Source organism: Lygodium microphyllum, chromosome 10 (genome assembly GCF_053477565.2).
Source record: "Lygodium microphyllum isolate KBCC chromosome 10, Lygodium_microphyllum_v1.1.10, whole genome shotgun sequence".
NCBI classification, from domain to species: domain Eukaryota; kingdom Viridiplantae; phylum Streptophyta; class Polypodiopsida; order Schizaeales; family Lygodiaceae; genus Lygodium; species Lygodium microphyllum.
Genome location: NC_141144.1, coordinates 50993457 through 51137635, shown reverse-complemented (window position 1 = coordinate 51137635; position 144179 = coordinate 50993457). Strand labels below are relative to the sequence as shown.

General features: G+C 39.1%; 1 protein-coding gene across 11 annotated transcripts; it reads left to right on the top strand.

Annotated features, from left to right (window-relative positions):
* Positions 1–30935: 30935 nt before the first annotated feature.
* LOC148029991 (MADS-box transcription factor 17-like) lies at positions 30936–99874 on the top strand. Of its 11 annotated transcripts, XR_015692117.1 has the most exons (5): positions 30936–31726; positions 61315–61390; positions 98861–98960; positions 99052–99093; positions 99272–99353. XR_015692117.1 is itself a non-coding variant. In XM_087686261.1 (4 exons), exons 1-4 carry the CDS (start codon positions 31305–31307, stop codon positions 99320–99322), a joined length of 615 nt encoding a protein of 204 aa, XP_087542387.1. In that variant the 5' UTR covers positions 30936–31304; the 3' UTR covers positions 99323–99874. The 11 variants fall into 11 exon arrangements, 10 of the variants coding, with proteins under 10 accessions (XP_087542387.1, XP_087542389.1, XP_087542388.1 ...); XM_087686261.1 differs by lacking the exon at positions 61315–61390 and having other exon boundaries at positions 99272–99874; XM_087686263.1 differs by lacking the exons at positions 99052–99093; positions 99272–99353 and adding an exon at positions 99400–99874.
* The last annotated feature ends 44305 nt before the right edge of the window (positions 99875–144179 follow it).

Genomic DNA, 144179 nt, shown 5'->3' with positions numbered 1-144179 from the left:
AATATTTTGTGACTACTGCTGTGAATTCTGTGCAGCATTATCATTTTGTGCATCTACATCATCAATCACATTTACTGGTTTATACCAGCTACTCATCTCATCAAAAATAACATCTCTGCTCACTGTAAACTTACGAGTAAAAGGGTTATAGCATCTATACCCTTTCTGCTACAGAGAGTAACCAATAAAGATGCACTTCTCAGCTTTTGGATCCAGCTTGGATCTCAACTCATCTGGCACATGAACATAGGCAATGCAACCAAAACTTTTCAAATGAGAAATATCTAGTTTCCTACCAGTATACCTCTCCTTTGGAGTCATGCCATGTATTGCTGCAGTGGGAGTCCTGTTCATTATGTAGACTGCTGTAGCAACTGCTTCAGTCCAATAAAAATCTGGCAAGTCTTTTTCATTGAGCATGGCGCGAGATACCTCTCCAATATGCCTATTTTTCATTTCTGCAATTCCATTTTATTGTGGGATATGACTGCATAAATATTGCTACTTTATGCCATGCTCCTGCAGGAACCTTGCAAACTCATTTGAGAGGTACTCTCTGTTGAGATATCGAGCTCCACTTGTGATATGCCAGGGTGACCGTTGTGCATTTATGTCACCGACTTATCAGTTGCAGATGCGGTTGGTACACCGCCCATGAATAATAGCTAGATGACAGCTATCCTTATCTACTCTAGTTCGTGGCTCAGTGAGTATGCCACCTTAGTTAGTTGAGTTTGGTTTGAGACCCATACATAGGGTTCTTCTATTTCTATGTACTAGAGTTCTTTTGGCTTACACAACTAAGAAGAGGAAAACTGTTTTCAGCCTCTACCTGTGTGTGTATTCCCCCATTATCCAAGCAGGAAAGCTACAAGTGAGACTCCTTTCTTCTCTCCCACACTCTTGACATGGTATCAGAGCCTTGTTCGTGGTAAGGAGCTCAAGAAAGCAAGCCAAGTTCGCGGTGTTCTAGTAAGAGGACTAGTGTTACTTTCATTTTTCTGTTTTGGGAGCAAGTCTCTGCAGGTAGCACAGCCGAAAAGTACAAGAGTGCATTGTCTCAGATTGAGATGCCCTTCGCGGTGTAGCAAGAGGGCAGTATATGTTGAGGGAGAGGGCTTTAGCCCATGGTTGCTCTGTTTTTTTTATTTGAGGCCATTTCGGGGCCTGTTTTGGAGGCGGAAGTTTTCTGCACGCACTTAGGAAAAGGCCCTGTTTTATGCTGTGCGACCACTGTTCTACAGGTCAGTGAAAAGTTACTGTAGAAATTGCATCGTATGCCTGTGCGCAGAGACATTGGGAGTTACAAAATCATCCTTGTTGCCTGTTGATGCAAAATCGTCACTAGGAAGTGACTGTGTGGTCAAATACCACTTTCGTCAATTTTGCAGATTTGCCCTTGTGAGGCTGAAGCTGTGTTCTTTGCAGTGACATAATTTTTTGCAGTGTTCTGTAATGGCGTCTGATTCTCTTTCACAGATTGTCACTAAAAAGCTTGACAAGAACAACTTCCAAGCATGGAAGGTCAGAATGACGAATTTCCTTATGGAAAAAGGATATTGGGAATTCGTTGCAGGAAATGAAGAAGAACCAGTTCTTCCTGATGTTCCCAATCAACAGCAAATGCAGGCATTTAAAGGATGGCATGAGAGAGCCAGGAAAGTTATGTACTGGCTGTCTATCAGCATTTCAGACTCTATGATTGTGCATACTCAAGATGCAAGTATGCCAAAGGAGGCATGGGATACTTTGTCAAAAATGTATAGCACAAATACGCAAGCCAGGAAAATGCAGCTCAAGCAAGAGTTGCACAATGTGCAAAGAGAAAGTATGAGCATCAATGACTACCACATGAAGGTGAAGAAGATTGTAGATGCACTTGCTTCCATTGGGTCACCAGTGGAAGATGATGATTTAGTTTCTGTGACCTTGAATGGTCTAGGAAAGGATTATGCACAGTTCCGAACATCCATTTCCGTCCGCGAAAGATTTCCTGATTTTGAGGAGTTGATTGCTCTTCTAATTTCTGAGGAGCAGAGAAATGGTGGTGCATCTTCTTCAGGAGGAACTTCAAAAGAAGTTGTCTTCTATTCAAATGCTGGAAGAGGTAGAGGCAGAGGTAGAGGAGGCCGATCTGGAGGCCATGGTAGAAATCAGAATATGCAGCAAACTCAAGAAAACCAGTCCTTTGGAGGAGGACGTGGTAACTCTAGAGGCAGGGGGAGCCAAAGAGGTCATGGTGGATGGCAAAGAGGGCAAAATGCAAACAACAATATTGAATGCTACTATTGTGGTAAAATGGGTCATATGGCTAAAGACTGTTATAAAAAGCAGAATGACATCATGAATGGAAAATTGCAACAAGGAAATTATGCATCTTCTAGTAGACAGGGTGATGACAGAAATGAGCATTTGTTTATGGTGCAGCACATGACCAATTCTGTGACAAGTGCAGAAGAAAGCAACGATGTGTGTTATGTTGACTCAGGTGCATCAAACCACATGACAGGTCATGCAGAATGGATGCAGGACGCAAGGAAAATGGAAAAACCAGGATTTGTGGAGACTGGTGATGATACTGCACATCCTATTGTGCAGATTGAAAAATTTCCTTTGTCCATGCAGGATGGGAAAAAGAAATACCTGTCGGATGTATTTCATGTTCCGAATATCACCAAGAACCTGGTTTCTGTTGGCCAAATGGTTGAGCAGGGCTTGCAGGTCAGATTTAATTCTCATGGATGCTTTGTTGAGGATATGAAAAATAAAGGTCGCTTGATAGCAAAAGGAAAGAAGAATGGCAGAATGTTTACGTTGGAAGCAGACATGCCTGAATTGAGTGCAGTAATGTTTGCACATGGGACCGGTGTAGTTGCAGATATTGATATCTGGCATAAACGCATTGGTCATGTTAATGTACAGCGACTTAAATCAATGCAAGCCCAAAATATTGTTGTAGGATTGCCTAAATTCAAGGTTGCAGAAATGCATAAGATATGTTAAGCCTGTCAATTTGGAAAACAGGCAAGGAAACCATTTCCTAGACATGTTCATGAGAGTAAGAAGCCATTGGAATTAATCCACTCTGATGTGTGGACTACTAAAGCTGCATCTCTTGGAGGCTGTCATTATTTTGTCACTTTTATTGATGACTATAGCAAAAAAGTTTGGGTGTATTTTATGAAAAAGAAAAGTGAAGTTTTTGGGCATTTCAAAACTCTTAAAGCTATGGTTGAAAAAGAAACAGGCCTGCAAATAAAATGCCTAAGGTCAGATGGAGGGGGAGAGTACCTCTCGAATGAGTTTACAAGGTTCCTGCAGGAGCATGGCATAAAGCAGCAATATTCATGCAGTCATAACCACAACAAAATGGAATTGCAGAAAGGAAAAACAGGCATATTGGAGAGGTATCTCGTGCCATGCTCAACGAAAAAGACTTGCCAAATTTTTACTGGGCTGAAGCAGTTGCTACAGCAGTCTACATAATGAACAGGACTCCCACTGCAGCAATACATGGCATGACTCCAGAGGAGAGGTATACTGGTGGGAAACCATATATTTCTTATTTGAAAATTTTTGGTTGCATTACCTATGTTCATGTGCTAGATGAGTTGAGATCCAAGTTGGATCCAAAAGCTGAGAAGTGCATCTTTATTGGTTATTCTCTGTAGCAAAAAGGGTATAGATGTTATAACCCTTCTATTCGTAAGTTTACAGTGAGCAAAGATGTTGTTTTTGATGAGATGAGTAGCTGGTATAAACCAGTAAATGTGATTGATAATGTAGATACACAAAATGGTAATGATGCACATAATTCACAGCAGCAGTCACAAGATATTAGTGGACCTGGAGCGTCCTCTAGCAGTGGTTCACATTCTTCGCCATGGACAGGCAGATTGAAATTAGGAGAATCTCCTCAAAGCAATGCAGATAGTGGTATGCAGGTTTCACGAAAAGGAAAAGAGAAGGTAGATTAGCCCATGTTTGATGTGAATGCAGGTCACTCTTATGTGGATGGTGAATCCAATGGCTTAGAACAGAGCATTGATGATGAGTTGGGTATTTCTTCTATTGTTACGCTTGGAATAAGGAAGACCAGGGATGTTTTGAGAGCACCTGGGAGTGAACCTACTTTGCGCAGGTCTACCAGAGCTAGGTATCCTGTGGACAGGCTGAAATATGATGGATTTACAGCCATTCACTATGCCTATATGGTCAAAGTAATACAAGAACCAGAACCCACTTCTTTTGAGCAAGCCATGGGAAAAGAAAAATGGGAGAAAGCCATGGATGAAGAAATGGATGCCTTGGAAGCAAATGCTACATGGGAATTGGTACCTTTGCCTAACGGTAAGAATGCAATTGGTTGTAAGTGGGTTTATAAGGTGAAGCACAATGCAGATGGTTCTGTGAACAGATACAAGGCAAGCTTAGTATCAAGGGTTATGCACAAACATATGGCATTGATTATGAAGAAACATTCAGTCCGGTTGCAAGGATGGCAACCGTAAGAGCAGTCATTGCTATGGCTGCATCAAAGGGATGGTATTTACATCCGATGGATGTAAAGAATGCCTTCTTGCATGGTGATTTGCAAGAAGAGGTCTATATGGAGCAGCCACCAGGTTATGTGCATGTTGTTCATCCTGAGTTTGTTTGCAGGTTGAAGAAAGCCTTGTATGGCTTGAAGCAAGCACCTAGAGCATGGTCTGACAAAAAAGGATAGTATCTTGTCACTATTGGCTTTCAGATTTCCAGGGCAGATTTCTCACTTTCTGTGAGAAAAACAGAGAAAGGTATTTTGCTACTTGTCATTTATGTTGATGATTTGATTATCACAGGTGATAGTGATGAAGATATCCTTTATGTGAAAATGCTATTGAAGCAGAAGTTTGAGATGAAGGATTTGGGAGAGCTGCGTTATTTCTTGGGCATTGAGGTGATTAGATCACCAAGTGGGATATGGCTCTTGCAGAGGCAGTATGGATTGGACATGCTGTCCAAATATGGGATGACAGACTGTAAGCCTATTTCAGTTCCTTTGGAGCAGAATGTGAAGTTGAGCGCAGATGCAGGTGAGCTTCTCGAATACCCTACTATGTACAGACGCATAGTAGGAAGTTTGATTTATATGACTATTACCATGCCAGATTTGAGCTATGCTGTTGGATTGGTAAGTCAGTTTATGCAGGCTCCAAGGAAACCGCATTTGGATGTGGCTAGACGCATACTCAGGTATGTGAAGTCCACATTGCAGTATGGATTATTTTATGAGACTGGGTTTCAGATACAGTTGCATGGATACACTGATGCTGATTGGGCTGGTAGTATTTCTGATAGACGATCTACCAGTGGGTATGTGTTCTCTTTTGGGAGTGTTGCAGTCACTTGGAGCAGTAAGAAACAGCCTACAGTTGCCTTATCGAGCACAAAGGCTGAGTAGAGGGGTGTAGCAATGGCTGCATGTAAGGTAGCTTGGTTGCATAAGCTACTTTATGATATGCATCAGTCTACAGATGGGCCAGTTGTCATTTATTGTGACAACATGAGTAGTATACACTTGGCAAATAACCCAGTCTATCATGCTAGAACAAAGCACATTGAGGTGCATTATCACTATGTGTGGGAGAGGGTTTTACTAGGTCTTATTGATCTAGTTTATGTCAGCACAGAGGATCAGGTAGCTGACATATTCACGAAGGCATTGGGCACAGAGTAGCTGCGCAAGTTCAGAGACATGCTTGGTGTGCAGGAATTGGGATTGAGCTCGAGGGGGAGTGTTGAGATATCGAGCTCCACTCGTGATATGCCAAGGTGACCGTTGTGCATTTATGTCACCGACTTATCAGTTGTAGATGCGGTTGGTACACCACCCATGAATAATAGCTAGATGACAGCTATCCTTATCTACTCTAGTTCGTGGCTCAGTTAGTATGCCACCTTAGTTAGTTGAGTTTGGTTTGAGACCCATATATAGGGTTCTTCTATTTCTATGTACTAGAGTTCTTTTGGCTTACACAACTAAGAAGAGGAAAACTGTTTTCAGCCTCCACCTGTGTGTGTATTCCTCCATTGTGCAAGCAGGAAAGCTACAAGTGAGACTCCTTCCTTCTCTCCCACAATCTTGACACTCTCCCCCTCCATCTGACCTTAGGCATTTTATTTGCAGGCCTGTTTCTTTTTCAACCATAGCTTTAAGAGTTTTGAAATGCCCAAACACTTCACTTTTCTTTTTCATAAAATACACCCACACTTTTCTGCTATAGTCATAAATAAAAGTGACAAAATAATGACAACCTCCAATAGATGCAGCTTTAGTAGTCCACACATCAGAGTGGATTAATTCAAATGGCTTCTTACTCTCATGAACATGTCTAGGAAATGGTTTCCTTGCTTGTTTTCCAAATTGACAGCCTTCACATACCTTATGCATTTCTGCAACCTTGAATTTAGGCAATCTTGCAACAATATTTTGGGCTTGCATTGATTTAAGTCGTTGTACATTAACATGACCAATGCGTTTATGCCAAATATCAATATCTGCAACTACACCGGTCCCATGTGCAAACATTACTGCACTCAATTCAGGCATGTCTGCATCCAACGTAATTATTCTGCCCTTCTTCTTTCCTTTTGCTATCAAGCGACCTTTATTTTTCATATCCTCAACAAACCATCCATGGGGATTAAATCTGACCTGCAAGCCCTGCTCAACCATTTGACCAACAGAAACCATATTCTTGGTGATATTCAGGACATGAAATACATCTGACAGGTATTTCTTTTTCCCATCCTGCATAGACAAAGGAATTTTTCAAATCTGCACAATAGGATGTGCAGTATCATCACCTGTCTCCACAAATCCTCGTTTTCCCATTTTCCTTGCATCCTGCATCCATTCTACATGACCTATCATGTGGTTTGATGCACCTGAGTCAACATACCACACATCATTGCTTTCTTCTGTACTTGTCACAGAATTGGTCATGTGCTGCACCATAAACAAATGCTCATTTTTGTCATCGCCATGTCTACTAGAAGATGCATAATTCCCTTATTGCCAATTTCCATTCATGACGTCATTCTGCTTTTTATAGCAGTCTTTAGCCATATGACCCATTTTACCACGGTAGTAGCATTCAACATTGCTGTTTGCATTTTGCCCTCTTTGCCATCCACCACGACCTCTTTGGCTCCCCCTGCCTCTAGAGTTACCACATCCTCCTCCATAGGACTGGTTTTCTTGAGTTTGCTGCATATTTTGATTTCTACCATGGCCTCCAGATCGGCCTCCTCTACCTCTGCCTCTACCTCTTCGAGCATTTGAGTAGAAGACAGTTTCTTTTGAAGTTCCTCCTGAAGAATATGCACCACCATTTCTCTGCTCCTTAGAAATTAGAAGAGCAATCAACTCCTCAAAATCAGAAAATCTTTCACGGACGAAAATGGATGTTCGAAACTGTGCATAATCCTTTCCTAGGCCATTCAAGGTCACGGAAACTAAATAATCATCTTCCACTGGCGACCCAATGGAAGCAAGTGCATCTGCAATCTTCTTCACCTTCATGTGGTAGTCATTGATGCTCATACTTTCTCTTTGCACATTTTGCAACTCTTGCTTGAGTTGCATTTTCCTGGCTTGCGTATTTGTGCTATACATTTTTGACAAAGTATCCCATGCCTCCTTTGGCGTACTTGCATCCTGAATATGCACAATCATAGAGTCTGAAATACTGATAGGCAGCCAGTACATAACTTTTCTGGCTCTCTCATGCCATCCTTTAAATGCCTGCATTTGCTGTTGATTGGGAACATCAGGAAGAACTGGTTCTTCATTTCCTGCAACAAATTTCCAATATCCTTTTTCCATAAGGAAATTCGTCATTCTAAACTTCCATGCTTGGAAGTTGTTCTTGTCAAGCTTTTCAGTGACAATCTGTGAAAGAGAATCAGATGCCATTACAGAACACTGTAAAAAATTCTGTCACTGTAAAAAACACAGCTTCAGCCTCACAAGGGTAAATTTGCAAAACTGACAAAAGTGGTATTTGACTGCACAGTCACTTCCTAGTGACGATTTTACATCAAAAGGCAACAAGGATGATTCTGTAACTCCCAATGTCTCTACGCACAGGCATACGATGCAATTTCTACGGTAACTTTTCATTGACCTGTAGAACAGTGGTCGCACAGCATAAAACATGGCCTTTTTGTGAGTGCCTGCAGAAAACTTCCGCCTCCAAAACAGGCCCCGAAATGGCCTCAAATAAAAAAAACAGAGGAACCAAGGGCCAAAGCCCTTTCCTCCAGCATATACTGTCCTCTTGCTACACAGCGAAGGGCGTCTCAATCTGAGACAATACACTCTTGCACTTTCTGGCTGTGCTACCTGCAGAGACTTGCTCCCAAAAAGAGAAAAATGAAAGCAACACTGGTCCTCTTACCAGAACACCGCGAACTTGGTTTGCTTTCTTGAGCTCCTTACCATGAACAAGGCTCTGATACCATGTCAAGATTGTGGGAGAGAAGGAAGGAGTCTCACTTGTAGCTTTCTCACTTACACAATGGGGGAATACACACAAAGGTGGAGGCTGAAAACAGTTTTCCTCTTCTTAGTTGTGTAAGCCAAAAGAACTCTCATACAAAGAAATAGAAGAACCCTATATATGGGTCTCAAACCAAACTCAACTAACTAAGGTGGCATACTAACTGAACCACAAACTAGAGTAGATAAGGATAGCTGTCATCGAGCTATTATTCATGAGCGGTGTACCAACCGCATGTGCAATTAATAAGTCGGTGACATAAATGCACAACAGTCACCCTGGCATATCACGAGTGGAGCTCGATATCTCAACAAATCTCATCATGCAAGTTCCCATGTAAGAAAGCCGTCTTGACATCCATCTGGTATAAATCCAAGTCAAGCTGAGCAACCAAAGCCAAGACTAAGTGCAAGGTGGTCATCTTAACCACAGGAGAAAAAACCTCATCAAAGTCCACACCATGCTCCTGCTTAAAATCCTTTGCTATCAATCTAGCCTTGTATGCCGGCTTGGGGTGTCCAGGGGTACTTTTCAGCTTGTACACCCACTTGCATGGCAAAGCCTTCTTGCCCTTAGGCAAGGAAACCAAATCCCAAGTCTCATTCTTATGCAAGGAGTCTATTTCAAACTACATAGCCCTCTCCTAGGAGTGACTGTCACCCCTGCGCATAGCCTCATCATAAGTGAAAGGCTCTCCTGCATCTGTAACCAAGACATAATGCATCAAGGGCTGAAATCTATCAAGTGGACGTTTGTCTCTAGTAGACCATCTCACAGAAGGCTCTACTACCTGCCTAGCTGCCTGTCCAACACCCTGACCATGAGCATCTGCTACAACTATAGGCTGTCCAATTGGCTGTGCAGGAGCTCTTGGCTTCTCCTAAAATATGACCCTGCGGATCTCAATAACTCTCTCAGGCTGCCTATGCATCTTGTCTTCATGGAAGACTACATCATGACTGCGATGACTTTCTGCGCCTGCGGATCCCAGAGATGGTAACCCATCTCGCCTGCATCCCCATAACCAAGGAAAATGCATTTGACACTCTTAGGATCCAGCTTACTTCTCTTGTCCCTGGGCGCATAGCAAAATGCCTCACATCCAAAGACACGGAGATGCGCATAAGAGGGAGGTTTTCCAGTCCATACCTCCTCGGCAACCTGGAAATCCAAACTACTAGAAGGTGATTTGTTTATGATATGCACAGCTGTACTAACTGCCTCAGCCCAAAAGCTCTGTGGTAGGCCTGCATGGCTAAGCATACTACGTACACGCTCCTGGATGGTTCTATTCATCCGCTCAGCCAAACCTGTAGGAGGCGGTCAACTGACGCTTAATACCCCTCTTATCACATAACTGCTCAAAAGCACGTGAGACATACTCACCCCCATTATCTGTCCTTAGGCATTTTAGCCTATACCTAGACTGGTTCTCAACCAATGCAAGCCATCTCTGAAACACAGCAAAGATATCAGATTTTAGCTTAATGGGATAAGCTTAAAATTTTTGTGAAAAATCATCTATGAAAGTAACAAAATACTTGGCACCACCCATAGACTAACAAGGCATGGGCCCACAGACATCCGAATGTACCAATGCCAAGGGCTCACTCATGCGTGGCCTACCAGACTTTTTATGCGTAGACCTAGTCTGCCTGCCATAACGACAATGCTCACATGAATCAAAACATGCATAATCAAGGGGCGGTAAGTACTACAAACCAGAAAGCATTTTCATCCCCTTCAAAGACATATGGCCCAAACAGGCATGCCAAAGAGATACATGTGGGATAGAACCCACAGACAAAACATGATCAAGGGAGAAAGCTGATACAATCAAGGGATAGAGGCTGCTAGCCTTGGCACCTCTCGCAATCATAAGTCTGCCATGAGTGATCTTCCATGCAGAGTCTCCAAAAGATACATGATAACCTGCATCATCAAGCTGTCCAACTGACATGAGATTGCTGTCAAAGCAGGTACATGACGTACATCCTGCATAACAAAACTGCTGCTAGAAGGAAACTGCAGCCTAACATCACCAATGCCCACAATATCAAGAGAGTTGTCATCACCCAAGCGCACAGAACCCGAAACAGTACAGTATGAATCAAACCACTCTCGGCAAGGTGTCACATGAAAGGACGCACCTGAGTCCAAGAGCCAACAATGTGCATACATAGAGTGTATCTGTGTCATCTATGAAGCACTAGAAGAAGCTACAAGGATATAATCACCATCATCAACAGCCTCAGGCTGCATAACATTGATCTCTTCAATTTTAACACTGGACTTTGCAAGCTCTATGCTGCGATCAGAAGACTTATCCTACACTTTGTCTTTCCCCTTATCTTTGTGCCTTTCATTGCACAGTTCATGGCATTGTGGCCTAATATGGCCCTTTTTTCCACAATGGTGACAAGTAACATCTGCATTCCTGCCATGGGATTTACTACATGACTTCCCACGAGACTTGGACCGAGATTTCTGAGAATCCCGTCCATGGCCCACTGCCACTGCCATGCTTTCCATATCCATCATTCCTGCCTCTAACTGTCATAGCATGCGACATGCAAGAGGCATCCAAATTCTTACGGTTAACCTCTTCTTGTAGAAGAGCACTCTCAACATCAGATAATTTCAAGGTAGCAGTAGAGGCACATAATGCAGTGCGGAATACATCCCATGACTCATTAAGAGTACCAAGCAAGAAAAGAGGAGTGACATCCTCTGCAAAAGTGATGTCCTACGAAGTCAAGTTCTTGAGTATAGCATGGAACTGGCTCAAGTGAGCAGACATGGTCACATTCTCCTTCATGCGCAGATCCATAAGCTACTTCAGCCAATACATCTGTGTAAGGTACACAAAGCTTCTATCACATTATCTTGAGACAAAATGAAGCAAAGGTGCACTACTTTGCTCACCTCATAATTCTTTCTCTACTTCTTGGGGATATCTCCTCTTAAAGAGGAGTTCATGAGGTGGTTTGAGGCCATCTACCAAGGAAAATCCATGCTCATCTAGTTCCCTTTCATGGGGAGGGGATTTTACCTTGCGCTCTTAGGGTCCAAAGACAATTGGGATTGGCTATTGGTTTCTTGGGTTGGTTATAGAGGTAACTTGGTATATGCTCTACCTTAATCTTATTCATTTACTCTTGCTAGGGCACTTTTTCACAAATGCCCCATTTGGATCACACTATCAGATCTCCCACTCTAGCTTGATGGAAAAGCTGTGACAATTGCCTCCACACCACCAAAAAAGGTCCTACACATGCTTGCTATCACAATAGTGAGGGTTTTTCTTATGAGTTAGCATCACAATTGTATTTTGTGGGATTGACACAACAAGCCTCTTGAGTTTCTCTAGCTTTAGGATCGTCCAAGCACTATCAAAGTTGCCCCATTCCTGCTATCATAGTCACAATAGTGGTCACTTTGCCCACTCTTGTCCCCATCTTCACAAGCATTAGTGGGGTATTGGTGAAGAGGAGGAAACTCCCCTAGCCCCACTCTTGTTCAACCTAGTGATTCCCAAGAAAGGTAGCTTTTATGCTTATTATTTCCTTGAAGTGTGTCACTTTTACCAAATTTCCTCAAAGCCCTCCATATTTTCCTCATCTCTAAGTGTTCTAGAATAGGTGTATTGTAATTTCTTCATTTCTCATACACAATGAGCAAAGTGGGGAGACATCCACCCTACTCTTTATTCTATCCTTGGTTTTGATGGAAGGCTTGTTCTCCATTTCTACCACACCTTTAGAAACTATATATTTCTCAATTTATGAAAGTCTCTTGTCTTCATACAATCCTTCAAAGATTTATTTAAAGCTCAAACTAACTATTTCATAGGGTGATCACCTAATCCTCATAGAAATGGATCAAATCGCCCTTCTTATGTATACAAGACATGACTAAACTACTTTTTCACCTTAATGCTTTAATATAGAAAGCCCTATATTCAATTAAATAGGTCTAGCAAATGGAGAAAATGATACAATTTTGGATAAGCATAGGGTGTCCAAAATGATATGAGAGTTCACCTCAAGAGTAATCCATTATTGTCTCATGAGATTTGATCAGTATTTGCACAATTTAGAATTTAAGATTTTCATCACCATACCTCTTGCTAGTAAGGCATCCCCCCACCCAACTTTAGACCATCACTAGAAATTTGTAGGCTTATTAAGGTGGTGGACTAAAAGCAAAAATATGGACATCATATACTCCATGAAAAAATCTACTGCTTGCAATGATGCTAGTGTATAATTTATGTGTAGTGACTAGGCATCATTTCAACAATGACAAGTTTGATGTCTATATGACATAATTTTAATGTTGCTTCATGTGCTGAAAGGAGATAATTAAGTGATGTAAATAATGACATAAGCAAACTCATTCTCTTGGCTTATGTGACATCCATTGCTTAAAGGATATTTATTTACACTATTCCCATGAATTTCCTCCTAGCTTTGTTCCCCTTCTCTAATGCCATCTTTCTCAAATTTCATAGTCAAAAATCCATCCTTCCAGAGGTATCTTTGAGGTAAGTTTCCTCCCTCCCCCCCCCTCTCTCAATCTATCTAATTTAGAGAGATGTTTCAATGTATGGAGATAGACTAAGATAGATAGGTAGATAGGTAGAAAGATAGAAAGAGAGAGAGAGAGAGAGAGAGAGAGAGAGAGAGAGAGAGAGAGAGAGAGAGAGAGAGAGAGAGAGAGAGAGAGAGAGAGAGAGAGAGAGAGAGAGAGAGAGAGAGAGAGAGAGAGAGAGTGTGTGTGTGTGTGTGTGTGTGTGGACGCACACACACACACGCGTGCGTGCAAACACACAAGTCAATGTTAATTTGTGTATGCATATTCGGGTTTCATATGCACAAAGAGAGATTGTTAAATATGCTAGTCCCTTAAAGCATGTGAAAATTTCAATCCAAGCCCAAAAGCATCCTCAAGGTTTATCTAGGTAAGTCTCTTGCACTATTTCCCTCTCCCTTCTATGTAGAAATTTAAGGAACTTAGTCTTAATGTAAGAAGTTAATAGTGTATTGTGTGAATGAGCATGTGTACATTAGATGTAGGTGTAAGCTAGGCTAGGTTGGCTTGGGGCTATGTACGCATAGGATAAACATATGCGTAATGTAGGCCAAGCTAGGCTAGGTAATTGTATGATACTCATAAAATTAGGTGTATAATGATAATGCACCCTTCTTATACAATGAACTTGCAATCTTTCTATAGCTCAAGAATAAGATGTAGTGTTAAAGTCTTTAGCCACAATCAATGGAACATATTGTATGTGGTCGTGTCTACATTACAACTCACTCCAAAATGAACTTGATATTTACACCTTCAAGAGGATGACTCTTTAGTAAGGTCTTTGCTTTAGGAAAGTTGAACACAAAAAAACTTTCTACTTTGGACATTTTTCCTCTTTTACACTTATAGTCATCATCCAAAAATATGAAACACTTGACCTAAGGTCTGCATGAAAATAGTATCAGCATCACAATTCTCAACAACTCTGAAGCTAGTGGAAAAGAGAAAGTTCTCAGACAATCCTTCAACAATTCTTAAACTCCAAAATCATGTTAGACTCTACTATGGTGGAGCTTTCAATATTTGAATGATCCTCATGTTTTTGTTGTGTATGCATTTGGGGTTCTCAAAACTATTTAGATTCTTATGGAATAAAAAAGGGCTTAACTTAGAGATCTAGATATCTGTCCTAGGTTTTTTGCAAGGTGAAAGATGATGGTTGTTGCATAACACTACAACAAAATGGAACCACAGATGCAATTACTAAATCCACTTTTACCAATGTATATAATAAGGTCTGTAAAATTGCATTGTAAATTTCATGGGCTAGAGTTTTAATGCCAATATAAATGTGTATATATACACATGAATTATTTGGCTTTCTTGTGTATACACACATGCGACCTTAAACATGACCCCATTTCAAATTATGGATTCTCTCATTTGAACCTTGCTTTCCTACATGAGCAAAACCTATATAACACATATACAAAAGTTAAAAGACAAAAACACAGAGAGCAAGCTACACACACACATCCACACACATACACATAGAGAGAGAGAGCTCAAAGCCCCCTTTGTAGAGTATGCATGGGAGGTACCACTCATAGTCAAATTAATGTCCCATGGGCATAGATTAGCTGCATGAGACACTATTTCATTAAAATCTAGGGCCAACTTATTTTCATAGAAAATGTACAAGTTACTCCATGAGATAGTACTAGCACTTGGTTGATCACCCATGTGGTTTTTATTTATTTTATCAACTATGGATAGTTACTTTTTAACTCCCATGAAATATTATGGAATCATGAAATTTATTTTTAAAAAAAAGATTTTTCAAATTTTTATTTTGTTATATTTTATCTATTTGTCATATGATACGTGAATTGTTTGTAGACATGTGGCACTAGTTTGCTTGGTAGATAGATGGGCTACTTGTGTTGTGATGCGTAAATTATTAGATGGAGTTATGCATAATAAATATTTTGAGAAAGCACATTTTATTGCGTAAGAATTAATTATGGTTGAAAGTTTCATAGCATAGAGTTATTTGTGTACTTCTTAGCAAAAGGAAATTGTAGGCACACATGCAATTTATTTATTACGATGCTATTATTTCATAAGGCCTAAAAGGCCTGGTTATTATTTTTGTAAACCTTAGTTTAGGTTATATACATAATCATATTAAAGTTGAGTGTACTTTTATTACAACATATGAAGATATAACCATGAAATTTACAATGATTTTTTTTAATAAAATGCCATGTGCCACCATCAAAATATGCAGTAATAAGGTCTTTGATAGTAGTCCATTAGTATGTGTGCCAAAAAAAAGTCTCAAAATATTTTATTGAAAATATCATCAATATATAAGGATGATAATATCAATCAACATTCTGATACCAATAGAAGGAAGCATTGATACATATAGAAATATACATTTGGATGTATACATAAAACATTACTACTGTATATATCGATGATGGATATAAAGAATAAAAGAGTAGGGATCACTATTGTCCATGTCTATTATCTAATCATATAGTCACCCCTACTATCCATAACTCAAGATGATCCCTATTACCTATGTTTACTACCTTTTCATACATCATGGATTGAATTTTCAATCTACATAAATTCCTATCAAAGCATGCAAATAAAAGTAATACTTTTCATAAGAAGCCAAAATTTTATATAAAACAATGAACACATTAAACATCAAATGAAAGTATTTTGAAAATAGAAGTGTCGCATGTAGAAATGAAAAAAAAAGTGTATATATGTAGGCTACAATATGACAAGATCCCTAATCAAAGATTGCATCAATCTTGTAATGGCTTCTCCCAACAATTCTCTCACAAAGATGCCTAGGATAGCCAATTATCTCTCCTACCTACATTTTCTATGTGAATGGATTTAGCCCATACTAGCACACATACTCTTGTCACACCAATGAAGGACCTACATATATCAAACTAAAAAATAACATTGGTAATACTCATAATACATATTAATTTAAAAATCCAAACCAATTTTTTAAAAATTGAATTGAAGGATAGTATATTTATAAAATTTTACTCAAATATGTCATACACATTCCTTCTAAGATGCAATATTGAGCCAAATGTAACTCACATATACGCCATCTCTAGTGTTTCCACTTGTTAGAGTTTTCTATTTTTTAAAATTTATCTTCCTTCATTGCCTTGATCAACGTAGCTAGGACATCTCAGATCATTGTTAAAGGCATCACATGCCTTTGAACAAAGGTAGAAGAGGTGTCTCATGATAGATGTTTCCATGTAATCACTAGAATATATATTTGTGTGGAAGATGGCTATGAAAACTTGGCATGGAGAGCGTAGGATAGGAAGCCATATGGTGGGATATAAGGTAGAAGCTATGGTGATATATATATCATTGTTAAAGGCATCATATGCCTTTGAACAAAGGTAGAAGAGGTGTCTCATGATAGATGTTTCCATGTAATCACTAGAATATATATTTGTGTGGAAGATGGCTATGAAAACTTGGCATGGAGAGCATAGGATAGGAAGCCATTGTGAGAGTGCGCAACAGAAGAAGAACACGAACACAGAGGAGGAGAGAGAGAAAGCAAGGAATGAAGGAAGAAAATCTGCACTGACTGAAATGAATGCTGAATACACTGAAATGGACTGATCAGTCCCTGCACGCAGCCCAAAGCGTCAGTGAGGGCACAAATCATGCTGATGATGACGGCAGCACTGAAGACGGAAGAAGATGACGGAGTCGGAGTGTGCACCTGCCAAAGAAGGAGGGAAGATGATAATACAACTGACTGTCAAGTGGGAAATGGCTATAAATAGCCAAAAAACCCAAAAACTGGCCAACCTGAAATTTGAGGCCATAAATATGTCCGACCAGCATTTAATGCTGATCCGACCAGCATTTAATGATGGTAAAAATGCCACGAATTCTAAGAAAAATCCCGGAAAGGGTGGACAATGTCCGGTAGGTGAGGCAGGCTGAAGAATGTAGAAACTGCCCCAGGAAATGCACATAAAATCCCGACTGGAGGAGAAAATGCACTGAAATGCAATAAACTGAGTGCTCTAGAATGAGCTACCTCCTCCGTCAAAACAAGTGACAGACAAGTCAGAGCTCCTAAAGTCCTCATCTGACTCAAACTGAGGCTCACAGGCAGGAGATGACAAGGCATGACAAACATGACTGCTAACACCCCCTCTCAGATCCTGGATGTGGCAGAAGGCCAAGGGAGAAACGGATCCTGGGGTGGCAAGAGGAATGCCAAGGTCAATGAAGTCCGTCGATGTAGACTGCTGCTGAAGGAGCTCCTCACGATCTTGGGAATCCCCCTCTAAAACACTAGGGGCCAGGGAATCCACAGCCGCATCACCGAGATCGTCCCCTTCTGAAAGGGATGGGGGGTACGAGGGAACCACCGTAGGAGAAGGTGGGGGATGGGAAGAAACCTGTGGAATAGAAGGTGCACAAGCGGGAACGGGTGTAGCAATAGACTGCCTCAGAGGACCCTGCATCAAAGAAGGGGAATGGAGCCTGTAAAGCCCGCTCTCCTGCCAACCTATAGATAAGACAGCTCCTGTAAGAGAATCCTCAATAACAACGGCATGCTCGGTGAAGATCATGCGTGTGCCAAGCCTCGTAAGGCCATAAACTGAGAGGAGGGGAAGGCCCAAATCCGGAACATGTAGGGCCTGGGAAAATGAGTTCGAAGGTCGGTCGGTAATCAAAGGCAATGTGCCAACACCACTAATAGGCACCGATAAAATGTCACCAACAGTGACTGAACCCTCTGATGGACGGAGATCCTGTAACAAATCACGTCGGGGAGTCATATGACTCGAAGCACCACTGTCCACTAACCAAGGCTGCGCAGAAGACACTGCAGCCACGGAAGAAGGATCCTCCTTCAAAGCATGGATATGAAGGAACACTGACTCATGGGTAACAACTGGTGTAGAGATAGAAGAAGGCTCCGATGTAGATTCATCCTTCGCTCCCGGACGAAGGTGAGGGTACTTCTTCCAACATTTCTCCTCGAGATGTGTCCCTTTCCCACAGTGTGGGCACTTCAGTCTCTCTGAATATGAGTTAGAGCCTGAAGAACTGTCCTTCTTCTTAGCCTTTGACTTCATCTTCTTCTTCTTCTGTCCTCCCGAACCTACAACAAAGGCTCTAGTGGAGTCGAATCCACTAGCACTGACCTCTCTGAGTCGCTCGTCATGCTCCAAGACAAGCGGGGATAGCTCCTCCCATAGAAGCTTCTCACGGGTCCTCGATGTAAGAAGGCTGGTGTAGAAGACATCAAACCGAGGCGATGGCAGCTGAGTCAAAAGAATCATAGCCATGTCTTCAGAAGATATCGTCCGACCGAGGGATGCAACCTCATCCCTCATATCCTGTAATCTATTGATGTGGTCCTTCATGGAAGGACTATCATCAATAGCGAGCATCCGCAACTTCTTTTCGAGAGATATCTGGTGGGCAAACGTCTTCTGTTGATAGAGAGACGCGAGCTTTCTCCACACATCTGTTGCATCTTCAACCTGTGAACATGAACAAGAACAGAATCCTGCAAACTCAGAAAGAGGAAAGATCTGGCTCTAGAATTGAGCCGATCCCATAAGGCTGCACGATCCATAGATGTCCCATCTACGGGATCCACCTTAGGTCGGGGAATAGGAACAGAAACAAGCTCCCAAAGATCGAAGGAGTCCAAGATACACTCCACCTTACAGGACCATAGAGAAAAGTTGGAGCCATCCAACCGGTCCTCTTTGGGTAGCTGAGAAAGTACGGGTACCTGTACAGGGGGTACCAAAGGCTGCATCTTTGGCCCACTGGAGGGGGATTGCCGAGATACATGAATACAAGGGGGACGAGAAAGAGGAATAGACTCCGGACGACGGTCCTCGTGATAGAAATCACGCCTCCGTTCAGATGAGTGTTGAGACAAAAGCTCGTCATCTGAGTCATCAAAGCCCATAAACTGATGAAAAGACATCTTTCAATCTGCAAAATACCAAACACCAAAGAAAACTGTGCCGAAGCTGAAGTATGACCAGCAGTATGGTCACCAACCACCAAGACGCAGGCTGTGATAGCCTACAAACACCTGGATCTGCAAAACGCAAAGATAACTGATGAAGATCACCAGAAAAGAAGCCGCCAGTACCAAAACGCAGCTTGGGAGTGGGTCGCTAGCAGGAGATGAGCCGCCAGGAGTGGAAACGATCACCTGATCAGGAAAACGCAGCCTGATGATGTGTCACCCAACTGAAGGAGGGGCCACCTGATGGTAAACGCAAGCAGGAGGGGTCATTTGATGACGTGGCAGCCTTTAGAGAAGTCGTCTGCAGCAAACACAAGAAGAATGGCCACCTGGAGGGGCCGCCTGGGCAGTTGGAGATGAGGGGACAGCAGCAGAAGAGGGGTGAGGTATCTCTCCACAAGGTTAGGTCCTCCGTGATCTCAATCAGGCGATGATACCATGTGAGAGTGCGCAACGGAAGAAGAACACGAACACAGAGGAGGAGAGAGAGAAAGCAAGGAATGAAGGAAGAAAATCTGCACTGACTGAAATGAATGCTGAATACACTGAAATGGACTGATCAGTCCCTGCACGCAGTCCAAAGCGTCAGTGAGGGCACCAAATCAGGCTGATGATGACGGCAGCACTGAAGACGGAGGAAGATGACGGAGTCGGAGTGTGCACCTGCCAAAGAAGGAGGGAAGATGATAATACAACTGACTGCCAAGTAGGAAATGGCTCCAAAAAACCCAAAAACTAGCCGACCTGAAATTTGAGGCCATAAATATGTCAGACCAGCATTTAATGCTGATCCGACCAGCATTTAATGCTGGTAAAAATGCCAGGAATGCTCAGAAAAATCCCAGAAAGGGTGGACAATGTCCGGTAGGTGAGCCAGGCTGAAGAATGCAGAAACTGCCCCAGGAAATGCACATAAAATCCCGACTGGAGGAGAAAATGCACTGAAATGCAATAAACTGAGTGCTCTAGAATGAGCTATCTCCTCCGTCAAAACAAGTGATAGACAAGTCAGAGCTCCTAAAGTCCTCATCTGACTCAGACTGAGGCTCACAGGCAGGAGATGACAAGGCATGACAAACATGACTGCTAACAGCCATATGGTGGGATATAAGGTAGAAGCTATGGTGATATATATATATATATATATATATATATATAAACATAAGATAGTTACATGGGTACAAAATGAATGGTATATTTATTCTATGTTATCTTCACTTATATACAATTGTACAGTGTGTACTTATATAGGGGGTGCCTAGTTGGCTATTAGTCATTGGTCTTTATTCCAATAACTACCTAAGTAAATGCCAATGTGTCTTTATAGGAGTATAATAAAAACAAAGTGAAGATTGTATTTAATGCCTATTAGCATGCTAGAATATACAAAGCACTCAAAAGGTAGAATCTTCATGAGAAGATGTCCATGGCTACCATCCATATGAACCTTGACAAGCTCTCAAGTACCTCCCTACTAAAGTGATAGTTCACCTCAATGTACTTTATCTTTGCATTAAAGATAAGATTCTATGTTAATTGAATGACAATATGACTATTAAACACAATGTAGGCACCTCTCTTATAATATCCAAATCTCCCACTAGACAAGCAAGCTATATAGCTTCCTTACAAGCCTCAATGACTACTATTTACTTTGCCTTAATGCTAGTTAAAGCTACAAATGGCTGCAATTGAGAGACCCAAGGTATTGTACCACATGTGAAAGTGAAGACAAACATGTAGTATGCATCTTAGAATCTGTACTTCTTGCAAAAATCAAAGTCTATATATCTAATAGTAGATGCATTCTTCCTTTTAAAGCATATGTAAATAGATCTAGTTCCATTCAAGTATCACATGACACTCTTTACTACATCTCAATACTTCTTTCTAGGGTTTGCAATATATCTCCTAACTATTCCAACTATATAGGCACTATCCAGATGTGTAGTAACCATGGCACCTATCAAGGTACCAATTCTAGATGCATATGGAACCTTGACCATTTAAACATTTTGCTCATTTAAATTGGGGCTATCCTCTGGGCTAAGTTTCAAATATGGAGGGAATGGAATATTGATAGCGATGGCCATTTCCGACGCATAGTATCAACGTCACTATTTGCATCGCAACTATGACACAAATAGCGACAGTACTTAGATGAAAAAAAGTGGGCCGAAACCCAATCACGGCATTTTCTGCTGAAGTAGGGTTTTTCCCAAACCGGTGCTTGAGGTAGATAGATAGGAAGCAAGGGAGTTTGAAGAGGTATTCAATCTCCTTAGCAAGTAAGCTTTTGATTTTTTGGATTTGGAAAAGTAAGTTGGAGTAGTGTAGGTGTTTTCTTTGTGATTTGGATGCATTAGGGTAGGAAAAAACAAAAGAAAAAGGAAAACAAGCATTGGGATTTCTACTATCATAACAGGGCAAGAGGGTTTGATTTGTTGCTAATTTGTATTTTGGAGTTTATTTGCTATTCAAGGCATATACAATCCTTCATTATGGTCTATTCTTACATTATGGAAGTTTGTATGATCCCTCATAACCAAAATCATTAGAATTGAGTTAACTTTTGTTATCCCTAGAGACTCATCTATAAGAGTCAGACACTGTTACTAGAGTCCAGACTCCCAGAATCGGATCCGACCTTTAGAATCAGACACCCACACTCCCAAGATCAATTGGGCCGCGTCCAGTTGGATAACCCCCACTTAGACCAAACTTGGAAATCGGACCACCTTGGTCTGATCAAACTGCCATCCAATTGGACATACCCAATCCTACCATCTGACTCCCAAAGTTAGACCACCTACAATCGGACAATCCGATTCTGATAATCATACCTCTAAGAGTCAGATAAGAAAACTCTTAAAATTGAATAGGTGAACAAAATACAAATTTGACACATCTAATCCCTAAAACCAACCCAAAGATCATATAGAGCCGAAAGCACATCATAGATCTATGAGTAGGCCAAAATATAGAGCAAGTGGTTCAAAACTTGGCTACAAATGGTCCTTCAAATCGTGCATGTGTTTAGCATAAGGGTCCTGTGAGCCGGGGGGACTACCTCCCCCCCTCGGACCCCTGCAAAGGCGGCTTTGCCCCTCGGACCCATGCAGAGGGGGCTCTTTCCCCTTTGCACCTCCCCAAGTAGGATGGAGAGAAAACTTGTGCTATGACAAGTCCTCCAAATTAGATTCTAGTGTAGTAATAGCTCTACACAAGCATAGATTCTCACTTGCAAAACAACAACCAAAACCCTATACTTGAAGAAAGATAAACAGAGACCCTATAACCTCAATGGACCAATCTAGCCAATAAGGGCAAAAAGGCCACACCACAAAAACACGTATAGGTTGCATTTAGACTATATCTAGTCAAAGTGCAATGTGATAACATCAAGCTACAATTGTGAGGATAACTAGATACAAGTGCATGTTGAACAGAGAGAACTAGTGAGCGAGACCATGCTTGAAACAAGAAAGTCAGGAGACAATCCCAAGGATAGGCTTTGGACTTACAAATATCGTAGAAGACCACAAAAGAAACCCAAACCTTATAGACAAAGGTATCGATGGAGAGCCAGCACAATGCCGTGATGGATATCCAAAGTGTTGCTATGTGCTCAAGGATATTATGCAGGTAACCGATGGATTTGAATACCAAAACCCCTTGCTAAACCACCTTTATCAACTCAAGGCCAAATCGTATCAAAAGCAAAGAAGCATGGGAGGAAATCTAAACAAAAATCCAAGTCTCAAGTAAACAACATTGGAGTGACTGAGCCCCTCACAATTGAAATCAAGAAACCAAACATGACTATTCAAAATGTAGATCCTCAGCCTAGCATGCTTAACAAGCAGACATCAGATGTAACCATCGGGTGTGTGCAAAAACCACTGGTGCCCAAGGAACCTTTGACTTCCCAAGAGGATAATGAGCACTATAGGTGCAACGTTCCTCATGATAAGGTTGATTGCTCAACAAAGAAAATGTCAGAATCTTTTAACATCAACAAGCGTATCTTCCAGTTAGTGCCAAGTCCACCTAGGAGTCCCAAATCTCCTATATCCTCTTTTCCTAAACAGACACAAGAAGCACAATAGCAATCATCAAAGTGCAACTCCTCAATCCCAATCTCTATCTCCCTCTGAGCTTCCAAATGTCCAAGATGCGGGACATGACACCACTCCTAATTCTTAGCCTAAGGATATGCATGTGCAATCCACCATGACTGGCTCGATCTGCAAAAGTGAATGTGCAAAGGGTAATAAAAGACACAACCACTTCTGATCTGTCTAAGGACTTGACACCACAACCTACCAACAATAGCCAATCCACTAAACTAGCTGCTACTACTACTCCCAATCAGAAATCAAAGCAATCACAGCTTTTGCCATGATGACGCCCCTTGCGGAAAGTGTCCTTCGCAATTCACATGCAAAAGAGGTGTCAGAACTAATATCCTTGACACCTCCAACACTTCTCCAAAGCACCTAAAGCCTAGGATTGAGGAGAAATCTCTCGAAGATTTGGCCAAGGAGATGGCACATCTGAGCATTGAACTAGATATGAAGTGCTTGATGAAGCTTGATCACAAGCTAATAGCCATCACGCATGCGTACGGCCATGTGGACATTGGAAAGCCAACACCAGAGCACACAAAGCTCATAACGGAACCCCTAACTTGGGACAAGCAATGACATGTTTGCTCCTGCTATGTACTGATGAAGTTATAAAGGACATCCCAAAAGTCACATCTAGAGAATTGCGCTTGATACCCTCACTCTATACTGCTCAATGTGAGACAAACAAGGAAAAGCTCAAAGCAATCAAATGAGAAGGGAAAGGACAAGGTAACTTTGTGCAGAAATCCAACCAAAGTTTTGCAGCCAAAATTGGCCACTGACTAATGACACTCGATGAGCAAAGGAAAGCCCTTTGGACATCAATAAATGATCCCACGTATGTTGCCCCAACCTCATTACGAGTGTGGGCAATGGTCCATGAGGTCTAGATTTCTACCACTATCCAAAAACATCCCTTGTATGATAAATTGCTTCTAAAAGAAGATCTACACATGGCTAGTGGGGTAGGAGAAGGGAGCATGGTCCTTAATGTTAGCGCATGTCTTCTGCCTCACTCAAGACCTTGCAATCCTAGATCTCTATACTTCCCATCAATACAACCCCGATTTTTTTAGCTGGTTTCGTCCAAGCCTACATGATAGGAACCCTAAACCATCTCTTGGATCTACACTAGAGTCACCCGAAGCTCCAAAGCAAGAGAAAAATAGCTCTAAACACAACATTCTCACTAATAAGAAGCAATGGTGGTATGTTCCAATGGGTAAGGACAAGAGTCTAGAGAAAACACCTCACCAGGAGTAACTGCCAATGCAATCGAATGAGGGGCTAAACGAAGGGGAATTCATTGAAGAGCTAGACTCTCCAAAAAGAGAGGCAGTTGTACCCTCACAACCTAGTGAGGTTATTCAATAGGTTGCGGCTATGTCCCATAAGGACATGCCATAAAAAGATAATGTTGAGGCCCAACCAAGCACATCAACAAGCTAACCTAGTTCAAGGTCCTGAGTGTTTAAAGGATACACCTCGATTGCCCAAGAAAAAGAGGGTAAAATAATGAAAACAACGGCAGTTGCAAGTGGCTATAGATGCCAAGAAGATTGAGACCAAGAATGTTGAAGAGCTGAGGAATAAAGCATCAAGTCCACCCACGAATGAACCCATTGCTATCTCTCCTAATGGCGATGAAACCTCAGACACATCTATGTGTTCTGATAAATCAAAGCAACCATTACCATCAATATTTGCTTGCAACACTCAATCCACTAACATCAGAACTTACATTGACCAGTCAAGAGTGGATACAACACTATCACAACAAGTTGACAAAACTATGCTAGTCACATCTGAGGAGAACCATGACATAGTAGCAGCAAAGCCTTAGGAGAAATATGAAAACCCCGAGGACATGAGCAATCCTAGCATTGACCAATCTTGCTTATCTAGGCCTGAGCCTCGAGCTATGCTAAAGCCTAGGGAAACTCCGACACCCTTGCATGAGATAGCAACTGAGCAAGCCCTCATCGAACTTAGAAGTGTCATAGAGTGCTTGACCAAGATGGATGCTGAACTCAAATTATTTGCACATGCCTACGCCCTTGCAGACATGGGCACATTCCCTAGGAAGCAGCTTGAGGAATATTTTCCATATCCGCTATCCTAGGAAGAGCAAGAATATCTTAACGAGCACTATGACAAGCTCCTACATGAATGCATGCAACTCATCTTTGACGAGGAAGCCGACGAACTACACTTAATTGTGACATTCAACGAAGTGCTATGCCCACTAAATCTCTTTGAGATAGAGCAACAAAGGTGACAATCAGAGGGTTGAAGTCAATTTGAAAAATGTTGGTTTGAAAATCGCACGACAATGGCCAAACTTGGAGCCCAAATTATGGTGGCGGTCTCAGAGGAGCAATTGGCCCAATGGTAGTCTCAAAGAGACCCAACCTATGTGGCACCAACTTCCTTTCGAGTACTGACTACCATTCAAGGTATGAACTTAGCTGGAACTAGCCAAGAGAACTCTCTAATTGATAAAATTCTCACTGAGGAGGAGCTGCATGTTACCAGTAGACTCGGACAAGGCAGCGTGCTACTCGATGTTGTAAAATATATGTTGTTACTGAGTAGTAAGCCATGATTACTAGATATGTATGCCCCATTATAGTACAATCTTGAGTTCTACAATTGGTTTTTATCCTCATGAAGTGACAGGGATTCATAAACATGTACATAAATAAACAATGTGTTTTGTGACTATGTATAAATAATACCAAAAGAAGCAAAGCCAGCACACACACAAGCAATGACAATCAAACACAGGTGATATGCATCGAAGTCAATGCTATGCGATTTAGATAAGTGATGCCTTTTTGAGCTGCACCTATTCATTATGGTTGAAGCATATGACTTGCATGTACTCTCACGAGTTGCCAATGGAATGCATGACAACACAGGTCTCTGTAGTACGAAAGCGTTCAATGTCCAAGTCACCACAAGACCACCAACCCCACAAAGAACCATTATGTAGAAAGTGATAGAAATACCAAGAAACAAAGAGCCATGAACAAAAGCCCTACTAGAAGAGAAAATCACCCCTGCAAAAAGCACACATTGCATTTGAGCATGGCCCAAAGCATACTCATTAGCTACTCTCTCTTTCTTGGCCAAACTCTACATCTGGGTAGGAGCCACACTCTCAACAATAACAAAAATTTCTTCATCCAACCAGGATTCAATTCGCCAGATGCTCTGTCCCTTGTCCATGCACAACTCACTCTAATTGTTACCTCAATTGTTCCGATGTCTCACATGTTACAAAGAGGAACTCAAGATTGTAGGCCAACTTCCATTCTCAAAGGAAGAGAACAACATGTGTTGATTGGCCACTAAAACACAAGTGTACAACCAACCAAAGTACCACATAATCAGCAATTTGAGAGAGCTGATGAATAAGGAAGGCGCAAGGAGACAAATGGTCGACCAGTGCAATCTCCATAGATACATGAACAATTGACCATAGCAGATGCATAGAATTCCTAAGAACTTTCAATGAAAGAAGGAACATTAACACGGTGGCCATCAAGCACCCCACTATTCACCTATAGGATGAAGTGGCATGCATCCTCTTCACAAGCTAGAGATGTAATGCTCTCAGGAACAAAATAGGTGTACCATTACTAGAGAGTCTTGCAGCCAATGCCTTAGATGAGGAAAATTGAAGTGCCTACATTCGGAAGACAATACATGCATCGGCAAATATACTAACCATAGCACCAAGGATAATAGAAAATGAGTCTCTAGCTACTATAGCATAATCCAAGAGGAAACAACTTGCCTCTGAGGCTTCGATAATAGGCTTTGGAGGAGTGTTAATTGGCATCATTAGGGAAACTCTGGGGGAGGCAAAAAGAGAAGTAAGAGAGAAGACCCCAAAGACATCACCAATCCGAGAGGAGCATCACTCTCTCACCCCATCAAGCCAAACCATCTCACTTTCAGTAGGAGAATAGGGGGGAGACAAAGTCCACAAGGAATAGTAGGATAATATGGAGAGAGTCACTAAAAAAAGGAGAATGACCAACCATCTCAATAGCAAGAGAGCGAGAGAACAATCTGTGAGCAGCAAGGCTCGAAAATTGTCAAGTCAAGGGGAGAGGAAAAGATCACACTCTTAAATCCCCATAAGAAGAACTCGATCCACCTCTAAAGAAAATAGAGAGCTGCAAAGGGTGGAGGAGGAATCGAAGAGACTAGAAGAAGAGTACAAGAAAATGCTAGAAGAGGAGGAAACATGGACTCCATGTTAAGACACCTAAGTCTAATATTGGTTTAGGATTAGAGGAGCAACGTGCTCCCCTAACCTCAATTGGTTGAACCTCACATGAACTCTCCTTGCTAGGGCTTGGGGAGTCAATACAACACATGCAACCACCTCAACAGGAGCCATTGAAGCTGGTCTAGGAAGAAGGGTGTGACTCTAAATCAGATCAATAAAAGAAATAACAAGTGTAGGAACCAAGCCCCCTATGTGACCACAGCAAGTACAATCAGAAGAGCAAAGGGCTCCATGACAAGCCATGCATCCCTTGGTAACTCTCTTAGGGACCCTAATAATGTAACTACTGTAAAGCATCAAGATGATGCCTAGTGTGCCCCCTCCCAATGCATCTCCAAAACAAAAGAATAAAAAAAGATAAAGAAAAAGAAAAGAGAAAACAAAAAAAGACCCACACAAAGAAAAAGGAAAGGAACAATGAGCTTTTCCATGTATATCAAAGTGCCACAAATATTGCACATGGGGGTCCTCAAGTTAAGCATGTTCGGTGGCCTTGGTCAATCGGCTCCACAGCTCCATTTCTAACCCCCTAGCCCTTCCTATTCCCCCACTTCACATTTAGGGCACATCAATGGTATGACACACCTAGGGAGTTTGTGCTCACCTATGGTTAGATCTGTCTCCCTAAGTGACACCCACACAAACTAGGTCCTCAAGTGCGGGACAAGACCACTGGCTTTCCTCAACTCCTAGTTTCACTAGCATTTACACCATACAATACTGCACAGTGAGGTAGACACACCCCCAAGTAGTGCACTTTCTTTTTCTTTTTTTAAGTATACTCAACAATGGTGATCAACCCACCAACATTGAAGGTCCCCTAGTACCCGATCAAATCTAATCTTGGTGTCAATGAGCTCAATTATTCTACATCGTGTTGCTAAAATCACAAATGATGTCTCAAGAAGCCTTCAATTGTAGTTCTTCTTAACAACGTCAATTTTTTCCACCCCATTGAACCCTTGCTTCATCCACACATTGCTACAAGGAACCTGACTATTAGTCTTCTAAATACATAATATCTAAGTATGCACGTGTACTCACATAATATCTGGACCACAATCTATACACAGTTTGGGTTCTAAAGTGCAAGACAATACTCTCGGCTTGTTTAGAGTTTGAACCTCTCTCCCAAACTAATCAAACTATGTCTTGTGCATGATAAGAAGTCTAGCACTAACCCCTAGGGAGAGACCATATGAGAGGTTTTCAATTGTACATATTAAAGACTCCAACAAAAGTATCGTTAACTCTTCAAAAACACTCAACTCTGAACTCTTGTCCTTTACCATCATGCAAGCTGACCAAAGAATGGTCATGCGTAGAATCTCCACAAACCAACACCTATGCCAGCCATGAGTGTAACTCCCAACAAAGAACAACCCTATCTCCAACTACAACAACCCTATCACCAGCCAATCATGCCAACAAAGTACCACCAATGACCTTCATTCGCACCACCACCAAAACTCCTCCATGCAAACCATAGCAGTCCCTTTCACCCATGTCTTCACGGTGCATGCCAAAGCTTGCTACTTACGATGGTGAGTGCCATGTGACTGGCATCGTCTAGGAGGGGGTAATGTTAGCCCTCAAATGAACAAGGTGAAAAATCTGAAAAATCTAGAGCAAAAGATAAGGCCAAGGAAAAAGTGAAACAGAAGACGAAGGCGCACCAAGAAAAATCTGAAAACACAAGAAGTGCAAAAAAGTTCTAAATCAAGGAGAGAGATATACAAGAAAAAGTGCAAGTCGATACTTTTGTAAAAGAGCATAAGGCGCACCATGATTTATTTTGTAGTGTAAGGGAGTGAGTGTGTGAGGGTGAGGGTGAGGGACCGTGGTGGAGAAGCTCTCCATATTCTTCTCTCTTCTCCTCCTCTTCTCTTCTATTGTTTTACTTGTGGCAATGGAGCTTAGAGCATAGAACTTGAGGATCGAGCTTGCTCGAAGCTTGCACTTCGATCACGGAGCTACCAGAGATCCGCCATGGAGGTAATCTCACTACACTCATAGAGAGAGAGAGAGCGCATTGGTTATGTGAGAGGTAGCCATTAGTGCTCGCTTGAAATGCTTGAAAGAATAAGCGGTCTGTGGGTCTTGGCGGTTGATTGCCTTTACAAAGCAAACTTGGAGCACTCTTACAAGGGCAAATCCCCCAGAGGCTCCCTTTCCATCACCACCACTATGAGTGGCCTTTGACATGAGTCCTCAAGGGGGGGGAACCACAATGGGAAGTTCTTTGACCCTAGGCTATTCTTCATGTGCCCTGCTGAGTGGCTCCAGCTTAAGGTTCTTGGCATCTTTTAATAACCCACCAATTTGATTAGCACAGTAGGGGGATCATATCGCTCATTTAGCAAAAGCACAAACGTAGTAGTCTAGGAGGGGAATTGTTGACCAAATGGCACAACCCCAAGTGCCTTGGCCTCTTGGCTAGTAATCTTTTTGTAAAAGGTAGGGGTTAAGTTCCTCATAAGCCTAACAAGGTGTTTTTTGAAGGCATCATGTACATTGATGTACTTCAAAAGATTAGTGGAAACCCATCCCTCCAATGATACCATAAACTTACAAAAGTAGGTATTCATGTATTCCATGGGCCTTTGAGACTAGACCCATGCCACAACACTATGTTGTAGTAAGAGATGGGAGGGTTGACAATTTGAAATAAATTTTCACGGCCTCTATATTCTCTATTCTCCAAGAAGGCCATGAATTTGCTTAGTTGGGAGTTCATATTTGTGCACAATGTATGGGAAGGGATTTAGGGTAAGAAGGAATGCTTAGATGAGAGAGATGCAAGAAGCAAGTTGTGAAAAGTAGGAATGAGAGCCCAAGGAACTCATATACATGTGGTAATAAATAAGACCATTAAAATTTAGAAAAATTAAGATTTTTAAACATGAGCATTTGACAAAAAATCTAAAGAAGAGCAAGATCTACAACCAAAGTAAAACAAATGTAACAAACAAGCACAATATATCATCCTTTGTTTTCATTTCCATCATCAAATTGTACATGGATCTCAACTCGTTCAAAGCTATAGATAACATGAGAGATTTTTATATTGTCTTTCCCAATTGCAGAGTAGGGCGTGGTAGGAACAGGCTCGAAACCATCGAATTTAGGCATTCAGAGCATTCGCAAGTTAATTGTGAAGGCCTTCATCGGACATGTTCTCGCCAACCAAAGCGTTCTCAATTAATTCCTCCACGTGGATCCTGCTGGCTGCAAATGATCAGGCCCTGGTGGGAACAGGCCCGTCAGTCCTCTACGTGCCTCTGTAATCCTGTTATTGTCAACATTTACGCGCGTCCTTCTCCAGCTCTTTCCCATCGCATCCTCCTGCACTTCATATCCGCTTTTACAGGCCGGCCTCTCATCATCCTCCCCTCCTCCTTCCTCTCCTCCTGAGCCCTCCTCCGCCGCCTCCTCCTCCTGCTTTCTCTGCTTCCTTTTGGGAGAGATAAAAGAAAACAAAAACCAGTCTTGCTTCCGGCTATCAAAGATTTTGCCTGCTGCTAGCAGGTCCGTAGATGCCCCCGCCTCGTAGGGTGTGTAAGGAGGCCATGGCCGCGCTACAGGAGCATAGTGATTGTCCGTCGCCAGCCCCGGCCTTACCTGAGAATGCAGAGGAACAACGTCAGGAGCGGCCTGTGAAGATATAAGACACGGTGGAGCTCTTTGACGCTCCGGCGGTGGCCGAGAACATGTTAGATGAGAAGGAGGACGATACAGAAGAGGACACTACTGCAGCAGAAGATGATGCCGGAGAGCACGGATGCCTTATGAGGGCCGACTATATATGGAAGCCGCAAGCTGTAGACATGGATATGGCTGCCGTGCAAGCAACGGCGCTGGAAGCAGTTAAGGCGAAGGGGAAAGAAGCGTGTCATGATATGGAGGACGAGAATGCGGCATGTGAAGCTACTGAAAGGCCGGCAATGCAGGCAGGTCGACGCAAGATACAGATCAGGAGGATCGAGAACACGGGTAGCCGGCAGGTGACGTTTTCCAAGAGACGGAATGGGCTGCTGAAGAAGGCACACGAGCTGCCAGTCCTGTGCGATGTAGACATCCTCCTCATTGTCTTCTCCAGCACCGGAAAGCTCGTCGAGTTTGCGAGCTCCAGGTTGGACCTCGACTCGCGCGCTCTCTCTCTTTCACACACACACACACACACACACACACACACACACACACACACACACACAGACATACACAGACGCTCTTTCTTCTGCCCTTCCGCGATCTGCCTGTCTTTCTGCAGAAATGTATTTCTTTCATTGTAAGCCGCATCACTGAATATATGGAATTTTGTCCTTTGAACTACGGCTATTGTAACAGAAAAGCTCGAAATCTATCGCTGCATCAAAAGCGACGCTTCTCCTTGTTCTCATTAGCACAGAAATGCTTACATCAAGGATCTATATCGCTTATCTCCACAGCAATTGTTGTCGTACAACCGTGCTTAGCGGTCATGCCTTCGCGTGGTAGTCGAGGATAGTTTACCCTCGCAAACCAAACAAATAGCAATTTTTAGTGCTTGTCAACTTTATTTACAAGCATTTTGACTCTACAAGCCTAAAATTTTTTAGTGCTTGTCAGCTTTGTTTACAAGCATTTTGACTCTGCAAGCCTAAAACTTTTTGCATGTGCCCGCTCACCATAGGACGAGCTCACCCCCTTGAAATCTATCCGAAGCCTTCACTCCTTAGAGCATTTTCAAATCAATATTAAATCTTTAATGGTCGTTGCTTCCCCTGTGGAATGTGGGATAGCTCCTTAGGCATCTTGGGATTGCTTCTACTACAGAAACATCTCTTCTTAGTTCCTTCTTTTTCTCTCTCTTAGAGCCTAGCACATAATCATTCATAATTATGGTCTCGATTTGATGAATCGAGCTGATATCCGGTAGGTATCAAGTAGGACGAGTGGCAATCCATAGAGGAAAACACGATTCATGAATTTCAAATCCATTGGCAAAAGCTAGCTTGAATGTGGCCATTGTTGGCTCCTAATGAGTAGTAATTGTGCACATATGCATATGCCATAAGTTGTGATTCAAGCCATGTATTAATTGCATAGATAGGTTCATCTCTAGCCGTGCAAGAAAAGAGAAGGTAATGGAATGAAGATAAGCTTTCCCTGCATGGCCTGACATGGAAGGGAAATTGTCAATGTAAGGCCACAAATAATTGTCGACTAAAACTTGTCAAAGTCCTATGTATAAGGCTTGGACCACAAAATCTATCTTAGCCCTATGTATAAGAGTTGGACATAAAAAACTGTATAAGGACAACAAAGCGGGCAAGTATTTAGAGTTTCTAGTCTACCTCAAAAAAAGATTGTGGGCACTTAGGACTCTATGTTCACAACTCACTTCTTCTAATAAGAAGGTCTCAAGAAATGAATGCTGCTTCGAATCTAAGTTCCAATACTTGCAAGCGTTATCTGCACATATATGGCCATTTGATTATAGTTCTATTCATGCTTTTTATATGTCAATCAAGATAAGAATGTCAATGTTGGCCTTAAGGAAGTCAAGCTCAATATATAAAGGGATAATTCTTGCATGATATATAAAAAATCATGACCCTAGCTTGGGATTCCATCATGAGTACTCATGAAACAACACATTTTTATTTTGATAGGGGATAATACTCACTCTGTCTTTTAAACCTAAGGATTCTTTTATTTAAAATTATCTAAAAAACTTCAGCCTTCATAGACAAGAAAAGCCAAAAGCTATCTTGTAATTATAGTGATCGATTTTGAATTGTGGATAAGAAAAGTCAAAAGATACCTCCAAAATATAGTGATCGATTTTGGATTGTCTAGTGGGTCCATGGGTGTGCATGAGCATTGTCCTTGTGGAATATTTCTTGGCTTGTTGCTTCTTGGTAGAAATTAGCTCTTGTAATACAAACCATGTAACTAACATGTCAATTAATTGAGAGACTAATGGGAAGGACTATTAGTTTGATAAGGAATGAGAGATATTATCTTTGAGTCCAATTGTAGAGAAAAAGATCCATTAGATGGAATTGTCTGACTATTGGTGTGATTCATTGGAGTATTATAGAGAGCAATGCTACAGAGTGAGTTGCATTGTTGCCCAAGAATTATATGGGTGAAATACTATAGAGAGATCTAGTCACTAGGCTGTAAGAACTCTGGATTGATTCCACTAAAGGCTCACTTAGTGGGGCCTTGGGGCCCACAACTTATCTCTATATTGCATGTGGCATTGCATTGTTAAGATTACAAAGTGGTCTCCCTTTTACCTAGCTTGGAAATGGTGTGTGCTATAATGACACAATGTTTTGCATGTCCAAGACCCTCAAAATACCATATATTCACAATCACATAGTGTCTTTATGAAAATATCTATGATGGGGAGCTCATCGAAAACCATCAGATGTCAAAGAGAGAACTAGAGGGAGAGAAAGAGGAGAGAGAAGACTACAGAAGAGAGAGAAAGACTGCAGGAAGAGAGAAAGAGAGTGATGAGGACAGAGAAAGATAGGAAAGAAAGAGAAGCCATGGAAGCTATGAGCAAGATGGGAGAGAATGACAATAATTCTATGAATGTGTCAAAAGATATGAAAAATTACATGTCCTCTCCTTTTATACCAATGTCAGTATGACATAGCATATCATTAATATTATTTTTACACTAAATCCTTATTCTTAGCTTCTTACAATCCATCCCTCTCCAAAAGTTTTTGTCTTCAAAAACAAACTTAAAAGACTAAAAAAGGATGGATAGAACAAAGTACTACTCTGTTTTTACAGCTTTACAAATGGAAAAATGAATGAAAAATGACCAATATATGGACTAAAATTGAAGAACAAGAGTAAGCTTCAGTTATATACATGATTTGGAATACTTCAAAAGTATATGGAGCTATAAAATCTTCAACAGATAATCTCAAAATGAAGTAGACAACTTGATGTACAAACAGACCCTGCTGGACCAAATCTGCCATAACTTTTAGAAGTGTCCAAATGAGGGGTGTCATATATCAAAACGGAGCTCTTGAAGAGCACTTTAAGCCCATGTGGATAGCTTCATTTTAAAAATTAGGCGCGATAAAAATTATTCTAAAATAGTGTGCTGTCTTGATTGTGCCTGCATCATAACTAGCTCCATAATCAATAGGCTTCAGCCATTAATGTATCCCTTAAGAAAGGAAACTCATCCAATATAGAATCAGGCCTCTAAGAAGCTTCCTCAGGTGGTAAACCTCTCCATTTGATCAAATATTCTATGATAGAACGAGATTGAAGCTTCTTCCCACACTGACCTATAACAGCCTCTGGGATGTACTGAATAAGACCTTCATTAATAGGTTGCAACTCATCAATTATATCCACTGGATCCCCATAAAAAGTCTTGAGCTGACTAACATGAAAAAAATTGTGAATCTTTGCAGAAGAGGGAAGCTCTAATCTGTATGCCAAGTCTCCAATGCGCTTAAGGATCTGGTAGGGGCCATAAAACCTGTGAGCAAGCTTATTACTAGATCCATCTTTTAATATAGAGTACCTAGACTTGGGCACCTTTAGTAAGACCAACTCTCCTTCTTGGAACTCTAAAGGCCACCTCTTCTCATTAGCATACATCTTCATTTGGTCTTGAGCTTTTCTAAGATTCATCTTGCATTGCTGAAGAAGAATTTGCATTCTTTTTAACTCTTCCTTCCCAAGAGGATTGATCCTTTCATTAAAGATGATTGTGGGTAAGGGTACCTTGTAACCATACAGAGCCTCAAAGGGTGAGAGTTATTATAAGCAAACTCAGGCAAGTAAGTGTAACTAAGAATCCCATGAAGTTTGGATATCATATCAGAAATGGCAAAGATAAGTCTCCAATCATTTATTAACTCTTTTTGTCTATCCATCAATTTGTGGATGATAGGCCATAGATAGAGCCAATTTAGTGCCCATAGATGTAAATACCACTTGCTAAAAGTTACTCATAAACTTTGAGTCTCTATCATGAACAATTACCTACGGTAATCCATGTAGTCTAAAAATCTGCTCCATAAAATGACTGGCCACTTGAGAGGCAATACACTGGATCTTGGTTGGAATAAAATGGGCTACCTTGGTGAGTCTATCTACTACCACATATATACTATTCCATCCCTTCTTGGTGGTAGGCAAGCCAGTAATGAAATCCATAGTAATATGAGTCAATTTACCTATAGGAATAGGTAATGGCTGCAATAAACCTCCTAGCTTATGGGTGCTGTCCTTATTCTGCTGACAAGGCATACACTTCTTCATGACAAAGTCCTTGACATCTTTCCACAATCCTTTCCAATATCAACTTTTGCTGATCCTGTCATAGGTCTTGAAAACTCCTAAATATCCAGCTAAAGGCAAAGAATGTAGTTCCTCCATAATTTTTCGTGTAAAAGAAGAGGTAGAAGGAATGACAATTTTGCCTTTCAATCAAATAAGGTCATTTTTGAACTAATAATACAAGTTTTCTTCCATAAGACCTTGTTGTAATTTTTGAAAAATATGGTTGAATTCTTCATCTAAAATATAAGCCTCCTGTAGTTATTCAATCCAATCATTATGCAATTTAGTCATAGCTGAAACTTTGGAAGCCCACATAGAGAAAGAGAATCAGCCACTATATTGTCTTTGCCCCTCGTATGAGTGATGTCAAAATCATAATTCTGTAGTGTAGCTACCCAACGACGCCGCTTAGGAGTAAGATTGGAGTGATTAAGGAAATACTTAAGAACCATGTGATCACTCTGTACTCTAAATCAATTGCCATACAAGTAATGGTGCCATTTCTTAATTGCATGCAAGATAGCCAACATCTCTTGGTCATAAACATTCATGGCTATTTTTTTATTTGTAAGCTTAGGGCTCTCAAAGGCAATCACTCCATGCTCATATAACAAAATAGTTCAAATGCCATGGCCACTAGCATCACACTGTATGGTAAATTCTTTGAAGAAGTCCTGATATACTAAGATAGGACCAGAGGTAAGAAGTCCCTTTAACTGGCTGAAGCTACTATCTCCAAGAGCATCCCAAAAGAAAGCGTCATTCTTCAACCTATCAGTCAAAGGAGCTGCAAGCTGCATAATGCTTGATGAATCAGCGATAGAATGAAGATAAACTAGGGAATCCTTTAGGAGAGGTAGTAGTAGTGGGTGTTAGCCAATCTTTTATAGTATATACATTGTACCTTCTTGGGATCAGCCTACATTCTTTTTTCATTGACAGTATGTCCCAAGTATTCCACTTCAGTCTGCATGAATGAACATTTTTTCTCCTTAGAAAAAAGCCTGTGATGTCTCAATACATCAAAAACCCTCCTCATATGTGCCAAGTGATCCTATAAAGTCTTACTGTGGATCAGAATGTCATCAAAGAACATCAAGACAAACTGAAAGAGAAAAGGCTGTAAAATCTTATTCATCAAGCTCTGGAAGGTAGCTGGAGCATTTGTAAACCCAAATGGCATCACTAAGGAATGATAGAGCCCTCGATCATTCCTGAAAGTAATCTTGACTTTATCACCCTCTCGCATGCGAATCTGATGATACCCTGACCTCAAATCAATCTTTGTAAAGAATCGAGCCCCTTTGAGCTCATCAAGCAAATCATCAATCCTGGGTATCGGATACATATTCTTCATTGTGATCCTATTAAGATCCCTGTAGTCAATGCACATTCTGAAAGATCCATCTTTCTTTTTTACTAATAGAACTAGAGATGCATAAGGTGAAGAACTTAGTTCGATGAATCCCATCTCCAGAAGTTCCTTAATTTTCTTGGCTACTTCCTCTCGTTCACACTTAGATAATCTGTAAGGTGGCTTATTAATTGTCTTTGAGTTGGGCTTTAAATCAATAGAGTAATCTACTGCTCTCTTGGGAGACAATGAAATAGGCACCTTAAACAAATCCCTATACTCCTCAAGAAGAGCTGTCAAGGCTGGATGGTTTGTTGAATTATTGGGATGATCTTGCATCTCTTTATTCAAATGCAAAACAAATATTTGCGAGCGTCTCTTGTACTCCCTTTTGAGTTTTTGAATGGTAATAAGCTGAAAATTTGATCTACTAGGAATTCCCTGTAAATGGATGAGTTGTCCATTGAAGATAAACTCCATGTAAACTGTGAGAAATCCACAGTGATCCTACCTAATGTCATCAACCAATCACAACCGAGTACGATGTATATAGGTCCCATTTCCAAAGTAATCAGGTCTACTTTTGCTTCAAAATTTTCAGTCAGCTGTAAAGAAACCTTTGGGTATATCTGGATACTAATTTCTTCTTTACCATTGGCTACTTGAACTCTAATGGGCTGCTATAAATTTGTGGGAATACAATTCAGCTTGTCCATGATGGACTTATTCAGAAAACTATGGGTACTACCATTATCTATCAGAATGAACACTGCCTTTCCATGAATGCTACCCTTCATATAGAGTGTATTAGGGCTCTTAGATCCTATCCAAGCATCCATGGAAATAGAACAACTAGTGGCAGCAAGTGTGTCATTACAAGTCCCATCTGGATCAAAAGGAATACTTCCACGTGGATCAAAGGAAAGGAGTCAGCTGGATCATAGAAATACTCTTGCCCAACTTCTTCCTTAAGATCTTCATTTTCAGCATCGAGTGCAATTGCAGTGGCTTCATTCATCTCATCTTCAAGATTCTCAAAGAGTAACATACTTTAAGCTTGGATTTGATATTTTTATATACACACTTTGAGGCATGATCAGGTGTATACGTTTTTCCATACTTAAAACATAAGTATTTCTCCTTTCTTTCTTTGTAAAGATACATAGGAATGGACTTAGGATTCATGTTGGCCGAATTGGATTTAGGCTTGATGTCCCCTTGTTTGAAGTCAACTCTAGGACTGTTTGATATCTTGAAATTTCTTTGAGGTCTAGAAGCATTGAATGGTGGATAAGTGGTGCACAAATCGGACGCCGTATGTGTGCATAGTGAGCGTCAGAAGGTCCCCAAGAACAAAATAACTCTACTTTTTACACAAAAACCAATGAAAAAAGCTTGCACGACATGAACAAGAGACCAATTGCGTGCAATCTCCCCCCATGCCTTATATGAGCGCTCCACAAAGTATGTATTTTATATATTAATCTTCAAGCTCAAATAATAGCCCAATTTACAAAATACCACGCTTTTGCTTTTGAGTTTGCTTTTGTGCCACTAAAGAATTAAAGCTATTGGGCGCCCAAGAAGTCAGGCAGTACCCAAATACAATGTCCAATACAAATATTTAAATCGTGCATCCATGTGCATACAAAAATAATAAATAAATATCAAGCGCTTTAATAAATAAGCACGACAAAATATAGGCGCCATGCCTAAGATACGCGTCCATAAAAAATTGTCGATAATTTGAATACACACTATCCTCCAATGGTTTCCAATGCCACCGCTACTCGCTCTACACATCAACTGAAGCATTCACAATTGTTAGAAAAATAATACAATTAAACCGACAAAAGTGAATACATAGCAGTCTTCAGCTACAAAAATAAATTGGTTAGAAATGAATCCTAACCTTAATTTATTACGAGTGCGCACTCTAAACTCATAAACGTTTATTAATTTAAATATGTATTTTGCAGAATCACCCACGTACACATAAAATTAACAAAACGTCCGAAAAGGATAGACGTCCCTATCGACTTTTCGCACAAAGAATCCACTTTGTGTATGAGCCCCGGTAATAATAATAAAATTTTATGGAATTCACCGCAAAATCTCACGGAATCCACCATGGAATATGCCTCCTGGCATCAATAAATTAGCACCCATAAGCTCCCATTTAGCACATGATTGTTGCCATAAGTATTACCAACTTGCCCCTGTTTAAAAACAATCCTTGGTTATCCAAAACAAGGTTGAAATGAAGATTTTCTTCTATATTTTCTTTCATAGCGCTCCATAAGCTCAATAGCCCTAAAGAGAGAAGTAGGGTTTTGTGCCATGACATCATCTGATAAAGATGGCTCTAAACTATACGTGTACTTGTGGAGCTTAGCCTCATCACTAATGCTTTCTACATAAATGGTTAGGTTGAGAAATTGGTTAGTGTACTCTTTTACACTTAGGCCTCTTTGTTCCAAACCATACCATCTCCGTGCCAATTTCTGTTTTTCAAGAGGGGAGACAAATACTTCAGCCATAAGTACCTTGAAAGCTTCCCAATTCTCTATAAGTATGTTTTTCTTTTTGATATACCTCCACCAAGTATGGGCAAATCCTTTCAAATGCAAAGAAGTAAAATGAATCTTCATGTCATCAGGTTTGGGGAATATGTTAAAGTAAGATTCCATCTTAGAGGTCCACTCCTCTAAATTAGATGGCGAAGATGATTGAACAAAAACTTGGCTAAAACAATCTTGTCTTTTAGCTCTCTTTCATGGAATGATTGCTGTCCCAAAATAGACTGATCATGAGTACCATGCATTGAACCCTAAAATTGAGATGGAAATCTCCCAATAGGTGGTTGAGAACCACTATGCAATCTTCCTGTTGGTAGAGGATACCTAGGAAGTTGAGTATTCAGTCCAAAATCTTGAGAGTTAGCTCCATTCAAACTGCCCAAATAGTCATCATGCCTTTGTGAAATCTCACATACTTCATATTGGCTATTTGGGATGCCTCGTCATCCGATAATCCCATGGCCATGAACATTTTGGTTAGATGGTTGAAGTGGGACTCATAGTTGCACTTATACATAGTATGAACTGGTTTGTACTATACGGTACGTACCATACGAATTCGTACCAAAAAACAAGCACTTTTTTTTTGCGTGGTTGTTGTTCGTGGTGGTTTGGGTTATTGATTGTTGTTGTGGTGGTGGTGGTGGTGATTTTATCGCCTTGATCAATCAACCAAGAAAGAGGGTGGAAGCTTGATTAGACTCCTCATACATGTTTTGTTATGATTTATCCTAGAGCCAAAGGCCATACATAAGGTATTTAAGCAGTTCCAAACGTTTCTAATTGATGCCGCATCATTTTTCACAATATGTTAGTGTCATCAATAAATAAATTCAGCACCATTTAAGAATCATCAAGTAGCTTAATCCTATTGATTTTACCTTTGTTCACAGCTCATTTTGCACCACCCAACCCAAAGCATTAGTACACATTGCTAATAAAACTAGGCCAGAGGATAGCTTGGCCTAATATACCTTCTAAGAGTACACGAATTAGTGAATGTACCATTGGTAGCTACTTTAGCCTTACCAATGCCAAACAAAACCATAAAAATTTTCATAAATCTTTTACCAAAACCTTTGGTGGTTTGTTTGGTAACTGTTGGTCTTACATGTCATTTTGGCCTCTTGTAGACGTTAATAAAGCATCTCATGTCATTTCATCTCTCTCTCTCTCTCTCTCTCCTCTCCCTCTCTCTCAACCTTCTCTCTCTCAAGCATACATGCCTCTTATTTGTATGATCATTCATGTATGATGTATCCACTCCTATGTATGTACTTGTAAGTTGTAGCGCATGTTGCGCATGCAATATATGTCATAGAGGTTTTGGCATATTACCCTCAAGTATTCATCTTATATACCCCAATAGCATTGCTATTTAGAATTTTAACATATGTTATATCATCTATAGCTCAAAATAATAAAGTTATTTTTTTCGTACTAATATTGTACGTACCTTATAGAATCTTAAGGTACCATTTAGTACCGTATTTTATCATATCGAATCATACTGTACTTTTCGTACTTGACAACTATGGTGGGACTGAAGGCTCACTATTTAAATTGGCTTTCTCCTTAGCTTCTTTAGATCCCATTTGCATCTACATCTATTGGAAGAATTGAGCCATAATTTGAGCATTAGATTCCATCAACTTGTCAATAAAAGCCTTTGTTTGAGTCGTTGAATTTACTAATTTCTCAATGGAATACTTCGTTTGATCAGTAGACAAAATCATTTGCTTCATTCTTGATAATAGGGCCTCATGACGTTCTCTATGTCTCTGTTCATGTACATACAAGGTATCATTGAGTATACTAATATCCCCTTGTTGTTGAGGCTCTCCAGGGCTCTCTTGAGGTACATTATCCAATATGGAATCTCTGATTTGCTGAGCATAATCATCATGGACCTTATTTTTACCCTTATGCCCTACCATAATAGTGCAGTCCTGCAATATCCATTTTCAGAAAAATGGCTATAACTTTTGCTAGGGAATTGCGATTTCAATTTTTTTAAGTTCAAATCAAAGCCAAGAATACCCTCTTCGAGATGAGCTGTAGCATGTTATAACAAATTTAGGACAGAAAATTCTGCAACTTAATCTCTGAGTTTGAACTGTCTAGGTCTGTATCCTGTTTTGATCGTGTAAGGCGAAATAGTAACCCCATATGGTTACCAAGCCCTATAGAAGGCTGCGTAGGACATGTGGGTACCCTGTAGTACTTGCAGTACCTATACTTTAGTAATGAAGGGTGTACCTGTAACAACCTGTAAAGGCCTTGTAGTACCCTATAAAATCCCTGTTTTACTCTGTTTTGATCTTGAAGATACTTGAGCCTTTGGAAACTCTTCAATCTTCAATTCTCCACTCGTTGTACCTGTGAGGGATAAAACGGCATGATAGGCTCCCTACACGGGCTCCGAATCATCGGGAGCTGGGCAAAGTTTCCCCCGGGTTGGTTGGTTGCATCCCTTCAGGATCTTTTATAGTGAGGGAGGGTCATCTCTCTTTTGTCCCATTATCTTCCCCAGCATCAACCTTTTTCTTTAGTGGGTATATCAATATGGCAATGGCATTATATTCTAATCAACCAGTATGAAATGCATTTCTGGAATATTCATTCAGTCATTTTCATGAAATGCAATTGAATGCAATCTGAAAAATTTGGATAGGGAAAGGGTCTTACCAATGCAATTCAGTGACTCACTGATTGCTTTAGTACTTACCCTTGTACAATATTTCAGCTTGGTCAAAAGAATTCAATCAAAATAAGTCAAGGTTATGCATCAAACTTGGTAAATGATATCTATGATAAAGTTATGATTGAATCAATATTGAAATTCAATGGAATAGGTTGAGATTAATGGAAAATAACACTAATCTTTGATCTATTGATCAATTCAGAGAATTAATTAATCAATAATCTCTCATAAACAAGTGAAAAAGCATTAGCAAGTGGATTATTGAGAGATTTCAAAGATTAAGTGAAAAAAATACATTGATTAAGCTTGAAGAAGATGATAGATGTTAGCTCCAATCCCATTTATGGAAAAATTCTTTAAAATCCACCATAAATCCACCATGGAGTTTGAAATATCCACTAAATCAGTCCATATGAGCTCCAATATGCTCAAATTCGTGAAGAATCAATGCATCGAGCTTGCTTGAATACTTGAATATCTAAGATTCAAGTCTCTTGAAGAAAAGCCTTAAAGTAAACCTTCAATATAAGCTCCAATGTCCTCCACGAGTTGAAATCTCTACAATGTCTTCAATCTTGAAGTCTATCCGACTTGTACATGGTATTAGAGAAGCCATGGAGGTCGGAGAACTCCAAAATTTCAAGAAATTTGAGCTTCTAGGTCTATGGCTATGGCTATCTTGCTGTGTTTTAGGGTTTTGAACAAAGGAGATGAAGATTACAGTTCCCCTCCTACTGGAAGTTGCTAAAATAATGCCTAATGAAGTGCTTCAAAGCATGCAACCAATCAGTAGAAGATGAGGAGTAGATCTGGAAGAGTAGATCTGAAATTTGAGCTTCTAGGTCTATGGCTATGGTTGTCTTGCTGTGTTTTAGGGTTTTGAACAAAGAAGATGAAGATTAGAGTTTCCCTTCTACTGGAAGTTGCTGAAATAATGCCTAATGAAGATTTGTTTAAGCAGATGGAACAACAAACCCAACTGGTTGCCACCCAAAGAGATGAGATCTCTTCTTTGAAGATCCAGTTACTAGAGGCTCAATCAGAGGTTACTAGCCTTTCAGAGGAGAAGGAGAGGATGTCCAGAGAAGCGTAGGAGTTCCAAACTCTCTTAGATGACAAACTTTCAGCCTTACAGACTGCTAATGACACAGTGGAATCCCAAGCCTCCCAAATCAAGCAGTTGCAAGATCAACTAGCAAAGTCACGGTCTGTTCCTTCAAGCCCTAATGTTCCCTTGATTCCTTCTCTCTCATAGCAGGACTTGGCTGCTCTTCAGAGACAGGCTACCTTGTGTCCTCTATTCCAAGATAAAGTGGAAAGATTGCAGTCCAAAATGGACTTGTTATGGTTTACATTTGAGCAATTTCAGGAATGTGTTCCACCAGACCATTCTTTCTTTGTCCACTACCAATTACAGAAGTTGGTTTTCTACATGAAGCTTTCCACGATGGATTTACCTCTTCCAGAGGATGGATGGAGTAGGGCTTGGTCTATTGAGTTGTTGACAGAGGTGGTAAGGATGGTGTTTGAAGATTCTGTCACGACCGATACCATATTGATATCCTACATGTATTTACGAGGAGACTTGTTAATTCCAGATGAGGTGGATATGGCATGGTATGTGGGGGATGTGGTTCTACAAGCTGTTTTGTATATCAACCATTTGGAGTTGCGCATAGCTGACATGTTCCAGAGTTACTCCTCCAACGTGGCTGATTGTCATGATAATTCCTGCCATACCACGATTGATTCTGTGGTCATGAATCAAAGATAAAACACAGCCCCTAACTATGCCCAGAGTACTAATCAACTGAGGATGGATCTCTTAGCCTATCTTTCAAAACATAATCCGTTTGATTCTATTTTCTTTGATACCTATCATAGAAGATCTCTCTTAGGACATTCTGTTCCTACCCTCCTATATTACCAACAAATGGCTCACCGATATGATCTATATCTTTCCCTTTGTCAATCTAATTCCACAACCATTTTACCCCTTCTTTTCCAACATTTCTCTTTCCCTCAAATTCTCATTTTTACATACTGCTCCTTTATTGAGGATAAAGTATTTTCCCCTTTTCCACCCTGTCTTTCTCCATCCATTCATGTACCTTCCAACTTTCATATTTATCAGTTAACAGCCTTCCTTAGTGATTCTCTACAAATTTCTGTCATTCCTTCTTTAAACTTTTCTTCATTTTATGATTTTGCTTATCCCTCACTTCATCCACTTTTTCTTATTCCACTTCCCTCTCCTAACACTTCTATATCTCAATCACCTCAATTGGTTAGTGACTATGACGGGTTTGATAATCAGATTTCTAGAAGAAGGGGATGAAGCTCGAATGATTTCCTTACAGGACCTCAGATCAATTGGCCAGTAATTCCAAGAGAATGGACAGCTGCTAGTCAAGCTTATCAGAACTATATTCATTTTGCTCAGCAGTATTCACAGTCTGCAGATCCTTCAGTGAGATTAATTGCTCACTTTGTTTGGTACCTGGCGTATATATATAGGCATTCTCATAATGATTCCAAGCCTATTCCAAAGTTGTGGATGAATGTCAATGTGAGCATTGATTCCCAGCAGCTGGATATATTGTATTTTCATGCCCTTTGTTTACCTAGCAGATACCTGGTCTTGTTGGAAAGGATGTGCTATCTTCAGTTTTTTCAAAATCCTCCCAAAACATTTGTAGATGAATCCTTGTCTATGGATCGTTTCCGAAATCATCAATCTTTCAAGAGGGATCATCTTCATTGATACCTTTTCAATGTATGGTGGATGCTTTTTAATTAAAATCTCTCTTTTAGAGGAGTCATTCAGATGGTTGTGTTGTGTGTAGTGTTTGTGTTGTGAGTTCATTTATGTAAAACAAACGTGGTGGTTTCCTATTGGATTGGATTTCGTGTGAGCTACATTTTGAAGAATTATGGTGATGGGGTCGTGGTTGTAGAGTTGAAGCTGATGCTGATGAAGAAGAAGAAAACTCTTATATCCTTTATAAATTTGTTGTGATTTTTAGTTTGATAAGAAGTGTTAATGTATAAAGGATTTTCCTTTCGTTGTATTTTTATATCAAATACATGTGATAAGTTGGGGTCGTGGTGGATGGATTGTTTTTGAAGAGATATTGAAGATTAAAGTTGAACTTTTACATGAACTTGTATTCCCTTTTTCCTGGGTCGCGAGGACGCTTTGTTATTAAGTGTTGGGATATATTGAGTATTGAAATGACTTATTTTTTGGCTGATTTTTGTTGTTTTTGAGAGTTGAATGGTTGATTTTATGAGATGATTGATTGGTTTGAAAGTGGTTTGGATGATATTGATTGTGTTTTGGAAGTTCATGATGTTTATTAGTGGTTCTGTGATGTTCTGATAGGTTTTGATTGGTTCTGTATACCTTCTGTATAGCTTCTGTTTTGTTCTGATTGTCTTCTGTAAGGAGGGATGGAGTATTGATTAATGAAGATTGAGATCTTGTGAAAGCTTATTGAATAGTTTTTGAGAGTTTGGAATGATTTGAGTATGAGTTATGTGGTTTTGATGACCTTCTGTAACCTTCTGTAGGTCTTCTGTAAAGCTTTTGTCTCTGTTCTGTTCTGTACTGTAGCTGTTCTGGTATTGTTTTGTGACTGTTCTGTATGCTTTTGTATGTGTTCTGATGGATGAGAGTGTAGCTTGGGAAAGTTTTCTAGCATTGAAAAGAGGTGAATACAAGTGTAAAAGATTTGAAAGAAGTGAAATAAGTAGCTGCTGAAGACTCAAGTGAAGACTAGAGTGAAGTGACAGTAGTGAGCTATGAAAGGACACTGTAGTGGCTCTGGTGACTCTTCATATCAGACATACCTCTTGGGAGGGGTATCCACTACCTAAGAGGGATTATTGAGAGTGATTTTGAGAGATTGTAGTGAGGATATGATGTATTATTGATGGAGATAGAGAGAGAGAGTCAGAGATAGTCAATTCTACTGAAACAGAGTGATTATATATGAGAGATTGAGAGAGAAGACTATGAAGATATTGAAGATAAATACTATGTGATGTATTTCCATTCAAAGATGGTGTATTCTTTTGCTTTCTTTATTATATTGATGGATTTTATGAAGATATTGATCTACATGATGCTGCATGAAGATTTGTTGTGCCTGGTATTCTTTTCTTCATTGTGATAATATAAAACCTAATAAAAAAACTTGTTGATGTTACAAGATAGATTTTCTTGCAAGAGAATTCCCTTTTTCTTGGTGTTCCTCTTGGGGTTCCATGTTTTTGGTGCGCAGCCGGGGAAGCTTGCCATCAACAAGCACCAGAAGAGGTTGAAAATGAAGGAAATGGCATTGCCAAGAAGAGAAGAATCCAATGGATGTTTGTAAAGTTCCTTCTTCCACTGAAGAGTTGAAATTTCTCATAATCAGAGCCACTTTCCACAAGAAGTTCATCCCACAATGGCAGAAACACATCACCATCATGATGCATGCTCTATGTAGTGGACAGTTTCCTCTTCTTGTTGAAGCAACAGAAACTTGCATCTTGGTGGCAAACTGTTTGGGGATAAACTGAAGAGAAGAAATAGAGAGAATGACCATACATGGAAGATTTGGCATTCATTGAGAAGTTTCCAGATAACATCGTGGAAGATTGTGAAGAAGCTTCAGGAGTCTTGGTCTGTAGAGGTTCACAAAGACAAGAAGGAAAAGAGTTGGAATTTGTTCGTGGATGCTCAACAGCAAGATACATGGAATGCTTGGTGTACTGATAATCTTCTGTTTGTTCAATTAGCAACCCACTGGAAGTTGGTAGACAGAGTGTTTTTCACAACATACACTGTTAAAACTATCAGAAGCTGGCATTACTATGATGATGGCACCACCACAATGCTCAGACGTATGCATTTTGACACCTTCAGAACCGAATACCTTCCTCTGTGCAGTGGAATGAAAGCAGAATTCAGGGACGTTGAAAAGAAAGAAGTAGAAGAAATGTTGGCAAGAGAGTCCTCCAGAGACTGAAGCCTTCTGTTAACCCTCTGTGGAGCACTAACAACATAGTGGAGCCAACCCCCTGATGAATGACGCAATGAAGAGGCAAGCATTAGAACGAGTCTAGAGGTACGTGAGAAGAGAGAAAACAAAAATCAGAGCCGAGAACGAGTTCGCAGCAGAAGCCGCCTTTGACGCCCTTGCGGAACTCTTTACAGAAGTCCCAATGACACATCAAGCCCTTCCTTCTCCTGTTGGAGGTCCAATTCCAAGCCAGATCCGTCCTGAAAATATTGATGACAGGCCAGCGAATGTAGTCCCATTGCCAGTTTTTAAGGGAGAGTACAATGAGGACCCCGATCTTTATGTAGCAGAGTTTATGGTAGTATGTGTGGCTAACAATGCCAGAACCCCTGAGCAATTGATTAGCAATATTCTCCACCACTTTCAAGGGCACGGCGTTTCAGTGGTATGAGAGACAAGCAGCAGGAACTTTTGGCACATGGGACGACCTGAAGTTGGCATTCCTCACTAAATTCAGGTGTGAAGGTTTTGAAAAGCGGATGCAAAAGGAATTTATGAACCTAAGTCAGTCCTCTGGAGAACGAGTAGAAGCTTATATTTTCACAAATGGAATCCATCCTGAAGAGATGGACTAACCATAATCTAGATGATGGCATTCAGAAGGGGGTGTTTCTCAGAGGATTACAACCAGAAGTCCGTAAGTTTGTGGAGCTGCAAAGACCAGCCACACTGCAAGCTGCAACAGAAGGTGCAAGACTGTACGATGAAGTGGAAGCTAGATTAGCGATGAATCCAAGAAGAGGAGTCCTACCTCCTCTGATGCCAGGAATGATGTATCCACTAAATGCAGTCCCAAGGACTGTCCCCTACCCCTACCAACAGATGCCCTCAGTATCACATCACAGTGCACCAAATCCACAGTGGCCACAATCAATGCCTCACATGATGGTTCAACCACAACAATGGTCCTAACCAATTTTCTCAATGTCAAATGAGCAGCAACAGTGGAACCCTACCAACTGGAGTCAACAGCCAACAGTTCAAACATGAGCTCTGAATTAGAATCAGAACAGAGACCCCTCTGTACCAGCCCAACTGGTTTATGCAGTGATTACAGAGACTCCTCAAAACCCTCCTGCTAGTGCCGCAGGAGGAGAAAGCTTGAAAGATTACTTATCCAACTCAGTTGCCAACATAAAAAAGGAGTTGATGGATGTGATTACAGAGCAGCTACAGACGCTGAAAGTGAATACCTCTAGCATATCCAACGTTGCAGGAGCAGGAAGAGATGTGATCCGGTCAAATACTTGGTGTGGTAAGTGTCATCAAGCAAGCCATTTAGCCACTGAATGCACACGAAAACCAACCATTCGTGGAGCCTTCTGTTTCTACTGTTTGCGGAAGAACCATACAGAGGACATTTGCTCTCTGAAGGAGATGCATGATTGGAGAAGGAAGGAAGAAGACGCAAGATTCAACTTGCTGGAATCCAAAATGACAACACAAGATATTGGACCCAAGCCTAGAGAGTTTGGTCCTAATTTCAGACCTAGAAGATTTCCCTCCCAAAGTTACAGAGGAAGACAGTCTGGCGGTGGTCAGAGAACAGAAGTGGAGTGTTATAGATGTGGACAAAAGGGACACATCTCACCAAATTGTCCAAATCCTAGAAGGTCAATAGATTACAAGCCCTTATGCAGTCGATGCAAAGGAGAAGGCCGCACTGCAAAAGACTGTCCAAGCCTAGCCCCAGTGAAAAACAATGCTACTGATAGTCCGGCCAAGGCCCAAGAGCCTACCTCCAATTTAGTGGAATTGGAAGTTGCTGCCATCACACGTGCAAAGAAGAAGGAACCACCTATCTAGAAAGAAAATAATCATCCTGTCAGAACAATGAAGTTCAATCTTCCACCAGAAGAACAGAACAGAACAGAGCTTGACAGTGCCATACAGAGCACTACAGTGCCACAGAGAGTTACAGAGACAGTTCTAGAGACAGGACCAGAGGTCCAGGAGACAGAAGAGGCGGAGGTGCCGCAAGTGGCAGAAGAAGTTCCCATGATTCCTCTGTTTGAAGAAAGAGAGAAAATGAAAATGGGTGTTGCCCCATTCCCTAACCGATTAGAGAAGCCAGTGGATCCTATTAAGGAATACGATCTGGTTAGAGATTTAGATACCTTTAAACCAAACCTTACATTCCGACAATTATTGATGTTGTCTCCCAGTTGCCGAAAACGATTCAAAAGTATACTGACAAGAAGACGTGGCTTAAGGATTGCTTCCTCTCAACAGCAACAAAGTCTGGCAAAGCTCCAGCACTTGTCAAAGAAGTGGACGTAGCTAACGCCTTTCTAGATCCGGGTACCCGAGAGACTGGCGTGTGGATAGAAGACTGCTTTATTGCAAATGCACTGATTGATGGAGGTTCATCAGTGAACATTATGACGGATGTGACAATGAAGGATCTAGGCCTACAAGGTGTGCAACCAACCCAATGGCTCATCAGACTGGCGGATCAGAGCAGAATCAAGCCTTTGGGCATTCTCCCATATGTGAAGACTACAGTGGCTGGGAAAGATTATTGGCTAACCTATCTGGTGGTGAAGCCAAACTCTTATGGTACATCCTACCCTCTATTACTGGGTAGACCATGGCTTTTTGAAGCCAGAGCAAGGACGGATTGGTTCAAAGGAACCTTGACCTTGGGTAGAGGACCCAACAAAGTGGTGCTGAAGCTATATGGTTCTCAAAAAGGACATGGATCCACCTCCTTGGAATTATCTTCTGACTCGCCTAATGAGGCTACAGATGGAACATCAGCAGACGAAGATGCTGTCAAACAGATCCTTCCCAAGAAAACAGTGGCACGTTCCTTAACAGTGGATACTGTAAGCCGACTTCCAAAAGATGCAAAGCCATTATCAATGGGAGAATACTTTCTGCTTGAACCAGGAACGATTTCCGAAATCACTTCTGAAAGTGAGATAGAAGCATGAATGTACTGCTCTCCCTGTTACATAGCCATAGCAGAGACAGAGACAGAGGCAGAAGAGGAAACAGAGAACCTGTTCTTCTCCTACAGAGCTCCTACAGAGACAGAAGCAGAGATAGAGACAGAGACAGAAGCAGAGATAGAAGAGGATGAATATGATATGGAAGAAGAAGGTTATGAAAGCGAGACGGAGAGTCTATCCCATCTGTAGAGGATACATTTGAAGAAAAAGTTTCAGAAGCATCAGAAGCAGACGAGCTCATGCTATGGGACAGAATGGCGATGGTACCATTTGGTCTGGTAAACGGATCTTCTCATATGCAAAATCTTTATAAGAAATGGGTTAAGAAGAACAAGCCGTCTTTCAGCAGTGGCTCTTGCCATCCTCAATCACCTTTGCCAAGAAAAGATGATGATGATGCACCGTGCCAACAAGCACCAGTCCCACAAACCCAACAGAAATCAGAGGGTCCCTGTTATGTGACATTCCTGGATGTGTCATCAGAAGAGGAGTCTTCAATCCAAGAGGTAATTAATCTTGAAACCAAACCCGAAATGGCCCTAATCTCATTTCAACATCTCCAGGAGCAACCTAAGTCTCCACCAAAAGAAGAAGTTGGTTCTAGTGGGACATCAGAAGAGGACACCACTCCCTTGAAGGAGTCGGATCTGTACCCAGAAGCAGTCCGTAAGACCTTCATCTGTGACGTAGAAGGTGAAAGGCAGTTAACCTTTGTGGATGCAGATGGCACTGAACGCCACTTGAAGGTGGGTAGCAGTCTCCTAGAAGAGGAGTTGTCAACCTTGTACAACTTGTTGAAAGAAAATTTGGACGTGTTTGCATGGTCCTACAAAGACCTAAAGGGGATTGATCCCACAATATGTCAGCATCATATTGACTTGGAGCCTGATGCCAAGCCCGTACGGCAACGACAGAGGCGAATGAACCCGAATTATTCCACATTGGTGAAAGCAGAGCTGCTGAAGCTTCTGGAAGCCGAGTTCATCTATCCAGTGGCAAATAGTGAATGGGTCTCACCCATCGTGGTCGTAAGAAGAATGGAAAACTGCGAATCTGTGTGGATTTTCGCAAGTTGAATTCTAAGACGAAGAAGGATCACTTTCCTATCCCTTTCACAGACCAACTGTTGGACACAGTGGTAGGACATGAGCTTTATTTCCTTCTGGATGGGTTCAACGGATACAACCAAGTGCAGATAGCAGAAGAGGACCAATCCAAAACAACCTTCACCACAGAATGGGGGACCTACACTTATCGAGTGATGCCGTTTGGGCTCTGCAATGCCCCTGCTACTTTTCAGCGAGTCATGATGGCCGCATTTCAAAATCATCTGTACGACTTCATTGAGGTATATTTGGATGACTTCTGTGTCTATAGTTTGATCCGTGAACACTGGGGACATTTGGAACAATGCTTTGATCGATGCCGGGAGTATGGGATTCCCCTCAACCCCGATAAATGCATCTTTGGGGTCTCTTCTGGAGTCCTGTTGGGCCACATTATCTCTGCACAAGGGATATCAATAGACCCTGCAAAGATCGAAAAGATCATAGCTTTGACAGCACCCAGCAACCTCAAACAGTTGAGGGGATTTCTAGGCCATGTGGGTTACTACAGAAGGTTCATAGCCCATTTCCCAACAAAGGCAACCTCCTTGCACAAACTTTTGAGGAAAGAGGCAGAGTTTACTTGGACGGAAGAATGTGACAAAGCCTTTAACACTCTAAAGCAGTGTTTGATTGAGACACCCATTCTGCAACCTCCTGATTGGACGAAGGAGTTCCATGTACACACTGATGCATCAATTGAAGGCTTAGGCGCAGTTCTCTGCCAGAAGGGCTCCTCTAAGCTGGATCAACCGATCTATTATGCAAGCCGAAAAGTCACTGATAGGGAACAGAACTACACAGTGACCGAGCTGGAGTGCTTGGCAATGGTGTTTGCCCTAGAGAAGTTTCGCCACTTCCTCCTATCCACCCACTTTAAATTTTATGTGGATCATGAGGCCCTGTCCTTCCTGATGAACAAAGCAGATGTGAAAGGACGAATGATGAGATGACTCCTTCTATTCCAGGAGTTCGACTTTGAGGTAATTACCAAGCCTGGTCGTTCCCATGTTCTAGCTGATCATCTGTCGCGTACCCACAAACTGCAGACGAGGAGCAGGATGATCCAGACCTCCCTGATGCTTCCCTATTCTTGGTAGAAACTGTAACTCCCTAGTATGCAGACATTGCCAATCTGCTGGCAACCCAACAGTACCCTCCTGGTATTTCTAGTCGGGAAAGGAAGAAGCTTATGCTGGAATCAGCCCCCTACACCCTGTTAGGCGGTGCACTGTACAAGAAAGGCAAAGATGAAGTGCTCTGAAGATGTGTTGCAGGAGACGAGATTGGGATTGTTCTAAAGGCTTGCCATGATGAGCCATATGGAGGCCACTTTGCAGGAGAAGCTGCAGCCAGGAAGGCTTTGCTAGCAGGATACTGGTGGCCTACCATTCATAAAGATGCCTATGATTATTGTAAAAGATGTGATGCTTGTCAGAGAATGGGAAAACCCACCAAGACAAGTGCCATGCCATTGCAGCCTATTCTTCCTTTAAAACCGTTTGAAAAGTGGGGCATTGACTTCGTAGGTCCAATCGATCCTCCTACCAGAAGGAAGCAGAACTGATACATCCTCGTATGTACGGATTATGTCACAAAGTGGTGTGAAGCTAAAGCCCTGAAGCGGGACAACGGTAACAGCGTGACCCTGTTCATGCACGAGAATATCATCACCCGTTTTGACAGTCCCTTAGAGCTAGTAAGTGACAGAGAGACTCATTTCCTTAACAAAGTCATGGAAGAGTTGACAGAGTTGTATAAGATCCCCCATCGCAAGTCCACTCCTTACTACCCCAGAGCCAACGGCCAAGTCAAAGTCATGAATCGCATCCTCTGCTCGATTCTGACAAGAACAATTGCCGCACATCGCTGTGATTGGGATGATCGACTTACAGAGGCCCTCTGGGCGTACAGAACCTCCCATAAAGCAGCAACAGGACAGACACCCTTCCAGCTGGTGTATGGTACAGAAGCTGTTTTCCCTGTTGAACTGGAATTACCCTCTTTGAGAGTGGCTATCAAAGAGCGTTTGGGGGACGATGATTCACTACAACGTCGTCTCCTGCACCTGGAATGTTTGGACGAAACTCGCAGAATGGCTCTACAGTGCATGGAAGCCATGCAAGCTCGATGCAAGGCTTACCATGATAGCTTTATCAAGCACAAGGAGTTCAAAGAAGGTGATTTGGTCCTAGCATATGATTCACGATTTGGCAAGTTTCCTGGTAAGCTCCAACAATGGTGGATGGGCCCATATAAGGTACTTGCCGTCAACCCTAATGGCTCTGTCCAAGTGCAGACCGTTGATGCCTCTAATGATCCCTTCCTGATTAATGGATATCGCCTGAAGAAGTACTTTCCTCCTTGGGGATCCTAACAATCATGGTCACCTGATCCTTTCTCTCGTTGGTGTGGCACTGTACTTCTTATGATACTACTTCTAATAGCCGTTCTTATAGCCATTCCTGATGAGGTGGCCGCAACCCTCTGTCCCCTCAACCCTACCTTCCAGCTTGATCTCTTATCCTCTATTTTCCACCGGCGACAGTGGCGAGGTTGGTTCTGATACATGGTCTTTCTACCATTCCCTTGTTTAATTCGAAGAGAAAAAAAAAGAGAGAAAAAAAAAGAAAAAATATACATATCGGTCATGGGAGAAAAGGACTTAGGTCCCTGTCATGTCGACCTATTCTTCGGGAAAAGGTGGAAACACCCTCGGGAATAGGGGAAACAAAGAAAAAAACACGAGAAAAAAAATAATAACAAAAGAAAAAAAAAACAAATCTGTTATGAGAGAAAAGGAAGAAATTCCTTGCCATAGCAGGCCTCGTTCCAAGAAAAGGTGATAAACACCCTTCGGCGAGAAGCTGGCTGTGAAAAAGGTGGCAACACCCAGCAGTCCAGAAAGTGGATTCATCACTCGAAATTTCCAGGATCCAATTCCGAAGCTGCCTCCCTTGGTATGCTGTGTCCTGGGTCTCTCTACAGAGTGTCTAACTGTCCTCTAGCAGACGACATGTCCTATCCAACACAATGTTCGATTTGATGGCTACCTCCCTGGGTACGTCTCTTCAACAACTGACGACGCAATCTTCATCGACAAACAATCGAGTGATGTGAGCTTTCATCCTAACCAGATGGGGGAAGTGAGTATGGATTGTCCTCTGTAACTATCAACCACGAGTGAGACAGAGGGTGGGCCGAGAGACCAGTCTTTTCCCTTCAAATCAAATGAGAGATGAGTAGTGTGAATGAAGTGTTGTATGTACGGGATGGGCTTCTCAATGCACAAAGCACAATTTATTTATGTGCACTGCACCATAAGGCTCCCTGGCCTTCCTTCTCGCACCATATGCCAGCACAGGGCGGGATGCACAGTTGCACCATCAAATGTATACAAGGCATACAACCCTTGCACAAGTATCTGTGAGGATTACATCAATGGGTTGGGCTGCCCTCTTGTATCTATCAACAGAGCGTGAGATAGAGGGTGGGCTGAGTGTGACTTGAGTTTCTTCAATCAATTATTGAGAGGTGAGATTGAGGGATGTTATGACACTTGGAGTAAGGTATGTTCCCGTTTCCCTATGCACCCATGGGATGGGTCTCTGCCGTCATCACATGATACATCACCCTGTTTTGTACACTGCACTGTAAGGCTCCCTTGCCTTCCTCCTTGCACTTATGCCAGCCGGGTTGAATGCACTAATGCACCATTAACTGTGCATCCTGGCATACTCCTTCTGCACCATCCCCTTGTCGATTCCTAAACCGGGTATGCGATATGGGTTTCAATCATTATTCCTCGAGGGATATTAGTCATGGGGCGAGTGACAATTTTTTCATTCCATTTGGGTGATTGTGAGTTGAGTGTAACATTCCTTATCATCGACAAATTTCCTGCGATTCCTTCAAACAGCTACCTTCTTGGGTGCTGCCGCGTGGTTCCTGCCATGACGGACGTGTGCCGAGAAGATGCCTTGGTACCTCTAGCAGCCGACAACAACACAGGACGTGCCATTGACAATCAACCTTGATCCTCAACAAAATGGACCAAGTTTTTTTAGCCCTACAACTTCTGTTTCTCAGTGATGTTCATGTTTTAAGTGTGGGGACATTAGTGGATGGTCTGTGGCGTGGTCCTAGGTCCTTGTTGCTCGATTAACCCTATCCGTTAAGGTTTTAAGTGTAGGGACGCGTCCCTACGTATCTACATTGCCTACCCTTCTGCATATGCCTCAACCTGCTAATGCCTCTATGCCATGACTTGTTGTTACCCTAATGGGGTCCCTTTCCACCCACCCGTTCCCTTTTTACCCACCCTTGGGACTGTTCCCTTGCATTTTTCCTTCATTCTCTGATTTTGAGATCCTGCCATGTGAATACACCCTACGTTCACTGAAGTCCAAAACCAACCTTATAGCCCTGTTCCTTCCTTTGAACTGACCATTTTTTCTTTTTACCTACCCTTGTTCTGGTGCACGGTTTTCGAGCTATTAATTTTTGAAGCATTTTACGCAAATTAGCCAGTTTTCCATATGAACGCGCTTTGTTTGCTTCAGAACCGTGATCTGACGTCATAGCCCTGACAACACTTTTTCCCTCACATTTTTCCTTTTTACTTCGAGTCATTCTGATGCATGGTTTGTCCAATATTAATTTTTCGGTTTTTTAAAACTTTTTCGTGCGTCTTTTTGATATTTTTCCATGTGAACTTGCCCTGTTTGCATCGGAATTCCAATTTGATTTGATATCCGTATCCCTTGTGCCTTCCCCTACCTTTTTTCTTTTTCCTCCATCCTCTTTCGCCTTCTGGATTTTTTATTATTAATTTTTAAATGAGTTTTCGGGTGTATTTTTTGTGTCTTTTGCATGTGAACCCCTCCTACTTCCACCGGAACTGCGGTTTAATGTGACAACCATGTGCCACTTCTTCCTGCGGAGATTTTTTCTTCTTACTGCATGTCATTCCGGCGCACGGTTCGGTCAATATTAATTTTCGATCCCATTTTCGGATTTGTTTTTTCAGTTTTTCCCACGTGAACGGGTCTTATCTCAGTCGAAACTATGTTCTGATGTGATAAGATTGTCGGCACATCTTTCTGCAGTTTTTCTTTTTTCTGCACTTTGTTCCGATGCACGGATCTTCTAATATTAATTTTTAATTGCAGTTTTTGATACGTTTTTGTGTTTTTTGCACGTGACCGCCCTTTCCTCCTCCCGGAACCTCCGTCGCATATTTTCCCTGTCTTCCCCCTGCCGTCCTCCTAACTTTTTGTTTTTACGTCATTTCGTTCATGGGCCCCTGTCCATTTCCACCACCATCCCCCTATGGGCACCCCCCATGGGCCCTGCCCCTTCCCTTACCCTCCCCACCTTCTCTCTCCCCGACCCCGACCCCTCCCCATCCCAACTGCCTCCCCTCCCTTTCTCCCTCTCTCGCTTCTTTTGCGTGCCCCCCCCTCCCTACCTCCATCTCCCTCCCTACCTCCATCTCCATCTCTCTCCATCTCCCTCCCTCACTCCATCTCCTTCTCTCCCCTCCTCCCCTCTCCTTCCCCTCCTTCCTCTCCCTCCTACCCTCGTCACCCTGCAGTTCCTTCCTCTCATTCTTCTCCCTTCTTCCTCGTCGCCCTACAGCTCCTTCCCCTCCTTCCTCTCCCTCTTCCCCTCGTCCTCTTGGATGCCGTCCGCGCAGCTTCTGCCTCCACCCAGCCTCGTCCTCCCTCGTCGCCACCTCTGCAGCGTCGTGGGCCGCCTCCCGATTCGCCGGCACCCTTGCCTTCACCCCCAGGCCGCCCGCGGCCGCGTAGGCGACGCGCCGCCCTCGTCTCCGACCACCCCACCGCCCTCGTCGTCGTCCTGCAGCGCCACGCTCGCCCCTGCCTTTGTCGTCGCTCCTGCCTCGCCACGCCTGCTCCAGCCCACCCGCGGCCACGTCAGTCACCTCCCGCCCTCCCGCGTGTCCACGTCCCACCCCCATAACCTACCCCCCCACTAAACCCACTTTCCACCCCCCATAACCTACCCCCCACTAAACTCACTTCCCACTCCCCATAACCTATCCCCCCACTAAATCCACTTCCCACCCCCATAACCTACTCCCCACTACTCCTTGTTCCCACCCCCATTTCAAACCCACCCCCCCACTAACCCCCCTTCCCCCCCTGCTACCATTACACGCCCACACTCCTATCCCATCTAAGCCCCCTTTCCCCCCCTTGTTCCACCCTACCCCTACCCAAGCACACCCAAGCACACACACCCTCAACTTCTACCTAAGCCCCCCGTCCCACACACGCCCCTTTCTCTTACCACAAACACACAAAACCACCTACCCTTCTGTAAGCCCCCTGTCCTATCCCAGCAGCCCTGCAGCACTTGACCCCTCCTTAACTCCCCGTCACGCAGTAACTCGCACAGAACCCCATCCAAACCCCAGTTTTCCCTCGAGACGTCGACAAACGCGCAGGTATGTACGCACGAGTGCATGATTGAGATTGCTTGTGCGTGTTCGTGCGCGGCTGCGGGACTTTGATCGTTGGTTGCTGACACGCAGCTGCCACGCAGCTTATTTCTGCGTATTTTTCCAAATTTTTAATTCACACACCCGCAAACCCTTTTAAAATTTAAAAAAAAACAAACAACACAAAAACATTGAAATATATAAACAAATCATTAAAAAACACTTAAAATTTTAAAAAATTTCCAGAAAAATCTAAGAAACTTTCCTACTATTTCTGCAACCTATGGTCATATTTTTCTACACCTGTAAATTTCAAAAAAAATATTTCTGTCCATTTTAAAATTCCAAAATCTTTCAAAATACCCAAAAAAATTTAAAAATTTCATTAAAAATGCTTAAAATTTTCAAATTAATTTTTGAAAAATTCCTAATACTTTCCTTAACATTTTTATTTATCTTTGATATATTTTTCTAAGCTGTCATAATATTTTATTTTCCACCTAAATCTCTTAAAAATACAAAAACAATAATAAAATCACTCTTTTTCATTCCACACACCAACTAAACATTTAGCAAAAAATCCAGATATTTTTAGATTGAGGAGAGCGCATTCTTTGCATTTCCATACACCCACTACCAGGTATTTTCTCTTTTATTTGTTATTTTTTTCAGCTATCCCAAAATCCACGGTTAATATAAAAATACAAAACAATCAACAGAAGAAAAAAAAAATAAACAAAAACAAAATAAATATCCAAATAATTAAAATAAATGAAACCTCAACATCACCATGGCATGCGCATTCGCGCTAAACACACCATTTTTTTTAAATAAAAATAAACGCACAGTTTACTTCGCACGCGCTAAGTGCGCTAAAGAGGCACTTTAATTTTTAATTAAAATGAACCAACCGTCAAAAGAGTACGAGCTGGCAAAAAAGCGCTCCACATCACCTTAATTTGTAATCAATGAACTTGCATTTACAGACTGGGTATCGAAGTCTGGGATTCGAATTAAAGCACTGTTTTCACCTAATAATTGGTAATTTAATTCTTAAGAAGGAAACACCGTTTTCTTGTTAAGATTTATCACTTAATAAAAATTCACCCATTCTTAATAATTTATTAAAATAAACCCTTCATTAAATTAATTCTGTCTCACTGCACTTAATTTCTCTTTTTAACGAACCCGTTTCGTGGGATGGGTATGCGCCATCATTGGAGTTATTTCCATGGTCCAACACTGATTTATCAACGATGTGGTCTTGATATGTGTCGGATGTGGTGATGTTTTGGTTCCGCTTCTTTGTTACGGTTAAGGGTACGGTGTGTAGTTTTTTCTTTTATTGCCTGATACGGGGTTTTGGGTGTTTGTCTGATGCATAGCATGAAGCTTTCGGTCGCATATGTCTAGAGGTCATGTCGAATTTTTTCTAGGTTGTGGTTTGCTTGGGGTTAGTTGGTCGAGTCACGTTTTATTGTTTTGGTTGTTCTCTTATCCTTGGTTTTTTATCTGTTGCTTTGCAGGCATTCTCCTTGATTGTCTGTGTTTGTGGTGTGTGTGTAACCATTTGAATGACGCATTCTCATGCTCCTCCTATCCAGTATGTCCCACTAGTCAGTAGGGATTACTCTTTTCTACTCACTTTTGAGCCTCTCACGAAGGCGGGACTTGCTGCTTTTGTGGCTACTTCCTTTCCATTGCTTCCAGAGGATCCGTCGTTATGTGATGAGTTTCTGGCCTCCTACAGCAAGAAGTCAGGACTAGTCCAGGGAATTTCTATGACTTTGACACCTCGAGGTATAGGGAAGGCTCTGTCTTTTCCCTTCAAAGGTGAACCCTAAGCGTATCACGAAGTGCTCATTGTCATATATATATATATATATATATATATATATGGAAACGACTTGTGTGGTGACTCTAGTTATTTTTGGAAAAAAAATGATTCTATTAAATATGGGACTTGAAATCACCACCAAAGGCATGCAAAATATGATCATTGAATAGTGTGTATACTAGCAGTGATGACAAGATATTTATCTATCCTTAGGTCAGATCATCAACTTATTTCACTATCATGAATGGAAGCATAGCAAATAGAGTTGAAAGAGGGATTATTTATTATTACAAGAACCATTGAGATTGTATGAAGTTTCATATCAAATCATAAGGATAATTCATTGATGCATTAATAATTACCTTGACCTTTGTGTGTGTGTGGACATGGACATGTATGCATGTATGTATATGTGTGTGCGTGTATGTGTGTATGTATGTATGTATGTATGTGTGCATACATATATAATATCTTGACTCAACATTTGTATACATATAATTTGGCTCGAGTAGTGCCATTTAAAGTGCTTGAGAAAATCATGCAATCTATGACAATAGAAAGAGGCATAATAAAGTTTTCCAATATCTTAATGTATCGCTACACGTGTTTATTGATTTGATATCCCAATGGAAGGAGAGAGGTTGGCAAAAATGGACCAAAAGGTTGCAATTGATGAAATATTAACTTTAATGAGAGTAAACATTTTATAGTTCAATCTGCATTCTTTCCAATTTGGGGTTGCGGTTAGTGCTAAGACCTAAACAAGCTCAAGATGTTTTCAAAATTGTACCATGTGAATAAATTATGGACAGTAATCATAAAGTGTGAAATAATCATATTATTCTTATACTAAAGTAATCATAAAGTAGAAGCATATTTGGATATTGAACTAACCAAAAGTTGGAAGGTCTTTGTTTAAAGTATCATTGCTATTTCAAGAACTTATTTCTTGTGTACTTATTCGTCTTATCAATTGTCTTTGAAGTTTGATACCTAAGAGTTTATAACATCCAAAAACAAAACAAATCTTGCATTTGATGAAAACTTACAGATGTAAAATGGACCCCAAATTTTAGACCCAAGGTTATATATAAGCTTTTTAGAAATTATAGTATTGGTTATGAATTTGAGGATTGTAACATTGTCTTGATTTTTTGTTGTGCACAGTCTTGAGGTAATTATTGTGGATTTAGCCTAGTTATCAAATAAACACACGAGTTTTGTGTATATACATTGATGTAAGAACATACAAGGATGATGTCTATGAAACAACATGTCATTGTATGCATGCAACTAGCTTAAGAGCTCTCTAAGTTTGCGTCGTTTGGATTTCAGTGTACGGAAGATTCTTGCCAGGTACCAGAAATACACCGAATGTGCAAGAAATGGAGCACAAGCTCAAAGTATAGAGGTAATTGATGTTGAGATCCATAATTATTTCATTTGTCAGGTATGACAACTATACACAGAGAGAGAGAGAGAGAGAGAGAGAGAGAGAGAGAGAGAGAGAGAGAGAGAGAGAGAGAGAGAGAGAGAGAGAGAGAGAGAGAGAGAGAGAGAGAGAGAGAGAGAGAGAGAGAGAGAGAGAGGTGGCCATTATATTACTGAGAAGACTCGTATATTCAAGCGCCTCAAGGCACTATGGGAAGGATGGATGATAGAAGCCATGGAAGAGGAGTATAGCACCGCTGAAAATCATTGGTAGCATGAGGTCTTCCAAATGTGGCACCATATGAGGCTCCTAATGAGCTGATAACATATCTCCAATCGTGTGTTGTAGTTTTGAGTATGTGCTAATTGGGCGAAGCCTCCAACTTCACCACGGCATGACGTATGAGCTGGCCTTGATGATGAAGATTGTATTCTCATACAACAAGTAGTGGCTTTGGCTAATTAGCGGCTGAGGATAGATTTTGGCATGGCCCCCACCACCGCGAAAGGGTTCACCCGGTCACTCGGTGGAAATCAATTAGAATATAAAAGGCCCCTAAAAGGGGATTTGATCTGATCGCCCGCTGCACACGACGGGCTTTGAACTCCCACCTTCACGGGAGCACTCGGGAGCTCTATCACTCTGGGCGCACGTACGTTTGTTGATAGTATGAGTTTTTAAATTTATTAAATCCTTTAATGGTGAAAAAAGAGGCACACCGCCTAAAACCGGCGCCTCCGGTCATACCGATGGAAAAGTATGGGCCCTGGCGGGGCCCATACTGATATTTATCCTCAGCCCTAATTTGCTGCCAGGAGATACGCCCCATGCCAGGCAGTACTACACAAAGTAAACGACAACCCCCATGAGATACGCCCCATGCCAGGCAGTACTACACAAAGTCAACGACAAGTATTTCTTTCACAATAGGGATTGCCTTGCATAACCATCGGTACTTTTACGACAAAAGCATAATAGTTGAAGTCTCTAGGCATTATAGTTGGAAGCACTTGTAGACTCCTCCTTGTTACATCTGGCCTAACCAACTACCAATCTGCTAGGCTACCATTCAGTGTAGCAAATTCTCCTTGGCTACTAACTATACAAGAAGCATGGCTAAAAAGTCTTCTAGAAAACATTCATGATGCTATGCTTTACCATTTTTTATGTGACATGGCCCAATCCATGTCATCTTGTATCAAGGTGTATCTACCAATATGTGCTGTGTAAGCAAACTTAAGCTCAGTAGCTTTTGGGTGAGTACTAAGGCCAACTAGAGCCACGCTCTTGGATCCTAGTCTAACTCATCCAAATGCCTATCCTAGTAGATGCAAAGGCACCACTCCTAGATGTCTAACTAAGCTATTTGTTGATCTAGATGCCATGTGTTTCCTTGGAGGCATATGAATCTAATTTAGAGAAGGCAAAAGCTTGTCACCATTTGTCTAGAGCTAACTCTCAATCCTCCTTTACCTTTGACCATACCTACAACTTGCACTCGAATGCCCATAAGTGAGAATTGTGTTGCCCACCCATGCCCCTGCACAAGCTCTCGATGAGGAGGGGCTAGCCAATCTTGGGGAATCCTTGTATCAATTTCCCACCTATCAAAGAGTAGCTCTAGATATGTGTCCTTGTAAATGTCTCTCCCACCAATCAACTAGATGTGATCGTGTTGCCCAAACTACATCATGTCTCAATCTCAAACCAATGGGTTCTAGAAGATAGGGTGCTTGTTCATCTCTTCCTCACAAACCAGGTCCTTTTACTCTAGAACCTTTTACAAACTCTACAAAATTTTTAGAGGTTGCAAAGAAAGCATGATTTGGGTAATATGATTAGTGTCATAGAGAATATTCACCTCACAGACAATCTCTAATCCCTACTTTGAACAAAGTCAAATGGTCTTTTATGGGCTTATTAGTGTCAATCACAATAAATTTAGAACTAAAATTACATAGCCCCTCTGGATAGGAGTCCCATGTCTCTAGGTCGTTGATGGGTGTGGGGCAATGCGGCTCCTCCAATTTATGCCATGTTATGGCTACACTTGTGTCCATGAGTAAATGGTATGGATCCCAATATTGTGTCTCCTTATATGCTCATCGTTTACAATGAGTCATGGTCTGCATTTGCTTCTGGCCTTCCCTCTCTATAATGGTCCCTAATCTTGTCTAAATCATCCAGAGATGTTTATATAGCTCTTTGCATTCACCATTGTACCATTTGTTTGGAGCCATGGTGCCCATGATCAGGTGGATCTGCTAGTGTGCGTGGAAAGCTTTGGAGAGTGGCTATTTGGAGGATAGACGTGAGTTGGGAGGTGAGTCCAATATACATGTGGTGGCTATATATATATCTATTCACTCGTGTTTGAAATGGAAATTGGTGGGCAGGGTATGGGTAGTGGCTAGAATACATGAATGTGGTGAGGAGGATAGGGTGAGGGATATGTAGGTAATGATTTGCTCTAATCAAACAAGGAAGATTGTAAAGGTTTTGTCCAGTTCCATCATCTCGATAGAGCCTAGTACATAGTACACTGTGCTAGAGCTGGTCAGCTAGAAGCAAGTCAATACTCTGGATTTAAGCCATTTTTTCATCTTGTTGTAAATAACGAGATGGTGTGGTGACCCTACCTCTAGTGGGTACTAATATTATTGCCTCTAGTATCAATAGATATCCCACATGTGCTTGCCTCCTCTATATCCATCACATATAGTCTCCCTGGATCTTCAAAATCATGTGTCACACTATTTGCTTTGTATCCTATCATTAATCACCCACTAAGAGAGTCTCTTATTATCTAGAATAGTGTATGATTACATTTGATAAGTTTATGAAAGAGGACTCTCTTCCTCCATCCCCTTCTCCCTCTTGCTATGCTGAGGAGAGATTAAAAGATGATTGAGCATACCTCTTGTACTTGGAGTTGAAGTATATTGTTGATGAAGAACCCTTTGACAAGAATGGCTTCAATTTAGCCTCAAATAGACCAAGATTCTCCATTATAAGCTTGCTCCATGTTAGATTTAACTCCATGTAGCATACTCTTCTTCTTCAAGCTCCATAGATGCTCCATTGAGCCAAGATTGGTTGAATGTAGCCAAGATCACCTTCCATTTCGATGAAATGCCTTATAAAATGGTAATAAATAATCTAAGAATGATTGAAGACTCCAAAATTGAAGAAAAGTCCAATTACTTCAAGAACATTGGAAGCCTATGTTGTCCATCCCTTCCAATGAGCAAGAAGATTCCAAATCCCTTCAATGTAGCTTCAATAATAGCCAATGTTTGAAGGCATGGTTATAAAGATGCTCCAAGAGTGATAAAAGATCAAAACCCCCTTGAAATGAGTGAAGAAATCTAAAATTTTCCAATGTTGTCCAAAACATTAGCACTTATTGCCTTTTTAATAGTAAACCCTAGTATCATCATGGCTAAGGTATTTACACGGTTCATTTTGGTAAAGGTAAGTGAACTAATGTGGTTAATTTACTTCATTACAATAACACTAAAGAGCATCAGACAAGAGGAAGTAGAGATCCAAGAGGGCACAATCACCATCATAAAGGAGGAAATATCCAAAGAAATTGACATTAAAACTTGAGGCCATCCAACAAGGATAAGTAGAGGTAGTGGAGAAGAACATAAAAAAGGAGGTGGAAAAAGATGATCAAAAGGAGATACACATTGTGAATGCCACATTAGAAGAAGGGAGGATGAGATAGGCAAGGAAACTAGACATACATGTAAATGACATACTTGAGAAATAAGCCACATTGCCTAAGGAGGATGGTAAGACATTGAGCTTACACCTCGGATACAAAGAGGAAGAAGCATTCCCCTTTTCAAAAGCAGAGAGTTGGAAAGGACCCACAAAAGCACACACTCATCTTGAGGTTTCAAGATGAAATGGAGAGGATGGCCTTCATGAGGAAGAAAGTTGTACAACCCCTTGACAATGACCTTACCAAGATGCAGGTGGAACGTAGGCATGCACACATGCCCAAAATAATCAAAGCTAAGGAGGACAAGAAGGCAACATATATAAATGACCGAGTCATCATTGATGGCAAAGATATTGAATAGGGACACATGGCCTATGAGACAAAGACCTAAGGAGGATGGAGGAGGTGATGAAGGATCATGAGTTGATTTTAATGACAAACACACTAGTGTCCCAAGAGAGGACTATCTAGAGCACAAGGATATGTATGAGAGTCTATATATAAGAGCTGTGTGAGACATCAAGGTACCACTTGAGGATCAAAAATTTGTAATGCAATGAGTCACTATTGAAGGTATTTCCTACCTACTTCCATTTCATTTTTGAGCCCATTTCACTCAGTTCATGCATATCATGGAATGGATACCAAATTTCTTTCAATCTATGCACTGCATGCTATTTTATTTGGCTAGTATTGATCTAGCATGTCATTTTCCAAGAGGAAAAGTGGATGCTAGGTGAGTTGGTAGGACAATAGTGAGGTGACCCTCCCTACTAACGAGGACCCTGAAGGGGAGCACAAACCGATTTGAGAGGGAAATTTGCAAACCCCTCAAGTCACAAATCCCATGCATTTTTCAATTAAGGTGCATGTATTGACATAAAGAGTGATGTACTTTGGCCTATAACATGATATACTTGGCAAATGACTCCATGATGTATGCATGGATAAGATATATGGCAGCATGATATGTGGAAAAATGTCCCGAGGGGTCCACTAGGGTTTACCATATGGTACCACGTGAGTGTAAGGGAGGAGGATTATTTAAGGGAAGGAAGGTACATTTTATAAGGTAATGTTCCATAAATAGGGGGTAGATAAGGGGTATTTTCATATATTTATTGCACGCAGGTGACGTCTCCTTATTACTACTAGTGAATCCCCTATGAAAAATGTATGATAGCATGAAACACTTGGCAAATATGGGTAGAGATATGAAGGGCAACATGTATACTTATTGATGCATTGAAGTACTTTAGTTCAGCATTGAAGACTTTGGCTGCAAACATGGATCCATTGTTGGATCACTTTCCTATAGTTACAGTTGGATTAGTCAACTTGTTTTGCTCTTTGGAGAGATTATTCTCAGTACTTGCAAGCGTATTCAGTTCTTTTACCGCCGGCCTATAATGGTGGGGCATGCATAAAATTGATGTTACATATAAAAAATTGATTGAAACAGAGTACTTATAGGGTGCAAGGAATGGCAGATAGCCACTAAAAATTGCTAACAAAAATTTATGTACCATACCATTTTCAACATTTAATAGCTCATTGGTAGGGAGACATCCTTAGCTTTGAAGAAAGCCAAAAAGTTCATCATTTGGATTATTGAAGCTCAAGATATTTGAGTCTTACTGCTGCTATATACTTAGAATAAATCATCACCTATGACCAAAAACAACAAAAAGGATCTCATTATGGATAGTATCAATGACGATCTAAGGGATTGCCAGTAGGAAAGAACGTATAAAGCTTTCCAATAATCTATTCACCATGTAAACCATGATAATGAGGAGGCAGAAATGAGTTCAACTCATGCTGTAGTCAACGATCAAGCGAATGGGGCTTACACAACTCATTTATCTACCGATTCTAATAGATTCCAACAACTATCCAATGATATAAGGCATATGGAGTTGGGCACGAACAAACTTGTGGCTCTCTTAAGAGAGAGAATATTACCTAGAGTAGTCTCAAGTGTTCCAAGCCCTCCCATTATTGAGGAGCAGCCAAAGACCACAACGCCTAAGGTTGTGGGGCACTATGAGGTTGGAAAGCCATCTAGAGCTCAACCCTCTCAATTTCAGCCTTGTTATCAACCAAAGGCCTACACAAGCTCTCATAGTCAAGACCCACAAGAGAGGATCTATGTTAACTCTAAGCATGATGAAGACACACATGATTCTTTCTACAAGTCTTTTTATGTTGAGCCGTCTACTTTCCCTAAACCTATTCATAAAGAGAAGTTTGAAGAACAAAGATCATATCATGGTCAAGCAAGTGGAGGTAATACTTCTCATAGGCAACACCATTATAATGGTCATGGTCATGCCAACTCAGCCCCAAATTCTCATGAGCAGCAGTAGCATGCCAACAATAATCATGCTTGTAATCAGTCTTCTAAGCAAAGTCTCCATTCTAATCAGTTTTGGTCTTATCAAATTAGTGGGCAGCAACCACAACTAAATGCCACAACAAATATTCAATCTCCCGGAAAACAGAGCTTATGAGAGCAATAATTAGATTTCTCTAATGTTCCTATCACTTTATCTTCATTATGTACCATCTTGGTGAGTCTTATTGCCTTGGAGATGGGCCTACATTGATGTGATACTTGAAAATAATTGGCTGCAGAGTATTGGCAGATCTACCATGGATTTGGAAAGGTTGCAAATGGAATTTCAATGACATGGACAAGAAGTTATTCTTCAAGGGATTGAGAAGAAGAAGTTGGAGGTGATCAGCCCTAAGAAGGTTAAGAGGGAAATCAATGCTAAGCCATGTATGTTCACTCTTCTCTTGTCTAAGATTGATGAGGATCAACTCTCTTTAAATAAGCCCTCTACACCTTCCAAGGACATGGATAATTGCCTTTGCAAATTATTCGAAGATTATGATGATCTATTTCAGCCTCCCCTTTCTCTTCCTCCCAAATGTGAAGTGCATCATCAACAACAAATTCGTCAAAGAAAATACCCTTTTTTTCAAGTACATAATAGTGGCTCCCCTTTGAGTTAGAGACCAGAGACCCTATTTCTACCACTTAACATGTACCATCTAGGTTTCACATTTTGGGAATGTTATCGCATTGAATTGCTCTCAAAAATCAAGTATATCAATAAGCCTCCATATCCTCTCTCAAAGATGGAGAGAGAAGAAGTTGAGCATGAAGTAAAGGAATTACTTGAGATGGATCTCATACAACCAAGTCAATCTCCATTTGCTTCTCCCATTCTCTTGGTGAAGAAGAAGGATGGATCATTTCGCATGTGCATAGATTATCGTGATTTGAATAACACAATCAAGAATAGGTATCCAATACCAAGAATTGATGATCTCTTGGATTAGTTGAAGGATGCCAAGGTCTTTTCAAAGATTGATTTGCGATCGAGATACCACAAGATACACATGAAGGAGGGAGATGAATATAAAATAACTTTTAGGATTGAAAGGGGATTATATCATTTTATGGTTATTCCCTTTGGTCTTTCCAATGCTCCAGTCACATTTTAAGCATTCATGAATAAAATACTTCAGCCACTCTTATTTAAGAGAGGTTTGGTCTTCCTTAATGATATATTGATATATAGTGAGAGCAAAGAAGAGCATTTACATTATGTTAAGGAGATATTTGATACTGGAGAAAGCACAAATTGTTTGCCAAAGTATCTAAATGCACATTCACGACCAAAGAAGTAGAGTATTTGGAGCATATTATTGGGAAAAATGGTATGTATCAAGGTTGATCCAAAGAATGTCCAATGTGTTAAGGATTGGTCTACACCGACAAATACCACATCATTGAGGGGTTTTTTGGGCTTATCCTCTTTCTACCAAAGGTTTATAAAGAATTGTATGCATGTGGTTGCTCCATTGACCAATAGGTTAAAGAAAGAAGCTTTCTTTTGGAATGAAATAGCCAACAAAAGCTTCAATGAATTGAAGCAACTCCTCATTTTAGCAACTATATTGGTCTATTAGCCCCAACTTCTCTAAGGCCTTTACTATCTATGCGGATGCTAGTGGAAAAGGATTGGGGGTTGTATTAGGCCAAGAACATGGTGTCATAGCCTATGAAAGCAAGAAATTTGATGAAAAAAAAAGGCAAATGCATGTATATGAGCAAGAGATGCTGGCTATATTACATGCATTGAAAAAGTGGCATTATTATCTTTATGAGAGTCACTTTAAGGTGAAAAGTGATCATAGGTTGTTGAAATAGTTTCTTTCTCAGCCCAACTTATCTCCTAAACAAAGAAGATTGTTGGCAACCCTTTAATCTTATGGTTTTGAGATTGCATATATGGTAGGAAAAGACAATATAGTGGCAGACGTGCTCTCTAGGATATGGGCTTGCAATGTATCTATCATATTTACTATACACTAGGATTGGATAAATGGCATAGAAGAAGAATATTTGATGGAGGAGCATAGTGCTACAATAATGCAAAAATTATAGCAAGGGAAAAATGAAGAGTACCCGAACTTCAAATGTCATAATGGACTTTTATGGTGGAAAGGGAAGGTCTACTTGATCCCCCAAAGTAATTTCAAGCTGAAAGTCCTTCAAGAAATGCATTATTCACCCTTGGTTGGTCATTTTGGTCTCTTTAAGACCTTTGACAAAGTTCATAAGAGTTTTTATTGGAAGGGCTTATGGTGGGTGTGAAGGAGTATATCTCTAATTGTTTGAAATGCCAACTAAATAAAGATGCTTCTTTATTGCCAGTCAGCCTCCTTCAAGCCTTGCCAATTCCACAAGAAAAGTGGATTAATATCTCTATGGATTTCATTACGGGTGTCTCTACCACAATGCATGGTTGGAATAGTATCTTTGTTGTTGTTGACAAACTTACCAAATCAGCCCATTTTATTCCAACGAAGATGTAGTTTTCAACCAAGCAAGTAGTCAGCCAATTCATGGAAGGAGTATTCAAGCTAGATGGAATGGCTTTGAGGATTGTGTGGGATAGAGATACTAGATTCATGGGAAATTTTTGGAAGAATTTGTTTACTTCTATGGACACTACTCTCACTCCAAGTACCACTTAGCAACCTTAAACGGATGGCTAAACTAAGAGGGTTAATCGTTGAATAGAAGTCTACTTGAGACACTTTTGTCATAACACTCAATCCTCTTGGGATAATTGGTTGCATCTTGTTGAATTTTGTTACAAAAATACATATCATATGAGTATTGGGATGGCTCCATTGAGGCAATGTATGGATACAAGGTTCAAATTCCTTCAGCCATGTTTCATGAAGAGGTAAATCCACTAGCAAAGGATGAGCTAGATAGAATGGAGATGCTTATGAAGCAATGTAAAGAGAATATAAGGAAGGCACCAGTTGTCATAAAATCCTATGCCAATGATAGGAAAATGCACATGATGGAATTCGATGTTGGAGATTGGGTATTTTTGAAAGTTCCCAAGCCTTATTATGTTTCCCTCAAAGGAGCTCCAATTACCTTTTACTACACGCATACATAATGTCTTTCATGTATCACAATTAAAGAAATATGTTGGGCCAAATATACAAGTTGTTAAAGAGCTTCCACCACTTGATGAAGAAGGGCTTATTGTCTATGAACATGAGAAAATCATTGGAAAGCATGAGAAGGTTCTTAGAAACCTAACAATTACTAAATTTCTGATCAAATGGAAGGGGCTACCTATAGAAGAGTCCACTTGGCAACCGTCTTCATATTTGGATGCTTTCCCATGGCTCTTGCAAGAAGAATTATGATAGTTTGTGCAGGTACAACTTGTTGTATAAAAATACTATCATGAATTAAGTTCCCTTAACGACATCAGAAAGTGGTTTTGATGGTATGGCATGATGCCTTGGGTTGTGTATTTCATTTTTATACCTCAAACACTTAATTTGGAAACTCAAGTCAAAAGTTACGGCAATTTTGCAAATTCAGTCCTATTTGGGCAGCAAGAAGTCATTTCACTGTTTCAGTTTCATTATGCTATTTCTTCATGGAAAGTGCTTCCAAATGCTTATGTTTATGGATCTTCATTGATATGATTTGCTTCATTAATGAATTGTCTATCACCACATTCTCTTCAGTTGTGAGGACATAACTATCTTTGGAAAGGGATCATTTGTAATGAAGCAAATTAGCTACTTTAGTTCACTTACCTTTATTTTTAAAAACCATGTAGATACTTTAGCATGATGGTACTAGGGTTTAGTATAAAAAGACAAGAAATGCTAATATAGGGATCTTTTTGACACCTACACTAATTTTGGAAGATCTCTTCTCCATCACCATCTTGGGGTGATACCAAGCTTCGCTTTTTATATCTTGATTTTAGCTTCCATGGCTATCTGCTTGTGCTATGGTACAATGGAAGTTGTCTATAGCATGGCCATGATTGAAGCATTTCATGTTATTTTCTATTATTTTCTTAGTTCAGTTCATTACTTTTCTTGTTGATTTTCATAGTAGAATAGGCCTTGTTTACAGTTACAATCTCCTCTTTTAGTTTACTACACTTTAGTTAGTATGATTGCCTTCTCATTCCTTCATTCTTTAGCTTCGCTTTCAAGTTTTGTGATTTTTTCTTGTAGAACTCGTTGCATTTGATTAATGCTATTGTCCATGGTTTTTGTGACATTGCTTATGAGCACTTCCAATGCTCTCTCTAGTGTGTCTAGTTTGGGGTCCAAGTTCACCATTTGTTTATGATGTTGTTGATCTTTGTTTAAGGTTTGGGTAGTAGTTGGCTACATGAATGGCAGGATATGATGACCTTGGTTCCCCATGCTAACAGGTAGAGGTTGCAAACCAAGGGCCAAGGTGGATAGAGGGTGATAGAGGTTACATGCAATTAGGGCACATGGCAAAGAGAAGGGCGAAGAGAAGGTAGAAAGACTAGATCAAGGGCAAGATGAAGATGGCAGATAAGGCAAGCCCACAACTCCTGTATCCTGGCTGCCATAGCAAATACACATATCTGCTGTGCCCTTCAGGTATCTCATGATACCCTTTATGGCATCCCAATGCTTTTTGCCATGTGTAGCCATATAGCATGCCACAACACCAACTGCAAAGGAAATATTTGGATGAATGGCTATCATGGCATACATCAAATTGCCCATGGCTTATGCATAAGGGATCTTGGCCATCTCAGCCCTCTGCTCATTCATCTGCGGACAATTGGCCTTTGAAACCTTCACATAAGAAGGTAATGGACAGCCAATAGGCTTTACGTCTTACATGCAAAAATGCTCAAGGACTTTATGAATGTACTTCTGCTGTGAGAGGTAGAGTGCGACAAGTGGACACGGTGGGGTAGATGTGGGACATGTGGATAGGGTGGGTGGGGTAGGGGCAAGGGGAAGAGGTGGGGTAGACAAGTGTAGAGCATAGGGCGGGGGCGAGAGAGAGGTGCCATGTAGGGCATTGGACAAGGTGGGGTGCACGGGTATAGGGGGTGTGGATGAGGATAGGTGGGGTGCAAGGTGGGTAGGGTGGCACATGGGGTGCAAAGGGGGTGAGGGAGAGGTGGGATGCAATGTAGGGTTTTTTAGAGAGAGAGAGAGAGAGAGAGAGAGAGAGAGAGAGAGAGAGAGAGAGAGAGAGAGAGAGAGAGAGAGAGAGAGAGAGAGAGAGAGAGAGAGAGAGAGAGAGAGAGAGAGGTGGACATGGTGGTTAGCCAAATTTCTAAAATACTAAAATAATATAAAAATCAATTTTCAAGGTATATGAGCATCAAAGCAATTTGAATCATTAAGCCATCAAATCTCGATAAGAATTGATATATAGAAGATTGGTTACAAACAAAGAAGATACTGTTGAGAGTCTCACAAATTGAAAGAGTCTAGGATTGGATGGCTTCTCAAATGAATTCCACAAATTATTTAAGGAATTTCTAATTGAACCTCTTCTCTAAGTATGGGAAGAATCCATCAAATACAAAGCCCCTCTAATAGGCTTGAACCAAGGTGTGATTAAATTAATTCACAAAAGAGATAATAAGGACAATTTATCAAGTACTCAAATAATATACAAATCAAGTTTCAAGGTATATGAGTATCAAACTAATTTGAATCATTGAGCCAACAAATCTTGGTAACAATTGATATATAAAAGATTGGTTACAAAAAATGAAGATACTATTGAGAGTTGTATGAATGGAAAGAGTGTAGGGTTGGATGACTTCTCAAATGAATTCCACAAAGAGTTTAAGGAATTTGTAATCCAACCCCTTCTTCAAGTATGGAAAGAATTCATCAAATATGGAGCCCCTCCAGTAGGTTGAACCAAGGTATGATTAAAACTAATTTACAAAAGAGACATTAAGGAAAATTTATCAAACTTTAGACCTATAATCTACCTATCATGTGCTTATAAAATCTTTGCTAAAATGTTAGTTAGAAGAATTAGCCTCGATCTAGATAGTTGGCTTAGGAAAGAAAAGAAGGGATTCATAAATTCAATTCTATCATTGGATTGTGTGGGAAAGGTTTTAATTTGCACACAATAAAAGAAGGACTTAATGTCCTTTGAAATATTCTTTGATAAATCCTACTTCTTTAGAATATGGGATTAGGTAAGAAATTTGTTAAATATGTGACTACCCTTTTTGGCAATGCCAACACCAAAGTTGGAGTGAATGGAGAATTATGAACCTCTTTTCCTTTGTTTATATCCATAAGGCAAGCATATCCTTAGCTCTTCTACTCTTTTAAATTGCTGATGATGCCCTTGGTTGGCTCACAGAGAATGAAATTAAGCAAGGAAGACTATGAGGGATTAAACTTCCAAATCATTTTGACATTTATCTTAATAAGATTAGAGATGACACTAAAAGTACAATAAACAAAGACCCCACATCAATCAAATATTGTTGGCAATGCATTGAAATGTTTTGCTTGGTCTCAGCCTTAATAGTTAATTTACCAAAACCCTTATTAAATCTCCTCCATAGTAGAATGTTATCAACAAATTGAGCAAGGTAAGGTGTCTAGGCTACTAGGAATTCCAATGGGATTAAGAGGTACAATGAAACAAATGTGGGAATTGGTTCTAGACCTACAACTCACTTTTGTGGGTAGGATTATTGTCTTTATCATCCCTTTGACCATTTATTTACTTTTAGGTTGGAGACTTGCAAATACTAAATCCCTAAAGAGTTTGGCTAGAAACTTATTACCGCCGAGACACATACTAAAATCCTTAAATTTTCCAAACTAGCTTAGGAGGATTGCACTTGACCTAAAGAGGAAGGTGGTTTGGGTTTACCCAACCTTCTTAACATGGCTAAAACGCTAGTTGACAAATACATAGTATGGGCCTTCCAGCATGAGAAAGAAGATTAAGCCATTCTTACTTTAAACAATCGCACTAATTTCCCACTTCATGACTTCCCTAGATGGAAAGACCATGATGGAAGAATAATAGCTTTCAACTAGATCAAAGCCATAATCAAAAGATGCTCAAAACTAATGAAGATTCTATGAAAGGCATGGATGCCTTTTAAGGTCTTCATAGTCATTTCTCGAGTCCAGAATTTTACACTACTCTAGTGCACATCTATGGAAGGATGTGTGGGATCTTGAAAGAGGTGATTGGCAAGATTGGAACCAACTAAGGCCATTGTTGGACCTCACAATGTATGATCTCCAACTAATTTAATAGAGATTGAATTTCTGGGGCCAAACTCATTGGAAAACCATTCAACTAGACAAGCAGATTTAATCCACAAGGCTTTTGTTGGTTGAATGATAAACCTCTTCTCCTTCTGCTCGATATGAAGCAATGTCATACAACCCAAGGTCTATTTTCTAATGTGGCTAATCCTCTTAAAAGTGATTTAGACAATTAGTAGTGCCTTGAAACCTGGTATTGGTAATGGTTTGTGCCCAAGGGTAGAGGTGGAAACAATTCCTCTCTCTTTTTGAATTACAAATCTAACACTAACATTGTAAGTTTGCTTCAAGTCATTATACTTCCCTTCGATTCAACAAGTATATCATGGAGAGAAATATTTCTAGGGGACATTTATGGAATACCACCACTAGTCTAGAATTGGATTAGGAGCTTATACTGGTGGAATGTGTGGATTTGTAGGTACAAAGCCATATTCAAATAGGTTTTGATTGATTCAATTCATAATTTTAACCTAGAGCTTTTGTTGCAAGTCATGTTGGTGGAGCCTAAAATCAAATAGGACCTAAGGAAATGGCTTAGGAAGAGAAAGGAAAAGGGAAAGAAAAAGAGAGCTTAGAACTCCAAAATTTTAGAACTCATGAAAAAAAGAGATTGCAAAAAGAGCTTAGACAGGCTTTATTCAAGAGTTTGCATGCACGCACGCACACACACACACACACACACACACACACACACACACACACACACACACACACACACAAATTTTGAATTTGGAATCTCTATGCCAAAGATATCATCATTAGATAAAAAGAAATGAAAGATCTACATTCAAGAGTTTGCATGCACGTGCGCGCACGCGCACGCACACACACACACACACACACACACACACACACACACACACACACACACACACACCAATTTTGAATTTGGAATCTCTATGCCAAAGATATCATCATTAGATAAAAAGAAATGAAAGATCTACATTTTTGAATCTCTATGCCAAAGATCTCATCATTAGATAAAAAGAAATGAAAGATCTACATGAAAGATTGATTTATAGTACTGAATTAAGCAAACTATAGATTAGATCTACTTAGGTATACAAATTGACTTGGGTTAGTTTGATTGGCAAAAGGTCTATTGATGTACTCTTTTACCTTTACTTTCTGATACAAGATAATGTTCTCCTAAAAAAAGAAAAACCAAAAGAAGAAATCATATTGCCAAGATACCATGCATACATCAAAACCATGATTCACCTCAAAGAGAGGAGATTGAAATGAAGGGAGCCTTAAATCAATACTTTTGCCAAACTAAATCCTAAATATGGAATTTGGATCTTTATATAAATCCACTTGCGCAATCCAGAGAAAGAATAAACAATGTTGCAAGAGTACAATCAGTTGGCCTTGTGTCCAAAACATCCTCCAAAATAAGAAATGGCATCAAATATTCATGGTATAATGTCATCATAGATGGAAGTCATTAACCGTTTGAAGGATATGGCCCTACCATTTGTTACATGGAAAGCATTGGATTGTGTGCTTTTGAAAATATAAAAAGAGCCATTCCATATGAATGATAACTTTTCTCCCAATAGGTTGCTTATCCTTGAGTTAAACATTAGTACTACTTGATCATGTGGAAAATAGTGTTCCTTGGATATGGTCAGTTTTTTGTTTCTATTACAAGGTAGAACCTATATGATCTTTCTTCTTCCAACTTCTATAGATTTGCAAACTAGAAAGGTAGAAAATCTTCAACTAGTAACTAGGCTTCTATTACATGTTGGGTATCAAAATTTTAAGGGGGTTTTCCCAATCCGAGTTTGGGAGCCCAAAAGTGTCAATTTTCTTGAAACTATCCCCTTTCCATGGTGACTTTGGACGGAATCACACAAAATAGGGAATTGCATTCCTTTTTTGAAACTTTTGCGAAATAGAAAAAGTTATGAAACAAGCAAGATAGTCTAATCCTCGTTACCTACAATAGGAATTCATCAACTTCTTTTAGCTTCCCCCTCTCAATACTACCAAATACATGTTACCCATTGAACCAATGATCCTTGTTGTCCTTAACGAGGGTGCTTCATAACTTCATCTTTTGAAAGTTTTGTGCCCTTTCCATGTCCCTTTTCAAACTGATGGTGAGAAAACTCTCTAAGTAGAGTAATAGCTCCTAGACCAAAACCAAGCTGAAATAGAGTTAAGCATGTAGCCACCTTATATGAAGCTTGCAAATTGCTGACAATTTGATAGCCCAATCCTTCTAATGTGTCCCCACCAACTTGGTAAGAATGTTGTATAAAGTTTTGCTACTAGACTTTTGCTAGTCAATTCGTCTTGGGATAATAGGGACAAATCATTTTATGGACTATCATGGAGAAATTAAATCTCTAGATGACTTTGCTAACAAAGTGAGTGCCATGTTTACTAACCATCTTCATTGGACAAAGAACCTAGGCAAGGACACCCCTAAGAAAGTAGGCCATAACAAAGTTAGCAATTAAAGTTCAAGGCTCTACTCACATGGTACACTAATTTGTTGTAGTTCAAAATACAACTTTTGGTTTGAGATGCAACAAGTTTGTTGGGCACTACAAAGTTCAATCCCATTTATGAAAAGTCTACAAAGGGATGATCAAATGAAGAGGTATTCAATGAAAGGCACTATGTTGACCATGCCACTGACAAGCATTAGAATGTTGCATCATCTTGAAAACATCGCCCTATGTAGTTAAACTCCAAAGACCAACTTTTTTAATCTTCCACATTGTGAGTTAAGTAGAAAAATGATCTAGAGATACCCTATATACTTCTTTCATGACATATGTCTTTTTCTGGATAAGACAATTCTTTGTAAATTTTTGTCCATATTGTGGCAATATAAAAACTCCATGATGACCTCAAATTGCTAGTTGCTATGAGCTAGGCATTTATGTCATGCCCTAGCATTATACCAATGCCAATTGGTAATGAATCAAGGGTAACCTAAAATGATACATGCATAAACTTTACATGACAAAAGTTAGTCGATTAGTTCTACCATCATCCATTAGCATTTCAATTGTTATAACACAACCAGATCTTATATGCAAACTAATTAGTAGTGACACCAATGTGGAGTAATTTTGTGGTAAACCCAATCTCGATGTACTTGCCTTGACTTGTTTCAAATTGCTCGTTATGAAAACAAAGAGTATCTATGACTTATATCTAGCAAGTAGCATTACATGATAAGTTAGCCTAAGAATGCAAGCACCCAAGGTTTACCATTCCTTGGGTGGGATGGCATAACCTAGAGGTTGGGGTGGCATCTAGTAAAATGGACATTCCCATGATTTTCCATTTCATTTAATCTAATAAATATATACACCATTTTGTCCTAATGACCCTATATTCCCTTTTAGCTACTTAATTCAAAAATAGGGAGGCTGTTCAACTAATCAAACTCCATTTTGTAGGAAGGTACCATCCTAATATCCAACTATCCACTTTCCTTTAAAGATATAGTTTTATTAACACAAGGATAGACATATACTACATTGACTTATTCCTGGTCTAATATTGTTGATCATTATGATAATATTTCAATCATTTTGAAAGAATCGATAATGATAATGGAATTATCTTAAACTTATATTTCCAAAAATCAAATTGAAGATAAATATTTATGAGAACCCAGCACTAAATATTTATTTTTTTGCATTTCTATTGTCCTTGCATCCCATAAGTAGGGCAACAATAGCACCCTTAGTTTATATACATCCTCATGCAGACCCTCTATTGATGACTTCTTTCAACATCCAACATCCTATTCTTCCAATAACAACATGAGAATGATCAATTCCATGCATGTCCATCCATCATGGAATACTTGTTACAATATTTATTTTTTAGTAAGACCAAATGAATGCACCATCTCATAGAGGCTATTTTCAATTATCCTTACAACATCTATTCTACAAGTAGTTCCATGTGAAAATGTTTATGGTTTATGTAAGCAATAGAATACAAATCAATTTATTGTTGGTATAGCTTTTTCTTACTCCCATTGGATTTGGTAGTGGTGTGGATTTTGTACGACAATTTGCTTAAATTTCTCTCACATCCATTCTAAGTACCACACTATATTTTCTTCAAAACATTAACCTAGGGTAGTAATACTTTCGAGTGTAGCATGTTTCATAAGCTAAAAGATAACATATTTGATTTTTAAGACCTATTAGTATATATGGACTCTTATACATAATGATTGGTTTAATTCTAAGAGAGAAAGATGTAAAGAGAACCTTGAATAATAAGGCATTTTCTACATTATGGGGTCTACAAATGACCTCAAACATGTATGTATACATGCATACTTTATATTGGAATTTGGTTAATAGTGATACCTTTAAGGAGGCCTTGAGGATGTTGAGAGAATGAAATTTCGAGCAAGGGATTTAGTTGAATAGTAGAGGATTCATTGGTGATAGGAAATTATCTATTACCTTTTGAAAATAAAGGGAAGCCTTCTTATTTATAGTGGAAGAGGAGAGAGAACATGAATCCAAGCTAGTTGGATGCTAGTTTGACCCTAGAAGCATTAAATTCCTAGCTTACAAAAATATCATTCCTTATAGAGAAAGAGAATGAGCCTAAGAGGGGAAAATAGTATCATTTGGGTTGAAATGAACAGGAAAAGCCCCATTTTCTAAGTTTGAGAGAATATCAAAATTTTCAAATATCATTTTTGTTATATTTTTATAGGGAGAATAGAATTGGCTTGAAACGAAGAGGAAAAATCCCATATTCTAAGTTTGAGAATAGCTTAGATTTTTCAAATATCATTTCTATGTATCTTTTACATACATAAGGGTGCCATATAAAGGGGTTATTTACAAATTAAATAAAAAAATATGTTTTATTCAAATGAAATTCACAAATAAGTATATTTATAAATAGACATTGAATATACGTTGTTCAACAAGCGGCGATTGAGAACAAGCCTCACTCACTACTCAATAACGAGACGTCAAGGAGTGCCGCTTAGGATAATTGACTTTGTGATAAACAACGCAAACACAAAAAAATTTAAGGATTTAGAAACACCACACAAGATATATGCTAAACCAAGTGATCAACAATGCATCTAATTGTAGCCTCAAATACGTCTACAATCAGGCTTAAAGTAGAGCATCAATAACATCCAAACTTGAAATCTTGAGTTCGAAAACAAATTGTCTTTTCACATCTCTTAAATATTTGATACACCATGCATCAACTCTTTAGCATCCAAAAACTTTTGCAAGATTTGATGAGCTTCTTCACAAAAAAAACCATGCTCATGTATGGGACCCTCCTCTCACATGATAATAAGGTGCATACAAAGGGGGAAGGCCTGCCCCTTGCACTCACTCTCACCTTCTTTATTTATGTTTTTTCAATTCTCATGTTGAATGTGCTCTTTGAAAAGCATAAAGCTTTTCCAACGTTCTTGCTTTCACATTAAAGCTAAAAAAATTTAATGTTTTGGAAAAAATCAAAAGCCTTAAGGTCTTTAAAATGATTGAATAGCCTTAAGGTCTATTAGCTTTTTCCTTTTACAACACCACTCTTCTCGCATTTTGCAACATGTTTCCATGTTTGCATTCGATTCTTATCCATCTTGTTCACAAAGAAGTGATGTTTGGAACCTGCATGGTAGAACAAAACCAAATAATGCAATCCATATTGTTCGTCTATGATATTACTTATTTGAATGCAATCTTTGTGTCCTCCCTTGCATAGTGAATTGCAAGCGTTCTTGTGTAGTTGCAGAAAGAGCCAAGTCCATAAGCTCCGATTTCAAAGACTTGAGTTTTCATACTCATTTCCTCAGATGTTTTGTGTATCAATTTTAGTCTCGACACTGAAAAAATTGTGACATAATGACCTGTCAAATAACCATAATTGCAACTTGCAGCTTGTTCTTGCTCACTTAACCAAAGCAATCGGCTCCTCTCTAGTTAAGCTTTAGTGCACATAGGGAAGAAGTGTTCCTCTCTCCTATATTGATCTCGACTAGAATACGTGCAGGTTCTCCTCTTTTCTCATTGATCCTCTCTTCTCTCACCACTGGCGATTGCACTCCATTTTATATTGTGGACTTGCCTGTTAGGCAACTTCTTGTTGTGGAGATGTTGGCATAATTCTCTTTTGGTTCAACATCCTTCTACCTTTAGCCTACAAACTTTGATGATTCCTCTACTGCGATGATGTCAAATTTTTTCTTAAGCAAACACTCCACTCCATTCCACTCTTCCAATAGATTTCTCATAAGATCGACATTTGTAATCACAAGCACTCAATTTTTCTTGAAACTCAATCTATAGTTTTTAGATTTGTCTTTAGCTCATGAATCTTGCCTTCTACTATCAATAGTAATCTGGGGTTTGACCCATTCTCATGGAATTGGTGGATACACTTCCACAACAACTTGAATCGAAAATAATTCAATGAGACATTTTCTATCTTTGCATGAGATCCTGTGGAAACCTTAGAATATGCCTTGTACAAGTTCTTTCCACTTAGAACAAGTAAAGCTAAGTTCACACTAACTAGTGAAGTCTCCTAGCATTCCCTTATTTCTAGGTAGAATCACAAACATCAAAGTAGAAATACCATAGATCAACTTGATAATGAATCTTTAGCGATTCCCAAAACCTTGTCTCCAAATCTTTGCATTATTGGATACTTCATAATTGATAATACGACCAGAATTACTAGTCCTGAGTTGCTGAGTAGATGTGTTTTTAACATATTCCCTTGAAGCAAGATCTCTAAATTTGCCAAGAAGGACATTATAGCCTTGATTATTTATTGCAAAGATTTGAGACTCAATAACTCCCCTTGTAGGTGCAAGCATAGTTGTCAGGTACAAAAAGTACTGTACGGTACGGTACAATAAAATACGGTACTAAATGGTACCTTAAGATTTTATACGGTACGGTACGATATTAGTACGAAAAAAAAAACTTCATTATTTTGAACTATAGATAATGGAACAGATGTTTAAAGTCTAAAAAGCAATGATATTGGAGTGTACCAGATGAATACTTGAGGGTAACACGCCAAAACCTCTATGGCATATGCTGCATGCGCAACATGAGCTACAACTTACAAGTACATACATAGGAGTGGATACATCATACATGAATGATCATACAAATAAGAGGCATGTATGCTTGAGAGAGAGAGAGAGAGAGAGAGAGAGAGAGAGAGAGAGAGAGAGAGAGAGAGAGAGAGAGAGAGAGATGGTGATTAGCAATGTGTACTTATTCTTTGGGTTGGGTGGTGCAAAATGAGCTGTGAACAAAGGTAAAATCAATAGGATTAAGCTACTTGATGATTCTCAAATGGTGTTGAATTTATTTATTGATGATACTAACATATTGTGAAAAATGATGGGACATCAATTAGAAACGTTTGGAACTGCTTGAATACCTTATGTATGACCTTTGGCTCTAGGATAAATCATAACAAAACATGTATGAGGAGTCTAATCAAGCTTCCACCCCCTTTCTTGGTTGATTGAACAAGGCTACAAAATCATCACCACCACCATAATAACAACAGTCAACAACCCAAACCACCACCAACAACAACAACCATGCAAAAAAACAAAATAAAAAGTGCTTGTTTTTTTGTACCAATTCGTATGGTACAGTATGGTACGAACCGTATAGTACGAACCAGTTCGTATTACGTACGAGTGCAACTATGGATGCAAGCAATCAAGATTCTGCAAACCAAATAAAAATGACATCCCGCAACAAATAGTAATAAATTTCAAGTCCACAATGAGCTCCTTCTCATAGTACCAAAGCACTTTGATGTTTTCAAATCTCTCCATTTAACCCAATATTTTATTTCCTTCATATCACGTGTATTGCTCTTTTGGTAACAATCTTCTTTTATCCTCCTACTTTCGGTTTCATGCAATGTGACCTAGTATAATTGTTCAATTTGTACACCATGCTCAACCATTCATGATTTGAGAAGAAATGCAACATCAAATCCATTCTATGCAATCAAAGAAGCGATGTTCCACACAAAAATATGGATGCACATGTAGATAGGCTAGACACATTTGTTTCAGTGCATCCATATGACGCACGGGCACATGTGACACATTTAATTAACTCTCTCTCCATTTCTCTCAAGAACTAACTAAACTGCAATAGATGACACTTTTGGATCACAATCACTTTTTGAACTCTCATCCTCACTATCATCTTCCTCATCTGAACTATCACTCTCTTTCTTAGCTTCTTCTTCTTCATTGTTATCCTCATTCACTAGTTCCTTTCTCGAAGACATTTTGATTTTCTAAAAGAGTACAATTAATGGCACTTTTCCCTTTATCCTCTTTAGTCAACCTAGGAACTTGAGATGTAGAACCATTTTTTATTTCTATCCCAAAATTGTTTTATTTGTTTCGCAAGTTTTGAGGTAAAGCATACATATCCCCTCTTGCTCTAGGCGGATAAGGATAATTTGTGCTCACATGACTTATCTCTCCACAAGAATAACAAGTCACCATTGGTCTACAATAATATCCTCTCCCACTTCATCCTCTTCCATTTCCAATGTTTTCCTAACTAGTTTGTTCTATAGGTTCTCCACTTCCTCTTCCCTAGGTTTTTCCTCTCAAAGCTCTTAATCTCATATTTTGCATTTGACCTGACAATTGATCCTCAACCTTTGGTCGTAATTGAGCAATTTTTTCTTGTTAAAATCTGAAAATTTCAAACCAATTAGAACCTTCATCTAACAACTAGAGTTTTAGAATTTGGAGTTTCAGGGTTGTGTCACTTATTCGTTGAATAATACATCCAAGCTCCAATTCTTCGAGGAATCACTGAGGATCCTCTTCTTTTTTTCCATAAAATTCAAGAAAAGAATTGGCATCGGAGAACAATCTCAAACAAAAATACAGCTTACTAATCACACACAAAGTCAACATTTTCGACACTCCTCAGTGCTGCAGACAACAAAATAGAGATGCTAAGTAAGCATTGATTAAGAACAATCCTCACTCATTACCTGATAACAAGACATTAGGAGTGCTGATTAGGATAATTTACTTTGTTGATGAACAACACAAACACAAAAAATTTTAAAGTTTTATAAACATCACACAAGCTACACACTATATCAAATGATCAACAATGCCCCTTGTAGCCTCAAATGCATCTAAAATCAAGCTTAAAGTAGAGCATCAACAACATCCAAACTTGAAAGCTTGAGCTCGAAACAAATAATCTTTTCATACCTCTTAAATATTTGATACACAATGGGTCAACTCTGTAGCGCCCAAAAACTTCTGCAAGATTCGATGAAGTTTTTCACAAAAAAACCCATGCTCATGTATGGGACCTTGCTCTCACATGACATTAAGTTGCGTACAAAAGGGGAAGGCCCCTAGCACTCACTCAAACCTTGTTTATATAGGTTTTCTCAATTGTCACATTGAATGTGCTCTTTGAAAAGCATAAAAGCTTTTCCTATGTTCTTGCTTTCACCTTAAAGCTAAAAACTTTTAACGATTTGGAAAAATCCAAAAGCCTTAAGGGCTTTAAATCGATTGAATAGCCTTCAAGGCTATTAGCTTTTCACTTTTTACGACACCACCCTTCTCGCATTTTGCAACATGTTGCCATGTTTGCATTTGGTTCGTTACTCGTAATCCATCTTGTTCACAAAGAAGTGATGTTTGGAATCTGCATGGCAGAACAAAACCAAAAAATGCGATCCATATTGTCCGTATATGATATTACTTATTTGAATGCAATCTTTGTGTCCTCCCCGGCACAGTGAATTGCAAGCGTTCTTGTGTAGCTGAAGAAAGAGTCGGGGCCATAAGCTCCGATTTCAAAGACTTAATATGACATACTCATTTCCTCAGACATTTTGTCTTGACACTGCAAAATTGCGACATAATGAATGACCTGTCGAATAACCATAATTGCAACTTGCAGCCTGTTCTTCCTTCGCTTAGCCAAAGTGGCCGGCTCCTCTCTAGTAAAGCTTTAGTGCACATAGGGAAGAAGTGTTCCTCTCCCTTATATTGATCTCCACTAGAATACATGCAATTTCTCCTCTTTTCTCACTAATCTTCTCTTCTCTCACAACTGGCGATTGCACTCCATTTTATCTTGCAGACTTGCCCGTTAGGCAACTTCCTATTGTGGAGATGTTGGGATAATTCTCCTTTGGTTCAACGTCCTTCTACCTTTAGCCTACAAAATTTGATGAGTCCTCTGGCTGGATGATGTCAAATTTTTTTCTTAGGCAAACACTCCACTCCATTACGCTCTTCCAATAGATTTCTCATAAGCTCGACATTTGTCATCACAAGCACTCAACTTCTCTTGAATCTCAATCTAGTCTTTAGATTTGTCTTCAGCTCATGAATCTTGCCTTCTACTATCAACAGTAATTTGAGTTTTGGCCCATGCTCATGGAATTGGTGGATACACTACCATAAGCAACTTGAATTGAAAATCCTTCAATGAGACATTTTCTATTGTTGCATGAGATCCTGGGGAAACCTTAGAATATGCCTTTTACAAGTCCTTCCCACTTAGAACTAGCAAAGCTAAGTTCACACTAACCAGTGTAGTCTCCTAGCATTGCCTTCTAGGTAGAATCACAAACATCAAAGCCAAAATACCATAGACCAAGTTGATAGTGACTCTTTAGAAATGTCCAAAACCTTGTCTCCAAATCTTTGCATTATTGGACACTTCATAATTGATAAAACGACCAGAATTACTAGTCTTGAGTTGTTATTAAACCCCTTTGAGTAGATGTGTTTTTAACATATTCCCTTGAAGCAAGATCTCTAAAGTTGCTAAGAACGAAACCATAGCCTTGACTATTTACTGCAAAGATTTGAGACTCAACAACTCCCTTTGTATGTTCAAGCCATCAAGATTCTACAAACCAAATAAAAATGACCTCCCACAGCAAATAGTAATAAATTTTGAGTCCATATGAGCTCCTTCGCATAGTACCAAAGCACTTTGATGTTTCCAAATCTCTCCATTTACCCCAATATTTTATTTCCCTCATAGCACTTGTATTGCTCTTTTGGTAACAATCTATTTTTGTCCTCCCACTTTTAGTTTCATGCAATATGACCTAGTACAAATATGCTATTTAATTTGTACACCATGCTCAAGCATTCACGATTTGAGAGGAAATGCAACATCGAATCCATGCTATACAATCGAACAAGTGATGTTCCACACAAAAATATGGATGCATTGAAACAATTCTGCCTAGCCTATCTACATGTGCTTGTGCATCATGCAGCATGCAATCACAATTCCTTTATTATATAAGATCCTTAACCTCACCTCTTAACACTCAGTAAGAAAATATTGCACTTCACTGCACCCACGCAAAATCTCACAGTCACTTAAGAAATTACGGTCCTCAAGATGTTGACAAAAAAAACAACCCATCTCACAACTGGCGGCGTCCTTCAGGACCCTCAAACTCATCGAATCACCATTCCCACTCAACCAAAGGTTTCTAACTTAGTGATGAAATTTCCAATTGTCGTGCGTACAAGAAACAATGCATGCTCATTGAAGGTGCTCTCTCAAGTACACATGCAACTAAAATTTATTGGATATAGCTACAACATGCCTCATTCTATGCAAGTGCTCAACAATGGTGCAAAACGTGCATAAACCCAACTCATGGCATGGAAGTATTTGATAAATTTAGGAGATGACCCTCGAGTTCAGTGCAATGTAAAGTGCTCATGGACCCATAATCCCTTGTGATGTGTAAAAGTTTCGACAATAAAACTTACCAGTTCTATGATGTTCGGTAGCTACTAGCAAATTGTAGCTCCGGCCTGTCCAAAAAATACCAAACTCTACCAAGGCTATCAAGTTTTCATATTCTAAAAATCAAATAAAATAACAAAAATAAATCCTAAGCTTGAAAAACATAGGAAATCCAACTATGAATCAACAAAACAAGTAGCCACGCAAACAATTAAGCTAACAAAAATCAAACCTATCTACACTTTCTCTAGGGGTTTTTAGTTTTTGAAAAAACGCTTGACAATGTGATGTACACAATATGCATATATTGAAACCCCTAAGGAGAGGAGGGACCATTTAGCCATTTGTTTTGTATGGGGGAGAATCCACCTTAAAAAATCTCATTTTTTGAAAAAATCACATTTAACTTGTCTTTCCATATGCATTATGAACTTTTTACTTGACGGCAATTAAGGAGGTGTTCTTGTGGGGGGTTTCCCATGCATGCCAGTTGCAAAACATTCTATAAAGTTTAGATTACGTTCTTTGCTCCTGCTACCCCTCTCAAATCCATATATTCTTTTGCTACGAGTTGTAGATATTTTCCATATTTATTAATTAACATGATTTGCCTAACATGATATGTATTCCATTCTTTAGAATCTATGTTGACACTACAATAAGGTCAAACTCAATGGACCTGTCATCTACATATTTACCTATGTTTCATGATTCTTGCTATTTCATCTTTTTTTGTATTCTTTTGTGAAGTGCTATTTATATTTACATCCATGTGTTGCTTCTTAAACCCCTATTCATATTGTGGGATATACTTGTTGGTAGACATGATCGATAGTAAACACATTCTCTTTATATTCTAGTTTTGCAACACCTAGAATTGCAAGCTATGGCATGTTGAGATTTATAGAATAAGCTTCACTCGATTGGCATAAAAAAAGAGTTCAACCAAACTATTGACCCAAACACTAAAACTTTCACACCAATAATGATTTCTAAGCAAGTGAGTCTTAAGCATGTCACTTTCTTGTCATTTTGCATGTGTGTGTACACATACCATTGTTTTTGAGAAACCTATAGTTTCAAATAAAATATAATGACCATGAATATTCATGACCGTAGTTGAAAACCTTTTAGTCATGATCGATGCCATAAGAAGTATACCTTGATAGATCTAGCACATAAGGTGCAATCCTCCCAAAAAGCTAACCATGCTTGGTACTTTTTTGTTGTGGCAGCCCAAGCTATGCACTCCCCTATAATGATAAGGAATTTTTGTGCTAATGGTCTAATTGAATAGTGACTGTAGTAATTGTGCAGCATGTCACTCTATCATGTAGCACACTATCTTCATTGGACTTAAAAAAGTAGAGGGATTCGACCAAAAAGTAGCAACTTTAATCAATTTTTCTTAACATCATGCGTGCGTAAAAGATTTGGTTACTTGGTGAGTTTTAACATTCTTAGGGGAAGCATAGTACCTCATGTGTGAGGCCTATAAAGTGCTTCCATCCTTATAAGCATGGTTTCCTCCTACAATCTCTTTCTGGTGCTTGTACTTCTTATCCATTGTCTCCACAAATGCAAACTTAGATCTACTAGAGACCTCTGTGCCTAATCCTTCTATACTTTCTCTCGATTGTATTGCCAAGGCCTTTTTCTTGTACCACTTAGCAACTTAGAATGCAGTTCTTGAGCATCTTTAATCACACCCAAATTTCCTTTTTAGCCATAGGCTCTAGTTTTGTTGGCTTGGAAATAGAAGTAACACCTACCTCACAAGCATAGTTATGAGATGTTATTGCTTGTTCTCTTGCATCTTTGCATCCTTACATTAGTAACTAGTGGCTGCATAGGAAGTAAAACTTCTTTGTCTCTAACATGACCAAAGAGTGGCAATGCATTTCTCCTATCCATTGGTGGATGTGAATAGTAGTGTGCACAATGAAGCTAATCTTGACAATTCAAAACATGGACTGGGCAAATTTCTATTTGCGTTTTTCAAGCCACTCCTTGCTCCATCATCTACAAGTTAAACTTTTAATAATTTATACCATTGTACTCAAGACTTTAGCAACATGAGAGTCTAGATCACATTTTTAAATTGAGATGATGTCATCTCCATAGATACTTTCTTTTTTAGCTCATGTGTAAGATTGGTGATTGTTGCAAGCCTTCTAGCTAAACCTCTCCTCCCTCTTAAGTTTTCCACAATCTCTCACTTTTAGTTGCAACTACCTGAGTTACCATCACATAAGTGATTGGTTGTTCTTGTCCCTATATATAATCTTGAGATATAGTAGCATGGGATCTTGTGGCTTTAATTGTCCTTGTTTTAAAGTATATCTACTGAATCTTGGCTTTACTTTAGGCTACTTGAATTGTTGTAGCATATAAGGTTGGTTCTACTTGGTCCACCTTAAATATTTTCTTGGGATATAATGATGCCATATGCATAGAAGTCCTGAAAAGGTTTTGTCAGAGTTGACATAAGTGATAATGCAACTCAACTTGTCAAAATTAACATACTACCTTAAAGCCATCTAAGGGCTATCTCACTATAAATATATGCATCATTTATGTCTAGCCAAACACTCCTTTTGCTCTTGCTTTCCTATTAAAAAAAATAGCCTATGCACTGGGTTTTATCATGATTCTTGCATACAGCTTCAATAAATCCCTCAATAACTATGCACTAGGTTCATCATGATCCTTGCATCAACCTTCAATAAATCTCTCAATTGTGGCCTTGTTCTATTGAGTGTAAAGCAAATTAGAGTATATTTGGCTCATGTATAGATTTTGGAAGAACTATAGTTACTTGACCAAAGTTACATCATTTGCTAGGGATACTAACACCAACTTGATGAGGATAATTCATTGTTCTTAATATTGTTAAATGTGTTCCAAAACCAAAACTACTGAGCAGAATGCTAAACATATAATGCTAAGAGCCAAATGTTTAAGAATAAATGTTAAAGCAATGTTTAAAACTAGCAATATAGGCTTTAGTGCCTTTTAGCCTTAGCTTTAACAAAGAGACCATTTTCTTTTTGAAGACTAGTAGATTAATGCATGATCCCAGAGTTTATATTGTGGCCTTGTTCTTTGTGGCTTTTTTTTTCCAGATTGGACTCTCACTTGACCACCCACAAAGGGGGGGGGGGGGTCACCCTCTCACTCTTCCCCAATTTGGGTCTCTACCACAATACAAGAACCACCAGTTCCAACACTATGTTCTCCATTTTCTCCCAGTAATTTTTTTTTCAAATCAATCAATTAGAAGCATGTAGCCTATTATTTTGAATTATCAACATTGGGAAAACACATGGCCTTGTTATGGGTTTATTCACCCTTTTTTCATGCCTATAAAGACATGTAAGCCTTGCAAAATCTACATGTTACCTACTACAATTGAGATCCTTGCCACAATGCATAGGGTCTCTTAACTCCTAAACTAGATGCACAAAACTCACACCTTTCTTCTAGTGCTTATTATCTTTAAGATCTCTAATATTCTTTGTTTCTTGTTGGAATAAGTGCAAATATTCTTTGCCATTCGAGCCAAATGCACCTATATAGGGAGTAGAAGTAAATCCAACATAACTTTTTGTACACCCTACATGTGATTCCCTAGATTCAATGGTGAATCCACTCATGTGAAATGACACAAGGATGTAGTCCTAAGGTATGTCTATGTTTTGTCTTTCTTCTTTTGACTAATATAAGAGCATACCTTCTTCTCACATTTTGTGTATCCTCTCTCTATCACCATGTTGAGTGGGTAAGCGAGTATGAGTGAGTGAGTTAAGGGTAGGTACATCACACTCACTATAATCCAAAGTGGAGGTATGGCTTCCACATAACATACCATCCAAAGCCAAGGCACACCTTCCCCCTCTTCAAAATTATAATGGGAGATACGTCCAATAACATAAATGAGAAGAAGAGACATGGTCATCTTGAATGGAGACCAATGGATGGGCGTTGTCAAAGGGGTTTTTGTTGAAAGGTCGTATCCACCAGGGATCAGAGATAGAAGGAAGTAGAGATAGGAGATGGAAGAGAAGAAAAAGAACATACAAGAGGTAAACATGACAAAGACAAAGCACAATGAATCGAATCAATATGTATTGACAAAACCTGAAATCCCTTGTGTGGCACTACTCAAAAGCAATCTCCAAGCATTAGATCTCCTCGAGCTCCCTCATAGACCTAAAACGTGGATCAAACAATAGCTTCCTCTTTGCTGCTCGAAACCCAAATCTGATGGCTCCGTTAGCTTCGAAAGGGGGGTAGCTTTGAAAGGGGGGTAAAACCTCAGGACACTTGATCCAGAATCTCCTAGTTCACTCCTTTTTCTTCCAGTTTAAAGTGATATTTTCAGCATGTCAATTGCGATCGCGACACACGTGATTTCGCCCTTTTTAAAAAAAATGGAAAATCCAAAACTAGCTGAAAAAACAATTTACTTTTTTGCATGCCACTCTAATCTGGATGTTTTTTTAGCTTTTTAGGATATTTACAATAAATAATATTAAAAATAATCTAAAATTGTCCAAAAATCTAGTATTTTTGGACCATCCATGCCATAGACACTAGCACTGATGACTTAGATCACATTGACTATCTGCATCAATAAGAAAGTTGGATGATGATGCACTCCAGAGTTTTTCACACTGTGTTCACGTAGTGGCATGACAATGCAAGACAATGAAAGCTAAGAAAATGGATGGAGAAGACAATGGAAGCTAAGAAAATGGTTAGTAGATTCAAGATGACATAGCTTACTAAGTATAAGGAAGAGAGATAGGTGGATTTTGAATAAGTGGATGACTGAAGTAAATAAATACCTGAAGATGCTCAAGTAGCAAATGAGATGAATGGAGAACTGGTATCATCCATCTACCTCAAGGAGGATGTTGCATGTTGGTACATGTTAGAGCAAGAATAAGGTTGATTCCTCTTCTTTTAGAACAAACAATAGAAAAAGTTGAATGACTATTTCATTTCAAATAATATAGAAGTCCAAAGTCAAGGATGAGTGGAGGAAAGTTAAGTAGGCACAATGCAAGATGGAGTATGTCCACAAGTACTTCCAAAAACTGATGTTACAACTCCCAAATGTAGATACACACACCAAACTATATGGATTCCTATTCAACATGCAAGAATTTGCAAGCAGAGATAGAGGGAGAGACAAAAACATGAGAGCCTAGTGGAAGCCATGAGAGTGGCCAAAAGGCTAGTACACTTGTAGGGGAGGAGATTAGTCCAACGGAGCCAAGCACGATATAATGCCATCTCATGGACCCTAAAGCTAGCCCCTCCAAGAGGACAACTGGAAAGAATCTGGAAGTTGAATATTTGGAGGGACCCCAACCACATCACAAATTGTCATGGTGCCAAGGGTAGCATTTGGAAGGTGGGGGCGTAACCATTATAAGCCAACCTCGAGTGTAGCCAATGGGTTGGCATGCACAAACACATTATGGTGGAGACCTTAAGCCTCATGCATCTAAGCGAGATGTTTGAAATGTGAAGGACCATAGCATGAAAGACACAATATCAAGTGGGTCAAGAGTGGTAGGTATGAGTGCTTATAGAGAAGATAAGCCACAACCCGCACACATTCAAGAGATTTCGAATGGGAGTGAATAAAATTGGGAGTATCCAAGGGTTGGTATAGTGAGATGACTGCACACCCCTAATATATGACAGCTCGGGCGGCAATAGTGCATAGCTTATACTTGAATGGAAGGTGAGTGAGCAACAACAAGCCGGCATTTACCAAAACTCTGTAATCCTACAGATATCTGAATGTTGTCTGTTGCTTCAAGAACTCCGGTATGACAAACTGGTATAATGAGGTATTCGACTGTCTTAAATTAGTTTAGGACACATGGTCAAATCTTTGGATTTGTCATAACTTGAACACTATAACTCCAAATTGAGCACTCTATAGCTCAATAGATTCCATTTTTCAAGCGCTTTCCAATGATAGGTCACAACATATGGTTTTGAGAAACATATAGGCATGTTATCCGGGTGCCACCTTTTTAGTATTAAAAAAATGGGAATTGGGAGATTCCCAAACTCACTAATATTGTGTTTTGGCGGTTCCGAACAGCATCCACAAAGGCCTGATGAAACAGAAAGGTGAGGATTCCCACCCACACATCAGATGCATTCAGGCTAGGGCTTTCTACCTGAGAATTACATTTCTCAGATTGTATGCCGAGTTGGACGAAGGATAATGGGCTGCGGTAGCCAAGCATGAGTTGAAGTTGTGATAAATCTGCAAGTAACATATTATAAAGGCAATCTCGGGTCAGTTTCCCAGGGGCTTTAGCCTCCTGCTTCACATGCTTGAACGCCATGACTACATCTTCAATCTTGATACTGACGGTCTGTTTGATATCGCACGGATCGACTCGACTTTGATTGCTCATCATGACCAGTGAAGGATGCTGAGGCCAGATCAGACTACCGGGCTTTCTTTTCCTGATCTCCTGCTCAGGGATGGAGGCCAAGGTCTGATTTGTGAGGAGGAGCATCTGTGCTTGTACTTCGCACCCCTTGTTACTTTGTCCATCAAAAATTTGGATAAACAGGTTTGCTCATCAAGCCTCGCGGTTCTGTGATGGTGGCTGCAGCCCTCTCTCGGTTAATGCAATCTGATCAAGGTGTCAGTAGAATCTGGTTGCACGGATTAATAAGCTCATGGCTTCAGGAATATCTGAAACGTCTTTGATTCGGAAGTTCAGGTTTTGGAGCTTTGCAAATCGACACGTTTCTGCATATTGAGGGGAAGGGAAAGTGTCTGCTGACATAGAGCAACCAGAGACACATGCTAGAGCATCGGCTACACTAGTTAGAGATTGATGTGTCCCAGTGTACTGGGACAGAATGTGACATCAAACAGGATAATATCTGCTCTACGGTCTACCTCTAAAATGAGCCATCTGCTCGGGAGACATGTGTGAAAATCTCCTTGAGCTCCGTGTTTGTATATTGTCAGCTCATGATGTCTCTGTAGTCAAGTGTGATGACCTATACAAATAAAGAAATGTCAGGTAATCCAATGTGTGGGTGAAAGAGCAATACAATAAATAGCCTTGCACAAAATATAAAAATATATAATGAAGTACTAATATAAGTGAGGTACCAATGATTATGACAATATACTTTTGTAAACAAAATCTCATCTATGACTTGACTTAATGACTTCATCTTGGCATCTGTGTAGAGGTCTCCACAAAAAGAGGAGTCTACTTCATTCTTAAAAAGAATTCTTATTCTCAACCTTTGTACTAAAAATCCTAGCATGTCTCCCCTACCTATTGCAAACCCTCCTTTTTCACTTCTTGCGAGCCTTTCTCCTCTACTTGTAGTAGACTCTTCTCCACAATGGGGAGATTTGTTGAAGCTACTCAAGCCTAGTGGCGGGCTAAATAGAGTGCTTATTATTTCAAACACTTCTCCCATTTTAACAATGTCTATCTCTTACATAGTTGTACTACATCTCTTGCTCTCATGGATATCTCCATCCTTCTCTCAAACTTCATGAAAGCAAACAAGTAGACAAGGGCATACACCTCCTCAATGCTATGACACAAAAGCTCACACAAGTGACTCCATGATTCATGCGGTGGTTAATCCACCTCCACTACTTCATAGCTCTCGATGTGATCTACAAGTGCTCGATTCACAAGGGAAAATTCAAAGAGGTAGAAAAGCAACCCCACCCCTCCTCCAATAATCTACCTCTCACCCAAGGAGAAGGAAAAGAAGAGAAAAGCATGAAGCAAGAGAGAAGCTTCGCTTTCCAAGTCCCTCACTCTTCCACTCTTACTCTTCCTTCCTATCAAGAAAAAGAACGTGTACGTGATCCTACTCCTCCATCTCAATCTTCTCCTTTCTCCTTTGTGCTCTCATTATCCTCTCTCTCTCTATGCCCCCACCCACTTTTCTTCCATCTCTACCTCTTTCTCTCACTCAATATGACAAAATGGTCGTGCTGAAATGGTTGTGATTGTTTTGGTCTTTTCATTTGCACTACCTAGCATCACTATTAGTGAGGTTGTTAGCATTGCTATTAGCATCACCATTTGTGTTCCTACTGTCATCACTATATGACGATAATAATAGTAACCATTTTTCAAATAATAGCATCATTAGTGACACTTTTTAAATTATAGAATCATTAGCCATGCTAATAGCAATGCCATGCAAACTATCACTAACTCATTATCTATGTGCTTCCTTGTAATGGGAGTTGTAACAATTTTATTTTGAATAAACTATGGGGAGCAATTTTCAAAACTGGGAGATAATAGTATAATAAAATATCTTATGTTCAAGCAATGAATTTTTGCTAATATTTGTGATGATCTCGAAAGTAATGGAGCATGTACTAGTCATGGTCTAGTTTGCAACATGTGGATACATGCATCTCTTATCTCTCACTAGTCTTCTAACACACACCCATGGTCTTCTTTTCCAACCTAAATGGGCTTGGATATTATTGTTAAATATGATACATGAGTGCATGCTGAGTTATCCATCCAAGCATAGGGTAAGCAAACCAATAAAAACAAAGTACAAAGACGTATGTACAAATCAATTGAGTATAAACAATTTTTATGCGAACAATCAATCTTGTGGGATATAATGTTAGACCATATGAGAGGCTAGGGGAAAGGTATCAGAATCCCATGTCTACAAGAAATCCTATCTTATCCTTCCTTCCATTAAGAGTATGTGTGATTTTTATTCAAATGCTAGAAAACATCTTAAAGGTTGATAGCATAGCTAGAACTCAAAATTCAAATATACTAAGCTATGATCCTAGCAATGAAGTCTTTCTTTGATAGTTTCCTTGAGTCCACATGTGAGATTGGATACTAGATTGTTTATTGGAAATTTTCAAGGCTCTCTTTAGTAGGGAAAATTGTGGTTTCCAACCAAGTTCTAACCAGCTTCTTCTTGAGACCATGTGGTGTACCACTTCATGTTGGGCATTTTGTAGTTCATCATTGAAGTCAAATCAAGAGAAGAATTGGGAATCATAAGTTCAAATAAACAAATAAATACATTGTACTAAGGTCATTGTCAAGGATTTTCTTCTAAGTGACAATCCTTAAAGAAAATTTTGCTATATGGAGCCTATAGTCTACTACACCTACATAGAGCATCATTGAACGTTGCATCCTATAGTTCACTTGAATTTGGGGATAAGATTTAATGTTAGATTTGTAGCTACCATCATCAAAGGAGGCTAGATATTTTTTTGCATCTACCCTTCATCATTTACTCAAGTGCCAATTAAAGAGAAGAGAAGGCAATCTCTTCTCTTCAACGACTACATAAGTTCAGATTGTCACCATTGTCTTGGACAAATGACTTAGCTTTCTTAGGGGAGACTCTCCATGAAGGTTTCTTTCTCAATGGTATATAAATTTTCTTTCAAGAGTTAATGCAAGAGATCTAGATTTAAAAATTATGGGGTCTTAGAGGCAACAAAGTTATGGTAGCAGAGACAAAATTGGAAGGAATTTCCATTGATTCTTTTTTCTATAGGGGGTATTCTTCCTAGGGTCATTGGGATTAACAAAGACATGATATTTCCTTTCAAGATGGAAGAGTACACCCATCTTCAAAGAGAGGACTTGGATTAGTTAGAGTTTACATGTTGCTCTAGAAGATTGAGAAGTGGATTAGTGGTACACTCTAAGAGATTGTATATTGATCTAGACCTAGTCACTTTCTTGATTGATTTAAGGAGACAATGGGATAATGAAAGGAGGCCTCTTCAAAGACAATGTGCTAGGTGCAGTATCCATGGTATTATTCGAGTGCTCCAAAGTGGAGGAACCCCTTAGAATCAGCTCTCACAACATAGTAAAGACCATAGTTGCAACCTTGTTGATAGTAGCTTTGAGCATAATTAGTAGTTCATTATGTAGATATGACAATTATTAGGGACCAATCTTTCCTCATTGTTGCTAATCAAACCAATCTTATTGCTTTTTCTAGTAAGAACGCGATCAAGAAGAAATGATTTTATTTGAGTTTGAGTTTGACATTCTTACTTCTGCCAAATGTTTTGATTAATTTTTTTTTCATGATTTTAGGATCTTGAAAATAATTATAGGCTAAAAGAAAAGTTATGACACGGCTTGTATCAAGGAAACTTCATTCAAACCCTAAGAGCTATGACAATTCCAGAGACTACCAAATTAGATTGCTAAAATATCTATAAGAGTAGACAAAAACAACAAAATATTGAGGGAGAAATGCACCTTTATTAAAGTGTGCCCTTTTGTTGACCCTTCTTATTTCTAGTCTAAAACTAAACACAAGCCTTGCATGTGCCCATACATGAGTGGCACTTGTGGTCACATGGCCAAATGCATCCAACCTTAATCCATATGATGTACTACTAATTATGGACATGCACTTACCATTTTCTCATATGCACTACCACCACACAGTCCTATTTACTATGCATGGTCATGTGCCATCCTTTATCTTATATTATAGATTGTGTGATAGTATAATTTTGCCAAACAAAAACTAAAGCTTTACTTTACTTATGAAGGGGAAATTGATGTTATGTCTTCTTTACTTTTCTTTTTGTTCCCTTTCCCCTATGGTTGAAAGGAGAGGGAAATATAAGTACCTTTACAAAGTCCATTACATGCAAGATTTTTATAGTAAAACTATGAGTGATGGAAATATCTTTACAATTAAATAACTCTAACATAATCAACTATGGATATTTGATCCCACAAAAGTACTACTAAAGGCATATCCACCTTCAAATTTTTGTTGGTCAAAGTATCCTTATGTTACTCCAAGTTACATTTTGTTGTTTGTGTGATTTAGGTTCAACGAAATCGATTCATTCCTTTGTGGATTGTATGTATTTGTGTCAATTTGGAAAAGTGGTTCCAATGGACTTATGGGTAAAGGATCAAGACATGAATGATTCTCACTTTGATCTAAGGAGGGCTTGCCATCATTAAGGTTCCTCTTTGGCTTTATTACATCAACACATGTTCTATCAATACATTAGTTCATGGAACAATTAGTTGGGACTAAGTTAAACATGATACTAGGGGTAGCCCATAGCCCTTAACTATAACATATACCTCTAGAATTTATAGATTGCCACATGATAAAGCATGTTTGGTGCACCATCATTACACAAGGAATCAAAATTATTATGATGAATGGCATAAAAGGTCCAAAATGAGAGAGAGAGAGAGAGAGAGAGAGAGCGAGAGAGAGAGAGAGAGAGAGAGAGAGAGAGAGAGAGAGAGAGAGAGAGAGAGAGAGAGAGAGAGAGAGAGAGAGAGAGAGAGAGAGAGAGAGAGAGAGAGAGCAACATTCAACTTTGTACGCCTAGTGGTGGTGATGCCAGGGATGTTTGATGCATTGTCAAACTAGCCATGAAGAGCAAGAATTTCCTTTTAGTATTAAAGATGAAATGACTTCTTTACTAAACATTAAATCAAAGATTTTAGGGGAAGCCACATGGCACACCCTATATGTTTGCAATATGGCCATAGAATGCTAGTGGATACCAAAAACATTTTAATATTAGAAATTTTATCTTAATTTTTACCATAAAATAAAGGTCCATGAGTTGCAAATTTTTTATGATAAATGACATGGTACTACTATTCTTTATAAAATAATTCTAAATGAGAAATCTCCCCATGGTTTTGAGGTCTACATGTACCCATGATATAGGTGCATTTAAAAAATTATATTTAGATGGCTATATATTTAATTTCTTGACAAAATGAAGTCTTATTTTGCACATTATAAATCCCTTTATAAAATAAAGGTCAGTGCATTGCAAAACTTTCATTATAGACCATTATGGTACTATTCTCTATTAAATAATTCAGGATTGGAAATTTTCAAATACTCTCAAGGTTTGTATGTACTAATCATGTAGAAGATCTATTTTATGAATATATTTAGAACTCCCAATCAAGTCCTTATCTATGACCTAATTTGTAGTATTGGAGGCATGACATTTCTCAACTAAAAGTTGAAGCAGCATTACTCGAAAAAAGGATGAGGTTAAAGTTGGTTGTTGCAACACTTACACACTCTAATTCAATATGAAAAATAACTCCATAATGATAGATATATGTAATGAATTATTAAAAACATTGCCTATATTGAGTGTTTTGTTGTGGGGATATGCATAATCTTTGTACTTTTCTAAACCTCATACAGAAATATGCTTGGAGAAAACTTGGGATGCATGCAAATCAAGGATTTGCAAACACTAGAAGGTCAACTTGCAACTAGCCTTAGTCAAATCAAGTTGAGGAAGGTGAGTGAAAGTTGTTTCTATGACCATTTCTTTTTTTATGCAAGCTAACATTCCTAATATCTAGATGTTAATTTTGCGTTCTTGATGCAAGACACAAATGCTCATGGAACATGCTCATCGATTCTATGAGAGGGTGGGTTTTGATATTCTCTTATTTGTTACTTAGTTAGAGAGTAAAACTATTTTCATGATGAGGTACGATTATGCTTACTTGGAGCGTCTTTATTTCTTAGTAGAATTAGAGAGCAATAAGAAAAAAAGAATGTTGATAAGTATCTTGAATCATTATTTGCACCCTTTTCCTCATGCAGGAGCAAGTTCTTTCTCAAGAAAATGAGCGCTTGCATTGCATAGTAAGATAATGGGTAGACTTTGTGCGAATTCCATCCATCATTATCTATTTCCATGATGTTTTACTATGAGTTTTAATTTTTGATAGCTTGCGAATTTGTGTATGCAATCGGTCAACATCACAATGTGAAGCAATTTAGATATGCAAGATTCCTCAAGCCCTAACAAGGCTGCATTAAGGAAAACTTCTACCTGTTTGGCACAAAACGAATCAACTAGAATTATACTTGAAACAAATATTTGTTTGGCTCACTTCATAATAGTTTAATGATCATTAACTATGTATCTAGAAACTCATTCTAGATTCTCACAATAGGATTAGTATGAGAGTTTGACTCTGCATTTTTAGAATATGATTAGCATGAGAGTTTCATACTTACGTAAGATAATAGATTGTTAATTTTAAAAGATATTTTGTAGGCATTTCCCACTATCAATACATTGCTATTACTTTATTTGCATTGGCACAAACTTGAGTTTCCATTGTACAAGATATGAGCAATCCTTGCATACTCTTGTATTGTAAGATTCATGAATAACATTTTGTTACAAGATAATTCAAGTTAGTGTTGCAAGTTTTCTTCACTCACAACCATTGATAGCATTGCAACTTTGCTTTAATTTCAACATTTCCTTCTCTTATATTGGTTTAGAGCTAGATCAAAATTCTTATTTAGTTTATATGATTAGTACAAATGAGTTCACAATGTCAGTAAATGAAAAATATTCAAGATAATGTAATTGAAGACTTTTAACATACAAGATCAACATTAAAAAAAGCATGTTGCATTGTCATTACTTCATATAATTCTAAAATGACTGGCTTACAAATATCTCATATAGCACATTTTGTTTGGTCATTAGGAAATATACAAAATATTGGTAAGACACTTGTCTTAGAACTAAAATAAAGTAGTGAATAAAAGTTCAAAGTGAGTAAATATAGTCTAGACCTCACTCACATATGAGAGAGAGAGAGAGAGAGAGAGAGAGAGAGAGAGAGAGAGAGAGAGAGAGAGAGAGAGAGAGAGAGAGAGAGAGAGAGAGAGAGAGAGAGAGAGAGAGAGAGAGAGAGAGAGAGAGAGAGAGAGAGAGAGAGAGAGAGAGAGAGAGAGAGAGAGAGAGAGAGAGAGAGAGAGAGTCATAATGTAACTTCATGGAATTTTTTGTAAAGGGGTTAAGCTATACAACATGAATGCTCTTGGATACCTAAAAGATAAATATTTTAATCTAGATATTGAAAAGGTTGATAAATAGCACAGATTTAAATAAAGAAGAGAGAACTAGACATGAAAGCTATAGAAACTAGGTAAGATGTGAAAGATGGACAAAATAAATGAATAGACTTGGATGTTCATGTGATATAAGTGGAAGTAAGTACCCCATAGCCTTTTACGAGCAAGTATAAATATTTTATGTGGAAGTATAAGTGAGATATCTCGATGGATCTTCCTCACTTGTGATTGGATAAACTTAATGAGGAGGTTGACAACTTATAATAAATCTACTTCCATGTAATTGTGATGATTGAAAGTTGCTCAAATATTTCACAAATTAAGAATTTATAGCAACTTAAAATAAAAAATTGACAAAGAATAGATCGTCGTAAAACAAAGTCTCTAATTGAGTGGTCTTCAAGTAAAAGGTCATAATGAAGGTATGAAACTCCTCAAATAGGGTTGTTGATGTAAGGTTTGAACCAAATGAGGAGGTTAATAGCTCCAAAAAGATATCTTTTCATACATTGTTAGCCAATTTAAGTTGATCAATTCTATTATGAATTTAGAGTTCAAAGAAACTCAAAATAGAGAATTATCAAACAATAGATTCTAGGAAAACAAAAGATTCTAATCTATGTGTTCTTCAAACAAAAGTGTGTATTGAAGGTATTGATGTATAGCTACAATATGGTACTCTAAGAAGTATTAAATCTCCATTCTTGAATTGTAGAGTTCTTTTCTACTCATTGGCATACATCTTAGTTTAGTCTTGAGCATTCTTAAGGTTGAGGTTGATATTGCATTGTTGAAAAATGTTGTGCATTCTTTCTAACACTTCCTTTCCATACTTTCTATTGCAAGATTTCTTAACTTGACTCAACTTCTATGATTGAACCCGAAAGTTTGAAGTTTTTGAGAAGATACTAGAAGAAATGGATAAACAATTCAAGGTAATAAGGCAAGATATGCAAGCCACTAAGGAGTATCACTAACATAGGGTGATAGAAATGAGTATTTAAAGAAGAGGACATAACATTTCTCTTTATTAAGCCTAAGAATTTGCTATCCTTGGGAAAATCCAAGAAGCTAAGCCTAAGGTATTATAGACCCTACTAAGTTACCAAATGCTTGGGGACAAACAACTACAAGTTGTATCTTCCCAAACACTTGAAAATTCATAATGTCTTATATGTGAACTGATTGAAAGCTTATGTATCTAGTCTCAAACACTTGAAAATTCATAATATCTTCCATGTTAGCTTACTAAAAGCTTATGTAACTAGTCCCAAACATATTCTTGATAAGATCACCAACTTGTAATGTCAAGTCAAGGAACTATTGAGTTCTAGCTTGAAAAGCTGTTTGATATAAGAGAGGAAGCCTCTAGGAATAAAACCCTTAGAGAGTACCTCATCCAATGGAAAGAATATCCTAAATAGGATGCTAACTACTTTGATGAGAAAACTTTATGTAAAAAAACCCCTAGTTCTAATTTCCTTTCTTTAACCAATCATAACTATCGAGCATGTCATCCTTTGGCCTAATAATAACCCTCATACTATGGATTTTATACTCCCTATTATTCCAACCCACACCCAAATGAGTCCCCATCTCTTGAAGTTTGAAATATCTCAGTTTTTAAAATAAGCATACTTCCTTAGCCCCCCTGCCCCCCGCCACCCCCCCACCCCAATGCCCCCCATCTCCTATTCCAACACTACACAACCTTGGATTTATCCCAAGATGGGCTCAATCATTCCAAGACAAAATAAGCGACTAAAGTAGTAAGGAGTATGTTGAGAAGAGTCCTTGCATATATGAGGTTCCAAGGTGCCACCAAAGAGGAGCAATGTTGGACCAAGATGAGAAACAATGAGGCTCCATCATCACTAGCCCATGCCCAAGTGCCCTTTGTAATTTTTAGCTTTGAATGTTCTTATATATATATATATATATATATATATATATATATATATATATATATATATATATATATATATATATATATATATGCATGCATGAATGCATGCATGCATGCATGAATGCATGCATGCATGCATGAATGCATGCATGCATGCATGCATGTATGTATGTGTGTGTGTGTGGGCGCGCGCACGCACACACACACACACACACACACACACACACATAGAGTTTCTCCCTCTCTATCTCTCTTTATTTATCTTTCTCATTATTTTTCTCTCTCCCTCTTTGTTTCTTTTTTTCTCTTCTCTCTATTTCTCTATTTCTCACCCTCTTTGCCTCTCGCTCAATGCATCTCTTGCTCCCTCCTTTTACTTTTCTCAATATCTTGTAACAAATTTTGATCATGGCACTCAAAGCTTCATCATGGCAATCACACACTTGCACATGATAGAATCTCATTGCACCTTATAGGTGATTCCATCTTGTACCTTTGTATCCTAGCCTACATTCTCAAACTCTAGGATATTCTCTACATCTGGGTGCTTTAGTATGAATATGGTTTTGTAGGTCAGGACATCAGTGTTGGAGAAGAAGTCCATGAAAATGGCTATAGGCATAGAAGTGGATATTTTTCGTTAACTACTTGAAATATTAGATTTTAGGCATTTCTACACCTTGTGAAAAATTTTGCAAGTGTAACTCTGACTTATTCTAAAATGTGGTAATGGCCACTATTTGCTCTTGAAATCTAGAAGGAAAAGGCTCCCCATTGCCCATGCTATTTTGCTTCTTTCCTTGTAAAAGTTTTGCCAATAGTGCCATGGATGATATCAAGGATATCTACCATACATTCTAGTGGCTACCACTCTTGGATGCTTGATGGATATAAGTCTGTTAATATCAAATGGTCTTGTTATGTATAAGGTGAATAAGAAACATGGACCTTTATTTATACCAAAAAGTAGATGCACCCAAAGTACACTAACAATTGGGTCTATGGAGAGAGAGATTATAGGTAGTAGCCTCAAGATGAAACTCCTTATGTATAAAAACATGCTACACATGCACTTCTTTGATTGTCTTCTTGATGCCACCAAGCCTAAAATCCATTACCCTACCCTTCCAACATGATAAAAAAGGGTTGGTTATCAAAGATCTCTTCCGCTTTCTTCACTCCATGATTATCCCTTCATTATGGTAAAGAAAAACCAGCTGTCCTACTCATCAAGCATATTAGAAGTGGCTATGGACTAGATGGAAGCATTGGATCTTCTACTCCAAAGGGTGCAAAGTAGAGACAATTCACTACAATAAAAAGGCCTCTTAGACGCGCTTTTAGACATGATTTTTGAATTGAGAGAAAATCTTACGGTTGCGTCTATAAGACCGTCTATTGGTGCGTGCACCATTTCGCATCTATAGTCGCATGTATAAGGAAATCCACACGCACCAATAGATGCGCTTTAGACGCGCATATACACACATCAATAAACGCGCACACGAAAACCAAAATTATTATTGGTGCGTGTACTTTGCATTCTAGATGCGAGTATAGATGCGCATTTTTTGCAATTTAGACGAGCAAATAGATGCAAAGCACAGAATTTGAAAAAAAACCAGAGAGCATGCAAACACATGCTCTCTGGTTTTTTTTCCCCCTCCCATACATCAAATTGTGCATTTGGGAAAAATACAATGGATCTAAAGGCAAACAAAAATCCATGTATTCATTATATATAAAACGTATTTACATGGGGAGTTTAAGTGCTTGCGAACTAAAGCGTGGCCGCAAGCAGTAGGCTCAAAGATGGATAATAGAAAAATAATGAAACAAGGCCATAGAGGAGGTATGGTGCTCCTCAACGAATCTGAAGAAGAAACATCTTTGCTTGCACCACCATCGCTACTGGCGTCACTATCCCCCTCCTCACTATGCTCCACATCGGGTTCGCCTACACGCACAAAAGATCAAGGTTGCTTACGTACAATTGCAAATAAAAAGTTATAATTAGTCATACTTTTAATAGGAAAGTAAGAAAAACATACCTCCTCTGGGGCTGTCGAATTCTCATAGCCCGGTTCTCTTGCTCCTCAGTGATGAGACCCTCCTCATAGAAGTGAAGCCATGTGGTTGCGCGGTTATGGCCTTGATGGTAACCTACCTCTCTAGGAGTAGGTATCCTACCAACGATAGTAGTCTGCAAAACAATTATGATATACAAATAATTATGAGACACAATGTATTAGAATAAATTATATAAAGAATTGAAAAAAACATATATTTTAAAAAAACTAGAAATCAAAATATACTTACAAACTCTGCCTCCCACGACTCTCTACCACCCGATCCGTAATGCGATGATCCCATAGTTTCCATTTGGATGCGTCGCGCCTACAGCGTGCTGGCGACTCTTCACTTTCTCTGCTGCTTTCTTCTTGGCTTTCTTCCACTCTATGCGGTGGCACATAGGTGGTTGGCTATAGGCTCCACGCCCCTCCTCTTGTCTCCATAATGACTCCCTAGCGCGTGTCATGAGGTGGGATCTTTTGTTGTGAAGCAAATCCCTCACTTTCGTGCGTCCCCAGTCATTCGAGAATCGTTGACCCTCAGGATTTGGGTACCTCCTATGGACTGCCCTCAGCACCACATGCCACAAGCCGCTTTTCTGATTCTTGAAGTAAATGAAATAATCTTTATACGTCATATACACGACGCTCCTCATGTACGCCATTACATCCCTTCCTTCATCATCATGGAAGATGCCACCAGTATCTGTAACTCTATAGTACTGGCGTACATGCTCCTCTACGTGATCTTCTGGTGAGGGTGATCGCTCGCCACCTCCTAGGCAACCCCCACACAAGCCTCATCCTCCCCCTCGACTCTCCCTCCTCCCTCTCTGTTGACTATCCTCTGCCTTGTTGGATGCACGTGCTTTCGCAAATGCACATGTGTCGGCTCACGCTTGTGCTTCAGCCAATGCATGTACAGGCGCTGCATGTGGAGTACTTGCAATTGGGGTTTGGACATTTGGTGTTTGGGAAGCAGTGCCAGGCAAAGATGTCAGAGGCGTTTCAGACATGACGCTGAACACCTCGTCTACTGTGGGAGAGCGGCCAAGGTGTCTAGTCATCTCTCCCATGAAGCCTTCCTTACTAGGAAAACCTCCAAAAAATAATTGACCCCTCTGCTAAACAAGACCAATGTATCATTCATGCGCTCCAAATCTGGGTCATTGCTAGATGAACAAGGATGCGACATTTGCAAACAAAACACAGGAATAAGACAAATTTGCTAAACTACAATATTGTGTAAACTGTACTATTGTGTAACATGTTTGTACAATTCCAAAAATAAAAGCTTGTCTTTTTTATCAGAGCTGTCACATGTATATTCGCATCTGAGATGCAGAATAGACGCGCTCTCAGACGCTTCCCCAAAGTCAAAGCCTTTGTTTTCTAAGCAGAGCGTGTGTATTCTCACGTCTAGTATGTAAAATAGACGCGCTCAGAGATGCGGTACCACCATGGAAAAAATTGAGCATGGCACGTGTATACTCACGTCTATCATTCAAAATAGACGTGCTTAGAGACGCGCATGCAGACGTGATAACAAAAAACACAGCTGCGTGTCTATATCTGCGTCTGCTCTGGAATCTACACGTGTTGTAAGACGCGCTAAGTCGGCCACTCTTAGTCCAACAACAGCCATGATTTTTTTGTGATATAAAAGCTTCAAATTCATAGAAAGAAAGATCCTAATACACACACACACACACACACACACACACACAGAGGACTCACCTTGGGTCTTTGGTGTGGACGGGTGGTGGCGCTGCTTCCTTTCCCTTCTTCCTCTCCTTGGTGAGTTGTTTTCCCTTGATGCTTGCTACTTGTTGTCTCCTCTCTTTTGTTCTCTCTTTCTTCCTCTCCTTGACTTTCTTCTCTTTAGCTGTCTTCTTTCCCTTCTTGTCTCTTTGAAGTGAAAGAAGAGGTGAGTCATGACGAGGTGAGTCATGAAGAGACTAGTAGAGGTAGACTACATGTCGGCTGAACTCGAGCTCTAGAACACGCAAAAAACGCAGGAAAGGTGCAGTTTGAAAAGAAATTGTACCTTTTGAATTTTGATGTTTGCGTCTGTTTCTGCGTGTATATGCACGTCTAATTTACATAAATGCGCTAATAGACGCATATTTAGATGCACAGATAGACGCAAGCATAGACGCGCATTTAGTGCGCTTGCGTTTTTATCATAAGTTTTTGTATTTAAGATAAGTTTTGATAATAAGTTTTTCTCATAAGTTTTTATGTATTTATGATAATTTTTATGTATTTAAAATTGAATATCTTAGAATAATTAATGTACCTTGAAGTTTTTATGTGAACATATTAATAACAAATTTTATGTTGTCATGAATTAGGTTTAATCATGTCGTCGTCATCACCTAGTGCGATGCATACTGATGAGACAATGAGCACATCCTTAAGTGAGGATGAAACATTACGTCTTCATAATCGAGATGCATGGCTACGATGAAAAATTAAATGCATGTGTGATCATTATCGAGGGTGCATTTTTCGAGCACGTCGAGTTGCAATGTCACACCTCAGCATGTATGGAGAATGGGACCTAGAAAAATCACCGATATTCATTATTTTTAACACTAAGATTGCTAGTCTATATTTGAAATATATATCAACGTACATGTAACTCCCTTTTGTGGGTTGAGCAGGATGCGGTGCCACATCCTGAGATGCTTCCTCCCAAGCATCGAGAGGCTGCAAAATGTCGACGTGAGGAGGCAGAGTCTTCAAGAAGAGTGGAGACTGATAACCATGATAGTAGCCCTCATGAAATGCCCCATCAAGTTATAGAGGATGAGATTTTGGACAACATGGTACACGATCTATTTTCGCAACCGGTTCGGGAAGAAGGTCACTCGACAAAGCCAGATGACACACTATACGTAGTGTCATCTACTCCGTTGTATGAAGGTTGTACGTACTCCGTTCTTCATGCATCCCTCGAGATACTTAACTTGCAAACAATTTATGGATGAAGTAATGTCAGTTTGAATGCGTTATTGAAGTAGGTATCAATTCAGTTTGGCTTATGAATCATAATATTAATTGTTCTATTTTGAAATCGGACACAAATATATGTTGATGGTTTTTTAACTCACTTTTAAAAATATATGTAGGTTATTATCACAAATGCTTCCAAAAGGAAACAAATTTCCAACTAAGAGAGAGCAAGCAAGACATTACTTGACATCTTTGGGAGGCCTCGATAATGCCAAGATCCATGCATGTGTCAATGATTGTGTCTTATTTCGTGGGATTTATGAGTTTACATGAGAGTGTCCTGTTTGTGGTGAATCAAGATACGAAGTGGAGATGAAGTCAATGGATGTTCCTCGTAAGGTTTTGCGACATTTTTCGATTATTCCATGTATTCAGTGTAAGTCTATTGGAAAGCTCATGTCATGGCATGCTAGTCATCGTTCAAGTGATGGAAAATGGAGGATCCCTGGAGACACACTGGCATAGCAACATATAGACAATTTGTGGCCCATTTTCAAAGAAGAGCCAAGAAATTTGAGATTTGGTTTAGGCATGGATGGAATCAATCCATTTGGCATCAAAAGCACATCATACAGTGTATGGCCAGTGGTAGTGGTGAACTATAATATTCCTCCATCCATGGTAATTAAAAAGGGACATGTAATGTTGTCCCTTCTGATTCCTGGAAAGCACAAGGTAAAAAACATGGACATTTACTTAGAGCCTTTGATTGAAGAGTTAGAAATGTTATGGGAAGGTATTGAGGTGCAAGATACAAGCGCATCTATATCCTCTAGAGATTTCACTTTGAAGGCCATGTTGTTGTGGACCATGCATGACTTTCTAGGATATGGAGAGTGTTCAAGTACATGTATATAACTCTATATTTGAAATTCAAGACTTGAATAAATTGCATTCTATTAATTCACTTGTTTGTTTAGGTTTAACCACATCAGGATATCGTGCATGTCCTATTTGCAGTCCCTCTCTAGTTTCCTCTAGGCCGGCACGTTTAAAGAAGGTTATCTATGACAATCATCATTGATTTCTTCCTATTGACCATCCCAAATATGTTCTCCCTACTAATGGAATGATTCCACAATCTCTAACCATTCGAGATTGGAAGGAGAGATGGATTAATGCCGACAACCACCCTCCACTCGGCATGAGTCAGTAAGAAGTATATTTCTCTCAATTGACTTTAAAGTATTGTTTACATAATATATTGTTTACATAATATGTTGTTTACATGATGAATTGTTTACATAATATATTGTTTGTTTGTTAGGCTCTCTATATTTTTTCATCTTTCATATTGGACTGAACTCAAGATCAATCACCTATTGGACCCCATGCACATATTCGAAAATGTTGTATCTACATTATGGGATTGCTTGATAGGGGCTCGTGATTTAGTCAATGTAAGGGAGGATTTACGTAACATTGGTTGCATGAGACGAGCCTGGCCATGCATTGGACCTAGAGGAAAGATTGAGCTACCCCATGCACCTTGGATGCTGCCAAAGAACGAGGAAAAAATAGTGAAGGAACATATATGTAGCTTTTGAACACCCACAGGATGTATGAGATGTCTCAAGGGAGCCTTCATAAAGAAAAAGAAAAGAGGTGTGGAGCAATTATCTTGTTTGAAGTCCCACGATTGGCACAAAATGATTCAAGCAAGGGTATCTCTAACCATGAATATAGTAATTAGTGGAGTAACTATGTGTAAACTTTGGGGTATAATGAAATTTTCCTCAACTAATCATTTGATCTATGAATATTATTTACATTCAGTTCGTACTTCCTACTAGCATATCCCATTGTGTATCCAAAGATGTACATGATATCATTTATAAGATGGGAGAGCTTGTGAGGTGTGTATACATTGTATTTTTTCATCATATATTGCATGCATCATGGTAGTGAACCTCTTTGAATTTCTACACAAAAATAAACAATTGTCAAATACATCATGACAGATAAGTGAGCTCAAAGGAAATTGATCCAAACACATTGCAAGATGATCGAGTATTATCTGTTGAGGTGGTTTGTTTGGTGGAGGAAATTTTTCCTTGCTCCATTTTGACTACTCAATTACATTTACTCGTAAATTTGATTGATGAGATCGCATTTTGTGGGGCAGTTCATGCAAGGTGGATGTTTTTTCTTGAGCGCTTCATGAAAACCTTGAAAGATTTTGTGAGGCAAAAAGCACGGCCTGATGGAAGCATGGCTGAGGGTTGGTTAGTGCAATCATATCTTGTTTATATCTCTGAATATCTTGCTGAAGTGGATCCCTCTCAACCATGACTATGGAAAGACAATGAAGACTTGAGGATGACCTCTATAATACCTCAAGGAAAAGGAATGAGTAAAGTGCTAACAAAAGAAGAACTTTGTAAGTTAAATAGTTTTTGTGTGCTCAATAGTGATGTAATGAGCAAATGGGTGACACTATATAATGAAGCAAGGGCAATAAGAAAAAGCGGAAGACAAGCATTTCGCACTAGATATGGACGTAATGTCTCATTTTCAGATCATCTAAATGCGCTCCCACGTCATATTGATATAGATTGGTTACATGAGGAAATGGAGAGAATTGAAAAAGAGGAGGAAATTAATATATCTCAAGAAGAGTGGGAATACGCACGAGGTTGCTTATCAAAGGTGAGACATACTATCAATTAATTTGTTTCTAGTTATATTTTATATAATAAATTGACATGTTTGATCTTAATCTTTTACTACTAGTGCACATTATTCAATGCTATTTGGTGTGAGGGTAAACATCTTCGAACTCAACGTATAGATGAAAAGAGAAATACCCAAGATTGTGGTGTCCTTGCTCACTTTGAGGATGCCAATGGTACCAAGGAAGGTTATTGTGGCTTGATCCAAGATATTCTGAAGCTTGACTTTAAACGATTCTTTATATATGTACTGGATGTGAAGTGATTTAAAGAAGTAGTAACAAATGGTGAGCATTGCACAATCAGACGTCATCCAAGTTGTTTTGTAATCATTGACTCTACAAAATTTCACCAAAACAGGAATGACACATTAGTATTACCTCAACAATGCAAGCATGTATATATGTAAAAGCTAATTTTTTAATATGTATACATGTGATACATATACACAATATAATAAATATTTAAGTTTCTTGCTTTTGTTTTTCAAATACAAGTTGTGTATCATCCAATGGTAAATAATAACCGATGGTGGTATGCCATCCCTATATCTAATCGTTCAAAACCAATATATGGTAATATTACCGACATAGAGATAGCAGATGACAATCCAACAATTAATGATGATGTACATGATGACACCATAATGGATGATATGCGTGATATAGTACAAGATGAACCTCACAAAGATATTCAAGGAAACACAGAAGAGGACAATAATGTGGTTGATGATGATGAAGTTATTGAGCAATATAGCAATACATTTGATAGTGGGATAGACTTATTTGTTTCGTTACCTCTTGGTAACATAGACCTAGAAGTAGATAGTTTAGCAAGGGCTGATCTCATTGAAGATGAGATGGATCATTCACTCTAACATACTTAATTCGCTTAATGATTCAATGTGTATTCTTAATTCTATGGAAAATATCATACACACATGTGCATACTCAAGAATCAATAGTCAAGTTTAAAGCTAAATTGAATTTTCCATAATAAAAAGGAAGTATTTTTTAATCTTATTCAAGTAGAGAAATTACGAGATACGTGCAATGCTTGCTACTAATTGTATAATAAGGTTTGTGTCACTTACCGCTAATTAATTATATCAGGCTTGTCAACTGGAGGAATTGCCATTCATTAGAGAGCAATGCAAAAATAATTATTAACTCTGTTTTTTTATTATATTAAGTCCAATTTCAGGTGGTTTAATAATTACGCGTCTATGTTCGCGTTTATCTGCGTAGATATATAGACGCAAAATTCGCATCTATTTACACGCTCTTTTACACGTGCATATAGACGCAATGATAGACGCGCCCGACTTTGCGCATCTAACATGCGCATTTATGACTCGTTTCTGTTGTGGTCCAAGAGAGACGGAATGAGCATTGAACACTCAAAGATGTCAAATGAGGAGAGACTTCCACCACTACCTTTTTTCCTCTTGGTAAGAGAAACTACTAAAATATGACGTCAAAATATTACTATTAAAAAATGGTAGTCACTCTACTTTACTACTAGAAAGTAGCAATTACTCTGTTCATTTCAATAAAACAAACAAGATAAAAATTACATTTTTTTTCAAATACAAGAATGATTTTTCTAAAAAACCATTACAAAAGCCTTCTCCTCACATTGATGGAGCTCACTCACTCACTACATACTAAAAGACCAAAAAATGACCTCAAACTCTCGCGAATGATCCAAAAGCATAACCATACCATCAAGGTACCAAAAGAGCATCCCTAAAGTATCAAATATGAATTTTCTAATTTATTGTTTACTATCCAAACCACAAATGTTCTGTCTTTGTGAAACAAAGAATAGAAAATTGCATAGAATAAACCCTAACATAATTTTGGTGAATTTGGAAAACTTTCAAGTTCACCCAAAGCTACCATCTAATACATACTTGAAAACCTTATGAAAAATGGAATCTATTGAGCTATTGAACACCAAATTTGGAGCCATAATGTGAGAGTTATAGCAAAGATAAAGTTTTGATCATGAGTCATAAATCTATGGAAATTTTCCAAATTCACTAATGGCATGTTCCCTATGAGAATAAGTCGAGAAAATGAAAGACTCGAAACATACATTGGGAGGAAGAAACAATGGCTGGCATAAAACCTTGAGTTGAAGCTTTGAATTTGAACCAAAGCAAAGGATGAAGAAGCTTCTTAGACGGTTGTCTTTGATACCAATTGAAAGGCAGAGCCCAAGTGGAAGTACACAAGCTAAACCAAGAGGAAAGCAACAACTATGGTAGATAGAGCAAGAGACCTAGAGAGAGAGATAATGTATTTGGAAACTCCAACAATTACAATGCATGACTAGCCTTCCCCTATTCAATGGCTCGGGGGGATCACTGTATGTATATTCTCTATATCATGTGCATTCAAGGCCTATTTATAAAAATCCTTATCTGTGAAATTTTTATGAATAAAAAAACCTTTTTTTATTCAATGTATAAACAAATACTTTATATTTGCATCCTTCTGTATGTACAAAATATGTAAAAAGAGTATTTTAAAAATCCCTTATTTTGAACCCACATGATACATACATATATCCATAAGTGACTCCCCTAAGTTCAATAGTTACTAAAAGAATAAAGAATAAAGTGACAGTGATGGGCACCCTCAACTTATAGTGTATAGGTGTGCAGTCAGAGTGTGTGAAGTCAATATAGAGCGGCATGGACATAGTCACCTTTATCCCCAATACCTAAAATACCATAGAAGTCTCAAAGTTTACCCTGTGAAGGATGCAAATCTACCACTTTTCACAATTTGACATTTACAAAACTTACCATGTGAAAGTGCTCTAAGAAGAGATCAAAGTTAAAGCAATAATGAGTTTTAAGATAGAAGAGGGGGCTTTTATGAGGCCCAATTTTTCAAAATTGGATAGCAATTGCATTAAACAAGGTGAAAAAAGCCTTTGAAAGGGGACCAAGAGGCATTGAGTCATATAGTACTGACCATGCATCTAGATCTCCTTCATTGTATTCATTTTCTTTGCCCAGATCATCCAAACTTTGAAAGCTCAAAATAACATTGATTAGATTAGCCTTCAAATAAGTATAGATTCAAGATAAATTGAAAGCCAAAAGGAGGCAAAGTCAATTGTGTTGCAACATGCTAGTGACATAAGGCATAATGAAGATGGTAGCCATATTGAAATGCATGGTTAATGTAATTACCCAAATTTTTATATAAATGAGATGTGTTATTACCTTATTAATATACTTACATTGATTATAATTTACTATTGAGTAGGTTGAAGGCAAATTGATAATCAATAAAAGCCCATTGAACTTTTTAATTTTTCTGACAGCTCGCAATGCTTGATTAGAATCTCAATGGGCTTTTCAAACACCTACATAAGAGCTATATAGTAGGGCTAAATAAATATCATTGTTTCTCTTTTGAGTATATATATATATATATCTCCTCTTGTATGGTACATATAGTTGGGGATGAATACTAATTGGCATGCATCATGAATTCAATTGTAGTATGTCACGAGTTGCAATCTTCTCTTACCACTTCAGATGAAATCTTTATACTACTATTGATTATTACATTTTTTAAATATTAAAAGTACTTAGATATATTATTCTTTAATTCTAATTATATATATGAATTATTAAAATATTAATTTTAAAGTTGAATATTAAAAACCATAATTTCTATATATATATATATATATATATGTATATGCATATATATATATATATATATATACATATACATATATGTATATGTATATATATATATATACATATATATATGTATATATATATATATATATATATATATATATATATATATATATATATATACATATATATACATATATATATGTATATATATATATATATATATATGTATGTCTCTCTCTTTGTGTGTGTGTGAGTGCATGTCATGAGACACTTCCTTTTTGCTATGCATTATTTGTATGATTGAGATTTTGCACACTTACCTACTAAACAATGAGGAGAGTTTGAAAATAGACATGAGAGCATAAAGAGTGAGAAACTGAAGTGGAGGAGAACCTTGTTGTAAAGATGGACTTGGATCCAAAAATAATCATATTAAATAATCCCAAACTCAAAAGTATTTTGAAATGTTTCAAAGACATAACAAGCTCATTTATTCATGATTATTTTGGAGACATGTTAAAAATTCTTTCAAGAATAAATTATTTTCCAAATTCTTCTTTTCTCATTTTCAAAGAATTTTATTTAAAAAATGGATGATATGCATAGAGTTCGCCAGGGTTAAAGGTTAAGCCCACTTTCATACAACCATCTTTAATCCTCAAAGTAGACAATTACTTCTAGTTTGTGGATAAAAGATGTATGTATGAAAATGGGCTCGGTTTTTTGCCTCAACAAATTCTATGTATATTGTCAATTCTATTTCATAAAGTTTTCTAAAGAGAGAAAAACTATCATTCATAAACTTATTTATTCTTGGGAGTATTCAATGCCTCACTATAATAATATGAATAGATGGACCTAGCAATATCTTTGAGAATTTTTAGATCACACTTGAATTCATGTTTATTTAAGAATGAATATTTTTACAATCCAAACTATATCTTTTCTTAGAATGTCCTTCTAACTCTCACTTTAGCTTCTTGAATGCTATCTTCTCTATTTTAAGACTCTTCTCATTAGATACTAATGATCCACAATGATTTAGATATAGAGACAAAGAAAATACAATGAAAAATGTATAAGTTTCTCCACAAAGGTATTGATTCTTTAGAGCTAGACTATGAAACAAACAAACAAACAAGCAAGCAATATAATAATCCTTATATGAATGCTATTACCATATCATTTTGATACACATTACTCAATTTTGTAATAAACTAAAAATTTGTAATAGTCCTTTTGTCTACTTTTAATGAACACATAATACATTTGACATAAAATAACGATAAAAATGATAATTAAACATATAATAATGATCCCAAAATTAATAGCAATAAAACTTTAAACATCAATAGCTTTTATATCACACAAATATACATAGGGATGCGTGCTATTGGAGCGTTTGGGGTCGAAAGTCTACCATGGGAGTGAGAGACAATAGGGTGAAGGGAGATTCAAGGAGAGGAGTAGACAAAAGAGAAGGGGATTAAAGAAATAGGACATGTAGAAGAGAATTGATAGAGGTGAATCCATCAAATTATTTTAGATCCTATCATACATGGAAGACATCAGCTCATAACCAAATACATCCAAATAAGGGAGCGTTAAAGCCACTGAGACAATAGCTCAGCTCATATACAAATACATATAATATTCCATGAATATAGTCCATGATCCATGGTGCTGCCATCCATTGACTGCAATATGTATTCACCTCAAAAGTACATGTAGCTTTAATCTAGTAGTGGTAGAAGCCTTTACAACTAAGACACATATCAAATACTTCTGAAAAATCCTTGTCAAAGCCAATGAAGTACTTAAGCCTTGTCAATAGCCTGTCAATAACAATGTATTCCATCCCTCAATCAAAGCTTTAAAATACATATAAATCCAATCATAAGCTCCTCCAATGAATGCCCAAGGTTGCCTTGTTGTTTAGGGGCCGTATCTAATACATTCATGCATGTAGATCACTTGCAAGCTCTTCCAAATTGAGTGGATTGTGACTATTTTGAACAGTCCAAAAAAGCCCATAGACCAAGAAAAATCACTCCTTTGAACACTAGATCATGGGGCCAAGATTCAAGCTTTGGATATGAAGAAAAACCATGAGAATGAAGATGAAGCAAGAAGAGACCTTGCTAGTCATGGATTCCTTGTTTTTCTCTATTGTTTAGGATAGCACCATTGCTTTCCTCCTCTCTCCCAAAATGCATACAACAAACACATCTTACATTTCCTTCCTTGCCCATTTTTGAGTAAAACTCTAGTTGTATGCCCTTGGTAGCTTCCCCTATGGTCCTTGCTCTGTCCATGTAGTCCACGCCCATGATTTGTAGTGCAATTCACGTTGATCTCCCTGTTCTTTCCCACATAACTCAAAGTTTTCATACAGAAACACTTCCGTTACCTAAGTCACTAACATGGCTTATTCTATGTCCCATGCCCAAACCTAGTTGACTTACTGAACTTAGTGACTTCCAAGCAAAAATGAAATTAAAGAGTTTGTGCATTCTATCCTATGACCTATTCTAAAGCTCCTGTAGACCAATTATAGAGACCTACATGATCCATAGCATCTCCATTTTTCACACTGTAAACATAAAATCCCATGAAATCCACCCCCTTCTAACCTGCACATCCTCGGGCATGTGTCAAAGTCTTATGGATCTGCAATGTTAGAAGAAGTATCCTTTGCCATGTTAATGTCTTCATCATGTATCTCTTCTTCTTCCATATTCTCATATTCATGCTTAGTATCCAACTCCTGCAACTCATATGCTGAAGATTCTCTGCGTTTAAAGAGCTTAATATGTTTACCAGCCCCACTGGAATCCTTAGAGCTATCCCGTCATCCCTCTCATTTAATGCATAGGTAGCATTGTAAAAAACAAATCTTACCACATATGGACCAAACCACTGCTTTGCCATCTTCTGACTAGCACTATGCTAATTTTCCAAATTGCTATCGTAAATCAACACCCGGTCCACTTCCTGTTTGTGCCGCTTGTCAAAACCTCTTCTTGTTCTTGATTCTTGTAGTTTTCAACTTTTCCATGGTTGTCTCAATGTCTTCAAGCCTTCTTTGTAATTGTCTAATTTGTAAGACCAACAACTCTTCTCTATTCAACCCCCCTACCCATGGTAACACACTCCAAGTAGCAATGGTCTCCCCAATAGCCATGATGGGATGCTATCATACATTAATTCAACAGGCATACACCCTGTAACTGCACTATGAGTGGTCCTATCAGCCCACAAAGCAAATGGTAACATTCTTGGCTGCTCTTTCATCCTGTCCTTGCATGACTTTGCTAATGCCTTAATGATAGGCTGATAACCCCTTTCACTTTTGCAATTTGCTTCAGGATTATATGCTGAAGTTAAAGCCAGCTTAATACCCAATTGTGCAAAGAAGTCACGATCCTCATTCACATCCAATTCTCCTCTATCAGCAACCACTTTATCAACACAACCATACCTGCAAAAGACATCTTCCAATAAGAACTTGCAAACTGCTTGAGTAGTCTTTGTACCAAGTGTTGAGAAACACGGATCTAGAGCAAGGTTTAGCTATGGTGGCTCAAAAATGAAAACATTACTCATAATGACATGGACTTAGATAGACTAACTGTTTCACAAGTGAGTTAGGTTCCAAGATGGAAGCTTGGACTCATAAACACATTCTTGTGTAAGATGGACAATGACACTGACAACAATTCAAATTGATAGTTCCATTGCATTGAAATGAGTGTCAAGTACATGCTTATATAGCTTTTGGATATTACCACTTTTCCTCTTTGTGCTTATGGGATTTTGGCTCCGGGGGTTCACTATATATATATTCTCTATATAACGTGCGTTCATGGCCTATTTATAAATATCCTAATCTATGAGTTTTTCTTGAATAAAACACAACCCTTTTCTATTCAATCTGTAAGTAACCCCTTTATATGGCACCCTTCTGTATGTAAAAAATGTATAAAAATGGTGTTTTAAAAACCCCTTATTTTGAACTCATGTTATATATACTTATATTCATGAGTGACCCCCCCCCCCCCCCCCCCGAGGATTTTGGACATCTCTTCCGAGAGCATTCTAGAGCATACAAATTTTGTCATCTCTCTTATACAAAGCCTCTTCTAGGCATACATCATTTGATTTCTCAACACTAAGACCTCGATCATCCACTTGATTTGTCAAGTATTCTTCTACAAACACAAGATATCTCATATCCCATAAACTTCTAGGCATGATAACCAAGTTAACTACCCATTTGTAATGCATAGACAATGGAAAAGTCAGTTGCAACCTATCTCTATGCTTTACCATGGAATACATCTGATAGACATTGCATAATTCCAATTGCATATGCATGAGCATGCACCCACTACATGAGTAGTTAGATATACCCCCTAAAAGACTACCAACATTGATGGCCCATGCCCATCATGACACCATCATCAACAATCACATCCACCTCCTCTTCAAGCTACTCGAGCACTCTCAATTCCTTTTACTATGCCACCCACATCTCTTTTGCCACATCACTCCATCCACCCCTACCATTTTTCTTATAAAATGTTCCACAACCTCTCACCAAACCAATTGGCAAAAGTGCCATGGGAATGGCACTCATTTAGGAGGGGGGATAAATGTTAATGGGCATACAACAATGATAAAAAAAAAAGAATCAGACAAATCAATGATAAAGAAAATTAGGCTGGATAAATTGTGATAACAAGCATATAGCAAGGAGAAAAAAACAAAGAAACAAAGAAGTCAAAGATAAGGAAAACTAGGATGTCTAATTTTTTCTACAAATTTTGGAAGACATCAATTCATTTTTGTAATAGTTGGTGCCATTATGTTGTGAGAGCGGGGCTCCCTCCTGTGCAAATTGTAGCAGCTATTATTCTATATCGCTTACTCTTTCAAGAAGGTTAGAGATCACTTGCATGTAAACAATGCCATGACAATGTTGAGATGTTTGCAATCACACCTACTTGAGTCTCTTTGTATGGAGCAGTGAGGGCTCAAGACTAGAATCCCATATGCATAGTAGGAAAAGTGCTACCATCCACGTTCCTATAAAGCACTGTACTTGCTTTCTTTTTCAATGCAATGTCATAGTACTTTTGTCCTTTTGTAAACTCTTTGTGTCATTGTCAGTCAATACACAAGATTGTGTTTATGAGTCCAAGCTTCCATCTTGGAACCTAATTCAATTGTGTAACAGTCAGCCATGTTAGTGTCTTCATGAACTCACTCTTTCTCTTCCAAACTCCATAGCTTCTACATCTGCCATGCTCTAGATCCCACATATTTTAACATGGTATTAGAGCACAGTCAGGCATGGCATGAATGCCTTCTCTACTCTCTCAGTCCCTCTTAATCTCAGGTCAGCTCAAGTCCATAGCTAATGAGCTCATCTCTCAACACATCTCCACTTACTCCACCTTGGCAACCATAACCAGCCTGCATATCCGTGCCTTTGATCTTCCATAGATTTTTGTAGAGGGCATATCTCTCCAAGCTCTCTTCTGGAGATTTATTCCTTCACTTTCAAGGCTTCTCTATAAGATCTTGGCATTGCCCTATCTGCTGCTTAGCATTGTCCTTTTCTCAGACTCTGCTCTATGTAGCCACCATAGCCAAATAGGACCCTACTCACTTGGAGGAGTTGCATCTCTCCATCCAAACAATATCTTCTCTTTCTTTATTCTAGAGGATCATTCTTTAACTCAAGGCACTCCTACCTGTCCCATCAAACCTCAAGATTACTCATCACTGAGCCGAACATTATCATTTTTGCAGGCCCAGAATGCATCTGCTATGCTGTTCGTACCACTGACGCTAGACCTACAGTCCGCGATGTTGACGACCATCATAGGGATTTTGAAGCCCATCAATAAATCTTCATTTCCATATAAAAAGATTTAAAAATGATCAAGTATAGCTCCTCCAATGTAAGAAAAACAAGGTTGCCCCTAGAAACCCTAATTGTGACTCCATAGCCATTTTCACTAAGCTAAAAAATCTCATTATTTTCTCTCTCTTGCCACTTGGAGCAACCCATTGCCACTCTGATCTACTATCCTAGCATCAAATCAAGAAGGGGAAGGACATGGAAAGATTGAAGAAGGATCGATGGCCCCAAACTAAGAAGATTGAAGTTCGACATCAACTCAAATATAGTCTTTACATAGTGTGTTTTCACATTGTCATTACTTGTGTCTCTTGGCACACTGTAATCTACTCTTTCACTAATAAAATCTGAGAATTCTAGAGTTGATCTTGCAAATCCATGGGAAAAGACTCTCCAACAGCTTGCTTTAAAGGATTCGGGTTTCACACTTAGCAAACCCGCATAAAACTCATCCTGATGAAGAAGGGCCTTTGGGCCATTACCATTGGAAAATAAAAGAAGCCTCGTGATGCGGACCTTGTAGTCACTTGGAAAAAGAATGATGATAAGGCTCAAGCCATGATCAAATTGGAACTAGACGACATCTATATCCACCATGTGGATAACTGTGATACTTCAAAGGATACATGGAAGAAACTTGACACTTTGTTTGGTGCACAGTCTAAGTCATCAAAGTACGGTCTCTTGATTGAAATTTTCAGGCTTGAAATGAAGTCCAACAGGCCACTTGCCACACATCTAAATTACATGGAAGGACTTCTAACCCAGCTTGTAAGAATCAACATTAAAATGGGAGAAGATGTTTGCATTGGTGTTCTACTTAAAAGTTTGCCTCTTGAATATAATAATGTATCAGCAACTCTAATCAATATGCCAAACCCTGAGCTTGATGATATCCAGGCATCACTGTTAGAGGAGGAAAAGAAGCTAAAAACTAAGGAAGAACCAAGCACCTCTAGAGATAAACAACCATTATATGTTGGCAATAGGTACAAAGGCAAGAAGGATAAGCTTTTATGTGACTTATGCAAAAGGACTGGACACACCGAGAAGTTCTACCATGCCAGAAAGAGGTCCCAAAAGGCCTATCTAGTTGTTGTTAAAGAATAAGAAGAACATGCAGCAAAAGAAGAAGAAGAAGAAAAAGACCACAAGGAGAAGGACAAACCTCATCAGTCCTTCTATTCGGATAAACTCTTTTAGCCTTGTATTACCTAGCCCTAATGCTTCGGACATAAACTTGTAAACTCCTCATGTAGCCTTGTTACACTTTGTGAGGCCCCTGTTACAGCCTTTGGATGACCATCATGTTTGTGATACCTACACTTAGCCTTTTTTGAGATAGTCTCTAGTGTTTTGCCATGTTTATGGTGTGCCCACACTTTGCAAGTGTTGCTTTCATTAAAGCATATATATGCTTTGTACTTATGGTTGTGACTGAAGAGGGGTGTTGAGATGTTTGAAATCACACCTACTTTAGTCTCTTTCTATGGAGCAGTGAGGGCTCAGGACTAGAATCCCATATGCACAATAGGAGAAGTGCTATCATCCAGTTTCCTATAAAGCATTGCACTTGCTCTTTTTTTTAATGCAATGTCATAGTACTTTTGTCCTTCAGTAAAGTCTCTATGTCATTGTCAGTCAACACACAAGATTGTGTTTATGAGTCCAAGCTACCATCTTGGAACCTAATTCACTTGTGTAATAGCCAATCATGTTAGTGTCTTCATGAACTCACTCTTTCTCTTCCAACCTCCATAGCTTCCGCATCTACCATGCTCTAGATCTTGCATATTTTAATAGACAAGTTGTGGAAAAGGCCACAAAAATGGTAGGATACCCTAATAGGAAAATCCTTACCCTAATATTTTTGTATTTAAAGGATAAAAGACAATAGAATAGGCTATTTATGTGTGTGCCAACTTAATGTAGATTTCTTGTTTCCATTGAGAGTGTAGTGTGTATGTGAGAAAGAGAGTGAGAGATTGAGAGGGAGAGATCGAGAGTGCGAGTGAGGTATTGAGCGAGTCAAACTCTTCATCTCCTCTTCTCAACAGTGCCTCTTGCCAACTCCATGCTCCTATCTGACCTCTGGAGGCCTTAGAGGTTCAAGGACCAAAGGGCACTATCTTAATGCCACCTTGAATTGTTGGATGTGAGCATTTGGATTTGTCTCATATAGGCACATAAGCTTAGGGAAGGAAACCTTTCTCATAGCAACCTGAGTATGCCAAAATGTAGAATAGGTAGAATCCAAACTAGGGCTGAAGATGAGAACAATCGATTCAAGAACCCTTAGTGGTATAGAAGGTGTGAAGGGCTATGATGGCATCTCCCCATGAGTAGAGGCTACAAAAAAACCCATTGCAATCATGATCATTATGAGGTGCCATCCACATTAGGAGTCACTTATGCCCAAAAATTCATCTACGAATTGAAGTAAGTGGGGGTGATGGTGAACCTTGATAGCATGTGTGCATGTAGACTCACCACCAATATGGTCACTAACTATAATTGGATAAAGATATCACTATAGAATAGAAGACAACAAAATATCTATAGTTCAACAAAGAGAAAAGAATATTGAATCATAGTGAGCAATATGTAATGAAAGAAATAATACATGAAAATCTCTGAAGATTAAAAGTGCACAAGAAACATCATTGCTCTCTTCATTATGATCATTGCATACTTTGTGAATGAATGAATACAACAAAGTACATTGTGGTTAAAGCCACATTGCCAATCGGTGAATCTTAAAAGACATTACCCTTGATACATGATTATTCTTAAATACATTGTGACCATAGATTATCTTTTCCATTCAATGCCCAATACATTATCCAATTCCCAACACTTCGTAGGTTGTAGTGTCTAAGACATAGCTCTCCATCCATGATGGCAAGGTGGCTTTAGAGAAGAAACTTTCTTTCTTGACCCATGTAGCTTGATTAAAATTTAGAACCATAGCAAGAAAGTTCATATTTGACGCAAGCATCATCATAATGATCACCAAATACTTATGAAATTGATTGGCAATTTCCTCCACAAATCAACTTAGGTCTTAATTGTTTGTTCCATGCATTCAACACTTTATTTCATTAATATCCCGAAAATCCAAGATATATAAACACCTACCTATGTCAAATTATTATGTATCCTAGGCCATGAATCTAGCCAACTTATCCATCTTATCTATGAAAATAAATTTAATTTTGAAAGGGATAATTGATAGCTATAAAAACCCATCATAAACTTGCAATAACTCTTTCACTAGCTACTACTTTCCCAATACATTGTGGAGCGAGCCCTATAATAACCCCTTGTTACATTTTAAATCCAAGTTAGAGAACTCCATATTTGGGAATTTGGGAATTTTCCATCAATATGGGAATTCCAAATCAAAATGGATTTCATGAATTTTTGGAAATTTCATTAATTTGAAACTTGGTGCAATGTAACATATTATTGCTTATGGTTGTTTCTAAGATATTAAAAAAAACTCAAAAAGGTGGTGTTAATAAACACCTCAGTTTTTATATCCTTGAAAATCTTTATTCGGTGGATTGTTGTAGACTTTTTTTGGCCTTAATACAACCTTTGGGGAAAATTTAAATTTTTTTGGATATTTTGTACATTTCTTCATCCAAGAGAAAACAATGCTATCTAATGTTTCCTATTTTTAAGGATATTTTTTGTTGCACATCCATTATTTATCCCAACAATTAAGATATACATCTATATATGTAGCATTTTGATGACTACAAACTAGTGCCCAATATTGTATATGTATCTTGTTGAAGTTTTTGGAATTTCTATTTGTTTCCACCTCACTTTGTTCAACACCAAGCCATATTGGATATACTAGATCTGAAGGTCTAATAAGCACAAAGCCATATTTCTTAAAATCAAGCATTGGTTCAAATACATGTTTGGGTCATTTGCTAAGAGGATCACAATAGTGATCATTCAACCACTACAAGATATAGGCCTTATACTGACGTTAAAAGTTGCAAAAATGTAAATAACAAAATTTTTCCATGTCGTCGCAAAAAGCGTCGTTATTGGCGACGCCATAGAACAGTCGGTATCAACATCGGTATCAGCATCGTTATTTGTGTCGATATCAGCATACCGACGCAAATAACAACGTTGATACTGACGCTTTGCGATGCTAATAACGATGCCAATAACAATGCGCGCAGGTAAATTTAGAATGCTAATAGCGACGATAACAGAGAAAAAAAAATTGTGGCAGGGCATCTCTAGGGATCCAAGGGCGAGCTACATATCCTCGCCATCCGAAAGATCGTCCCGCCACCCACAAAGGAGCATCGAATGGACTCTGCAAAAAAAGAAACAACAACACATCAGTCCACCATACAATAATGCATTCCAATTAAACATGGTAACTACAGACAAGAAAGACGAGTGACTTACAGGGCCACCATGTCTATACAATCGATCGATCAATGCATGAGGCCGTGCCTCTTTGCATATGGAGTCTCAAGGCCGGTTGGATCACGATTTGTAATGGAGTGCTGCAAAGAAAACAAAATACTAACTGTTAGAAACATGATTGTCAGTACAAAGGATATTGCCAAAAAAAAAACCAAGAAAAATAAAAGAAAAACTTACAAAGTCCTCCAGATATGTCCTGTGGCCGCCACTCCCAAGATGATGGACCACTCCAGCCTCTAGTTGTGCCCTCGCTGCCTCGCGCTACTGACTCCAGTGTCTTGGAGAATTTGTAGCCTCCTCCCTCAGTCAGTGCCAGTCATCCGCGTCTAGCCACTCGACTTTGCAGCCCCTCTTGAGTGCCTTGCGTGCGTTCGATCGTCTGTGTGACATATATGCACGCATGTAGTCCATCATCCAACCCGTAGAAAATCTATCTGCTGAGGTTGGAATCGGAAACTCCTCATGCAAGGATGCTACTATGTAGTCCTTGCTCTCCTTCAGTATGTTTTTCCAATGATCTAAGACGTTGTGTCGAAACACATGTTGAAATAACTCTCTCATGCCAGCCATCACCCTCCTCCCCTCATCATTCATGATGATGACTCCTGACCTATCATTGACAAGATAGGCATATCCCCCTAGGGTATGCCTAAGATGGGTCCTCTTCCACTTGCGTCCACAGGAGACCCCTGTATATCCGGTGTACCGATCGGGGTAATATCTATCGGAGTAGCACCCATAGGGGTGCCACCTGCAGATGGCTGAGAAAAAGCTGGAGTAACTGGAGTAGACGTCCCCACAGGTGTGACAAATTTTGGAGATGGCGCAACTCCAGCAGAAGGACGGGATGGAGATACTGCGTCTGTGCCTCCACAACATTCACCTAAGCCATGGTCCCTGGAACCGCCACGCACCTGTATCCCGTGTCGATCACGGGCCCACTACCTCCATATCTCTATAGCACCCCCCTGACCCTGAATCACTCCCTCCCTCTGGCCCAAGTCTAGAGCGTCAACCTCGTCTGCTCGAAGCTGAAGCATCTCATCGCACCGAAGTAGATCTAATAAAGCGGCCTGACGATGTCCGAGATAGCTCCTGGCTTGCCATGTCTTTGAATCTCGCGATCTGATCTGGAGATATGCGCGTGAAGTTATCTTGCAACTCATCGCTCATCCCTCGACTCATCCTGAAAATGTCACCTGCACAGATAAAAAATGATGTTAGCATAATCAATTTAAATCATACAAAGCATGGTAATATAAATCCTAAAAAAATGATCTCACTTAAAATGCATATCTTATGTACTGTTATAAGCAATTAGTCAATGAATTGAGTAAGTGGATGCTCCAAGTATGAAGTATCCTATGGTCCCATGTCAATCTCCTGACATAACTCTGCATACATTGGAAGGTCGATAGACATGTCACCACAAAAGGATGAGTCCACCTCGTTCTCAAAGAATTCTTGGACTCCTGTATTTCCATCATTGTTAGCCAATGTTAGCTCCTCTACATGCTTCACAAAGAAAATGCAAACCTGAGAGAACGCATCATACCCGTCGGAGTGCGGTACATACACTACCTAGTGCACTAGTATACTCCTTAGCATACATGTACTTGTGCACTACCCTCCTTAGCATACCACACCTTTCCCATAGCCTTGCATAATCACTTACACTACACATATATACCATTGTGCATTCACTTTTAGATTAAATTGACTAGATCCCCTTCTACACCCAGTGTGCACTACTAGACCCAAGTGCACATACAATTGCATTCCACCATGATGTTCCTATATGCACTTGCAGGGGTCTCTTTTCTCTGAATTCCAACAATAACACCCACCCTATTTGCAAGAGAGGATTAAAGGCAAGGAGGAGAGAGGAAGCTGACACCCTGTACTATACTAGTATGCACTTATACATGCATGTGCACTATCATGCAATAGTATGCACCTGTGAGGATGGGAACCATCATTATGACTTGCATGTGCATTAACACTTGCATGTGCACTTGTGTACCCTTGTATACACTTGTGCTAACATTATGTCCCACTCAATGTCCACTGCTCATAAGACTTGCATCTAGCTTCACCTAGTACAATTTTGTGCAGTTGACTGTACTTAGGTGCATTACACTTGCATTACCACTAACTATGATACTAGCATGTGCATGTGCACACAAACACACATAGGAACCAACCCTACTCTTTGCACATTGGATGGTGTACATATTCCTCAGGTCCTATCATGCCATTTCATAGACTTGCATCTATTCCTAGAATACCACTTCCTCTTAATGCACTACCATAGTGCACTAGAGCATCTATCCTTCATCTTAAAGTACTCTTTCTTGCACAATCCATGATTAGGTCAACACACATAGAGTACACCTATTTGCCATGATTAGCTCACCACCCATGGAGTATACCACTTCACCCTAATTCACACAACTAGTTCTATGTACCAAGAACATTAACCTTGTACCGCCTTCATGCAAGTATCTTAGTGCACAACTTCATGCATAAACCCACCTAGCATCCTAGTCTACATCACCTAATCACACTTTAGTTTCCACCCTTGCAACCTAGTGCACTACAATGCAATAACACATTGCATATGTGCACATACCATGTGTACTAGGACACCACTTCCACTCTTTTGCACACATATATTAGTGCACAACTAGTGTGCACTCATCCACCCTAACTCACTCATATAGTCACATGTTGATACACATGTAGTTAACTCCCTACTGCACTACCCTCATGCCTATGCATAAGTGCACACATGCATTGGTGTACACTACATTGCTACCCTTGTGCACTTATTCTTGACATGTAACTTAGCTCACATATTGTACACTAGTAGTAGCACACATGCACATAAACTCATAGATACATTCTATGATTCTTATCCTAATGCATCTCTACACACTCATCATTACAAACTGCACCAACACACATCTAGGCATGGGGCATATAGGTTGAATTGCATCATTGCATATGCATAAACATTTGTGTAAGTGAAATTTTAGGATTAAACAAAAAGCAAAAAGTTGAAAAAAAAGAACCAAGGGAAACAAAATAGGATTCATTGTCAAAAATAAAGTGAGCCCATTGAAGCAACATTATTAACTTCATCCAAATTTTCTAAAGTGCTATAAATTGACTGTTTTATGAACTCACAAATTATTTGGAAATAGAGAAAGATTTCTTGTGCACTTCGCAATTCAATGCACTTGAATGTTATTTGAAATTAAGAAATCATGCAACCATTGCTTAGGATGGTCAACAAAAACTTGTAAAAAATGTTGGCAAACCAAAGAACTTGATTGAGCAACAAAACAACGAGACTTAGGAACCACAGACAAGAATAGACTAGACATTAGAGAATACTCAAATCATCAAAGGAGAGACCTAGAACTTTAAAAAATTGTCGTAGATTGGACATTTTTTCCCCCACCAAGAGTAAAGTCCCTAGTCTTAGAAAGACACCTTAGCCAATATCTAGGCTACCACAGATCCTTCCTAATGCATTGTAGAATGGGATATCTCCAATGTGAACCCAAAGGCCATGGCACCAAAATTTGTAAATTTTAATGAAGACGACACAAATTGACTAATAGACGTCAATAACGATACACAACACAAACTTCCATGATGACAATACAACCCTACCATGATAGCAATGCCAGCCCTAAGACTAAGCTTGGATCAATAAGAAGAACAAAGGACACATGTTTAGGTACCGTCGAGTGGTCATGTTGTGTATCTTTTGATAGTGAAAAAGAGACATTTTTTAAATTACTAGGACATGGAAAATGGTTACATGTTTAGAAAGGCCAAAACCCTTGCCCAACTTCATAGAGAGATGGCTGAAATATAGCTCAGAATACAAACAATGCGTGGCCAACTTAGAAGGATGGTACAAAATGCACATGTTGTTGGAGATAAAAGCACATGTGCCTAAGCTATTGTATATTCATTACACTGACAATACTTGTACACCTCTACACTATAGGTTGTGAGAGCCCATGATTATCACTTTATTCTTTAATCTTTTAGTGACATTATAATAAGGAAAGGCTAGTCACACATTCTGATGGTTGGAGTTTCTACATATGATACCTCTCTCTCTTGCTCTCTTGCTATATCTGCCATAACTCTTGCTTCCACGTATATGCTTCCACTCAAGCTCTATTATTCAACTGATATTAAAGTGAACCATTCAAGGAGATTCTTTTTCCTTTGCCTTATCCCTAGATTCAAAGCCTCGACTCCAAGTTTCATGGTAGCTGTTGTTTATGCCTCTCAAGGTATGCATTGAGTCTCTCCTTTTTCTAGCTTATTCCAACCTACTTCGTGCTTGTTATGGAGCTTTCCAAGGCTTACCTAAGCCTTGTTGAGTATCTATTGAGTTGAGAAGTAGCCACTTTATACATTTTGAGTAAATATGGAGCATGCTGTAGAAGTTGTGGATAGGTATGCAAACTTGACAACACTATTATGGTTTGGCCATAACTCTTGCAGATGATATAAGATTTAGGCATTCTATAACTAGAAATAAAAAGGACAATGAGAGTACGGATTTAGAAACTCATAGATTTGATTTTGTGCAATTCTTTGTTCTTTGTTTCACATAAAACAAAATAGTTTTGATTGGACAACAAACAATACATTCCATAATGCATATTTGATACTTTTGAGACTGATTTGGACTTGAAATAGCTCAAGTTTTACTATCATTTCAATGCTATAATAACAAGGTAACAAGCATTTTTCAATGAAAAGGTTATGCCTAATGCTCATTGATGCCTTATGGGATACTTAGTGGATGTATCACTACTTTAGTTGGTATATATATCTCCCAAATCGCTATGCAATGCTTTGAGCTCAGATTTGAGCTCTATTACATTGATCTTGATTGTGGTTATATGCCTTGGTTACTTTAGAGGCTTACAAAGTTATGAGATTGAATAATCTATTAGATTTTATGCTCTTAGCTTATACTTCGTATAACTTGGATACTCGGATGTCATGTACTTGATGTTTTGAGCTTGCATTTCTCATTTGGCATTTGATTTTATTCTAGCAGGAGTTGCTTGTGCTACTTTGGATGTTACATAGAGCTTTGGATTTGTACATTTGAGTTTGAGCTTACTTTCACTAATACCATGAAATACTTACTTCATCTACATGCTCTCTTGACGTGTATTGGATGTAGTTACCCTACAATGAACTTATTTGATCATTTACTTTGGATGTGATACTTATGTCTATTAGTGTAAACCAAATGCTTTTGTTTATGCATTGCTCAATGGCTTACATATTTGGAAATTCTCTTCTCTTTAGCTTGAGATCTCTTAGGTGCATGATGTGTCTCTTTCTTGGTTGCTCACAGTTGGTTGTTTTAGCAGACTATCGTAGTTTATTACAATAGCCTATCATTTTAATTTTCTACATTTTTTTAGGGCAATCACTTAGATTTAACAACTACTTGATTATAGTTTGTGGATAGCTCACTAGTTTGATAGTTTCTCTTGCTTAGCCCTTGATTTGTCTATGATTATGGGGTTGTTTTGTTGTCATTTATAGTAGCCTATTTGTCTTGAATTGCGATTTCTTCTTTTGCATTATGACTAGTGGATCGAATGATAGTGCTATCTTTAACATTGACAAGTTGGATGGCAAAGATTACAACTATTGGAAGGTACAAAACTGGTAAGTTCTAGTGCAGAAATTGCAAATTGAGCCATTGAGACATGAGGGTGTAAAGCCAGAAGTTTTGATGCAGAGGATTAGGCTAAACTAGATGAGTTATGTAAATCTACAATCATTTTGTCACTCTCTACGGTCTACTATACTATTATCTTTGATAGGCAAATTGCTTGGCAAATATGGGATAAGATTTGCAATGTCTATGATAAGCGCACAATCCTACGGCTTAAATGTCTTGATTGAAGAAACTCATGGACCTTCATATGAAGGAGGGAGCCTTCATGTTTGCCCACTTAAATGAGTTTTATTTTGTTTTCAACCACTTGTCTTTGCATGGAATTGAATTTAAGGACAATCTTGCTTCCTTATTCTTGCTAGTTGCATTGCCTAAGTCACACGATACATTCCATTCTACTATGTGTACAAATATGCCTATTGATGGGTTCAAATTGCAAGATATAGAAGATGCACTCTTCAATGAAGAGGTTAATAAAAAGAATGTTGGTTCTTCTTGTACCTCTCATGCTCTGATAGTTAGAGGCAATAATGGTAGACATGGTAATGACTGCCATGGAAGAGACTCTTAGAAATCTTGTTCTCTGTCATGTGGATAGTCTTGTAGCAAGTCTCATGATCATAACTCTACATTGACTTGTTACTATTATGGGAAGCAAGGTCATATTCGGTCACACTGCCATAAAATGCATAATGACAAGAACAAAGAAAAGGGAATGGATAAAATGCATGAGAAGAATGATGATTTCAATATTGGCCCTAACAAGTGTAGTGTTAAGATTGAAGAGATTAATATTATGTACACCGATCTTGATGATGACTACATACTTGTAGCTTCTTCTCTTGATGTTTTGTAGCTAACTAAAACCTCATCAATCTATTCTTAATGTTGGCTACTTAATTCATGGGCTTCATTTCATGTCACCCCTTATCATGACAGGTTTCACTTCTATTACAGCATGATTGGATCTATCAGATTAGGTAATGACATGTTACATTGTATATAATTTATTCAAGAAATGTGCTTACTTTGCATGATGTATGTCATACTCTAGCTTTGACTAAAAGCCTAGTTTCAGCTAGATGGTTGGATGATGTAGATTATGATGTCTCTTTTTGTGATTCCTCATGAAAGCTTACTCACCAGAATCTTGTCTTGATACGAGGTGCCAAGTCTAGCACTCTTTATCCCTTACTTATATTTGGATATGTCAACCATATTTTGACAAGATGCAATACCACATGTATGATTATGGCATTGTCACCTTGGGCACATGTCACAAAAGAGAAAGTTAATGATTATCCATTTTTAGTATCTTCCATCCCTTAACTATAAATCTTTTGATTCTTGTGACCATTGTCTTCATGATAGGCAGAGACTCGTAACTCACATAAGAAATCTAGTGTTACATGTATGGCTGAGCCTCTTGATCTTGTTCATTATGATGTTTCTGTGGACATGTACCTTACAAACCTTTAAGTTGTGGCACAAGTTATTTTATTACTTTCATGAATGATTACTCACATAAGGTCTTGGCATATCCCATGAAGCAGAAATTGGAAGTCATGGATACAGTTCAGTGGTGACTTGCTTTTGTTGAGAACCAATCAAGATATAAGCTAAAATGCCTATGTTCTAAAAATGGAAAAGAGTATGTCTCTAAATCCTTTGAATAGTTTATGATGAGAGGGATATTAAGCATCAATTGACCACCTCATACAACCCACCGCAGAATGGTATAGTTAAGCGCATAAATATGATAATTCAGGAGTGATTTTGTAGTATGCTTAACCAAGTCGACTTACCCCAATACTTCTACACTAAGGTAATTCTTACTATTGTGAATTTCATTAATCAATCCCTATGCACTTCCCTTGACTATCACATTACAAATGGGTTATGGTTTGGAAAAATCAAGAGGATTCTTGGGACCAAAAATGAGCCTAACATTGGCTCTAGGGCTCTAATTGAGCCTTCTATACTCACCCAAAAAACCCTATGGCCTTGCGGCCAGAAGCGTATGAATACTATAGAACTGATTTATCGAAAGAACGTGTTTGTAGATACAATCTCTAGATTGTAGTCCAACATGATGCCATTCTCAACTCCAATTAGAGGGAGTACACAACGTATAGGTGGCTAGCACCTCATAATACAAACAGAGGGGACACCCCCCAGCTTATCATTGTGGCCCCACTACAACCCTCTTACACCCTAGGGATTGGCCCCAAGATGCATCATCTCAACATATAACACATATGCACAAACTTCACTCTTCATAATATTCGTTTGAGGAGATAGTATATTCCTTACCAAATCAGTCCTCAGGGAAACTATTATACTAACCCTATAGCATAGGGAGCCTCACACTCATCGTGGGTCCATAGTTTGAAGCCAAGTGCTATGCATCTGGGAGACAAATCTCTTTATACCATGTCAACACAATCCATGATGATATAGCTGAGCCTAGACTCCTGGCATCGTGTTACTCTGTAGATTACTTGCTCAGTGATATGGCCTATACCTTTGATTGTGTTTTAGACAATATGGCATCTTGCCATGTTACTCTGCATAGAGCTTGGTTCTCTTGTTATAGGGAGGTTGATAAATGTATTTCTTTGGGCCTTAAGTAGGATTGTCATGTTATTGGTACAGGGGATATACACTTGGCTTTGCCAAATGGCTCCATGATGTCTTGCATATACCTACTCTCAGTAAGAGCCTGATCTTTGTCAGCCAGTTGCAAGGTGCAAGATATTATGTCTCTTGGGGATACTTCATGGAAAATCTATCGTGGTTGCTTGGTATTGGCTAGAGGTGCTAGATATGGTAGTGATTATGTAGTGCATGTCTCTCATGTGGGAGATTCTATGGTTGTAATTACACAGATACCACATGCATTGTTATGGCATTGTCGCCTAGGCCATGTACGACACACTGAGATGGATGCTTTATGTGATATGGGCTTATTGCCTACTCTTCCGCATGCTACTTGCCCTCATTGTACTCATGGTCCATGTAGAGACTCTTTGTCTTATGGCGATTGTGTGCGGCACGCTCCTCTAGATCTAGTCCATGTTGCAGTATTTGGACCTATGCCTTCCTAGTCACTTGGTGGAGAGTCGTATTTTGTAACCTTCATGGATCATGCTACCCACTGTGTTTGGGATTACCCTTTGGTACGGATTGAAGATGTTATTACTATGCTTGACAGGTTTATGGATTCTGCTGGTAGCAGGCCTAGATGCTTGCAGATGGATTATGAGAGTCATGTTATCTCTCCCAACTTATGGATCTCTTGTCAACAATATGGCATTGATTTCTTATGCCCACAGTATTATGGGATTGCTCATGGCATCTGCTTGACTTTACAAGCAAAGGTTGCTCCTATGCTTACCGTAGCTAGGTTGTCTTATCGCTTTTGGGCTGAGGCCCTTGACAGTAGTCTACTCGGTTAATCAACGTCGTGTTTCTCTTTGGATGTTATTACTCTGCATGAGGCATGGAGTGGCATGAAACCCTCTTATGATCACTTGAGGATGTTTGGCTGCCAGGCATCTGCTAGCATGCCACATGAGCCTATGTCACGCAGATGCATACTCATTGGTTATGGAGATGGTGACTTTACGGCTTACAGGTTTTGGGATTTTGTAATATTTCTGTTTGAACAAAAATATTACTAGACCAACCTCCTGCACACCGTAAATTCGTGAAAAGATTATCTCCAGTGCCGAAAGTTGATCTATAACCGTACACGAGAAATGGAGTACTCCGCATTGGTCAACCGGGACCGAGGATCAAAAACCGCATCATCTGCGGGGAAACATCCTCTTGGGAGGAGGTTAAGAGGATAATGATGGAATTATTGCAAATTTTTTTATTTACCTTCCCCAGTCGATGCGTGGCTGAGGGAAGGGGATGGGCTATTATGAGCAACTTGAGGAGGTGGAAGGGAAGAAGCCATGCGAGGTACCACATGGGGGGGGGGGGGGGGGAGGTCCCCTCTCCCCCAGACTATAAAAACCCCCCTTAAGGGGGGGAGGGGGGGTAGGATAGATGTGAGAGGAGACGTGAGAGGAGAGTGAGAGAACGAAGAGGTTGTCAGACAGCGCGAGGCTTTGTGGAGGCTTGATGCTCCCATTGTAGACGTGGAGGAGGAAGGAGCTGCCGCCGTGGGGTAGAGGAGCTGCACCAGTTGCCGCCGAATTGAAATGTTGCCAGCTGCCACCAAATTTGCTGCCGCCAATTCCACCTGTCGGTTGCCATCAAGCTATTATTTTTCCTCTTTTTTCCACATAGCTTGCACCCATCTCAGAATCTTCTTGGAAGCTTCTAAGGGGGCTTCTCTAAGCCCCCCTTCCCATTGCATCCAGCACAAGCAATTTTTACCCTCGGGTTTTAAAGCCCCCTTCCCATTAGATCTCCATAAGCCCATATTACCCCGGGATTTAGAACCCCCTTCCCACCAATCATATTTACCCCTCCGAGCTTCGAAAAGAAAGCCTATAAGGCCTTCCCATTAGGTCCTCAATAAGCCCATCCCGGGCTTTGAAGCAAAGGAAGCTACTAAGGCCCTAGGCTTGGTTCTTCGTAAAGAAGAAGAGGGGTTTCTCTAAGCCTTCCCACTCGATTTCCCCCATAAGCCCATTGAAGAGGATTTCCTTAAACCCCCCTTTCCACAAGATCTTTACCGCGGGATTTTTGAAGAAAATAAGTGTAAAGTCCTTCCCACCAATCATCCACAAGCCCCTAGGCTTGGGATTTAAAGTTCCCTTTTCCGCAAGGCCCACAAAACCATTCCTAGCTGAAGGAGAAGAATCTCTCAAGCCTCTGTTTCCGCAAGGTCCTTCACAAGAGCCCTAAAGCCTTCCAAAGTCAAATTCCGCAAGTCAGTACTTCGGTCAAGGAAGCCATACCTCAAAGGGAATTGCGCGTACGAGGGAGGCGGGCCAAGATCATAAGACTGTGTGCCAAGGCAAGAAGTTCGAAATCCACAAAGGCTAACCAGAAGTTGATTCACGATGGCCCCTAAAAAGTCACAAGGCGCAACCACAAGAGGATCATCTCCTAATATTCATGTGGATATTTCATCAAACCCACAAGTCCAGGTTTTCTTCCTATTTTTGATTTACATCAAAGTATTGCAATTATGCATGGTTAATTCATGGAATTAGGATGCACTTTTGCGATTGAAATACATTGGCTATTTTAAAGGAAGTAACTCACGATTGAAGTTCGGTCACTTGTATTTTTCAATGGAATGAACGAAAAAGAACATAAGATGTCTATGCATTCTTAGCAAGTTGTTTTGTGCATTGCAAAGTAACGAATCTAGATCAACTAATGACTATCATTACAAAGTTGAAATTATTGTAGTACACCTTTGATTATGCACAGAAAGATTAAATTGCATGTCGTAATTTTAGACAAATCTATTTCGTAATGATTCATTAAAAAATCGTTATCAACCATAGGAAAACTGCAAAGCATGGAAAGATTCTAAAGCTGCATGAAGTAGGTTAACTCTAGCTTCAATTGGCATAAATATCATTTAACTGTGTAGTAGTTAGGAAAGGTTGCATAATGCCCATTCGTCGTACGAATAAATTCATTTAGAAACGTAGTTAGGGAAAGGCTGCATGGTTCGTTTTAACATAAAATCCTAAAATCTTAGTGGCATGAATCGTGAATGCATGTCCTAGTAGGATCAATGGAAATTATGCCGTAACTTAACATACGCTTTGATCCTAACAAGAAAAGTTAGGGTTTGTAAATCTAATCATGCGTAGAGGCAATGAGTCATGTGCTTACAAGAATTGTATCGTAATGCAACTAGTTTTTCCCCTTTTTGATCAAGACAACCTCTTTAGGAATGGTTCGTCCTTGTCATATGACAAGTAAATTGGTTTACCCAAAACACCTAAACTGCAAAGGATTCGCATAGGATGGTTAAATCGATACAATATACCCCAAGTGTTAACTAGGGTTTAGCACCTTAAGGACTTGACCTAGTTTCGTACTTGTTGGCAAGTCGAAACCCTCATACCCAAGGGTCCTGCCCACATTCACAGAATGTGGGGACGATTGAACGTACTTGCAAGAAACGAACTATGGTTTCTGCCCTAAGGATCACTTGTTCAAGAGATGAACTCGGATTGAGTTGGAACCCCTAGGACCGAACGATATCGGTCTAGTGCAATCGAGAATGGATTAGATATGAAGAAATCCTAAACCTTGTTTCTTATCTAATCACGATTCCGTGATCAGAAGACGCCGTTCGATGGGTGAAATAATCCCATGGAATAGATGCGACACCCATGCAACAAGTTGCAACGTCGCATGAACATGTTGTTTGATCACAAGAGAATGGCCAATTCTTCGTAATGAGATTGGCAGATTCTGCACAAGTTTAACTTGCAAGAGGATGAGTAGTCATCCTGTTATATCACCTTTCTTGGGAAAAGTTGCCACGATAAGGGAATTAGGTATTTGCTTGGAAGCAAAGAACCAGGTTAATAATTTGGAGCGACATGGTCACCATGATTTACTATTAATAAAACCTAAGATATTGGTTAAGTTGGGTTAATAGGGTATGGCCCTAACCCAAGGACATAAGGGTTAACAAACAAACCCTTGGGGATCTTACCAAGTCGCAATTGATCCTAGAATGAAGGTTGGATGTATTCGGAGAGAAGAATTCACTCCTTAGCAGTTGGCCAAATAACGACCACTGGATATGATTGTGCTTGTAACAATTTAGAGAGCACTGTTTGATTTGTTTGCTCAAGGAACTAAAGGATGAAAAGATATCTAATGCTTCAAGTTGAAGGCTTGAAGGTAGAGGCAGCCTCAGTTACCCTCGACTGTCTACCTGACCCTAACCAAAGGGGTTGTTAGCCATGCCGGGAAGGTGGACCGAACCCGCCGCGAGAGGTCTCTCCGTTGAGCGCTACTTGGAGTAGGAGGACGCTTGGGTGCCACGGGGGCTCTCGCCGTAAATCCGTCGCCTTTCAGGCCCTGCACAAGAGGCCAACGTGACTCGAGATTGGATCTCGAGGCCCACATACTAGTCTATGGGCGGAACCTTGGATTAGTAATCCCTGTGGATTGCTGAATAGTCTTCGGGCGGATTATGGATAAGCCTGCGGGCTTGACTTTATAAATGTATTCCGAAGATAAATATGACAACCTATTGAAAAGGAACTTTTTTGACACTACTTTTCTATGTCAAGTGCTAAGTGGATTGCTGAATAGTCTTCGGGCGGATTATGGATAAGCCTGCGGGCTCGACTTTATAAATGTATTCCGAAGATAAATATGATAACCTATTGAAAAGGAACTTGTTTGACACTGCTTTTCTATGTCAAGTGCTAAGATTACGTAAAGGAATCGGTGTCTAACGGGCTAATTAGGGAAGTTGCTTGATGCATGTCCAACCAAATGTGGTAGGTAATTAGACAACTAAAACAATCTGAGGAAAGTGCGGTGGATGTGGCCATGGGGGATGGGTAGTCCCGGTTGGCCGGGAACTTTTCTCAATCATAATGGACAGCAAGGAGATCTTCTCAAAGGAAATGAATAGCAAGGACGCGACCTAGAGTCTAGGTTATAATAATCCTGGTTTATTCTATTTTAGGGGAATGGAATGGGACTATGCCTTACAACAGAGAGGTCGAGCCTTGCATCCCTCTCATTTCCCATTCTCCTTGAACCAAGTGCAGCGTGAATCCGTTTCGGCCCTGGCGTTTCTGCGTAAAGTAGTTCGCTCAGGGTTCAACGCTAGTTTCCGCTTAGGAAATGACCATTAGGGGAAACCCTGATTCAGGTCAGTCGTAAGTGGGAACGTCCAGAATACTTCCGCTACGTTGGCAATACGTGGAATTAGTTCCATTTTGGAGTCTCCACACCATGAAGTTGAAGAAATCACTGCCAAAGATCATTTAGAAGCACCATAGCTGAAGATTGACTGAGGAATGATGAAGAACAGGGCTGGAAAAATCAGCGCAAATTTCGGGCTGCTGTCCAATCCACGTGGCTGATCATCCAGGCCATAAAATGGTATTCAACCTGTTGCATTTGATGTCTAGAGTGCCATTATGCAAGCCATTGTTGATGGAGAGCAATGATCAGTGAATAAGGAAGAGATCTCAGCTAGAAAACTCCATGGAAGCTTGGGCAGAGCTTGGAGAAAGAGGAAAAAGGAAGACCTCTTTTGGAAAGTAACTGTAGTTTAGCCTCTAACTAAGCCCGGTTAACCATCCTTTACCCTAGTTACCTCCATTTTTGCATGAAGTTTGATGATGTCCTACCATTTAAGCCATTATCCGCCATATCTGACCTTGGATATCTCCAGATGTAGTCTCTTACTAACTGCAGATGATTTGCAACACTCCATTAGTCACTGTCTTGTACCATTTTTGTCTGAAATTGATTTTGAAATAGGAAAATGTGACGGAAAATAGAAGAAAAGAATGGATCAAAGACTCAAGCTCTGATATCACTTGTCCGAGAGAGAACTAGGGAGAGAAAGAGGAGAGAGAAGACTACAAAAGAGAGAGAAACACTGCAGGAAGAGAGAGAAGAGTGACGAGGAGAGAGAAAGACTAGATTTAGAGAGAGAAAGACATGAAAGAAGGGGAAGCCATAGAAGCTGTGAGCAAGAAGGGAGAGGAAGACTGTAATTGTATTAATGTGTCAAAAAGATGTGAAAATTTTACATCTCCTCTCCTTTTATACCAATGTCAGTGTGACATGGCATAATATCAATGTTATTACACTAATTTGTTATTCCCAACTTCTTACACGAGCTTAGAACTCCAAAATTTGAGAACTCATGAAAAAAAAGAGATTGCAAATGGAGCTTAGACAGGCTTTATTCCAAAGTGTTTGCATGCACACACATCAATTTTGATTTTTAAATATCTATGCCAAAGATCTCATCATTAGATAAAAAAAGAAATAAAAGATTAGTTTATAGTACTGAATTAAGAAAACTATAGATATGATCTACTTAGGCATAGAAATTGAACTTTACAATGTTTAAATCTTGACATGGGTTAGCCTGCTTGGCAAAAGGTCTATTGATGTACTCTTTTACCTTTACTTTCTAATACAACATAATGTTCTCCTTTAAAAAAAAAAAGAAAAATCAAAAGAAGAAAGCATATTGCCAAGATGCCATGCCAACATCAAAACCATGATTCATCTTAAAGAGAGAAGATTGAAATGAAGGGAGCTTTAAATCAATACTTTTGTCAAAGTAAATCCTAAATATGGAATTTGGATCTTTATATCAATCCACTTGCGTAATCAAAAGAAGGAATAAACACTGTTGCAAGAGTACAAGAGTACAATTAGTTGGCCATTGTCGAAAACATCCTCCAAAATAAGAAATGACACTAAATATTGATGGTATAATGCCATCATAGATGAAAGCCATTAACCATTTGAAGGATATGGCCCTACAATTTGTTAAATGGAAAGCATTGGATTCTATGCTTTTGAAAATATAAAAAGGGCCACTCCATCTAAATGATAACTTTCCTCCCAATAGGTTGCTTATCCTTGAGTTAAATATTAGTACTACTTGATCATGTGGAAAATAGTGTTTCTTGGATATGGTCAATTTTTTGTTTCTATTACAAGTAAAGGTAGAACCTATATGATCTTTCTTCTTCCAACTTCTATAGATCCACAAACTAGAAAAGTAGAAAATCTTCAACAAGTAATTAGGCTTCTATTACAAGTTGCATGTTGGGTATCAAAAGTTTAAGGGGATTTTTCCACTCATAAGTTTGGGAGCCCAAAGGTGCCAATTTTCTTGAAACTATCCCCTTTGCATGATAACTTTGGAGGGAATCACACAAAATAGGGAACTCCATTCCTTTTTTGAAACCTTTGCTAAATAGAAGAAGTTATGAAACAAGTAAGATACTCTAATCCTCATTACCTACATAGGAGTTCACCAACTTCTTTTAGCTTCCCCCTCTCAATACTACCATATACATGTTACCCATTGAACCAATGATCCTTGTTGTCCTTAATGGCATGGGAGGGTGCTTCCAAACTTTATCTTGTGGATTTGAAAGTTTTGTGCCCTTTTCATGTCTCTTTTCAAATTGATGGTGAGAAAACTCTCTAAGTATGGTAGTAGCTCCTAGACCAAAAGCAAGCTTAAATAGAGTTAAGCATGTAGCCACCTTATATGAAGCCTGCAAGGTATTGACAAATTGATAGCCTAATCCTTTTAATGTGTCCCCACCAACTTGGCAAGAATTTTGCATAAAGTTTTTCTACTACACTTTTGCTAGTCCATTCGTCTTGGGATAATACAGACAAGTCATTTTATGGACTATCATGGAAAAATTAAATCTCTAGATGACTTTGCTAACAAAGTGAGTGCCTTGTTTACTAACCATCTTCATTGGACAATGATACTAGGTAAGGGCACCCCTAAGAAACAGACCATAAAAAATTTAGCAATTAAAGTTCAAGGCTCTACTCATATGGTACACTAATTTGTGGTAGTTCAAAATACAATTTTTGGTTTGAGATGCAATAAGTTCGATGGGCACTACAAAGTTCAATCCCATTTATGAAAAGCCTACACAGGGATGATAAAATGAAGAGGTATTCAATGAAAGGCAATATGTTGACCAAACCTCTGACAAGCATCACAATGTTGCATCACCTTGAAAACATTGTCCTATGTAGTTAAACATATTGTGAATTAAGTAGAAAATTGACCTAGAGATACCCTACTATACTTCTTTCATGACAATATGTCTTTTTGTGGATAAGACAATTCTTTATAAAATTTGCCATATTGTGGCAATATAAAAAGTCCATGATGACCTCAAATTGCTAGTTGCTAAGAGCTAGGTATTTATGTCATGCCCTAGCATTATAGCAATGCCAATTGGTAATGAATCAAGGGTAACCTAAAATGATGCATGCACAAACATTACATGAAAAAAATGAGTTGATTAGTTCTACCATCATCCATTAGCATTTCAATTGTTATAACACAAGACCAGATCTTATATGCAAACTAAATAGTAGTGACACCAATGTGGAGTAATTTTGTGGTAAACCCGATCTCGATGTACTTTCCTTGACTTGTTTCAAAATTCTTGTTATGAAAGCAAAGACTATCTGTGACTTATATCTAGCAAGTAGTATTACATGATAATTTAGTCTAAGAATGCAAGTACCCAAGGTATACCATTCCTTGGGTGGAATGGCATAGCCTAGAGATTGGGGTACCATCTAGTAAAATGGACATTTCCATGATTTTCCATGTCATTTTATCTAACAAATATATACACCATTTTGTCCTAGTGACCTTATATTCCCTTTTAGCTACTTAACTCAAGAATAGAGAGGTTGTTCAACTAATCAAAATCCATTTTGTAGGAAGGTACTATCCTAATATCCAACTATCCACTTTCCTTTAAAGATATAGTTTTATTAACACAATGATAGACATATACTACATTGACTTATTCTTTCCTTTTTTAATATTGTTGATCATTATGATAATATTTCAATCATTATGAAATAATCGATAATGATAATGGAGTTATCTTAAACTTATATTTTTGAAAATCAAATTGAAGATAAATATTTATGAGAACGCAACACTAATTATTTATTTTTTTGTGGTTCTAGTGTCCCTGCATCCCATAAGTAGGGCGAGAATAGCAACCGTAGTTTACATATATCCTCAACCAGACCCTCTATTGATGACTTCTTTCAACATCCAACATCCTATTATTTCAATAACAACATGAGAATGATCAATTCCATGCATGTCCATCCATCATGGAATACTTGTTACAATATATATTTTTTAGTAAGACCAAATGAATGCACCATCTCATAGAGGCTATTTCAAATTATCCTTACAACATCTATTATACAAGTAGTTACATGTGAAAATGTTTATGGTTTATGTAAGCAATAGAATACAAATCAATTTATTGTTGGTATAGCTTTTTCTTACTCCTGTTAGATTTGGTAGTGGTGTGGATTTTATATCACAATTTGCTTGAACTTCTCACATCCTTTCTAAGTGCCACACTGTATATTTTCTTCAAAACATTAACCTAGGATAGTAATACTTTTGAGTGTAGCATGTTTCATAAGCTAATAGATAACATATTTGATTATTAAGATCTATTAGTATATATGGACTCTTATGCATAATGATTGGTTTAATTCTAAGAGAGAAAGATGTAAATATAACCTTGAATAACAAGGCATTGTCTACATTATGGGGTCTATAAATGACCTCAAACATGTATGTATATATGCAAATTTTATTGGGGATGAACATATATGATATAGGAATTTTGTTAATAGTGATACCTTTAAGGAGGCCTTGAGGATGCTGAGAGAATGAAATTTGGAGAAGGGGATTTAGTTGAATAGTAGAGGATTCCTTGGTAATATAAAATTATCTCTGGCCTAGTTCTCAAAATAAAGGGAAGCCTTGTTATTTATAGTGGAAGAGGAGAAAATCCAAGCTAGTGGGATGCTAGTTTGACCCTAGAAGCATTAAGTTCTTGACTTACAAAAATATCATTCCTTATGGAGAACGAGAATGAGCCAAAGGAAAATAGTATCATTTGGGTTGAAATGAAGAGGAAAAGCCCCATATTCTAAGTTTGAGAGGATATCAAATTTTTTTGATATGATTTTTGTTTTTCTTTTTGCAAGAAGAATAGTATTGGCTTGAAACGAAGAGGCAAAATCCCATATTCTAAGTTTGAGAAGAGCTTAGATTTTTCAAATATTATTTCTATGTATCTTTTACATATAGAAGGGTGCCATATAAAGGGGTTATTTACAAATTGAATAAAAAGGAATATGTTTTATTCAATTAAAATTCACAAATAAGGATATTTATAAAAAGACATTGAATATACGTTGTTAAGTGAGTGGCGATTGGGAAGAAGTCTCACTCACTACCCAACACAATATTAGTGAGTTTGGAAATCTCCTAATTCCCATTTTTTGAATACTAAAAAGGTGGCACCCGGATAACATGCCCATAAGTTTTTCAAAACCATATGATGTGACCTATAATTGGAAAGCACTTGAAAAATGGAATCTATTGGGCTATAGAGTGCTCAATTTGGAGCTATAGTGTTCAAGTTATGATAAGTCCAAAGATTTGACCACGTGTCCCAAACTTATGGAAAATCTCCATATTCCCCAATATGGTGTTACCCGATAACGAGACATTAAGAAGTGCCAGTAAGGATAATTGACTTTGTTGATGAACAACACGAACAAAAAAATTTAAGGTTTTACAAACACCACACAAGCTACATGCTAAACCAAATGATCAACAATGCCTCTTGTAGCCTCAAATGCGTCTAAAATTAGGCTTAAAGTAAAGCATCAACAACATCCAAACTTGAAATTGTGTTTGAAACAAATAATCTTTTCACACCTCTTAAATATTTTATACATCATGTATCACATGTATGGGATCCTCCTCTCACATGACAATAAGGTGCATACAAAGGGGGAAGGCCCCTAGCACTCACTCTAACCTTCTTTATGTAGATTTTTTCAACTCTCACATTGAATGTGCTCTTTGAAAAGAATAAAAGCTTTTCCAACATTCTTTCTTTCACCTTAAAGCTAAAAACTTTTAATGTTTTGGAAAAAATCAAAATCCTTAGGGCTTTAAATCGATTAAATAGCCTTAAGGGCTATTAGCTTTTTGCTTTTTATAACACCACCCTTCCCATGTTTTATAACATATTGCCATATCTGCATTCAGTTTGTAGTCCATCTTGTTCACAAAGAAGCAATCTCTAGAACTTGTACGTCAGAACAAAATCATAAAATACGATTCATATTGTCTATTTATGATATTATTTATCTTAATGTCGTCTTTGTGTCCTCCCTTGCACAGTGAATGGTAGGTATTCTTGTGCAGCTGAAGAAAGAGCCGAGGCCATAAGCTCGAATTTCAAAGACTTGAGATGTTATACTCATTTCCTTGGATATTTTGTGTACCGATTGTAGTCTTGATGTTGTCGGAGCATTTGGGGTTGAAAGTCTACCGTGGGTGTAAGAGACAGCAGGGTGAAGAGAGATTCAGGGAGAGGAGTAGACAGAAGAGAAGGGGTTGAAAGAAATAGGAGACATAG

What these genes read in the sequence shown, in the direction of transcription:
- LOC148029991 (XM_087686259.1), top strand. Translation starts at nt 31,305, where the DNA reads ATGTTAGATGAGAAGGAGGACGATACAGAAGAGGACACTACTGCAGCA. An exon ending in GTCGAGTTTGCGAGCTCCAG is followed by an intron (nt 31,727 to 61,314) that starts GTTGGACCTCGA and finishes TTTGGATTTCAG; the next exon opens with TGTACGGAAGATTCTTGCCA. An exon ending in ATAATTATTTCATTTGTCAG is followed by an intron (nt 61,430 to 89,730) that starts GTATGACAACTA and finishes TTTTTTTTCCAG; the next exon opens with ATTGGACTCTCACTTGACCA.